Here is a 115,434-nt window from a genome sequence, read left to right as displayed (position 1 = left end):
TGGTTCAAGCTAAGGAGGCCTGCAGGCCTAGACAGGCTTGTAGGCATGAGTAACAGACTAAGAAATGGATTGAATTAGATATGCATCCAACTGCACATTCCTTCTCCTACCTAGTTGCTTAAAATGGGATGCGTGTTCCAATGTGCACTCAACATTCTTGCCGGACTGATCACACACTAATATCTTGCTTATGCGCCAATAAACCTGGATCGTGGTTGTACAGGAAATGAACCAATAAAGCTGTGTGATACTGCCATGAAGATGAAGATGAACCAAATACAGAGAGGCAAAATGAAGTCATGGCAATTATTCCTTGGCATTTACTGTGTTACGTGGCTCTGTAGCTGGTTCTATCAATTACAGAAAATCAGATGAGAAGCTTTGGAGTTACTCATTAACTATCAGTCGGTTCCCAAAATGAGATGGGTTCCCAAGATGAGATCAACCTGGAATCTTGTTACCTTAGAATCTGATGCAGCTTCTCCATCAGTGGTTTCAAATACAGTTTTAACTCAGGATTAAGCAGGTATAGGAAAGGTCAGTGTTGTCTCCAAATATTTATTCGTTTAGTGTATGGCATACAAGGCCAGGAAGGCTACAATGTTATGCATGCAGTAGAAGTCCTTGCAGCCAACTGTCTCTAGTCCATCACCACAAGAGAGTGAACTAGCTTCACACCAGCTGGCTTCCAGTGTTCTCAGAGGAAATCAAGCTCATCCAGGACTTTCCTGCACCATTCCTCCGCCAATCACTTCTGGGCATATCCAGTTCCAGCTCACAGTGCAGAACGCAGCCAGCAGTTTCCCATCACTGAAATGGCGGGACTTATCTACTTGCAAATAATGCTTTTGAACTGCTTGGTGGGCAGGAGCTAAGAACAAAAGACAGGAACTCACCCAGAGGTGGGATTCTACAGGTTCACACCTATTTGCTAGAACCAGTTGTTAACATTCTAAGCAGTTCGGAGAACCGGTTGTTAGAAGAAATTACTGGCCTAATCCTGTAAGGAAGGCAGGAAGGAAACATTCTGGTGTTGCTTACAGAAACTGCCTCTCCGTTAACCCTTATTACATTCTTGGCAGAACTAGAGTTCCTGTCTGGAGGTTTTTTTTCCTCCTTTGCTGGTACTTTGTTTGTGTTGAATGACCATTCAAAGTTACAATGGCACTGAAAAAAGTGACTTATGACCATTTTTCACGCTTACGACTTTTGCAGCATCTCCCACAGTCATGAGGCCAGGCAAGGAGATGTGTGCCTCGATTTGAGTGATGTTGAGCTGGCCACACCCAGCCAGTCACATGTCCACCAAGCCATACCCACCAACTAAACCACGCCCACAGAACCGGTTGTTAAAAAAATTGAATTCCACCTCTGAACTCACCCCATCCTGCAGAGCCGGACTCTAACCCCCAGAGTCCTGGCAATTGCTCAGCACATCCAGTGTCATTAAGCTTCTGCGCCTCCCTGTCCCATTTCCAAATACAAAGTGTTTAATGTACAAACAGTATCAACAAAATTGAATGGTTCCATTGTGTTTAAATGCATAAGTCTTTCCATGAAATGATGACTTAGATATTGTGAAATGATGAGATAGTCCCTCGGTTCAGTACAAATAAATTCAGCTGTTCATTTGCAATTCATGTAATTCACCAAAAATGAAGGGTATAGGCACCCATTAAAGTCAAGCATGCTGTGTAAACTAGATTTAAAAGTCTTGCATTTAATTGAGACATTACAAAGATTAGCATTTATTAAAGTAAAAATTGCTTCAAAACCAGCACAATTCCTTTCCATATCGTTTCCTTGTCAACAATACAGAAGTTTGGGGGTGGGGGATCAGACCTCCTTCCATTCACCTGCAAAGATGGGCAAAGTAATTGCCATCTCAATGTATTGCAATCCTTTTTTTTTCCTCCTACATTGCTCTATAGTTAAGTTCATTTCTCATACCCAAAATGCAGTTGCCACACAAATGTTGCTGAAAAATTAATATTCTATGCCGGCCAACTGCATTTGACCCCCACAGGAGCCTTTTCCCATTATTTTAACACCTTCTATCCATATAGTTTCTTAACTATTCTTCAAGTGACCTACACAGACTTCTTATGCTATTCTGCCCTCCTGTGGCTATTCATAATAATTGCAATTTGAACTTCATAAAATAGAATAGCTGGCCAGGAGCTGGTTTAGGCTCATCTTAATCCAGTGTTTCTCACAATGACCAGGTACGTGCCACTGTGGTGCTCGCAAGTAGAAAATGGATATTCAGCCCTCTCTTGTTCCACAACTACTTTTGGGAGGCCCAATATCCTCAGTGAATGAATCCAGTCTATTTTAAAGTCATCCAAATTAGCAGCCCTCTCCATATCATGTGATGATGGATATTGCTGATTTAATTATAAACAAGCTAATTATGAAGGTTGTTTTTTTTTCATCTGCTCTAATTTTTCTTCCTATCAGCTTCACTGGATGATCACTTGGGAGTATCTTGATGTTGCTAGTATGGGATGATCAAGAAAATAATCCTTTGATTTATTAAATAAATAAAACAGAATTAAGAGAGTGAAAAGAGGGGAGAAGCTATATAGAAAATGTAGAATGGTAAATAAGGTGTGAAATGGTATATAAAAATGAGCATGAATTCAAATTTATGTCTGTACAAAAAGATGTAACCCAGGATTAAGCCGCTTTCCAAAAAGAAGTTTTATGTTTTTATGTTTTGTGTTTTGTTTGTGTGTGTTTGTTTATTGAAAATTAATAAAAAAATTATATATATAAAAAAAGAAAATAATCCTTTGAGAATCTACCAGAATAGAATTTACTAAGACTTTTCATGCATTAATTTCCCATTTCTGGGGAAATGCGCTTGGAAGGTTGATTTAGCTTGTGAATGCTTGTATATTTAAAGGAACATTTGATGATCCAACAGATTATATAGATCTTAACTGCCAAGTTATTTAGAGTTGCCAGCTGTTAAACCTGGTAACAAAATGTAAAACATCTGAATTCTAGTTTTAAGTCAAAGAATATATCAGACGCATTTGAAAGCATAGAAGAAAAACATTTTGAATAAGAAATGTGATACTATTTTCTAGATTATCTATGCTATCCAGATGGTTTTAACCTGAACCCTCATCAGTGGCCATTCAGACTATGATGATGGAAGTTATAACACATTTGAATCACATTTGATTCTTTATTCCTAGTTGTAAAGATTTAAACAGTGGGTAAATTAAGTCATGTCTCTATTTTGCAGTGGTATAGGCTCAAATAACAATTGTTCTGGCTGAAATAATTCACAGTAAAAGGGCAAGTAATGCTCAAGGCTGTCAGCATACAATATTAACATCACCATATTTGCTTTTCAGCTGTAAATAATATATAATGACAACCGTAGCCACTATTTAGAATAGTTTTTTTTACTACAGTATATTTTGAGGGTAACATCTTTCTATGAGGTTCTTAAAAAGAAAACATTCCAGAGAAAGCTGATGATCAGATTGATTGACAGATACAGTTAACTATCTCAGACATTACTGGTCCATCATTGCCACAAGTGGTTTGATGGGTTCCCCACCCCCCCCAAAAAAAATACACTATTTCACACTCTATTCCAGGGGTGTCAAACTCAAGGCCGCAGTCTGGATCCAGCCCACAGGGTGCTTAAATCTGGCCTGCAGGACCAGCCTGTTAATAACAAAGGACCAGCCTATGGTGCCTCTGCTGGCCAAAATGAGCCATGGGAGGGGGGCATTTTTGGCCCGTTTTGGGCCCCCATGACTTCCTACAGCAGTCTGGTGGTCAAAAATGGACTGCGAGGGGAAGGCACGTTTTATATGTTTGTTTTTCAACCCCATGCACTCTATCTACCTTCCGGATGGTTGCTTTCCCCATGATTCCTAGTTTCATCCAGTTTAAAAATATGGAACAGGCCTAATCCAAAGAGTTTGCTCCCTTATCTGTGGCTGTAATGTAATTTGCTTGGTTTTGATTTACAACAAAATCTCCCCCGTATGTTATCTCCCCCATAATGGTTTCTAAACAATACAGTGAGCCTAAAAACTTGAAATACAGAACATGATTGGATGTAGGATATGCACAAGCTATAAGATTTTTTTTTAATGCAGTATGTCATCTGAAAACATCCAGTGGTTATTTCTAAATTGTGATTTATTGTGTAAAGCATAAATGGCTGAATTTACAGAACACACAGAGTCAAAATCAAATCATATTATGACTGGATAGTGTGCAAAACTGGCAGATAGGCGGCAGGTATTGATAGGGATACATAAAACTCAGTGAAGTCAGTGAGATTTAATTGTGTCTCCAGTTGTAGTCCAAATGGACCTGGAAATGTTTCTACACAGCATGTATATTTTCTTAATCTTTCTAGAATCTAGACATTTAGCAATATATTGTGATGATTTTGTTGTGTTGTACAGTGTTCCTCTTTACAATGGATATCTGGAATAAAATTTTAATGTTTTCAAATAAATTCTATTAAAAATGAAAGATAGGAGGCTCAGCTAAAGTATTCTGCATAGAGTTAGTTAATATTTCAAAGGACAGATTCAACGGGGAAACCTGAGTTAATATTGCCCAAGCAATAACAAAGAGGGTACAATTTTATTATTTGGGGATGGAGAAATGCCATAAATAAGTCAGACTGATTAATACATGAAGAAGACAAAAAAATGGAGATATGGATGAATTAAAGAGAAATGAGAAATTGTTTTGTTTAAAAGTATTTTAAGGTTCTAAATGTTAATTTATCGTTCAACACAGTAAGTGTAAATATAATACCTTGGATGTTGTTTAGATTGTCTTAACTCCCATTAGACTTTTGAACGTCTCTGTTCTGGCAATATTATGCACATATTCAGATCTGCTCCTATACAAAAGAGTCAAACCCCATAGCCGCTGTGGACTCTATATGTCTTTAGTATCTACATTATGGAATTGAGACTATTTGTGCCAGAAAGTAAATCCACCTTGGTCTGGAATAGCTGTTTTTGAATGCATCTTGAGCTTGTGTCAAACGCCCACCATGGCCACACCCACCCCAGCCCTCCAAGGTTAAACACAACCCTGATGTAGACCTCAATGAAATCAAGTTTGACACCCCTACTCTATTTCATAACTCTCTGTTGGGAACCAGCCAACTAAGTAAATCAGGAGTTGTTTTCAATCTAAGCAAGATTGACTGAGGTGCCTTTTTCATTTCTTAGTGAACAATAATTCTCTTTCTGAACATTACTTAGAATTCTTGTTGGACCAAAGTGTTTCAGGACCTTTGCCATCAATACAGCTGGTCTAACTCAATAATTGTCCTGAATCAGCAATTGCCAGGTAAATGATGGACCTGCCTGAATAGAAAACACAAAGTGACAGCTATGCTTATCAGTTAAGAAAGCAAAGACAAACTTGGGAGGAAAATCCAAGAATAAAGGAAAACCCTAAACATCTTTCCTTCATATATTTCTTTTTTTAAAAATAGAAAAAATAAGAAAATCTACTCCTCCTTGTGTACATGTGCTTCTCCTTCTAGGGGGCCACCCAACTGCCAGACTGATTGATACATCTTGACAAATTGTATTTACTTTATCCCAATACAGGGTAACATCTGTGTATCTTATTTATCATTCAGCAATTTCACTTGAACTAGTTATAAGAATATAAGGTTGATTTAACTGCTCATATCCCAATCAGGAGTATCTGCAATGGGAATTTTAAAGGTTATAATGAAGGCCATGACCTCAAGACTGAAGAGCTTTTCTATTGTTCTGTATACTTTGTATGTGACAATTGTAAAGAGAGAGGGTGGGGAGGGAGGGAGGGAGGGAGGAAGAGGGAGAGGGAGGGAGAGAGAGAGAGAGAGAGAGAGACTTTTGATTATGTGGTCACTGCCACTATGTTAATTTTTTTTCAACCCCCTCAGGTATTCCCAATTCCAACATTATGAGTGAATGATGTATCATGGTACTCTAATTTTGTAATGCAACATGTATGTGTTTTCCATATAATTTCTGGTTGCAGGACATCAAATTAGTTTGATTGTACTTTGTGCAAATGATATGCTCTCTCTTTGTGGCAGAAAAACCTGTTTGGACAGTATCAACCTCCATAGTGTAAATACAAGTATAGTTTTTTGAAAACCATCAAAGACAACATGATCTCCCAAAGATTTGCAACGGAACAATGTAAACAAATTAATTCTTGAGTGCAGGCTTTCGTGAGACAATATCTTGATGAATTCACCCAGATTATGATTAAGTACCATCCTTATTTCAGTTATAATATAAACACCTGGGGATTCCATCGCTAATATGTTTATTCATGTGGTTCCTTCCTCATTAAACTGAAGCATTTGTTATCCACATTCCAGAAAACCTTTGAAAACAGTTTGCAATGAAATTTAAAAACAATAATAAAACAACTTATCCCTTTACATCCTATTCCAAAGTGTTATGTTCGTGACCTCTGCCTTCTCATGTAATAACTGAAATGAATGGACTGGAGCCTGAATATTCCAAAGGAAAGTGGCCTGCCACAGAAGCAATCTTATCTGTCTGAATCCAAATCAACTGGAAATGGGTTTCAATACATAGAAATATCCATAACGAACATCCTTCAAGATTTCTTCATCGCCATATGCTGACTACTAGGTAATCATATGCAAAGAACATGAAATGTTCTGTCTTCTGTTCTGCACATCTGAAACTATTCAGCCCCATTCAGATAAAACAAAGCAGAGGCCCTCATTTTGGCTTCCTGTGTGCAGAGAGGCAGGGGTTCTTTAGAAGAGTGTAAAGCAGCAGCCATCTTGTCCTGGCCTTCTTGGACACCCTAAAATCTAAATGAGAAAGGATGAGTGTTTAATTTCCAGTATTCTAGGGATTCTTTAGCAATGCCCAAAGGCACACTGGAGTCTGACTTCACCCACCTAACTAGGAAAACTTATCAGCACTCTCCAGATATTTCTAGCCTGGCCCTTATCAGATGCACAAGGGCCTCAAACCTCAGAGAATGGAAACTGATGTCCAACAGCTCTGGAGATCACCAGTCAGAAAATGCCACTCTGTTGTCCCAAGCCCTCTATCTTCTTGGCTCAGGTCACAGAGGGAGCATACAGTAATTTAAGGGACCCTTCTGCTAGTTTCAGGTGTGAAATGAGACAAGCATTGCCAGCCCTATCATTCCCCCTTCCCCTCTACTATGTTGTTTGAATGCAGCATGGATTTCCTAATCTTTGGGATATATAATAAATGAAACGCTTTCTGTCATTGTCTATAATCTTATTTGTTAATTTTCAGAACCCAATATTCTCCTATCTCCTTCCTCTACTGCAACATAAACAAAACATGGATCAAACCACAGCAGGGTTTACCTGTTGATTGATCAATGTGACAGGAATATGAGTTTCTTTGCTGCTGGTTCTCTATACATTTGGCTGCAAGGTGGTGGCCAAAGCAAAGTAGAATAGGATTGGTGTGATAATGGTCCATAAAAAGCATCCCAATCCATGTCTTGTATCCTGCAAGGAAATAGCAACCCCTTTACTTGGGAGGAAAATTCAGCTACAAATGGGATCTGATGGCGCTTCTAGAAGATTGCAATTAGCTATAGACAATCTGATACACTCTTTAGTGAAGATGTAAATTCCAGGCAATGAGGTTGGGTAACTTATGTGCTTTCCATGAGATTCACCCATCTCCCTCAAGAGCTACTCAATTGTTTTCCCAGTGAAAGGCTATAGCTGTTAGTATAGTTTTCCTGATGCTTCACTCAATCTCTACCCTCCTCCCAAAAGGGAACATCAGACTGGGTGAATGTAAGTCTCGTAGAGTCAGGACTTGAAGGGATACCCAATAAGGAAGAGTTTCAAGTGACAGCAGTAACTAACTACAAGAAAGAATGTTGGAAGAATTCCTTGCAAGCCAGGGGTCTTAGCAAATTTAAGACTTGTGGGCTTCAATTCCCAGAATTTTGGGATTGAAGTCCACAAGTCTTAAAGTTGCTAAGGCTGGATACCCCTGCTGTAAGCTCTTCACAGGAGCCAATCATATCTGTGGGAACAACTGTGGATGATTGATTAAGGGATTACGATACCATGGAAGATTCTGCAAAGAAACCTTGCCTTTGGATCAGATTATGTTCTCCAAGTTTGGTTTAGAGATCTGATTTGGATAAGGAGATATGCGTTCAACTATACTTATATGGCTGGGCTAGCCTGCAGTGTAATCTGCCATTGGCCCCAAAGTGTGGGAGACCCTTTCATCTGTGAACCCTCGGAATAACACCTCCTGGTCTATTCAAGTTTTAGTAGCTTTATCAAATGGCTTTATGCAGTGGTCATCCCTTCATACATAGATTTGCGGTAAGAAAAAAAAATGGCAGGGAAATATGGAGGCCCAAAATATGGCCTAGTCTCAAAACACCTTCCTAATTAACAATAACTTACTTGGGAGCCGAAATTTACAGACTATTCTTAGCTTTCACCCCAACAGGTAATCCTCACCTTTCAACCACAATTGGAACCAGAATTTCCAACAAAATGGTTGTTAAGTGAGCCATGCACAATTTTATGACTTTTTTTTGCCATGGTTGTTAAACAAATCACTACCGTTTTTAAGGAGGTCATTGAGCCGTTAAAGGAATCCGGCTTCCCCCATTGATTTTGCTTGTCAGAAACCAGCTGGGAAGATCTTTATGGGTGGTTCACATAACTGTTAATCATGAATATATGCTGGTTGCTAAGCCTCCAAATTTTGATCATGCGACGATGAGGATTCTGCGAGGGTCATTAAGTGTGAGGCCTGGTTGTAAGTAACTTCTTTCAGCTCCATTGCAACTTTGAATGATCACAAAATGAATGATTATACATTCAGGACTATCTGTAGTTAAATTAACCATACCTCATTAATTGAATAATATTTTATTCAGGGAAGATATGTGTTAAACTGAGGAAAGGACACAACCTAAACCAATTTCCTGGTTTGCTTGCTTTTCCCTTCAGGGATATTCAAAGGAATTCTCAGTTTCTCCCTGAGAAACTCCGGCCCTTACCCAGGGGTAGGATTCTACTGGTTCGGCCCGGTTCAGGTGAATTGGTAGTGCTGAGGATCAGCTGGGAGAGAACTGGTTCACTCCAACGATCAGCTGTTGAGCCCACCCTGCTGCCCCAGCTGTAGTCTGTGCTTTATATCCTGGTTTTCAAATTCAGCTGATTCACGCGGCACAGCGGATTACTGCACATCAGCTGTTTATTAACACACAGGGATTGCAGGAGCAGGCCATTAGCAAATGTTCTGCACACAAAGTGCACATTCATTAAACCGGTTGTTACACCAGTTGAATCGCACTCCTGCCCTTACCCATGTCAGCCGCTTCATAGCCTTTAGGCATGATGGTCCTATCAATCCGAGCAATCAGCCAGGCTCCCAAAACAACGCTGCACATCAGTCGGAAGAGACAGGCGCTCAGGCCCAGCATCACGTTAGAGAAGAACAGGAAGTAATTGAAATTATGGAACACTTTTCTGAAATTACAAATAAATGACCATTGGAGAGATTCATGTTGATTCATGATTGAGGACCTGGCTGTGGAAATCTGTCAAGCGGTCGCTGCCTCTTCTGATGATTATTTTTTTAATTATATGCTAATTGTTAATTTAATTAGAAAGCGTTTCAGAGGATTGCTCTTATTAGACGTGCAAAAGATATTCTCTAGAATGTGCTGCTATATAATTTGGGGTAGCTCCAAATAAAATGTGAATGTAATTTATACCTAAAATATTTAGTTTTAAATGATCGCTTGGTGCAACAACATACTCAATTTACCTCATGAAGTTTCCTTCAGTTTTAGAAATGAAGTAAGTATCATTCATAAAAATAAAGAACTGAGGCCTAGTTAAGGAGAACTTGCCTGTTATCAAGAGCCAAAGGCTTTTCCTTGTCATCTTGCAAAATCTTAGGCTGGAGAAAAAATCGTCCGGCAGTCGTAATCTGAAACACGATGAACCCTATGACAATGGCAATGGTCAAGCTGAAGGGGAGAAGGCACAAATAAGCTGTAGCTGTGGAAATCTACACCCGAGATGAAACAAGGTATGTTTTATGTACCTATAGCTATTTTATATATTTTACCTGAAAGAGGGAGATGGCCAAAGCAGAGATGACCAAAGTAAAGACTGAATAAAATCTAATAAATATGCACACAAACACACACACATTTTTTCTTTTTTAAATTCCAATTGCTCAGATCAAAGGTACATCTACAGCTAAGTCTAGGCCTCCTTCCAGATAAATATCTTAAAACAGTGAAAAGTTGAGGACCTCACAGGTAAGTCATAAACAAGGGTGCAGCCGGGTGGAGTTGTCCTCTAATATTAATTTCATGAATACAGGTAGTCCTCAAATTACGATCATAATTGAGCCCAGAATTTATATTGCTAAGTAAGAAATCGGTTGAGCTTTGCCCCATTTTATGATTTTTCTTGCCACAGTGATTAAGTAAATCACTGAGGTCGTTAAGTTTGTCACATGGTTGTTAAGTGAATCTGGCTTCCCCACTGATTTTGCTTGTCAGAAGGGTGCAAAAGGGGATCAGGTGACTCTGGGACACTGCAACTGTCAAAAATACGAGTCAGTTGTTAAGCTTCTGAATGTTGATCACGTGACTAAGGGGATGCTGATACACTCATGTGAAAAACAGTCATAAGTCACTTTTTTCAGTGCTGTTGTAACTTTGATCTGTTGTAAGTCAAGGAGTACCTGTATATTTTAAAAATTGGCACTAGATTTGAGCTAACTGATAAAAATATTCATATGTAAACTGGGAAGTCCAAGTTTTGAACCTGTGTATTCGATCCCCAGAATTAGAATATCTACATACCCCAAGGGCCCCATATTTATGCCCCAGAGACCCCTTACCACAGAACTAGCCTCTCCATGTGCTCCACCAGACAATAAGGGACATGTTTTCTGGCCACCCTAGCAAAATCAAAGGCACTTACATGCCCGTTCCTAAACTTTTAGCCATTTCTATCCCTTGACCGTGCTTTACGGGCAACACCAAACCATAAATGAGCATCACTCCGAAGAGGCACTGCATGATGTGGATGACCAGATAACCTAGAAAAGAAAGCATAAGCCACCAATTGAAAAGGCCATGTAAGGGCACTCTATGCTGCTAGGGAAAACGATGTAGCATACATACCCCAAACTAGATAGGCGATTTGCCAACCAGAATATCTTGCAATTGCTCCCTGTTAATGTGAAAACAAAAAGGACAGATATTTATATAGGCAACTAATTAATTAATTAATCAACCAGTTGAAATTGCATTGATTTTAACTGAAATAAAAATGCATGGTTCTTATTCAAAGGACCATAGTGTTCCTTTTAAGTACCAAATATGATGTAAAAACAAAAACAAAGCTATCAGAACTTGCAGAACTTATCTGTTTCTCCTTTCCTATCATAGAAGTGCACAAACACAAAGAACAAGCCTCAACATATGATCAGGTATGTCTCTCATGCAGAGCCTTATTGACAAAAAAATAATTACCAGTTAAAACTGATACATAAATTCTGATTACTTCCAACCTTGGAATTCCATGTGCTTATTGAGAATGGATAAGGATTAAAAAGAAACATCCCAGAGTAACAAATAAATAGAATTAGTTCAGGAAGGAGTTTGTGTAGGGCTGCAAAATTCAAACCACTACTAACTGTCAGCAGAGATACAGAAAAAGTGTTTGCTTCCATTTAAAGCTTGTTCAGATTTCTACAGATCTGGGTAGCTCTAGTGTAAATCTCACTGTGCCATTACCTTTAAGAATAGCAATATAGAGTAGTTTAAGCTACAGTAGTAAACATTTAGCAACAGGAAGACTTTCAATACACGGAAGGCTGAAGTCCCTCAGCTGTATCTTCTGGAAATGTATATGGATGGATTACAAAGCTGTTGAATCTTTGAATCTCTGTCTACACAATTACCTATAGTAGGAAAAATCAGGAGGAAGCTTGTCTGGCGCATGCACAATATGCATAATTTTTTAGGCAGATTTCCATTAAGTGATTGGAGAAGGTTGTTATCAAGAGATGGGATTCCTACCCAGTCCAAATCTTAACCAACACACCAACGCAACCTGTGGATGCCAATGACCGTACTTTTAAATATATGATGGTAAGTAAAACTCAGCAAATTCTTTAGACTTTATGACGGGTGGATATTAAACCTTTATTTCCAATCTCTTTGTTCTTTGAAGGTCAACAGTGGAATAGATTTTACTCTCACCTTAAAATGCAGGCTATTCTTGAAATCTGAATATGAGCCTGATAATTAGAAGAATGCTGCCATTGTCCTCCAACACAAAGTGAAACTAGCAAGACCAAATACAAAAACTGCAGGGGAAATAGTGTATTACGTGTGGGTAGAAGAGCGTTCGAAAGAATTCTGATTGAAAGGCTACAAAAAAAGATTTTGCTTAAAAATCAGTTGGATATGAAGAAGTTAACCAGGATTAGAGAAAACTAAGAACTCACCACGCTTTGTGAAGATGAAACTTTACTAAATAACTTGGGCAGAAATTCCTTCTGTCCTGCTCGTAGCCTCTTGATATGTTTTCTTTAAAAAAAAAAAAGGCATTAATGCACATTTTTGAGGTAGAATTTCAGAACTCCTTTAAACCATATGTTTTAAAAGAAGAACCCTGGTCTGTGAACAGCAGAGGATCACAAACTTAGGAAGAAAATCAAGGCATACCTATAGCAGGCGAGGATATGGAACACGTAGCTGACACTGGTGAGAGAAGCAGAGCCAACAGTGAAGATCCACACACCTAGAGAGAAGCAGTTTTAGTGATTTATTTTGTTCACAATCCCCATAACCAAGTGCCAGTTATGTTTCCATACTCAGCCAAGCACAAGCCTGGGGGGGAACTTTGGAGTAATTTCTTTTATCCTTGTCCGGTTACATCTCAGTTGTTTTTCCAACTCAGAAGTTAGACTGATGTACAAATGAAAAGGCAACCGTTATGGACAATACCTATGTTTCCTTGAACAGTAGTATGTCTTCTTAGCATAAGGAATGGGAAATAATTTTCTAATCATTTTTTTACTAAAGACTTCACAGTTAACATTTTGATTAAAAATCACATTTAAAAACGTAACCATTGCATTTTTTTTTCAAATTTGGATGCAAAATCCATAAAACAAGGTTCAAAAAGCAATCACCAATATTAATTCTGTGGCCAGTATTTGCATATGTAATCAACCCAGGATTAATTTAAAAGTCTGATACTCTAGTGACTATACCTTCCATGACTTCAATGAATTCTTTTAAAGGTTGGATATCTGATACATTGCTGGAAACTACAAGCATCTCATAATTTGATATCAGAATCACCAGTGTACATGAAACAAGCTTGTAAACATAATACTCAATCACAGCAAACTGGAAGAGAAAGAGAGAAGCAGTTATTTAGTGACTGTAAAGGTGTGTAAGAAAGAAATGGGCAAAAAAAAATGCTGCCTAAACAAAGGAAAAAGTTCAGAAAGGATCCACTCCCCAAAACTTCTCAGGATGTAAATGAAATGGTGGGAGATTTGTACTTTCAGATTTGCAAGATTCTGTTAATGCAGCCTTATAGTAAAGTAAAATGATCTCATATGGCTATGTTTCCTGTCTAATCTGTCACAGAAGGTCTTGTAAGTCTCAAAAATGCATATCTTCTGTTGTCTTCCTCTTAAACCTGAGAAATGAGGGAGGATTCCTTCTGATACTCTTTCTCTGCCCATTATGCTGATGAGAGTTATGCAGCATCTCTTCACCCTGTTTCTCAAAGCTTTTCTCACATACTCTTTATACTGATTTAGAGATATTGTTGGCAGGTCTACAAGCAGACATGCAACTTAAACCATAACTCCAAGGTGTATATTTTATATAGAAAAACATGAATCAAACGGCTAATATCTCTGAATATAACAAAAATAAAGATTTTATAGAGCTCTTTCTTACAGTATGAGAATAATATTAAGACCAGTGCTATAGAGCAGGACTCTTGAGAATTTAACCTTCTCTCTTTTCATAAACAGATATAACAAAACATAATTCACGTGCCCTCAGCAGTTTCATTAAATTGGGCTGCTCCTGCAAACCAAATAATTTCTTCACAATTTGGGTAGGAAGATGTTACACAGAATGTTGGAGAATAGCACTTTACATGAACATTTCTATACTTGTGTTTGTGAGGCACGAGAAGAAGGATGACTGCAACAACGCTATTTCAATATGTCTTGAGTAATTTGGAATAAAGCATTTTTTGTTCCCAGCATACAGAAGACAGACAGGGCTCTACACCTAAGATTCTATAATCCAATGTCTATTCTTTGGATTGCAAACAGCAGTTGATACACAGAATGCCTTGAGTTTAGTGAAATAAAATTGGAAACACCCACGGTTTCCTGGTTCAGCATGTTATATATGACCCACGACTCTTTGTCTTACCATGTAAAGGCAAATGATGGCAAGCACCGTTGTACAGATCATTCGGCTGGGAAACTGAAAGTAGGGATCCCATTCATAGATGTGCTGCTGGATCCAAGATTTCTGGGGCTTCCTGTTTTTAAGGAAGACAATATGGACAGCTTGGAGGAGATGGGTAACAAGAAAAAGAGGACAAGTCTTCCTTGCCATCATGCACTTTTTTGTCTTCTTTCACCCTTAACCAAAAAGCAGCCTTCTTCAATACCACCTGCCTTTATCCACTCATACTACATTAGATTGACTGTCAGTCAGTTCAAGCTATTTTCTCTTTCTAGGGCAAGGTTTCCCAACTTTTAAGACATGTGGACTTCAACTCCCATGGCTGGGGAATTCTGGGAGTTGAAGTCCATGTGTGTCTTAAAGTTGCCATGGTTAGGAAGCCCTGTTCTAAGAAATGGTAGCTAGGATGCCACCATTCAGGGGACCACAATAAAGGCAAAGGGACTTCATTGGCACGAATCAAGATACCCCAATGGATTACCAATTCCCAGGTGTGGATTAACCCTTGAACAAGAGAAACACGTGCTTAGGACACTGAGGGAATAGGCACCCCCAAGTTCCCCTCCCTTACCATCATCCCTTAACTCTTTCACTGCCACATATGATTTGACTCATACTTTTCATCTTCTCCTTAACTGCCCTATTCAACTTTACTCAAGATAGTTTTTAAAAAAACTATCTTTGACATGGTGAGTAACTAAGGTTTAAATTTTGAGTCTTCATAATTGGTTGGTTCAGCAATGAAAAGTCCAAAGGGCAGCATTATTGAACTAAGACTAGGGCATCACCTGACTTAATCTCATCCTGCCAATTCCTTCCAGAACTAGATATTAAGAGCACCATTGAGCTAGTTATTTGTGACTAACATCGTCATAGGACTATGTTACTATGTCCCAAATGAAAACAATGCCAATTATGTCTAAGAGTCTATCCCCTCATCAATGGCTAGGTCATTGCTTGAGATTATTTACTGTCAGTTATTTACTGTCAAAGTAGACCAAAACCAAAAACACGCAGGGCAGTATTATTTTACTATAAAGCTATCATACGGGTAGTCCTCAACTTGTTACAACTATTCATTTAATGACTGTTCAAAATTACATCAGTTCTGGAAAAAAAATTACTTATAACCAGTCCTCGCCCTTGGGATCAGCCCAGCATCCCCACAGTTATGTGATCAAAATGTGGGTGCTGGTGTGTATTTACAATGGTTGTAGTGACCGCCCATTTGCAGCTGTTCCCAGCCAGCTTCCAACAAACCAAGCCAAGGGAGGAAACCAGTGGTGGGATTCAAAGAGTTTAACAACCAGTTCTCTGCCCTAATGATGTCTTCCAACAACCAGTTCACCAAACTGCTCAGAAAATTAATAACCGTTTCTCCCAAACTGGTGTGAACTGGCTGAATCCCACCACTAGAGGAAACTGGATTTGCTGAACAATCACATGATTCACATAACTGTAGTGATTCACGAAATAACCATGGGAGGAATGGTCATAAAATTAGGTGCAACTCACACTTAAAACCACTTTGCTTGGCCATGGAAATTCTGGTCCAAATTGTGGTCATGAGTCAAGGACTATCTCTGTAACATAATCGTGCAACACTGAATGCTCTTCCTCCCTCCCTCCCTCCCTTTATCTTCATGTAAGCTAGGAAGGGGTTCCCCAGAAAACAAAATGTAGATTATTGAGGGAACTGTCCATAAAAATAAAGAATATATGGTATATATATGGTATCCTAAGAAACATTCCTCAAACAAAATGAGTGTCCTCACTGCAGTGGAGGTTTCCTCAACAATTGTTGGACATATTGAGCATGATGGGTTTCCAATAAAGTAATGTTGTCCTGCAGGGAAGGAAAAATAAAATTATTTATTGTTTTAGGACTTTACACCTTTCAAAGGTCAGAAATGGTTAGAAATAAGGAACAGGGAAGTGTCATGCTAAAAGTGGCTGAGGGACCAGGAGAAAAATTCCTTCTCCCCATGCATCATGCATCCTACTCCATCCCTCCTCATCTTTAATTATAATCTGTGTTTTTATTATTATTGTTATTGTTGTTACTGTTATTAGAATTATCTGTTTCATCGTCTTTATTGTTGTAAATAGTCCAGAGCCTCCTGTGGTGAGATGGATGACAAATAAATTTAATAAAGACATGAATAAATAAACAGACAAACAAATATGATCTCTGAGTAACTTTGGAGGGAACACAAGTTAGAATCAGGAATATTTTGCGGAGTCTGGGTCAGGGAGATAAGTGAGTGAATGTCCATGTGTGTGTGTGTCCAACCATTCTATAAAATTGTGCATCAGAAAATGAGATAACCATAAAGGAAAATTAAGAGAAGTAAAGGGAGAAATAGTGAGAAGTTGGAAAAAGAGTAATAAGATATGAAGTTGAATACATAAGATGAATATGCATATGAAATTGTGTCTATATGGAAATGTGATAACCCGGAACGATGCTATACTTAAATAAGATGTTTTATTTGTTTTGTTAAAACACAATAAAACTTTATTAAAAAAAAAAAAGAATACTCCTGCAAAGGTACCCATGGAGTTCAAAGGGGAAGAAATACTCCAGGAATACTTACTGTTGGAAGGCCTGTCTGGAACTGGGCCCATGACGCTTTTATCAACATATGGGTGAATTTCCCTAGCAGGAAAAGCTGGCAGACCAAGGAAGGCCAGTAGAAAATGATCTTCTCATAATACCCCAGGATCTGTACAGAGGAAAGTAAAACTGTTATCTGCTGGTGTTACAATGAATCATTTCTATGCCAGGTAGACTCCTAATGATTAGCCCTTCCTATGTTGCCATTCAACAAAAGCTGCCCACATCTCTCTTTCTCCTGAGCCCTCAGCATTAACACTTTGAATGTTCAGTTGGCCTGCGGGCTCTGAATCAATCTGGAGTTCAGCTGAATGGCTGCCCTTCTGCCCTCACTTTGACTGCCAGCAAAGTAGCTTTGCAGCTGCCAACCTGAAACATGCTTAAACCATGTTGGCTTGACAAAAAAAGGGGGCTTTCCCTGTTGTTGGTGTTATCTGGAAATGCTACAAACTAGTATCCCTGAGATTTTTTTTACATCTTTGTCCTGGCCTCAACTGGAGCTGCACAGCGGCATCTTAAAAAGTGACATGACAGTACTTGCTCGCATCTCCCTTTTTTTCCCGCATAAAAGAAGGAAGGACCCAGCATGATGGTGTACGTGAGAAACAAGTGAAGAAGAGCAAGTGGGCAGGAGCCATTACATTACCAGAAGTATAAAAAAAAAAAACCCAGGAAGCAGCCATTTCTAAGTATTCTCCAGGGTCCTCAAAAAGAAAAGAAAAAGAAAACTCTGAATATGGAAGTTAAAAGTGTTTGCTTTAACGGGACATAAAATATTTTATGAGAGCTTTGCTCTCTTTGCAGTTGAGAAGCAAGAAAAATAGCTGGTTAAAAGGAAAAAAACTGGTTTAAAGGAAAAAAATAACTGGTTTAAAGGGGAAAAAAATAACTGGTTTAAAGGAAAAGCTTAACAACTACTGTAGCAACATTTATAGCTGCTATATTATTTATCAGCAGCATGGTGTCTCAGCAGTTAAGACAAGCTGGGCTTGTCGGCTGGAAAGTGGTCAGCCCAGGTTCGAGACCCGAGACCCATGCAACAGAGTGAGTTTCTGTCCTCACCCCAGCTCCTGCCAACCTAGCAATTCGAAAGCCTGCAAATGCAAGTAGATAAATAGGTACCATTCTGTTGGGAAGATTAATGACATCATGCTAGCCACATGAGGGTGGAAATGTATTCGACATTTAAAGCTCAGTGGTCTTCAAACAGATGATCGCTTTTAGTTGGCAATGACTAGTGAAATAAAATCTGCAGGGACTCCTTTACTTTTTTATATATACACTATATGCTAGCTCACATATGTATCCATATTGTAAACTGATTCTGTACAAACAGTGCCAAATTTTACACTCTCTTCTTGGATGTCAACCAGCGTAAAGCTAGCTGTTGTAGCAACTAGCTATTGTAGCAACAATGACTTAAGATTTTGGCCCCCAATACCATAGGGATGATCCTATTAGGGATGAATAGGAATTGATGACCAGTAAGCTTTGTTTCACCTTCTGGGTCATATTTAAACCCCAGTGGCATTCTTAGACACGACAATGATAGAAATGACCTTGTTTGCCTACTGATACATGGGTGTTTTATGATTGTTACAGATGCCATGGTCATCATCTTATAAGCTTGCTCTTCAAATTATACCCATTGTCCCAGAAAGGTTAGAGGCCTTTCAATTAATACAAAGAATCATACAATAAGAAATCCCAAATATGAATCCCATTTTGCTTACAAACTCATCATGGCACATCTGAGCATTGAACTTTCTCTTGCTTCAAGCCATCTTTGTTTCCTATTTATTTCATGTGCCACCTTTGCTCCTGAATCTCAAAATGGCATAAAGAATGCTTCTATTTCCAAACATATAAATCATATTTGAATTGAATTGAATTGAATTGAGGAAAATTCATCTTAGGTTTTCCAAAGAATACAGTAATGGAAGTAGATATTTTGTTTCCTAATCCTCTTTAATCTTTCATCTTGGGTTGGTCATCTTCCTTTTTCAACTGGATGCTCTCAGCAAAAGTTCAGTTAGGGTTCCCATTGAAGGAAAGGAAGACAATATCACCATTGCCAATGTCAATGTTGTGGCTGATAGGAATTGTAAACTAGTGTACATGAAAGATGGAGGTAGCAGACTTGTAAGATGTCCAGGATGAATATTTATAGGTGTTTCACAATTATGACAGATGAGAGAGAAAGGGGGAGGGAGGGAGAGAGAGAGAGAGAGAAAGAGAGATCCACATTTTGCACTGTTATTAAATAGGTACATACTAACTTCTCCATGTGGGCACTGTCCAATGTGCACAGCCGTAATTACAAACCTGCCAAAACAAACAAACAAACAAATAAATAAAAGGAAGAACTTCAGTTACAAAGCATTGCTTAGGAATTCGAAGTCCTGAAATTAGATCTAATTACGTTTCTTCAGAATTTTGTTTCTATAGCCACAAAAACTGACCAGCACCAACCATGTGATAAGGTTAAGAATTAATCAGCTTCTCAGAATAGAACATTCAAACTTTTTCTTGACTTTCTTTTCAACTCATTCATTCTTTTTCTGTACATCTATGTGACCAAACCATCTCCATGCATTTGTTGCATGGATCATTCACTTTTGTATTCACTCCAGCATTCTTCATTCATGATTCTATCTTTCCTTTAATCACACCCTGCTTGAGTATGTATTTCCACTGTATCCAATTTTAGGTTTTTCTTAATATATCCAACTCTCAATTCTACATGATAAAATTAGCAGAAGCATGTCCTTAAACATGGTCATTGTCTGGCTGAGTCTTGTGAGAGTTTGTAAAAAAAAAATGCTGTGAAAACAAATAAAACGTTTCATATCTTTCACACAAACAACACACCATAAATTGTGCACTACTTTTCTACTCTTGTTTGCACGTCTTACATTTTTTTCTGTTTCCCCATTTTGATAAACAGATTATTAAAATACACAGAGTAAAATCTTTTTTTTAATTCACATATAACACTATTCTGTATTTTGCCTGTCAGATGCGATCAGTGGGAAAAATGTTAGAACCACATTTCTTGTTTCATTTTACAATGTGTCTAACATTTACTGCAAATCATCTGGGTTCTGAGTCATCAATGTGACATTGTTCAAATACAAAAATGCATGCACAGTCACATCCATAATCAACATGTATTTAACTTCCCCAGAGAGGTTTTCTGCTCAGTGTTAAACTATTCATTAAGTATCCCATTCGTTCTCATACATGATTTACTTCCATTGTATCCATTTTTTCACAAAATGTTTCATGATTCAAGCCTATTTGTTTTATCACATGGCTTCTTTGTATCAACTAATATGCCATAATTTTTCTTATTTAATCTCAAGGACACGTTGAACATCAAATCCTGAACTGTGCAGCCTTGACCAACTTAAAGCAATTCTATGGCTCCCAAACGTTGCTTAGTTTGATCTTTTGTATCTTTTCTATCAGAATTTGGCCCAAACTTAAATTAATTCCTCTGTAATTGTTTTCCAGCATTCTCTTTTTAGAAGGAATTAATGGCAGGATTTTTCCAATTGTCAGAAATGGATTCACAGTCACCAAAAATAGCCTTTGTGTTAAAGTGAGAGTAAAGTCTATTCCAGTTCTGGCCTGTTCTTCAAAAGACAAAGAGCTAAATGTTTAATATCCATGGATCATAAAGTGTAAAGAATTTGCTGAGCTTCATTTGCTATTACATGTTAAGAAGTTACAGTAATTTGCATCCACCATTAGCACTAATCTGTCAGATGAAATCTGAGGAGGGTGGAGAATTATCCAAGCAGACAATCCGCAATCACTTGATACCAATCTCCCTTCATCACTTAATAGAGATGCCATTCCTCAAAAATTATCTCTAATGCATCCTGCACAAGACATAAGGCTTCCAGAGATTTTATTCACTGAAGTAATTGTGCAGGCGGAAATTCAATAGTCCCATAATCCATCCATGGTCACCTGCAACAAATAATTGAGGGATCTCCACCTTCTATATTTTGATGTAATTCCCATCATTTTTATCATTTTCCTGTAATTCTGCCTTAAATTATACACATTATGCCACACCTGCTTTGCTTAAGCCATACTGTGGCATGGTGAAATTAGTAAACTAGTAGATCTGGACTGCAAAAATCTAAACTGGCATTAGATGGAAGTAAAGTATTAAGAATTTACTCCATCTCTGCTGCCTTCTAACATCCAAATTTCTGTGCTGATAACCCTTTTTTTTATAAAAGTCACAGTATTTTGAACATATTTATAATCCAAACATGTTTGGTTGGTTTGATTTTTCCCCCTATTATTATTTTGATGCCATATCAAGGGTCTATGTAGCAATAATCAACCAAATGGTGGTATAACAATTTCCCTGCTCCAAAACTCATTTCCCCTTATTTCTACTTGTAGTTTCATTGCAAAGAGATGCGCCTTCTAGTCTATTATATTATTAAAGTGAACAATGTCTAATTACCTGTTTCTGCTACATCTGAATCAATTAAAAACTATTTTTACTTTCTCCTAATTTGTTGCTCCATGCTTTTTAACAGGAAAAGAAATAAATCCCTTTGTTTCTGCCTTCCAAGGAGAAAATATTCATGGAGGAATGTCTTGTAAGATACCTCATGGTTCTCTTACTAAAAAGAAATTTCATTTCTCTGAATCTGAGAACACCTTATACTGAAGGTCTAAAGCAGGGGTCCCCAACCACCGGGCCCTGGACCGGTACCGGTCCGTGGAACATTTTCTACCGGGCCAGTTTGCTGGGCGCCGCCATCTTGTTTTGATGAGAAAGTGCTTCCGGTGAGCTTTTCCAGTTGGAAAGCGGTGTTTGGGTCCTGAAGGAATCCTCGTGCCTTAGTTTCATTGAAGTGGAGGCAGCTTCGAACGAAACTAAGGCGCGAGGATTCTTTCAGCACCCAAGGCAAGGCGAGCCAAGCGACCGTCCCAAAGCTGTCCCAAAGCCCATCGACAAAGGTACAAAGGAGGAGTTGAAGGTGGCGGGGAGAAGTGGGGGACGGCTGGCTGGCCAGTTGCTCGGCTCACCTTGCCATGCGTGCTGATGCCGGTACCGGGCCGTGGATCATTTTGTGATGCCGGTACCAGGCCGTGGCACAAAAAAGGTTTGGGGCCACTGGTCTAAAGCTACAGACTCATTGCTGGGGTGATTTAGGAATGTATTTATTTGAACTACTCAGAAATTAGACTCAGCCTCCAAATTCCTCTAGCATAGGATAATTGGGGGAGGGGAGGAGATTTCTTAAGAGTTATCCTCATACCAGTCTATTCTTAGGCAATGCAAAGTATGAGAATTCTTAATACTAATACAACTTAATATCTGTTTTAAATATTTTTTTAAAAAAACCAAATCCAAAAGGCCAAAACATCTCCTCACCAGCAATCAACACCCAAATGAGCAGAGATTAACATCAAGATTAACATTAGACCAGGGCTGTCAAACTCACGGCCCATGAGCCGGATGCGTCACAGGCTGGCCACGCCCATGTCCGGTTTAGCAAAGGGGGGGAATGTCCCATTACGTCACATGGCATGCCACCGTGACAACGCGAGTTTGACACCCCTGCATTAGATCAACAATCAAGAAGCAAACAATACTCCAGTCAAGGAACTGCTGAAGAAGCTAATAGTAAACAACAGGCCAATCAAGGAACCATCAACCCTGACAGGGCACACCACTAGAATGTAAAATGATGGCAAACCTCATTCCCTACTAGCACTGATGGCGTTATCTAGTTTGGTAATGAAACATCTGCAAGAAAACAACCAACCTCAGAGTGCCCCAAGGACTCACAGTTCAACACTGAGCTACAAATATTCTCTCCTAAAAAGCAGTTCGTCCCAGCATTAAGAATGTACTCTGTGATCTATTTATCATTATGAAATTTATTTTTGTTTTCAATGCACATAAAAAGTACATCAAAGCTCTTTTGGTGTGAGTTTGACTCCTAGTGCTTTCTCCTGTTTTCTATTTCTGAGGGTGGGGGGACTTTCACTCCCTACCCCATCTCCTCTACAGCTGTGGTGTTTCCTGTCAGTCTCCTATCTGGTACTTTAAAAAAAAAATTGTATTAAAGCTTGGAATTGCAATAGTAAAAATTAATACAAACTAAGAAAAAGGATAAAAAATAGAAAGAAAGAGTAAACAGTGCAAAGCAAAAGACAAAACTGCAGAGACGGGCTACGAGAATGACGTGGGAAAAGAGGTCTCACTGGACATACAAAAGAAAAGCGATGCTATAGAAACTCTCTACTCCTCAGAGCATCTCTCAGAGAATGTTGCTCAGCAACTAGTTACAACTGCATCTCCCAATGAAAGGGAAATAAAGCATTATGTTACTCACATGCTGCAATGCAAAAGAGTTGGGTATTTCCCTTCAAGGAAGGAAGCCCGCAGGGTAAAGAATCAGGGGGCTGGGTCTATGGAAGCCCAAAGAACTGGTGCAATGCAGATAAGCAAGTCCCGCTACTAAAACACAATCAGAGGGAAAATTCCTACAAATATGTCCAGCCAACATCTTTTGTTGTTGTTGTTCTTGTGTTCTCACGACGCTTCCTTGCCTTCATCTCATGGCTCATGAATAAGGTTAAGGTATTCTGAGGTAATTCTCCTTATTTCATCACCGCTCATGGCAGACTCAAGGGATGGGAAAACGTCTTATTCTTCGCCATCCAGCATAAACAGACAGCTATACCTTGGTTGTTTCAGGCTGGTGCGGTCTTCTGTACTCACCAGTTAGTTACCTGTTTCTTTCTACATAGCTTGCCCCAACAAGGTGTGTAACAGTACCTGTTCAATGAATGCTGTTGGATTCATGGCACACACACAGACACACACAAACACACCCCTGTTTCAGTGGTTCTCACAAGATCGGTAGAGGGGACTTTAATTAGAAGCAATTCAAATCTATATGCTGTGTGATAAACAGGCATAAGGTTCATATGACTGAAATGAGTATAAAAAGTACAAGTGGATTGATTTTATTTTTATTTATTTTATTTATTTGCATCCACCTATTTTTTTTACAAATAACTCAAAACAGCAAACATATCCAGCCCATGTTCCTCCTCCTACTTTCCCCACAACAACAACCCTGTGAAATGAGTTGGCTGAGAGAGAATGACTGGCTCAAGGTCACCCAGCTGGCTTTCATGCCTAAGGTGAGATTACAGCTCCCAGTATCCCATTACCTATTTGATAACCAAGATAATACTTCGGCTTTCAGTATGTCACCAACTTTTGCTATAATGGGTATGCAAACTCACAATACAGTAAGTGTGTGGCCATTAGTTATAACTGCTCATTGTTATGCAGCATTTTGTGGTGATCTTTTTCTATCTTCCTGTCTGTCTAACTGTCCATCTATTCATCCATCTATCCCCTTCCCTACCCTGCCCCCCTAAACTCCTCCCACTCCATAGCCAGGATACACCATCATCCTGCTTTCAAACAGACTGACATCTGTCCATCAAGTTGTCATTTCTCCTGGGTTTTTTTTTCTAGGCTTTTCTTTTCCAGTTGGCCTCAGTCTCGAAGCATTCTGGAATTTTTGGTGTAGATTTCAATTTTCTGGAATAAAACTGATTTTTAAACTGTTTCCTCTGTGAGCTGAGTGTAAGGCAAGGCATGATGTATCGTAAAAGCATAGGACCAAACTAGAGAATCTGGCAAATGAGTGACAAAACATCTAGTGTGACACTCATTGTTTGCTAGGTGTTTGTTTGTTCATGACAGAGGTCTTCAAACTTGGCAACTTTAAGACTTGTGGACTTCAACTCCCAGAATTCTCCAGCCAGCAGAGCTTAGTTGAAGTCCACAAGTCTTAAAGTTGCCAAGTTTGGGGACCCCTGGTTTATGAGAAAATCTGAGATTGCTGCTAGATCTAAAGTTCTTCTCAGAGATAACAAGAGAACACAACAGGTCTTTTCTGCCTTGACTTGTGGACAAGAAAAAGAGAGAAGGAGCTTTTAGTTGCTTGAAAATGGCAGGAAAATGTTTAAAGCTAAGGCTATGTACAGAGCTGCCTGGCAGCCTCGGTAATGAGCAGTCACACTCCCACACATACTTAACATATCTGTGATCCTCTGTTTTTACTCAATTTTCTGCAGTCACATTATAAACAAACCATATGGGCTTGCCTTGTAAAAACACGGAAGCACAAGCTTCCCAGCTGTATTTCAGCCTAGTTTATTATATGGTCTGTGCCACAGAGACTTCCTCATACCTCTGTCTTATTTATTCAGGGATTTTTCACCTAGGTTCTCAGAGGGCTCTGCAGTGGTGGGATTCAAAAAATTTTTAGTACCGGTTCTGTGGACATGGCTTGGCTTAATAGGTGTAACAAGGGAAGGGTACCACAAAATCTCCATTCCCTCCCCACCCCACTAACCTGCTTTCCAGCTCTGTTCTCCTGTGCAGGGCAACAAAAGAAGACCCAGCCAATCAGCTGGGACTCGGGAGGAAGAGAATAGATGGGGGTGGGGCCAGTCAGAGGTGGTATTTGCCGGTTCTCCAAACTACTCAAAATTTCTGCTACCGGTTCTCCAAAACTGGTCAGAACCTGCTGAATACCACCTCTGGGGCTCAGGCAATCCATTTCTCTAAACATTCTTTCATTCAGAATTCGTTTCCATATTTCTCAGGTGTTTACACTGCCTCATTCTCAGTGCTCAGCCTTCCTCTTGTTCCCTTGTCAGGTCATGTCTTCTACTATCCATAAAGCATTTAAAACAATTTATTTTTTTAACTGCAATGTTCAGCATATGGATATCTGCCTGGTGTGACAATACAGGAACTGAGCAAACTATGGCCTTCCCATGTTAGCTGTGGTGTGCTTTCAAAAGCAATCTAACCATTTTAGGAAGAAAGGGTGGGAACTGACTGGCAGTGTTTATGGTTAACAACTGAATTTGAAAAGAAACTGGGATAGCCTTCTATGATAAAGCTGGGCTAGTAGATCTGAACAGTAATGAAAACTCTTTTAACTATTTGAACATATTCCCTTCCTGGAAATACTGTATATGTGAGCGGTGGGCAGACATTTTATCCTGTTCTCCCACAACCCCACTTCTGGTGTTCATCATTTTTTGCACTAATCAAGCCAATTTCTCAGGATGCTCACCAAGCTGCTGTGTAAAGGAATCCAAGGGTGGCCCCCATGATCTGCATAGGTGTTGAAAGACAAGCAAAGAACGGATAGGAGGAAAGGCCCACCTCTGTGGCACCAATCAGAATAGCAATGGCTGTAAAAAGATAGAAAACAGATAATGAAATCCCTGTAATGGGAAGATAATGGACAGGCGTAAATGCATTAAGGTCCAGTCTTAAGGAAGAGCCAATAGCTCAATAATAAAATGTGGGCTTTTGCTATAAAAGATAGGAAACTCATTTCCTGGTGCTGGCACTGATGGTTGTCACAGCTAAACTGGATGGCAAATTCATAGTGAAAATGGCTGCATTCTCAACAAATCTGCAGGGACCAGGTTGGTTTAACCTAACTCTAGACCAGCGGTCGCCAACCGGTGGGCCACGGCCCACTGTTGGGCCGTGAGAAAATTTTGGTGGGCCACAGAGAAATCTCACCCCCAGAGTACCTCTCCAAAGCAGTTTATCCAGGCTGCGCAGCCCACATGGCCCACAGGAACCCTCCCCACCCACTTACTCCTTACCTGGTAAACTTGCCTGCTAAATTGCTATTTTATCTTTTTCCAACCATCATCTGTTCTGCTGTGCCAGGAGATTTAGATTAGCTAGGAAGCAGGAAATGGTTGGATTTCTTGCTTTCTAGCTAATCTTTAGATCTTCGGCTCAGCACAGCCTCCCTTAGGACTGAAGGTTGGCTTGCAAGCAAATTCAATACAGACTCACGGCAAGCAAATTTGAGAGACTGAGCTAGCCGATGGCAGATAGATAGATCACTGAATGATTCTGTGAGCAACTCAATCTGTCTGCTTTGCCTGATTTTGGGTAAAAGTTGTCCCTTTTTTATAAAAAAGATCAATATTTATATAAATATTTATAATATTTACATACAAGCCATGCCCAGCCAGTCACATGACCACCAAGCCACACCCACAAATTAGGCCATGCCCACAGAACTGGTTAGTGGTCTCTGGGATCTAAAATTATGCATTTGGTGGTCCCTGAGGTCCAAAAGGTTGGCGACCCTTGTTCTAGATCCAATTTAGAAGCACCCATCTAAGCATTACGGATAGTCCTTGATTACAGTTGAGCCCAACATTTCTGTTGCTAAACAAGACAGTTGGTAAATGAATTATGTCCCATTTATGACCTTTTTTCCCCACAGTTGTTAAACAAATTATTGCAGTTGTTAAGTTGCAGACTGCTAGGTATTTAGCTTGAAACCCAGAGTCTGAAGTATCTGTTTTTCTTCATTATTAAGGACATTTCTAGTACCAGAATTAAAAATACACTGGCACAAGAGAGTGCTTAAATTGGGTGTAAATTTTCTAGTTCTAGCTAGAATTTTCACTTTTCAGAGTGAGATGCATAATATCTAAATGTAATAATAGTTCAAGAATATTGATCTGGGAGAAGTTTGCCAGCTGTCCTCTTATTGAATTGCAAATATTCAGAAACTGCATTTAAATGAAAATATTGCTTAAATAGATCTCCAAAGGTAATGCAGAATAAATTGATGATGAATCAGGAGTAAAGATGAATGTGACAGAGAAAAGTTGTAGGTTAACTGTGCCTTATGAGACATTTAAATGTAGCCCCAGATTAACCTAGCCACCATGCTGTATCTTTTATGTTGGAGAGAGAATTTCCACATTTTGGCTGTTTCCTTACCTTATTCCCAACACCTGTTTGTAAATTATATCACAGAGATGAGGATGGATCAGAATCTGAAGGGGAAGTACCAGTAATTTAGGTTTTAGGCTAAAATGTTCTAATAGGATTTTTCACCTTTAATCCATTGTGGCAGAACTCGCAGAGGGAAATAACCATCTGCAAATAGTATCATGACTTTGTTAGCTGTAGCTCCAAAGGCAAAACCCATTGCCCAACGACTGCTGCATACTCCCATTAAATCTAATGGTCTGTGGGGAGAAAAAGATATTAAAACTGCATGTTTAAATTTTCATTTAGGCACAGGAAGAATGTCTACATGGGATGAAGCATTTGACAGTAGAACAAGATGCAGTATTAGGCAAGGGGACTTTCTCCAGATGGCCACCAATTTTAGATATTTGCAGCATCTACTTGACTAGACTGGTTGATCTCAGTAGGGATTGATTGATTAATTGATTAACTGATTGATTGACCAAGATCTATATACAGTATTTTATATTCCTTGAGATTCTAGGTAGCTTTATGTTCCATTCCAGCAAAGCAATTCCTCTTATATTCTTCTAACTCAGAATTAGTAATTGTCTATAGTCTAAAGGCTGCCTGAGCTTCTACTCTCTAGCCCAAAGTATGCTATAATTATGCAGGTACTGAAGCAAATGACAAATGAGACCATAAGAGAAAGAAATGGCATAGAACCAATCTTAAACTGCATTCAAAAACAGCAAATAAAGAAGTTTGCTCACCTGGAAAGGATGTTGTGGGATTCTATATCGTACAACAAAGCATACATAAAAAGAAGATAAGGTCAAAGAACACGAGGCAGACCCAGAAGAAGATGGAGAGACACAGTATCAAAGACACACTACAACAACATAAATTAACAATGGTTGAGGCCACCAAAAGAACAAGAGCCAGATTTTTGTATCTCCCTCAGCAACTGAAGCAGTAAAGGAGGAAGTAAAGAAGAAGACTGAAGCAAAATAATTTTGCAGACTTACACAACAACCCCACACCTCCTGTTGAGGAGATGGCATTTTTCATCAATTACATTTCTCCTGGATCTCTTTTCAAAACAAGACAGCACCACAATTATGGCAATCTACAAAAGAAGGAAAGAAAACCCATGGGTTGCAAGAAGTCAAGGAATGTGGCTCACAATTATGGTAAGTTATTTATAGTTTTACTTACTGACGGAAGAAGTGAATAATGTAAAACAAGCTCCAGGTCTGTTAGACTTGTACAGGTCTCATTATAGGTTTCATTTGGGAACTGACTGCATAGAATACACAAATGCAAACAACATATTTAATTGAAAGTTACATACTGTAGATTAAATAATACTGTAGTTTCCAATGGAAAAAAATGGGGAATGCCTTTGTGGGACAAATAAAGAAATGCAATTCTAAGTATGTGTGCAGTCTATGTTTTCTTGATTCAACTTCTGTATCAAGTTAGGGGAAACTGCCAAAGCACAATAATACAGTGGGTAACTTATAAGCAAAAGAGCTCAGCTTTTATATCTGGTATCACCTGGTAGGGCTAGAAAACCCCTCATTGCAAAACTCTATACTTGTAGATTATAGTGGGATTGCAGTCTACACAAATACACCATCTAGAGTTAGTCCTCAGCTTTCAACCATTCATTTAGTGACAGTTCAAAATTATAATGGCATCGAAAAAAGTGACATATGCCTGTTTTTCACATCTTTATGGTCACATGATCAAAATTCAACCACTTGGCAACTGGCATGTATGTATGATGACTGCACGGTCCGGGGGGGCGGGGTGTTCATGTGATTTTCTTTTGCAACCTTCTGACAAGCAAAGTTAATGGGGAAATCAGATTCACTTAACACCCATGTTACTAACTTGACTGCCTTGATTCACTTAACAACTGTGGCAAGGTAGGTGGTAAAATGGTAAAATGGTAAAACTCACTTAACGATTTTCTTGCTTAACAGTGGAAATTTTGGGCTTAACTGTGAATGTCAGGACTATCTGAATCCTAATCTATGCAGTATTCCAAGTTTCTGAACATGAAAACAAGATTGGATAATAGTTCTGTGTATCTACCTACCTACCTACCTATCTACCTACCTACTTTTTCTTTCCTCTTTCCAGGGGAGTCAGAGTATCATGAGGAAGTCATTCTCTTCTGCACTAGAAGAACTACCCTGCAAATGGATTAGCCTGAAACTCAAGAGGTTCACCCAGGACATCTTCTCAGCTGAGCAGCAGGTTGAACGCAGACTGGGTCCAACGTTCTCTCATCAGCCACCAGTGCTTCCATGAACTATGTCCATGAAATAATCTTATTAACCATATTCAGAGGAAATGGCCATGCCCTTTTCATTCAGTCTGAAGCCACAAGCAAGAGGATGTGTCCCTCCCATTTCCCATAAGGAAGTCAACTATATCTATAACTAAACCTTCCTTTAGCCTTAATGATAAGATATCATCCACTGTTACATTTAAGGACAATACACAACTTAGTAGGTAGAATTTAGGCCCTGCCCTCCAAGAGAATAAAGAAACCCCAAGATGGTCTCTAGAGAGGTATCCACCACTATCTCTCATGTCCGCATCCCATGTTTTGCCCTGAGGCAGCCATCTCTTTCTGAGCAGAATTGACCTGGATGCTCACACTGGTTCCTCCTCCCATTCATTACTGAAGCTCCTAACATCATATCTTCAATAACAAAGCACAGCAGATGGGACAGGAGGGGAACAACTTTCTTCAGTAGGATGACTCTTGCACTCTACTTAGGGTATTGTGTCAAAATTGAACAAGAGAGATAAATTGCAATCAAACATGAGCAAAAGTATGTTTAGTGGAGAAGGGATCAAGCAGGGATAGAGTGCAGGGCAAAGATGGATGGAATTTGCAGTAGTCATAAATTACAGAAGAGGATTAGGAAGGTCTTTTCAATTACTGTATTGTTCAAATATGCTAAACTTTTTGAAATGGAGAATGAATGTGCTTTTTATTGAAAATGAAGTATTATTATGGGAATATTGTGCAAAAGCTACAATACCCTTCAAATAATATGTCAAGCAATTTAAAATATAGACAGTCCCTTACATCTCTGGCAAGCACCCTACACTAGATGCTACCAGCAAACTAGTGCCTTCTAAGTCATGGAAGTGATGGAGAAAGATTTCTATAGAAGAAGCAGTGGAGAGCAATCGGTGCTTAAAACTACCCTTAGTTATCAGGTCTGCTTCAAGCCTGGGATTCAAGTCAAATAGTTCCTCTGCAATTGGCCAGATGCATCTGTCCTGGGTTCATTTCAAGGGGAGGAAAGCCACAAAAGAAAATAAGGGGTTAAGAATTAAGCATCCCCTTTAATTTTCTCATACGATATTCCCTGAAAAAATGCCCTCCTCTCCACCACCACCCTGCCACATAGCATTGTGTGTTCAGCAGATCTCATGATTGTATCTCTCGCATTCAAAACTTACCATGTTTCCAGAGAAGGTATAATGGCCATGCTGAGAAGTGTTAAAATGTATTCAATTCTATAGGCAACCCCAGGAAACAATATGGTGTCTGTCTCCTTTGTGTCATGTTCTTTTCTTAATCTTTCGGTTGAACTGAGATTGCAGAGGTAATTCCAGGGCTGTTTCTAATTCCAGCAGAACTAGCAACTCATAAAGCAAACATTTGGTTAAACATTTGCCTGTCATAACAGCACAATGAGGAACTTGTGTAGAAGCTAACCAGCTGGAAGAGTCTCCCATTATCTGCAGACACCACATTTAACAACTATAAGGCTTTTTTTTTTTTAAAAAAAAAGGCTTTACACAGAAAAATACAAGGAAGTACAAGGTTCAGAAGAACAGTTCAAGAGAACATGCCAAATGCAAAACAGTAAGACTTTGAAAAGCACAAGGTGAATTGATAAGAACAATTTTCCAGCACAACACTTAGGGCAATCGGGGGTTTGTATATAATTTTTATTAAAGACATTTTCAAGAGAATAAAAACAATATCATTTGGGTTTACTTTTCATTTCTCTTACAACTCTTTGTCTCATTCTATGAGTTGGGTATTTGAACCCAACGTTTTTTAGATTTTTTTTTTTTTTGCAAGTCCACCAGACATGATAAAAACATCTTTCATGTTTTCCACATTTCTAATATAAAATTCAGGTCCTTTGCATCATGGGCAAGAAATACCCCGAGTGATATGTAATTCCCAACTCTGCTTTTTTCCACTCTCAGAAACTTCAGATTGAACCATAGACATTTAGAAGCAAACCATCTAATGTAGAAAAAAATTCCCATCCCTTTTTGAAGGGAAAAGACAATGATGCGTTAGCTTTCTAAAAGGCTTCACACACTTTAGATGGTTTTCAAACACAATATCCATCCTCCGAAAACATAAATATTGCCGTGATGCCACACAGCACTCAATGACAGCTGACTCCTGCAAGAATATATAGATATATCAGTGTCTCTTAGATGTAGGCCATTAGCATGTACAGCTGCAGTGGTGGGATTAAAAAAAAATGACTACCGGTTCTGTGGGTGTGGATTGGTGGGTGTGGTGTGGCTTGGTGGCATACCAGGGGAAGGATACTGTAAAATCCCCATTCCCTCCCCATTCTTGGGGGAAGGTTACTGCAAAATCTCATTCCTTCCTCACCCCACTAACCTGCTTTCCAGCTCTGTTCTCCTGTGCAGGACAACAAAAGAAGAACCAGCCGATCAGCTGGGACTCGGGACGTAGAGAATAGATGGTGGCGGGGCCAGGCAGAGGTGGTATTTGCTGGTTCTCCGAACTACTCAAAATTTCCACTACTGGTTCTCCAGAACTGGACAGAACCTGCTAAATACCACCTCTGCACAGCTGGTACCGTATAGGCGGGAAGAGATTACACCAATTGTTCCATATTTAGGGGAAGCAAAGTTGGAGGACTGCTTAAATGCAAGCCTTCAAAAAAAAAAAAAAAGAAACAAAGCTTGGCTTTTTAAATAATTTTTATTGAATAACAATATAATATGAATACAAAATAACTGCACAATATTAGGTTTGGAATACAGAATTGGATGCCCCCCTGCTCTTCATCACACCCCTCTCAAGAACACTATCTTTTAAATTTGCAAAATCAATCCAGAATGTCCATTTACCTATTGTAAACACATGGTCAACAGAAATACAGGAAGTCCTCGAGTTATGACCACAATTGAGCCCAAAATTTATGTCGTTAAGTGAAACAGGTGTTGAGTGAGTTTGCCCCATTTTATTACTTTTCTTGCCACATTTGCTAAGTGAATCCCTGCAGCTGGTAAACAAGGTTGTTAAGGGAATCTGGATTTCCCATTAACTTTGTCACAAAAACTGATCACATGACCCTGGGAGACTGCAACCATCATTAATATGAACCAGTCACCAAGCATCTGAATTTTGATCATGTGACAATGGGGATGCTGCAGCAGTCGTAAGTGTGAAAAGTGGTCATAAGTCACTTTTTTCAGTGCCGTTGTAACTTTGCTCATTAAATGAACTGCTGTAAGTTGAGGACTATCTGTACAATTTTCATGCTTCTTAGGTACTGTTTGGTGGAAAGTTTCCCCATATAGAACAGATTTTAGAACATGCTTTACTATAAATAAACCTCTTAACATTTTTTTTTCTAGTTATGACAAGCAAAGATTACAGAGGACAAGATGTCAACAGAACTCTTTAAAAGGTTTTCTTCATTTGCATCTAACTTTGGCACATATATGTCTTTCTTATTTTTTTCTTTCTCTATCTTTTCTTTCTTTCCTGTATCTTTATTTTATTTTTATTTCATCCCCTGCACATGAATGAGACAGGAATAAGTCATTTTTTTTTCGTATATTGGTATTAAACAGCATTTTCTCTCTTATTCTTATACCATCCAAAGATAACATTAACACGAATACAGTAAGTTGGGTTTTGTCATCCATGACCTTTAGCAATAGCATTAGCACTTAGACTTATATACTGCTTTACAGTGCTTTACAGACCTCTCTAAGTGGTTTACAGAGTCAGCATATTGCCCCCAACAATCCGGGCCTTCATTTTACCGACTTTGGAAGCATGGAAGGCTGAGTCAATCTTAAGCTGGTGAAAATCGAACTGCAGGCATCCGGCAGTCAGTAGAAGTGGCCTGTGGTACTGCATTCTAACCACTGTGCCACCATGGCAAATAAAAGTTTCTGCATTCTACAGAAGTTCCTAAAGAACATCTTCCATTATCCATGACTACTAGACATGTCTATGGAGAGGATTGGGGTTGATATTCAACAGCATCTGAATGGCACATTGAATTTCCCTCATCCTGCTGTAGGGCAAAAGAGTTACTGTATATAAGAATCATATTATGGCATACACACATATACCTTCAAAAGTTCAAATCTTTAATACAGTCATAGACCTTATAGATCTTATACTGAAGGAAGATGGGATACACAAAACTAAAAAGTACAAAGGATACAACAAAATATAATTGTAAAGAAAAAACAATGCTAAAATATATAAAAATAAGATTTAAAAAAATCTAAAGGGAGAAGTAGAAATATTAGATCAATATGAGGGAGCATACAATTTAGTATATAGCAAACTGAATCTATCACGGTACAAAGCACTTTTGAATAACTAAATGCTCATTAAGACTAATGTATGGCGTAGGTCATCTGACAGATTTTAAGCACTGCTGGGCAAAGCCAGGCAACATTTTATTGTTAGCAGGGTTAATGTCTGAAAGTAGCAGGGAGATATAATTTGGGTATTTATGCAATAATGGCAAGATGAGCCTAGTATGAATGCCTCTGTAGTACTGGCAATTGGAGGTGTTCTCTTGCTTCTACAGGGTCAGAATCACAGGGGCATGTTCTCTCCAGGTAGGGGACCTTCCTGTGTTGGCCTTCAAGGACACCTGAGGGGAAGGTATGCCATTGTGCCAGAATAAAGGCCCTTTGGTGTTTAGATACTTTGTGGTTAGTTAAGTGTGCCATGAGGGAGGCAGACGCATTGGCGCTCTGTGCCTGCTACATATTATTAATGAGTGCTTTGGCTTGGTCATCTCCCATGCAGAGCAAAAGACCTGGGGAGAAGAGCAAAGCTGAGATTTTAGTTGCCACAGCCTTTTCCCATGTGGACTGAAAATCATTCCTCTTAATTAACGGAAAAGGGCCAAGGAGAAAAGGGTATAATCTGAATCAATTGTTGAGTACGGTCATCCATATTGCACTTTCATGAGGCCTGTCTCCAGTTTCACACTGGTATTAGAAACATAATTGAGGACTTGAACAGTTGATCTTGGAAATTTGGATTTAATGGTGCAAAATTGGAGAAGGGACCCAGATGGAGACACACATTTGGTTTCCTGTCACCCCAAAACATTCTGTCAACTGATGTTCAAAATGTTTATTCTACACCCAAACAGAAAGCACTCTCCAGTGACATTCATTAAAAGCAGATTTGGAGAACCAGAATTCCTACTGCTATTCTCTGGAAAGTCTGCTAAACAAAATCCCATCCTGATTTCCAACTTGGGGATACATACAAGCTATTAAAGCAAATAATTTATATTAGATATTTTAAGACAAAAATAAAAAATTAACAAGAATTAATATAAATTATAAAAGAGAGCGGGGTGAAGGAAGGAAGGAGGGAAGGAAGGAAGGAAGGAAGGAAGGAGGGAAGGGAGGAGGGTAGGAAGGAAGGAAGGGAGCCAAAGATGCAACAATAAAAAATGAAAAGAAACAGAGTGACTTCCCATTTTCTTTACAGTTATAACAAGCACCAATACAAAATTATTGCTTAGTCTATGGTTACAAGGAGAAAAATTTCTCTTTTTACCATTGTCTATTTTTTTAATCATCAAAACCATAAATTACACTTTCTTTTCCTCTGCTTCAAGCAACAACAACAAAAAAACTCTAAGGATTTTCCAGTCAATAATAAGTGTTGATATTGTCTTTTGTCTAATTAAGGAAGTTAATTTCAACATCATTGCAAATTCTGTCATCTTCGCCAACCATTCTCCATTGTGGGTTGTGCTAAATCTTTTCATTTTTGCACATATAACAATCACACTGCAGTTATCATATAGCAGTACTGGGATTGAATATGGTATATTAACATAATAAATACACTAGTATAGCCATGCTGCAAGTGTTCATTTAGGAAACAAATGAATATGTCAGCAAGCCCCTCCTGATCACAACTTGGATCAAATACTAAATTGTTGCGAACCACAGAAGAACCACAAAATATGCTGTTAACAACAACAACAAAAGATTTGATCAGTCCACTGAATAAGAGAGAGGTTTTAGCTTCCGGATTTTTTGGACGCTGGGGTTATTCAGAAGTGTATAGAGCAGGAACCATCTTGTCCTGGCTTTCCTAGACACTCTGGGAACTAAAATAAGAAACCAGTATTAATTTTTGCCATGTTTAGCAGGCCAGTCATTCTCTCTCAGCCCAACCCACAGGGTTGTTGTTGTGAGGAAAATCGGAGGAGGAATGTGGATTGGATGTGTTCGCTACGTTGAGCTATTTGTAAGACTAAAAGGGTGGGATATCAATAAATAAAATAAATATTCCCCAGATCATTCAAGTGAGTACTGTATCATGTGCATTGTATTTCAGTTCACCCCTTGCTGTCAAATAATTGATCTTAATGCATTTGGAATTTCTTTTGGGTGGGTAGGTGGATTGCAGGTTAAGTTTTTTTTAATAAGCTTGGGGGAGAAAGGAGGTAGATCAATACAACATCTCTATAACCATGCACAACTGTTATAATTCACTATTTAAACAATTCCATCCTGCAAAGAAATGCTATACCCTCAGATAAACAATATTTGGGGATGATGTTGTTCCAAATGTCTGAACAGATAACCTTCAGAAAGCTATTCCCGAAATCCAGTGTGCATGATAGCATAGTTACCTGAAATGGAAACTTCTAACAAAGTATATGGACAAAGTTTTATCTTCATAATAGAAGCCTGGGCAAAAGGTCAAACCGGTGATGAAATGGAAATGTTTAGTTATGGGACCCACCTAAATGAAAACAATCTGCAATGTTCAGGGCTTCTTCCCCAGAAGTGAAGATTCTATTTTAACCTGCCCCGTTGCTTAACATCCCAACAGACCCTGTGGCTTGTGATTCAAGCTTACCTATTACCAATGGCTTACACACAGATGAGTATGAATCGCCAGACAGTTTTTTTTGTTTGACTTTGTCACAAAGGATTTGGCAGAAGCACACAAGGATGGGATTTGTGTGATAGTGGTCCAGAAAAAGCATTCCAATCCAAACTGTGTATCCTGCATAAAAATCATGAGTATTTCTTTTTTGCATGTTAAATGCATCTTCTTGTTCTCCCATCCCACCCACTTTATCCAAGGCTTGAAACAAAGATGCTAATGAGTGGGAAAATCCAGTTCGTTATGTAAAAGTAGATGAGGTTTCCTCTGTAAGGCCATTCAAATGCTTACCTGCATCACATTGTTCATAACCTTTTGGCATTACTGGCCTATCTATCCGTCCAACCAGCCAGACCCCAATAATGATGCTACGGAAGAGTCTCATCAGACAGGAAGTTAAGCCCACGACCACCGAATGGAAGAATAAAAAATAACTGAAGTTTACGAAGACTCTCCTGGAAAACAAGAGGCTATCAGTGAGAAATCTCATGCTTACTCTCCAACTATGGAGGCAGAAACAAATAGTTTTGCTTTTGAATTCAGTTATGAGCTGTGTTAGAATTTGGAGGCAGATACATCCCCAATGGGCTTTTATCAAAGAAGAAAATTTAGTAGTTCTACCTCTCTACATTTGAGGAAGTATAATAAGTTGTACTTGTAGAAAGTTATAATACTTTACTGAGCCCATGAGAAGATGAATAAGGTTTATTTACAAGTCCCACCAATCGTAGTTGATGAAATACAGACTGTTGTACCAAGATGTAATGCAAATATATAAACAAATTTCACTTAATTGAAATTAGCCTACAAATTGCAACATTGGTACAACATTAAAAGATTTATCAGTAAAATAAGATAAACCAGATAAAGACTAGGATTTAAAAAAAGGAGGTAAGAATTATATTGTTAAATCTTCTCTAGTTTTCTTCATGCAGTATTCAACATGAAGAACCTGTTTTCTCTAAAGCGTGAAACAGCATAATACAAATGCTACTCAGTTCTTCTGAAACTGTACTTTTGTACTTAATTTTTCCCCATTGATCTTTTAACTTTTTCCTGCCAAGATTAATGACTAACAAATGGCCGAATTAGAGGCTGAATTAGATTAGCTTCCCTGAGTTATTATTTCCAAATAATGTTTTTATTTGTGTAAATATGAATCCTGTCTCACATTTTCACATCACTTCTTTTTTTCCACATCTTTTTCTGGTCAGTGATTTTAGTCAGGACAGTCAGGAAATAACACCTGCAACACTTTATCTTCCAACAGACACTGCTAAAATATGTTTATCTGGAAGCATCATTGGCTATCAAACCCAGGTGCCGTGCAATGGAAAAAATTATATTCACAGAATAGCAGAAGACATATCATGCCCTAGCACTGACCTGTTATCAAGAGCCAAAGGCTTTTGACTGTCACTCGGTGACATTTTTGGCTGGAGGAAAAACTTGCCACCTACAAACACCTGTATCTTCTTGATCACTATGACAATGATAAACGTCAGGCTGAGAGACAGAAAACAACATTGCATTATATAACCAAACTAAACCATCCTCAGTCTGGGATCCAAAATTTTTATGTTCATCATTATGAATTCTTTGATAATCAGTTATGTACAATATTCAAATTCAAAAGTATTTTTAAAAAGATAAAAGGTGGAATCCTATGAATATAGCACGGATATGAAGGCACAGATTTTGGGGTCGTTTGTACTATGCATTTCTTCCTATCAAACTGACAAATGGTACTTGAAATGATACATCTCATTTCTGACTATGAATATTTCTGCAACTGGAGCAGCAGAAGAAGGAAAATCACCTGCTCTGTACATGTTTTTTTGAGGATGTACAAATCCCTTCTTTATTATCCAGCCAATGAGGTGGATGATGGAGCAAGCGCTCAAAAGTTCCCCAATCCCACCCAGCCAGATTATCTTCTAAGCTTTGATACTGATCAACATGGGCTGATTTAAGATTTAAGATAAATTTATTGTCATTGTACTCAGAAACCTGAGAACAACGAAATTAGGTGCTCTTTCACAACATACAACTGAACAACATCAAAAGACATATACAAATAACAATATAAAACAAATTAAAACAAATAACAATTAAAAACTGTACAACCAGGATATATATATGTTAAGACCACCAGATTCATAACTCTGCATTTAACCTGATCACAGCACTTGGGTAAAAGCTGTTTAAATCTACTTGTCCTGGCTTTCAGCACTCTGTATCGTCTTCCTGATGGTAGGATCTCAAACAACAAGTGGCCTGGATGCGAAGAGTCTCTCAAGATCTTTTGTATCTTCCTTCTACATCCCATGTTGTACAAATCCTCCAATGAGGGAAGAGGACATCCGCTAATCTTTTGTGCCCTTTTTATCACTCTTTGGAGTGCCCTTTTCTCTGCCTCTGTACAACTCCTAAACCACACACAGAGGCAATAAGATAAAATGCTCTCTTTAGAGCTTCAATAAAAGGCAACCAACAGACTCTCTGGCAGTTGTTGTGATCTTAAAAGTCTTTAAAAATACAGTCGTTGATGAGCCTTTTTTTCTAGGGCTAAAGTATTTGCCCCCCATGTTAGATCTTGTTTCAGGGTGATACCTAAAAACTTACATTCTGCCACCTGTTCTACCAAAACACCATCGATGTACAACGGCTGGATATCCGAACTGCTCTTCCTGTAATCCACTATGAATTCCTTCATCTTATTTATATTAAAAATAAGATTGTTTACTTTGCACCAGAGGGACAGCTGATGAACTTCATCCCTGTACGCAGACTCGTCATTATCAGAAATGAGCCCCACCAACGTTGTATCATCTGCAAACTTAATGATCTTATTACTCAGATGAATAGAGGTGCAATCAGACCTATAAATAGTGAATAAAAGTGGACTCAATACACAGCCTTGAGGAGTGCCAGTATTGAGGATCTTCACAGAAGAGATATGTTCATTCATCCTAACCCTTTGTGAACGATGTGATAAAAAATTCAGAATCCACCAACATATGGAGTCCGGTAGCTTCAGATCTTTAAGCTTAGACATCAATCTGTGGGGTAATACTGTGTTGAAAGCAGAACTAAAATCAACAAATAATGTTCTGACATACGTTCCTGATGATGTGAATAATGCTCACATTTGCAGCTTGGTAAATTTTGAAAGGCAGGGAGACCAAACTGTTATTGTCACTGCAGGCACTTACATAACAGTTCCCCATTTGTTTAAAAGCTCCATCCATTTGCCATGTACCATGGGTAAAATCAGAACATACATAAATATCATTCCAAATAACCACTGCACCAAATGCATGATTAGGTATCCTAGAAAAGAAAATTTACAACTGGTTAACGAATGGGGAGAATTAGAAGCTCCCAATAACTTATTCCAATCCCTTTAAGACAAGTGTTCACATACCCCACATTATGTATGCAATTTGAAAAGAGATGAACTTTGATAGTGCTACCTGTTAAAGAATAGGAGAGCTCAGTTAGAAATTTGCAAACATATAAACAAAACATACAATATTTCCAGGAAATCTAAGTGATATATTTGTGTAACTACTTCTGTATAACTACACAAACCAATTCTGTCAGCATCATTTCAGACTAGAAAGAAAATAGGATGCAAAACCCTGAGATGCAACTTCTTTCTACCCATTTATTTTTACCTAAATAAAATTCCAAAAATAAAAGAAATCCCCAAAGGAGAAAAATAACCAAAGAAATATGGATAAATTATGCAGGAAAGCTAGTTTTCTGTTCTTCTATCTATAGCTCTGTCTTGTATTTGTAATTGACATTATCCTGACAGCTTGGCTCAAGAGTGTACTTTGTTTTGAAAACTAGTTAAAGGCAAAGCAGCTGCAGGCTATTTGCATCAATGCTTGTTTTGAATATGTTTTATAAATTCAACCAATGCATGGCACAAATGGGCGGGGACAAAATGGCAGCCACATGACAACTTTTCCTATGCAAAAGTTCTATTTTATATTCTATATTATTTAACATCTGTTAAAAAGATTCATAAAAAGGTCATATATGGATTTAGCATTAGTTATAATAATATGCTGATGATATGTGACTGTACTTTTGCTTCTGTCAGACTTCAAGACTAGGTATCTTGACATATTATTAAGCAGCAATTTTACTATGGGTGAAGGAGTGGATAAAGTTAAAAAATAAAAGAATTTTGGTGATAGAAGGTCATGACCTCCAAATTGGGTGGCATGCCTTTCTATGGGATAAAAAGAATAAGATCCACTCCTATTTTCATAGACATTTGATAAGGGACTCACTTTTACAAAAATGGGAGAAAATTTTAAAAAAGCATTATTTGAAAAGACCAAACTGGATCTCACCTATGGAAGCTATATTATATCCAAATACAAGGGACATTAAAAAAAAAGATTAGATATAAAGAATTGGTAGATGAACAGGGGGAATTAAAAACACTGGATAAACTGAAAGAACAAGCGATAATATTAGACTGGTGGGTATATTTGCAAATTCAAACTAAATTTAAGAAAGATGTAAAGGAGCTAGGGATAGATAAAGATTTACAAAAATGGACCAAATCTTGTCAGGCAAGGATATAAAATTTATATAACACAAACATAAAATTATTTACTGGAGGTAGATAAATTTATTGTCACACCAGAGGAGGAACAACGAAATAAGGTGCTCTCTTTGTCACCAACATTGAAAACATGTGGGTCATATACAAATAACAATATAAAACAAATTAAAACAAATAACAATATAATACAAAAGACTTGGACCAGATTCATAAGCTCTGCATTTAACCTGATCACAGCACTTGGGTAAAAGCTGTTTAAATCTACTTGTCCTGGCTTTCAGCACTCTATATCGTCTTCCTGATGGTAGGATCTCAAACAACAAGTGGCCTGGATGCGAAGAGTCTCTCAAGATCTTTTGTATCTTCCTTCTACATCCCATGTTGTACAAATCCTCCAATGAGGGAAGAGGACATCCGCTAATCTTTTGTGCCCTTTTATCACTCTTTGAGTGCCTTTTCTCTGCCTCTGTACAACTCCTAAACCACACACAGAGGCAATAAGATAAAATGCTCTCTTTAGAGCTTCAATAAAAGGCAACCAACAGACTCTCTGGCAGTTGTTGTGATCTTAAAAGTCTTTAAAAATACAGTCGTTGATGAGCCTTTTTTTCTAGGGCTAAAGTATTTGCCCCCCATGTTAGATCTTGTTTCAGGGTGATACCTAAAAACTTACATTCTGCCACCTGTTCTACCAAAACACCATCGATGTACAACGGCTGGATATCCGAACTGCTCTTCCTGTAATCCACTATGAATTCCTTCATCTTATTTATATTAAAAATAAGATTGTTTACTTTGCACCAGAGGGACAGCTGATGAACTTCATCCCTGTACGCAGACTCGTCATTATCAGAAATGAGCCCCACCAACGTTGTATCATCTGCAAACTTAATGATCTTATTACTCAGATGAATAGAGGTGCAATCAGACCTATAAATAGTGAATAAAAGTGGACTCAATACACAGCCTTGAGGAGTGCCAGTATTGAGGATCTTCACAGAAGAGATATGTTCATTCATCCTAACCCTTTGTGAACGATGTGATAAAAATTCAGAATCCACCAACATATGGAGTCCGGTAGCTTCAGATCTTTAAGCTTAGACATCAATCTGTGGGGTAATACTGTGTTGAAAGCAGAACTAAAATCAACAAATAATGTTCTGACATACGTTCCTGATGATGTGAATAATGCTCACATTTGCAGCTTGGTAAATTTTGAAAGGCAGGAGACCAAACTGTTATTGTCACTGCAGGCACTTACATAACAGTTCCCCATTTGTTTAAAAGCTCCATCCATTTGCCATGTACCATGGGTAAAATCAGAACATACATAAATATCATTCCAAATAACCACTGCACCAAATGCATGATTAGGTATCCTAGAAAAGAAAATTTACAACTGGTTAACGAATGGGGAGAATTAGAAGCTCCCAATAACTTATTCCAATCCCTTTAAGACAAGTGTTCACATACCCCACATTATGTATGCAATTTGAAAAGAGATGAACTTTGATAGTGCTACCTGTTAAAGAATAGGAGAGCTCAGTTAGAAATTTGCAAACATATAAACAAAACATACAATATTTCCAGGAAATCTAAGTGATATATTTGTGTAACTACTTCTGTATAACTACACAAACCAATTCTGTCAGCATCATTTCAGACTAGAAAGAAAATAGGATGCAAAACCCTGAGATGCAACTTCTTTCTACCCATTTATTTTTACCTAAATAAAATTCCAAAAATAAAAGAAATCCCCAAAGGAGAAAAATAACCAAAGAAATATGGATAAATTATACAGGAAAGCTAGTTTTCTGTTCTTCTATCTATAGCTCTGTCTTGTATTTGTAATTGACATTATCCTGACAGCTTGGCTCAAGAGTGTACTTTGTTTTGAAAACTAGTTAAAGGCAAAGCAGCTGCAGGCTATTTGCATCAATGCTTGTTTTGAATATGTTTTATAAATTCAACCAATGCATGGCACAAATGGGCGGGGACAAAATGGCAGCCACATGACAACTTTTCCTATGCAAAAGTTCTATTTTATATTCTATATTATTTAACATCTGTTAAAAAGATTCATAAAAAGGTCATATATGGATTTAGCATTAGTTATAATAATATGCTGATGATATGTGACTGTACTTTTGCTTCTGTCAGACTTCAAGACTAGGTATCTTGACAGCTCCTAATTTCAGAGGGATGAAAAGGAATGCAGATGAGAAAACAAACTGAAATTGGATAAGAAATTATTTCAGGAATTAGATAGGACGGTAGTGAAATTTATATGGATGGGGAAAAAAAACACGAATAAAATTGAAAACATTACAAGATAGTAGAACCAGAGGCGGCCTTGGACTCCCAAAATGGGAAACATATTATTAAGCAGCAATTTTACTATGGGTGAAGGAGTGGATAAAGTTAAAAAATAAAAGAATTTTGGTGATAGAAGGTCATGACCTCCAAATTGGGTGGCATGCCTTTCTATGGGATAAAAAGAATAAGATCCACTCCTATTTTCATAGACATTTGATAAGGGACTCACTTTTACAAACATGGGAGAAAATTTTTAAAAAGCATTATTTGAAAAGACCAAACTGGATCTCACCTATGGAAGCTATATTATATCCAAATACAAGGGACATTAAAAAAAAAGATTAGATATAAAGAATTGGTAGATGAACAGGGGGAATTAAAAACACTGGATAAACTGAAAGAACAAGCGATAATATTAGACTGGTGGGTATATTTGCAAATTCAAACTAAATTTAAGAAAGATGTAAAGGAGCTAGGGATAGATAAAGATTTACAAAAAATGGACCAAATCTTGTCAGGCAAGGATATAAAATTTATAACACAAACATAAAATTATTTACTGGAGGTAGAACCAGAGGAGGAAATTGTTAAGGGACCAATGATTGCCTGGGCAAAAAATGTGGGTCATAATATAAATTTGGATAAGTGGGAAAAGACTTGGACCGAGAACTGGAAGCTGACTTTGTCAACGGTATTCAAAGAAAATCAATATAAAATGTTTTGTAGATGGCACTTAGCTCCAGCACGACTGGTGAAAATGTATCCAACCTTGAAACCAAAATGCTGGCAGTGCAAACAAAAGAAAGGAACGTTTTTTCACATGTGGTGGCAATGTATAGAGGTCAAAAAATACTGGAAGAAAATACAGAGATGGCTTTTTGAGATTACAAAATATAAATGGAATTTGGAACCCCAAACGTTTTTATTAGGTATGATCAAAGGGAATTTGAGTAAAGATAAAAGATACCTTATTGTACACATCTTAACTGCAGCAAGAATCACGTTAACACAAAATTGAAAGAGTGATAAAATACCACCAGATGAAGTTCTGATTCAAAAAATAATGGACTGTGCTGAACTAGATAAATTCACTATGGAACTGAAAGGCAAAGAGGATCTGTCAGCCTTCAAGATTTTCTCCCTTTGCTTTGCATCTTTCAGCTGTCAATAACTAATGAGGGGAGGAGGGGGGAATGGTTATGGGAAGTGAGCTGGAGGTGTTACAAACCAGAACTGTATAAGCTGGGGGGGAGGTTGGTACATTCTTGCTTAGGTTTCTATCCTATGCTATGCGCAGCTGCAACCCTTTATCAAACTATGTCAAGGTCAACGGAGAGGAAGCCTCATCACTACCTGGAGATGTCCACATAATGATATACACAACTTTTAATTGGATGAGCCAATTGAACTATTGGGGGTGGGAACGTTGCCATTACTTTGTAGATGTGATTCATAATTCTTTTGTTGCTACCACTTGATTTCCAGTAAAAGATATCTTTTCTTTGATTACAGGAATCTAAGTATTTCCTTCTTGGATTTTGAATGGAGCACCAGCTGACATTATTCTGAATCTCCACATTACCAGCCCACCCGGAGAATTAATAAATAAATTAATAAATTAATTTTCTTGCGAGGGGGTCTGAACACAATGTCAAATCCAGCCAGCGACCAAGAAGACCTGGGAGCAACTGGAGGACAAGATTCTCTGCTGCTAGAGGAAGCAGGGGAAGCCAACTTGTTAGCAGATCTAAATCTTGGGGAAAAACCAGCTGTAAAACCCAAATGGTCCCTGGGAGTTGGTTGGAAGGATCCTGAGGAAAAGCCTCCTCCAGGAGTGACCACTACCCATCGGCGTGGAAGAGAGGAGCCATGGCAGGAGAAGGAAAGAAAGAATGTTTTACTAACTCATGCCATGAATCTTCTAGATGAAGCTATCGGAGAACCTCAAACTGATCAAAGGTATGAGGGAAAGAGAATACTATGCGACATGGGAAAGGTGGTACGAATGGATGAAGGATAAGGATAAAACTAATGTATAGTCACAAAATAAGAAACATGCATATACAATGACACAATAACTGGTAATGGAAATGAGATTTTTGTATTTTTTGTTTTTAAGGAATTAAAAAAAAATTAAAAAGAGAAAACAAACTGAAGCGGAATTTGGACAAGGTGGAGTTGTTGTGGTTCTGGGGACTAGACTTCAGGATTTCAGAAATATGCCAGAAAATTACAAAGTCATGTTTCCCCTTAAAGATTAAATTCACAGCTTAAAGATCATCCCATAACTGGAACTGAGCCTGGACAATCATGCAGTACTGATATCTGAAGAAAAATCAAAGTCATGCTTGATCTGCCCCCTTTTGGTTAAAAACTATCTGGCATGAGTTGATTGATAGACTGGTAACTTCAACGATATATCACATTGCCTCTATGTCAAAATGGTTGCACTGGCTAGGAGCTACTCTTTTGAATTCAGTGCACCCTGCTCATTATATGTATGAAGACTAACATGCTTTGGGCACGTCGTATTTTGCGGTCCTACCACATTTTTGGCTAACATTTAAGAACTATTTTTGCTTTCTTCCATGCATATTTTCCATAGCTAAATAAAAGGGCATTATAATTATTTATGCTTTATTTTGCCTTGTAGCCCACAACCCCAAGCAGTAGTACTTTTTTGAATGCTGATAACTCACCACGCTTTGAGAAGATGACACTTTCATAGATTCTGACACAAGTAGGTACCTTTTGCCTGCTCTCAACAGTTTAATTTGTTTTCTAGGAGCAAAAAAATATAAATATAAATGTATGTATGTATGTGTGTATATATATATATATATATTTGTTTTCTGAGGTTCTCGCGGGTATTTGTATGTGGATCTTTGGTTGTTCGGGTTTTCTCCCGCGTAAGATTCGAAGTATCTAGGCAACGTTTCGATGAAGTCTCATTCATCATCTTCAGGCTTCTGTCTTCGGCTCTTGCTTCTCGGAGTGAGAAAACCCGAACAACCAAAGATCCATATATATATATATATATATATATATATATATATATATATATATATATATATATATATACATACATACATACATACATACATACACAAAGGCACACATGTATATACACACTTATATACAATACAAACTCTTCCATATTGGTATCTATGAAGAGGAATGAATCAAAAATGTGAATGATTTATATTGAAAGATTGGAGACTTAACGAAGTCTATTAAGGATAATTAGAAGTCCTGAATGTAAAATAGACCATCATTTGGTAGTACTGGCAGAATTCTAACCAAAAAAGGGAACAATGAGCAACATTTGGGAACCATATGTGAATTTTGTACCAAGCAGAAAATGCATGTTTCTTCAGCTGATCATTGAGAAATGTATTAATATGAGAAATAAATTGTATTATACATTTCTTGATTAAGATAAACTATATAATTGAAAATAGGCTTGAATAGGCTTAAATGATGAAACACTTTGCACAGAATATGCAGATGAAGGTTGGTTGTGGAAAGAATGTAGAACAATCTTCCCATTTTCATAATACTCTTTCCCACACCCATTACTATCCACTATTACCCATGCTGATATATTAGCTTCTTGTAAATAGTGGAAAACACAGTGTGAAAATGCTACTATTCATAACTTTTTACAAAACTGGGCAACAGTGTCATAGATATTTTCAATCATCTAATCACAGCATCAATGTTACATCTACACAAGAGTTACGCAATCTATATCTGTACCTGTAGCAGGCTAAGATGTTAAATGCATATCCGATGCATGTGGCAGAAGCAATAACAGTAGTAACAATCCAAATGCCTATAAAACAAACAACATAATCTTAATTCAGAGATGATGCCCTCAAAATACTCCTCATCACGGTCTAGTCAGATAGTCATGGTAAAATACAAAATTTCCAAAATAGTCTATAAACATTCTTCAGACTCTTTTTAATTTACTTTTCCTGTTTTCAAATAACATTTGGACATAGTTAAACTGATTAATTTCTTAACTGCCTTTGTCTTTTTATAATTTTGAAATGTTGTAATATTTTGTTTTTTGTTATTCAGTTATAGATATAGGCTTTATTCACCAATGTTAATGTTTAGGGTAGATGTAAATATTTCACATTCTAGCTGGACAGATGTAGTTTGCTAGTTATTGGGGTAGATCTGGACACATTCAAATCCAAATCCACAGTCGGCTGTGGAAACTCATTGGTGTCTGTGGACCAGCTGTCATCTCTCAGTCCAATGTATCTCATCTGATTGCAGGATGGGTAATAAGACAAATGCAGAGAACACTAACTACTCCTTAAAGAATGACAGGAAATTAATTTAACAAATATAAATAATGTAAATGCTGTTTTAAATGTTTGTATATGTCTTTTCATTTGTCTAGATCAGGAGTCTCCAAACTTGGCAAATTTATCATCAAGGGTGGCTGTGGAATTCTGGGAGTTGAAGTCCCCAAGTCTTAAAAGTTGCTAGGTTTAGAGAGCCCTGGTCTACACCATAACATAAATGTGACTTTCTAAACCTGAAACCTCCTAATGAATCTCTAGAATAAAGAAAGGTCTAAATGATCAGAATAAAAGAAGTCCTGGGTCAGTTCCATGGCTATCAGTTCACATTCTGGATCCCAGAGAGGTCAATCAACATGGCACAAGGGGTTCTTCAACCACTCTTATTCCCTAGGGGTTGATACAAAAGTTGGCCAAAAAAATGGTCTCAAATCACAATCCCATGACCACAGGATTTTGCACCCAGTCATAAAAGTGAGCCAGGTGCCAATCACCCAATAATGGTAACACAAGTACAGGGGTGATGTGACAGTTGTAAGCGTGAGTACAGTTGCAAGTAACTTTTTCCAAGGCCATTGTAACTATGAATGAAAAATGGTCAAAGACTACTTGTAATCAAATCCATCCAAAATCATGACTTCCCTTACCTGTTTTCACACAAAGATAAAAACAGGGAACTATTCTAACTCCCCTATCATTTCTATTGCCTTATATTTGCTCTTCTGCTGCTGCTATAATCATTTCTAAACACTTACTCATGCTAGAAAGGCCAAACAAACACCTGAGTCTTTTAGGGAATGAAACCTAAGGGAAAAAAGATTTCTGGTCAGCTAAAAACTCCTTACAACTCATTTTCAGGTCAATGCTACAGCCATAGGTTTTGAAAGACAATTATATTTTGCTATCAGAACTGTAGCCACATAGAGCTATCTAACAGAGAAAAGTATAAACGGATTTATTACCAGGGGTGGGATTCTATGTAGTTGGACTGGTTCTATAGAAATTCTATAGAACCGGTTGTTACAATTCTGCACAGTTTGGAGAACCTGCCAATTGTGCCACTGGCTGCCCCTCCCCTCCCCTCCTGACCCACTCACTCCTTAGCTGGCATGCATGCCATCCAACTTGTCTGCTCCTAATTTTTGGCAACTTGCGATTTTTCCTTCCCCCTGACCATCAGCTGTTCTGACTATCAGCTGTGCCGGGAGATTTAGATTAGCTAGAAAACAGAAAATCGTTGGAGCTGAACCTTCCTTAGGCCTGAAGCTTTTATTTTTCAGTGCAGACTCAGGTAGCAGATTGCAGAATGGTAGGTGTCTGAGTGAATCTGTGATTCTGGGAGCAACTCAATCTGCCTGCCTGCTTTGCCTGATTTTGGGTAAAAGTTGCTCTTTTTTATTAAAAAAAATCAGTATTTACAGAAATACTTACATACAAGCTATGCCCAGCCAGTCACATGACCACCAAGCCACACCCAGAAATTAGGCCACGCCAAAAGAACTGGTTATTAAGAAATTTGAATCCCACCCGTTTATTACCTTAAAGACCAAGGAAATCTGACAAAAAAAGTTCTGTTGAACATTTGCCAATCATTGTTTAAAGACAAAAATAAACCAGCCTAATGATTGCAACTAAATAGCAGAAATTTCCAGTGCAAGTAAGTAATTACCTTATACTACTCTATATCTTCTTGCTTTCATCCTACACTCTTTAATATAATTGCCATCTACCTTAAAATATATACATTTTAATTATTCCCTGCCAGCATGGATATTGAAAAAAGAATACATTCTCTTCCTTCCAGCTGGAAAATGCTAATACAGTAGGAAATGCGGATGGGAAAACTTTAGGAAAGAAATTTAGCTTATATTTGAGGGTTTGTCAATCTCTGACCAGAGCACGGGATTATGAACATATTTATTTTATTTGTATGAAATTCATATTTTTGTATTCAAAAGAGTCCTTACAGCAGTGGATATAGAGGGCCAATGGAGAATAGAACACCTTCTCCTGAGAAGCCATTTTTCTACTCTACTGAAGAAATGGTGGCCTTCTCCTTTTGGCTTAGCAAACCATGCTGGGTTCCAAAAAGGAAGGTGGTTTTGCACAAAGGAGAAGCTTCTTTTCTTCAAGGTCAATTTTAGAGACTTGAAGTTACAAGCCCTCCATAAAGGGCATTTTCCAACCTAGCTGCTCTTCTTCCCATTGTGAAAAGAAAGAATGGACGTACAAGAGCTAGGTGCTCTTTTTTTCCCCCTTCAAGCACTATCAGGTTTTTGTTTAGGCACAACATTATTAGAAGTTTGTCGTTCTCTTTTTCAGTGCAACTGGTACATTATACCACCCATGGAAAAGTAATGGTATAGTCACAAAATATTATGCCTTTACCTTCTAAGACACGAATAAACTCTGCAAAGTCTTGAAGCCATGATGCATCTCCCGAAACTGAAAAACCTTCTTCGAAGAACTTATGCAGTTTTTTGAGTATTGTGATAAGTGATTTGATCAAAAAAAATTCAAACCCAATAAACTGGAAGAGAAATGAAAGATAATGATGCAGAAAAATGTCTGAAGTGAAAATTATAAGAAAACAATACATACCTTTAGGGACTCCCATTAGTTCAGAATGCGTTCACAATTGACCTGTAGACCTTCACACCTACAGCAATTTAAGTTGGGGGAGATCTGTTAGCTAAATCCCTCAACAGGAATAGATCCCATCTGTTAAGAGGTGTGTGGGTGTGAGTGTGGGTGTATGAATTCCTCCCTTGTTATTTAACCTTAAGAGACAGGAGATCTCTCTCTCTCTCTCTCTCTCTCTCTCTCTCTCTCTTTTACAGGAAGGGATGCAACCCATGCAGACTTCTAAAGTAGTGAGTAACTTGATTGATTGTCATCACTCTTGATTTTACTTTGTTTGTGCTCAGGACAAACCATGCAAAGCTAGCTTCTTCTCTGGATTCACCATCTTAATCATCATCTTAGATGAAATTTCCTTTGCTGATTAAGAGAAAATGTTCCTTTGTTCATACTTCTCTTCCTGGAGCCTAATCCTTTCTTCAACTGTAATGTTTATTTTTATTTACTGTTAACATACTCTAAAGACTAGTTTACAAAGATAGTTTTGGTGCCAATTTTTGTTGTACGTGTCATGAGACCCATATCTCTCCAAGGGCTCATTCTGCCCTGTGATCCATTGCTGGCAGAAAGGGGAAGGCATTTTTCCCTTTGCCTTGTTTCTATAACCTGACCAACAACAGGAAAGGATGTGGCAACACAAGCTAATTGAAGGTCATAATTCCTGCATCTCCCCAGACTATCCTGGTTGGTGGGCAGGCAAAATCTTTATACAGGAATCTGTGCTACTTCAAGTACAGTAAATAACTTGGCTTTGTTGTGTTCACATAGCTTATATTAATACAATATTAATATAATATTATATAATATAATATATAATATTATATTATATTAATATAATATTAAGATACAATATAGTTTGTGTCTTAATTGTTACATAAAGCCAAGTAATTGTGATTGTCAAATACAAGAAGTATGGTTATTCACCAAAGCATGTTTAAAACAAATGTTGCTTGGCTTGATGGATGAACTTAATCTGCAACAAATAGCATTGCACATGACTACTAAAATTCTCAATTAAAGCTGTATGAGAATATATCTAGAAATTAATTTCTAATTGATCTTTGCTTTAACAAATAAGATTCTACTTCTAGGAGTTTATCCTCTTATTCATCATTTCCCCCAAAATAAGACCTATCCCAAAAATAATTTTGCTCAACATGCAAAATATAGCATGCACTACAGCTTAGCTTCAATGATCAACGCCTGTCCCTTTGGACTACAGATAACAGCTGATCCCTAGAATGCTTTCAGTGCAAGATGATTTGATTGGACCAAAAGCAGCAGTGATTTCCTTGCTGAAAGCATCATGCATTGCCTTGCCTTACCATGTAAAGACATAGGAACATAACGACAATTGTGCTGATTAATCTGCTGGGGAATTTAAAGTAGGGGTCCCATTGATACAACTTTCTCTGAAACCAGTTTTTCTGGGGATTCCTGTTGGTAGATAAAAATATAGGGGTGTTAAGTAACAACAACAACACAATAAAAAACCAGATCATTCTCCAAAGCTGCTTTGCGTATGATAGAAGAAAGTCCATTTCCTTTATTTCTCTGAATTTGAAATTACCATTGCTATTTGGCCTAGTTCTATCAACAGAACCCTTATTGCGAGGGTCTTTATCCCTCAGTGTGGCTGGATTGTAGATGATAGGAATGAATGAGAAAAACAAAAAACAATGAACAGGATATGGGTGACCAACACGCTCTATTTTTTCCCAAACTAGTCTTGCCCAGTATCTCCATTTGTGAATTCCCCTCCCAGCTTCCAGCAAGCAAAGTCAATGGAGAAGATGGCAGGGGAGGTTGCAAGTTGCTCTGTTAAGTCACTCTCATCCTCTCCTTCCAAGGGACACTCATACATATTCACCCACACAGCAAAAGCCACCCCAGCCTCACTGCACTTGCGCCATATCTTGCTTTCTTTCTAGCCTGATTTGGTCCATTTGGGACTCACCCAACAACCTCGTTTAATGATGGCAATGGGGAGTGCTGGATTGTTATTGCTAAGGGGTGTAATCACATGATATCATGCTTTACAACCACCATGACTTAGTGATGTAAACTCCAATCCCAATTACTCTCATTAGTTGAGGATTACCTATAAGCAGCATTTTCAAAACATTTCTTTCTCCATCAGAATGTCATGAGAATCAAAGCTTAAAGACAACACATCACTTTGCCAGCAAGATATTGTGGGTTTTGCTGAGGATCCCAAGGTTAGCATGTTTATTCTAGGGTAAGCTTTTCAGCAGTACAGTCCATATGCTCACAGGCATACCTGCACCTGATGTCTGTATTGAATTCAATTCAAACCTTAAGCCAGAATACACTGACTAACCATTAGGGATCCATGAAATTCCAGATGCTTTTCAGCTAATGTTATCATTTTATCGAATGTGAGCCTAACTATTGCTCTGTTGACAGAAAGATTTTGCTCATATTGGTATTAGCCAATTATCTGACACTGAAAAAAAGAAAAAAGAATTATCAGAATACGTCAAAGCAAAAACGTCTCCAACGACAAAATGATCCTCACCCAAGCACAGGCTTTCTCAGCAACCGCTGGACATACTGCAACTGGTATTGTTCCATAAGAGAATCTTTGTCCTGTATAGTAAATAAAACAGCTTTACACAGAATTACAAACCGTGTGTGTGTGTGTGTGTGTGTAAGAGAGGGGGGGAGGGAGGGAGGGAGTGGGAAGGGGAGAGAGAGAAATGAGAGAGAGAATGAACTTTTAGGGATTAAAAAACTCAAAATGGATACATAATATTAACCCAGGTTTATTTCTGCTAGTGCATATAACTGACAAAGAGCATGATTAGACCAGAGGTGGTATTCAACAGGTTCTGAACAGTTCTGGAGAATCAGTAGCAGAAATTTTGAGTAGTTCGGACTGGCAAATACCACCTCTGACTGGCCCCGCCTCCATCTATTCTCTGCCTCCCAAGTCCCAGCTGATTGGCTGGGTCTTCTTTTGTTGCCCTGCACAGGAGAACAGAGCTGGAAAGCAGGTTAGTGGGGTGGGAAGAGTGGGAATGGGGATTTTGCAATAACCTTTCCCCAGGAGTAAGGAGGGAATTGGGATTTTACAGTATCCTTCCCTTGCCACGCCCACCAAGCCACGCCCACAGAACTGGTAGTAAAAAAAAATTGAATCCCACCACTGGGTTAGACCCACTGCAGATAATGCAATGTGCCTAGCTGAATTGTTTATTCAGAGCATACCAAGTGACTTAACATACTTCTTATGCTTTTAACTGATACCTCAGGAAGCTGTCATGGAAGTACAGTAGACCTTAAAGCCAAAAATGCCAATATGGCACCAATGGAAACAATGAGCAGAGCTCATTTTAAGAACCCACAGGCTTCTGAGTGTGATTATAACATCTTATAAAAACATTAGAATGGATGTTTAGGCTGGATTATAACCATGGGAGGCCTTGCGATAATTGGTCTCTCATCTTTTCTGCTGCTACCATCTGTGTTAGGGAAGGTTTAACATCAAAAAAGAATAAAGCCATATAAAAGTTGCCTGTCCATTCAGGGCATGGTTGAAATAATGCTGAAGGTGAACATTTTGGATATCCCTGAAAATATTAGAGTGTTGGCCTTACTTCAATGTCCTACAATTGCACAAGAAAAGATACATTTTTCCAGGGGAGTCTTAAGAGTATCTTCTTTGTAATAATGCCAAAAGTGATTATACATACTGTAGTCTGGATGAAAGTTTTCCTTAGTTTGGGAAATGTCATGAGGTAATTGGTCATTCCCCAGAAACCCTTTTCCCTATTTCCCTAAACTATTTATCTTGATCTGAATTTTGATATAATTTGCAAGTAGTCCTTGCTTACAAACTCCTCATTTAGCTACTGTTCAGAATTATGATAGCACCGAACAAATGAGATGATTGGTCCTCATAGTTGTGGCTATCACAGCATCCTCACAGTCATGTGGTTGTGATTCCAGTGCTATGCAACTGGCTCTTAACATGCACTGCAGCATTCTGTGGTCGCGCGATTGCCATTTGTGACCTTAACTGTTGGCTTTCAAAAGCAAAGCCCATGAAGATGCTGGCAGGAGGTCACAAATGGCAAATTTTCAGTCCAAATTACTGTCATTAAGTGAGGACTACTTGTAGTTTCTATAGGAGTGTATGTTCGGCATGTTCTTATCTCAACAATCTAACCCTAGTGTTGGAACTTCCGGTTTGCAGGGCTTCGGTGGCGGCAGGAATCTGCGATCGTACGCGGTTTCTGCCTGCGCTCGCCGCTGGAGTGCCCCGAGCCAGCCAGCTTTGGGGCTAAGCCACCCCGTAGAGGTGGTGAAGACAGAGGAGACTCAGCAGGGTTCGAGGGGAGCAGCACCTCCCCTCCTCAGCTGGCTTAACTCCTTTTTCCGAACGCGGTAAAGAGCGGCGGTCAGAAATGGCCGCTTCAAAGCACTCATCCGGAAAAGAAAGTGCAGGAGGAAGTTAAGAAGTGAAAGTTCTGGCTGACCGGGATAGGAAGCAACATTCAAGGTATCCTGGAATTTAAATTTTAAAAAAAGATACATCGCTCCCAAAGAAGATCCAGAACCAGCGAATGAAAGTAAAAAGGGAAAGTTTGCTTTTTCTTACTCTCCTTCCTTACGGTGACAGCAGATGAATGAGAAATCGGAAAAACCCACTTTGGCATCAGCAGGTAATTAAACTGGAAAATCAAAGCCAAGGGGACAATAAAGATTTCTGAACACTGAAAAAACTTTTTTTTGCTGTAAGTGGGAAGGGAGAGGAAAAGAAATATGAGTAAGATTTGGCTGGAGAAGGCTGCTTGGAATTTAAAAGAATTTAAAGTTAAATTGTAACAAGACTTCTAAAAGATATATTTTAATTGGAACTTTGTAACTGAATTGTAACCCCAAGAAGAGAAAGTGAAAAAAGAAGAAAGTGTTAAATGAAACAGCTTGTGTGTATTTGGACTGCTTGGTGACTTTGGGACTTTTGGAAATTATATTTGAATGATTAAAAACACCTGGGTGGTTGTTTAAAAATTTTTTTACAATGGCATCACTTGTGGATGAACTGAAAATGGAATTTAAAAAATATAAAGAAGAGGAACAAGAAGGGAAGGGCTCTTTTGGCTCTGTTTTTCATTTCTTAGAAATGGCAGTCTCTACCTATGAGAAACTACAAGAAACTGCGCAACAAGAAGATTGGGACAAAGAAGAAGCCATCTTTAATGAACAAGTAATTTTATCTGGGGAAGAAAGGGGAAAGGGGGGAAAGAGAATGGAGAACTTAAGACCTAAAAAAACAACCAAAAAAGGGAAAAATAAGGTGAAAAGTGGATATAATGTCAGAAAGCAACAGAAAGGAGGAATACAGAAGAGGGAAATGGAGATGGAGAGACAAGGGGGTAAAAAGGGCAGAGTGAAGAAGCAAGGGAGGAAGGGAAGAGAAGCTACAAAGGTTTGAAACAAGATGTAAAGAAACAGGATTTATTTAGAGATAATGGTTAAAAATATAACTGAAAAAGAGATTCTGCAAAGGTACATAAGACTGTATTGTTGTATTTGTATTAGAAATAATGTTAGAAAATTGGAACAACATATTATAAAATGGGATAAAATATCCAATGTAATTCAGTGAAACTTTTTTTTTGAATAAAATAAATGAAATGAAATATGAGAGAATTGAATTAAGAAGGAATGGGAACATTTTAATTACATAATATTTTAAAATATAAGTGAAATGAGGGGGAAGTAACTACGCAAAATTTATAAGTGTTCCCATAGAAGCATGATACCTATTTGAAAAGGAATATGTAAAATGTTTAAGATTTAAATGAATATTAATTTTAATGATAGAGTTCAATTGGTATGGATTATTGTTTTAATTATATTATACATTTATAGTTTTTTCTCTTCTTAAAATATAGTGCGTAGCTTTAGAACGTACTAAGCAGAATCCGAATGAAAGTTATGTATTATATTAAGTGTTAAATTTAGGGGAAAGATATAAAGGTGTCATACTCCAATCTGTGATTACAAGAGAAATTTTGTGTTAATGAGAAAAGATAAGCTGAAACAGGACAGACAAAGGATATAAGTATAATGATTTAAATTGAGAATAAATAAATAAAATAGAATTAAGAGAGTGAAAAGAAGGGAGAAGCTATATAGAAAATGTAGAATGGTAATAAGATATGGAATGGTATATAAAAGTGAGCATGAACTTGAATTTATGTCTGTACGAAGAGATGTAACCCGGGATCAAGCTGCTTTCAAAAAAGATGTTTTATGTTTTTGTGTTTTGTGTTTTGTTTGTATATGTTTTTTAAAAATTAATAAAATTTTTGGGGAAAAAAACAATCTAACCCTAGTGTTTATTTGATGAGATTGTTCCAGCTTAGGTGGCAGTCATCAGCTATTATTAATGAGACTAAGCCCAAGGAGAAGAAGTGGAGTTTTAACTAGTAATTTAACATTAACCTAACTTCACTTTTTGGCATCCCAGGTTCTAACCTAAGAAGAGCATTGGAAACAGCAAGTAGAATCCTCAAAAATTTAGTCTGATCTGCCTCAGGATAATTTCTCTCAGCATTGAGCTCCAACATTCAGACAAGTATATAACGTGGAACAATTTCAAAGTAGCTGAAATTAATTAATCTCTGCTGTCTGAGGAATTAGATGAAAGGTGTCCAAAAAGAGAGGGAATAGTTTCACAAGAAGAAATTATTACAATTAGCTGATCAAGCAACACTCTTGAGTGCAAAATGTGGACAGATGGTAGGAGATAGTCAGGCTGAGCCCAAGGAGAAGCGGGTCAAATGCATCATCAGCCTCGAGTCCCTTTGTGCCCATAAGAGATCTAAGTCCAGCCTATCTTGAATTCCATTGACTCTTATCTACCATCAATTTGCTTTGATTGTTAGTAGTTCAGATTCTTATAGAGAAATTAAGTTTGCAATAGACCTATATATTCACTGAACTGCCTGGACTCCTGATTTCCCACACTTGACATGGATCCAGTTAACCACAAGGCTATTATAGAATTTCCTGGCACATGCTCGTTATAAAATATATCTATATAAATATATAACTATAAAATATAGGCTAACACAAGCATTATTCCCTTATTAGTATTATTCTAGATATTTCCTTATCCCTACAATTTGCATATCTACAATGAAGTTTGCGATATAAGCATGAGATAGAAAAGCATAGAACTATTATTGTTTAGAGATAATTAATGTATAATTAATTATAAGATTGAGATTGTTTTATATTTCAGCAGCACAATGGCAAACTTTGCACCTGCTTTGAAACTTAATCACATAAATGTTTTCTTCAAAACTATTTCACTTTTGCGCTCATGTGAGAAGCACCAAGGTACGTCTGGTGAAAAGAATCAGATACTGACATCACCATTGCCCTGGGGACACCCAGTTGGGGGCTCTTTCCACGTCCCGGGCAGGAGGTGGAGTGAAGCACAAGAGCTCAACCCCACCCACAGCAGCACTCGCATCTCCAACGTGGGCTTGCTAACCTCCTGCCCAGCACCCCAACCATTCCAGATACCATGTTCCAACACTGAGATTAATATTGATCCCTACCTGCTACATACATGATTACTTATTAATGGCTTATAATATGAAATGTATACTATTAAAATATTTATTTTTATTTATTTACATCCTGCCTTTATTATTTTTATAACAATTCAAGGCAGTGAACATGCCTAATCATCTTTCTTCCTCCTATTTTCCCTTCAACAACACTGTGTGGGGGTTGGGCTGAGAGAAAGTGATGGGCTCAGAGACACCCAGCCAGCTTTCATGCCTAAAGCAGATCAAGAACTCAGTCTTTAGGTATGAAAGCTGGCTGGGTGTCTTGGTTTCTAACCTGGTGCTTTAACCACTAGACGAAATCAGCTGTTTGATACATAAAAGAGCTTATTAATTTCATGGAAAAGTAAGTTAAGTTAAGTTAAGTTAAGTTAAGTTAAGTTAAGTTAAGGTAAGGTAAGGTAAGGTAAGGTAAGGTAAGGTAAGGTATGGTATGGTATGGTATGGTATGGTATGGTATGGTATGGTATGGTATGAGATGGTAGAGGAGAGGAGAGGAGAGGAGAGGAGAGAATTGGCCGTGTATGATCGGACACACAATTTTCAAAAATGGTGACCCTTACTTGGTTGAAAGCTACAGACCAATCTCATTGTTGTGTTGTGTTACGTGCAAAGTTATGGAATCAATTATTAATCAGTGCATTATCTTCCACCTAGAGTCTAACAACTTACTCTCCAATAAACAATCTCCAGAATTTCCCAGCCCGCATGAAAAACACTGATCTATAAGGCTTGGAAAACTATCAAGAATTGGGGAGTGTGGTTAAATCTTAGAAGACATGAGAATATCTGGCTATGGAAATCAATTATTAAGTCTTCCAAAAATGTGGAAATTTTTGACCAAATTTGAAATGTTACCATTTTATGCTTACAATACTGATTATAGGCAGGGGGGTTAGTAATTTTAATTTTATTTTACTGTGATTGTAGACCATCACAACTGTACTTCTGTATTTCTCTAGGCAGTTAATAAAGCTAAATAAATCCAGAAAACCATAATAACATTCATTAAAAACAGTGAAACTAGCAGATAGCAGGTGACGCATAATCTCTATTTCCAAACTCTTGTAGAAGTAACCATTTTTTACCTACTTTAAATGGCCAAAATAGTAAGAAAGGGATAAGATCGCCAGATATGTTCTCATTTCTTAAATCAGTGAGTCTGATTTAATAATTAGCTTATTTCACAATTCTTTTTCTAGGTTTGTCTTTGGTATTCAATTACATTTAAAGAACTTTCCTTTCATTGGAGTACAATCAAATAATCCAAATGAAGTAATTAAAAGAGAGGACTTCAATGCTGCTATAAATACTCACATTTTGGTTCCATACAGATGAAAATCTCACTGCTTTCACAAATTTAAAAAGGAAATGTCCTAGCAGAAGGAACAGGAACAGCAAGGATGGCCACTTCAGAATTACGTCCGTGTACTTTCCAAAAAGCTAGGCACGGAAAGCAGAATTACCAACAAAGTTGATCCACTCTTCTTCCTTCCCTGTGTAAATTCAGCTTAAATTATGCAGTAAATTAATTGTAGTGAACACTGAAGCTTGACTTGAGGTTCATACCAGAAATCTTGGCTCTTCAGGGGAAGGACCAGAGGTGGTATGCTATCGGTTCAGCTGAACCAGTAGTAAAAAAAAAAAGGGCTCCAATGATCAGCTGAGAGGATAAAGAAAAGCGCAGGATCGGCCCCACCTCTGCGCTTTTCTCTTCTTTATTCTCTCAGCTGATTGGTGCTGAGGGCCTCAGTTGGTGTCTGGAAAGCTGCATGCATATGTTAAGTGCGCACGCGCAATCACCAAACTAGTAGTGGAACAGGTAGGATCCCACTGCTGGGAAGGACTTTATTCAGTCACAAAGGCCAAGTTTGTTTTAATCTTGTGATCTAATGGGAAAGATATGCATAGAAAGCATAATAGATTTTCTATAGACCTAACTAACCTTAGCTTACACCATATTGTTTTTGTGCATCGTGCTCAGGGGATTTTCTTCCAGCAGCAAGCCAGCTAAATTTTCATTAGATTGATGCACTGAATGCCTTTAAGTCAGGGATGTCAAAAGCCCGTGCTCCAGATATGGCCAATGGGATGCTTAGATTTCGCCCGTGGGCCTGCCCTGGAAACAGTGAAGGACCAGCCCATGGTGCCTCTACCAGTGAAAACAGAGCTCGGGAGGACCACGTGCAGCCTGCCCAGGGTCCATTTTCAACTGCAACAGCCTCCTGGAGCCCTCTGCCAGTGAAAATGAAGCCCAGGAGGATGTTGCGGTTGAAAACGAAGCCTTGATGAATGACCTTGAGTTGGCCACGCCCCCTCCCCCAGCCCTCCAGGGTCAAACACTACTCTGATGTGCCCCTCAATGAAATTGAGTTTGACACCCCTGCCTTAAGTGAACCTCCAATTACCATAGTAAAATAGTAATAATTGTCAAAAATAAATACGTACATTGTCATTAGGAGAGCAGTCTAAAATGTCAAAGATCGTGGCAACTGCCCTGTAAAATACATGGAGTTATTATTTTCATAACTTAGCAGTAGAAATGATAGAATACATACATATGGTTACATATTTGTACTACTTGTTAAGCCAAACCTCTGATGCCCCATATTCAAATCAGATCCAACATCAACATCACTCATCACTTTCATACTGTTTCTTTGATTTCTGTATTATTGGTGAAATCTGACTAGAAAATTTCAGGAATTAACAGCTAATATAACTGGAAAGTTCTGTTTAGAAAAAGACATTTTTGCATGAAAACAGATCTTCACTGGCAATGGTAAAGTTCTAACATTAAAGGAAATCCATACCCCTTCCTTAACAGGCGTGGGGGCTCAGCAGCTTAAAAGACACCAGAGAAGATCTATACTCTGAAGGTTCAAACCCTAGCACCATGTGACAGAATGAGTTCCCATCACTTGCCTCAGCTTCTGCCAACCTAGCAGTTCAAACACATGTAAATGCAAGTAGATTAATAGGTACCACTTTTATGGGAAGGTTTCAGCACTCCATGTTTCCCTGGATGCTCTGCACTGTGGCATGATGTCATGCTGACCATATGACCATGATAATCTTCTTCAGACAGTGCTGGCTCAATAGCCTAGAAACGGAGATGAATGCTGTCCCCTAAAAATTGGCTAATGACTAGCAGAGTAAAATCCTCAGGGACTCCTTTGCCTTTTTTTACCTTCACTAATGGACGGTTCCAATGCAACTTTCATCTCTTAATCCCCACTGTCATTAGATCTCTCTACCTTTCAGCAATATAGAAAACAGGAAGATGCTGAAAGAGCAACAGTGGTTTATTGCTTTGATTTTTCCCATGTTCTTAGAAATCTTTTTCTTAATATATTCCATTCAATATGCTAAATTATTTATTAATATCTGGATATTTGTGTTATAATTAATATGCTTTGCATATGGATCACTGAAACTATCTTGATTTTCTTATTGGCAGTATATGTTTGCTATGGACTTATTTTCCCTTTGACTTCTGTGCTTCTGTATTTTCACTATTCATCCCAACTGTTTCCATCCTTTGACACCAGGGATTCTATGAGCCAACAGCTTGAGCAGGGTCCACAGTATTGTCTGGTATGCTACCCATTCTCTTCATGATCTATTTTCCTTGTTCTGGGAGGAGGCTTTATGGTATCCAAAGCTGAACATCTAGATTCAGTCACAGCTTTGTTCCATATAGTATCAAACTTGTGAACTCTCGTTTCCTCTTTCCGCTATGAATAGATAGACAGTAGTATATAAATATGTATATGAATGTGTATGTGAATATGTATGTATGCATGCATGCATGCGTCTAAATATCTACATGTATATAGCCTGACTGTATGTGTGTTATGTATATGTATGGGTAGATATATATTTTCTTTTGAGAGCAGGCAACAGAATTTCATTTTTTATGTATGCCAGTGTGCTCATAGTAAAAAATGACAACAAAGGTTATCTTATCTTACCTTACTTTACCTTACCTTACGTTACCTAAACTGGTACTCTCTCCAGCTAAATAACATGGGAGTCCAAATCAGGAGTGTTTGACTCCTTGCCTTAACAATTCTTGGCAGTATGAAAAGAATCTCTCTCTCTCTCTCTCTCTCTCTCTCTCTCTCTCTCACGCACACACACACACACACACACACACACACACAGAGAACTATTTGCTACACACACTTTGACCATTTTGCAAAACAAACAAATTAGCTACAAGAACAATTGCCTTGATTACCAAGATGTCATTCTTCCTGCATATAAGTTCATACTTTTTTTAACAGTTTATTATACTATATATTTTTATATTACATACATAAATGCTTAGTGAACAGTATATTGTCTGGATCAATACAATATACAATAATACTCTTCCCACTCTTAATTTCTACCTCTACTGTCCAATCATTTATAAAACAAGTCCCATGTTTGAAAATATTCTGTATCTTCTTTTACTATTACTTTTAATGTCAATCTAACCATTTCTGCACAATCTAAAAAAAATTTAATTACATCATCCTCTGTGAATGTTTCCTCATTTTCCCAGTATTGTGCATATACAATTCTTGCTGCTGTCAAGACATGTAATATTAAATATAGATTCCCTTTATCTTACTTTTCAAGTATTATACCTAGCAAGAATATTTCTGGCTTTTAATAAGTTCATACTTGAATGTTGTGATAGTGATATGACAGCATAATTTTACAGCCAGGTCTTCTAACAGCTGCAATCAGGGTCATAGGTGTAGAAAGTACACTGCTCAAAAAAATAAAGGGAACACAAAAATAAGGCATCCTAGATCTGAATGAATGAAATATTCTTATTAAATACTTTTTTCACTACATTATTGAATATGCTGACAACAAAATCACATAAAAATTATCAATAGAAATCAAATTTAGCAACCCATGGAGGTCTGGATTTGGAGTTACACTCAAGATTAAAGTGGAAAAAAACATGTGTGGCCTCCACATGCCTGTATGATCTCCCTACATGCCTGGGCATGCTCCTGATGAGGTAGCGAATGATCTCCTGAGGGATCTCCTCCCACACCTGGACTAAAGCATCCCCCAACTCCTGGACAGTCTGTGGTGCAACATGGCATTGGTGGATGGAGAGAGACATGATGTCCCAGATGTGCTCAATTAGATTCAGGTCTGGGGAATGGGCACGTCTTGCCTTCGTCTTGCAGGAACTGCTGACACACTCCAGCCACATGAGGTCTAGCATTGTCTTGCATTAGGAGGAGCCCAGGGCCAACTCTACCAGCATATGGTCTCACAAGGGGTCTGAGGATCTCATCTTGGTACCTAATGGCAGTCAGGCTACCTCTGGCGAGCACATGGAGGGCTGTGCGGCCCCCTAAAGAAATGCCACCCCACACCATTACTGACCCACTGCCAAAACGGTCATGCTGGAGGATGTTGCAGGCAGCAGAACATTCTCCATGGCATCTCCAGACCCTGTCATGTCTGTCATGTGCTCAGTGTGAACCTGCTTTCATCTGTGAAGAGCACAGGGAGCCAGTGGCAAATTTGCCAATCTTGGTGTTCTCTGGCAAACGCCAAACGTCCTGCATGGTGTTGGGCTGTAAGCACAACCCCCACCTTTGGATGTTGGGCCCTCATGCCACCCTCATGGAGTCTGTTTCTGATCATTTGAGCAGCCATATGCACGTTTGTGGCCTGCTGGGGGTCATTTTGCAGGGCTCTGACAGTGCTCCTCCTATCCCTCCTTGCAAAAAGGCAGAGGTAGCGGTCCTGATGCTAGGTTGTTGCCCTCCTATGGCCTCCTCCACGTCTCCTGATGTACTGGCCTGTCTCCTGGTAGCATCTCCATGCTCTGGACACTACGCTGACAGACACAGCAAACCTTCTTGCCACAGCTCGCATTGATGTGCCATCCTGGATGAGCTGTACTACCTGAGCCACTTGTGTGGGTTGTAGACTCCGTCTCATGCTACCACTAGAGCACTGCCAGCATTCAAAAGTGACTAAACCATCAGCCAGAAAGCATAGGAACTGAGAAGTGGTCTGTGGTCACCACCTGCAGAACCACTCCTTTATTGGGGATGTCTTGCTAAGTGCCTATGCTTTCTATCAGTTGTCTATTCCATTTGCACAACAGCATGTGAAATTGATTGTCAATCAGTGTTGCTACCTAAGTGGACAGTTTGATTTCACAGAAGTGTGATTGACTTGGAGTTACATTGTGTTGTTTAAGTGTTCCCTTTATTTTTTTGAGCAGCGTATAACTATATGCTTATGTATCAAAAGCAGAGTAAAAATAAAGACTTGCTTGAATGCAGAGATTGGAAAGTGCTTACAATATAATGCAAGAAAACTCAAATGAAAGACTCAAAGATTGAGAAATTGACTACAGAGTTCTAAATTCAGGCTGCAGGCAATGGGGTAAGATAAAGAGTTCAACAAATAGGAAAAAAGCTCACACCAATTTTGCTATTTGATCTACACCACAGCCAAGTCAGAAGAAAATTAATTTGACTACCTAAGGAAGCCCTAACCATATAGGACTAGCCCCACATATTTCATGCATTAAAGGTATTTAAGATCAGGGGTGGGATTCAAATTTTTAACAACCGGTTCTGTTGGTGTGGCTAGGTGGGCGTGGCTCACCGGGTGTGCCATATGACTGGATGGGCGTGGCTTCTTCCTTTTCTTTTCTTTTTTTTGCAGCATTCCCCCCGCCTTTCTGGGCCTCAGGGAAGCCTCCTGGGCGAAGCAGTAAGACACTGAGGGGGATCCCGGCACAACTGATCATCAGAGCAATCATCAAAAAATGCAGTCAGCGATGTCGGGCATGCGCACGATGTTGCACATGGTGATGAGGATTAACTGAAAGGGGCAGAGAGGGGTGGGGCCAGACAGGGACACAATTTGCCAGTTCTCCGAACTGTGAAGAATCATAACAACCAGTTTTATAGAACTGGTAGAATCCTACCCCTGTTTAAGATGTTACTCAACTGGTTTTGCCACCCACAATGCTCCACACCCCATACATTCTGTTTAACAGTAGGACTTCTAAGTAGCAGTAAGTTGCTCATTTGACCACATCTATAGGATCTATTCCTTCCTTCCTTCCTTCTTTACATACATACATACATACATACATACATACATACATTCCTCTATCACCCTCCCTCTTCCTGCAAACTATGTGGACAATTCCATGCAATTTTCTTGGCAATATTTTTGGAAGTGGTTTACTATATTCCTGTACCATTGAACTAGAGTCAATTTCCCAATATCACCCTACTGGCTTCATGCCTAAAGAAGACTAAAACTTACAAGTTCCTTTTTTCTAGCCCAATACTTTTATTCACCACACCGGCTCTCCTTTTCATGCCTTATTGTTAAGTACACATAGTCACTATTGTAATAAATTAAGTGCTGATGGTTTTGCCCCTCAAATTTAAGGATGATTTAATATGTGGTGATTCCTTATCTTCAAGAGCAAAGATGGGGGGGAATGGTAGGTTGGACTACCGGAAACTTAGCACCACTAATGGGTTATCTTTTATCATTCCCCACTACGAATATTTAGTTCATAACCTGAAAGCCTTTTGCCCTGTCCTGATTCTCTAGAAAAGGGCAGTCTGATTCTCAAGTTTCAGATCAGGAAAAGTAAAATGTAGATATGGATGTACTGATAGTACCTAAAATAAATTATTAAGGATTTTAGTTTTATAGCAAAGAAGAAATCAGAATAGTTGTTCCATCTATTCCAATTATTTTGCTGAGATCAAAAAAAACCTTATGCATATTTAGGTATGTAACGATTATAAACTCAAAACAACTCTGAAACTCACATCAAATTCTGAGATTCAGAATTGTTTATTTCAAGGTTTACTTCCTCTTCTAATGTGTAAATTTTAGAAATTTAGTTATTGTATTTTTTTACAAAACTAACCTATGGTTTAGTATCTCTGCTTCACAATTTATTGTGATTATTTCTGGCAGTTAAGATCTAGAAAAATATCCACAGTTCTACTTGCTTAAAAAGTCATTTGTAGACAATATTTTTAGTATGAAATCACTTTATTGTAATTTCCCCTGTTATATCAAGAATTGGTTCCCACATCTTCTCTGAGACTCACTCTCATTCATGACTCTGTTAAAATTCTGCTTACCAAGCTGCTGTGTAAAGAAATCCCAGAACCGCTCCTACAACTTCATATTTTGTTAAAAGACATACAAAGAAAGGGTATGAGGAGATGCCCACTTCAAAAGCCGTGAGGAGGATCCAAAATACTGCAGAAGAAAGGACATAAATATATCTTTATTCAATTGTTCAGCAGTGAATGATTGAGAAAATTGTTATGACAGCCATTGACCAACCAATATGGAGCTGACAACAGTAATAAGACAACATGTACTGTTATTAGCTCTTTAAACTTTGCTGAATTTTATAGACTACAAAACCATTTTTGCATCATTTAGAGAAACTGATATATTTTTGTCAAAATAAATATTTCAAATTAAAGAAATCTCAGTGCAATTTGACAATTTTATTAATGGGATTATGAGGTAAAAGTTGTTATTTTTGTAACACTTATGACACAATGAGAACTCTAAATTGACCAGGCTCAAATTATCCTACTTCAGACACATTATGCAAAGACCTAGCTCCATAGAGAAGGCCCTAATGCTGGGAAAGGTAGAAGGAAACAGAATAAGAGGACAATCACTAGCGAAGATTACTTGAGACCTTCAAAAAGAGATTGGACTGCCATTTGTCAGAAATGGTGTAGGGTCTCCCGCTTGGGTGGAGGGGTTTGGACTAGATGACCTATAAGGACCCTTCCAACTCTGATTATCTGTTATCTGAAGAGGATGGACTCATCCGGCATAATGGTGATGAGTGCACCAGGTTAGAGACAGATTGTCTTAGAGAAGATCTATCTATCTTGGAGTAAAAAATGACTTGAAGGGACATAATCAACCTATGTACATAACCATATAGCCACCATGAAACACATTTAATTGACAAGAGTCTTTTTCTATTTTTACTATCATTACCACCTATTAGGCTTTAAAACTGAAAGTCAGCAGAGAGGAAACATTGTGTTAGAAGGAGGAATTTGAAGAAGGAAAGTTAAGAAGAGGTTATAGCACTTTTCTCACTAATTGTTATTTCCCTATCAAGAAACCTCTAACCCACAAGTTATTTGCTTATACCTATGGTTTGACATGTTGCAGAGGTTAGAGCCTTATCTTCAGTCCCAAATAAGCATGCATGCTCCTAGAAACAGATATTTAATGTTATGGTGTTACAAGGAGGAAGGCTTTAAATGGCTATGTATTTATCCTGGGGAGGCTTTGCCTACTCTTACCATCTCTAACGCTGATGCCACTTGCCACTGCCTTTATAACTTGTCCTATTTGCTCTAAAATCTAGCCCTCACTGCGCTCCTGAGTAAACTAATTTTCTGGAATCCAGATAACCTTAAGATTAAAAAATAGCTAAACAGAAAAATTGGACAATACAAAGATACAGGGTTCCTCTACTGCTCTTATCACTTGTTAATCATGAGTTTCACCTTTAGCCCATTCAGGAAGTCCCACTGGAAAGAACTCTTTCTCAAATAGAAACATGATTTTATCAGTAGTAGCACCAAATGCAAATCCCAATGACCATCGGTTGTTGATTGAGTTGTAAAAGTCCAGTGGGCTGTAAAATAATGAAAAGAAATCTTAAGACATTGAGACCCTTTCCAAAAAATGTTGAAACACTAGAAAAAGTGCAGAGAAGAGGATTAGGGGACTGGAGGCTGAAACATATGAAGAACGGTTACAGGAACTGGGCATGGCTCGTCTAGTGAAGGACCAGGGGAGACATGATAGCGGTCTTCCAATATTTGAGGGGCTGCCACAGAGAGGAAGGGGTCAAGCTATTTTCCAAAGCACCTGAAGGCCAGACAAGGAATAATGGATGGAAACTGAACAAGGAGAGGTTCACCCTGAAAACAAGGAGACATTTTCTGACAGTGAGAATACTCAACCAATGGAACAGCTTGCCCTCAGAAGTTATGCAAGCTTCATCACTGGAAGCTTTCAAGAACAGGCTGGACTGCAATCTGTCAGAAACAGTGTGGGGTCTCCTGCTTGGGCAGGGGGTTGGACTAGATGACCTACAAGGTCCCTTCCAACTCTGTTAATCTGTTAAATCATAGTTATAATGGTTTCCAGTCAATCTTGAACTAGTGGAGAATTACACTGGCATTAAATTACTAATCCCAATAAAGGAGAATATTTGTAGTTCAGAGTTGAAATGAGGAGTTCTTGGTTCTCTCTGATTATAGCGGTACTGATGATGTTACCTTGGGTGGGTAATGAAATATCTGCAAGAAAATAACCGAGCACCAATGACACAGAATTACTAATTCTTTATCTTAGCTCCATTGTTTCTGTCCCAGTTATTGCCTTCCATCCAAGTTAAAGGAAGTCAAAGCTTAACAGTTTCTAGGCAGCTTGAAGCTCTCCTTGAACGGTACCGGTTTAAGGAAGAAAAAGAGTTCTTAAACATTTGTACAGCAACAAAAAAAGTGGAGTTCATCTTACATCAGATGAATTGGTAATAAGTAAAGGCAATATCACAGGGACACTGCAGGAAAAAAATGTCCCTGTCACATGTTTGTGCTGTATTTGGATGCAAGCAAAGTGTACTATGTCCCTTCAGATGTGCTAGATTACAGTTCCAGTGATGGCTTCCCATCTGACTAGGGTTGATGTGAGTCAGACCAAAACTAGAAGCCACAATTGCCTTAGAAAGTGTTTTTCCTATACCTGCTTTGGATGCCATATGCTAAAGAAATGAATTGTCTGCTTTGGAATAATTGAAAGTGGTTTTCATCACAAAATATAAATATGCAAGAGATATTTGACTGAATCGCTTTATGTTTTATGTCTAGGACCTGAAGTTGCTTTAGGCGACTGCAGTTTCTTGAAGTTTGGGTCTATGAGTCCCCAAACTTGTATGTCACAGACTGCTACTCAGAAATGGCCAGCAAGTATTGTCCAACTCACAGCAGTAACGCACAACGTCTTGGACATTTGGGATATCTGTCATCAAACCAGAATCTTTTTGCTCTCTTTTCAAGACAGGCCAGAATCAAAATGATGACAACCTGCAGGAACAGGAAAAAAAACATGATTGATATTATGAAGAACTATGATGAACCATAATGAAGTCATCAATAAATCTTGAGTATAGAAGTTATTATGGTACCCAACAATTCAGAGCTGGATACATGTTTTACCAGCCAATGCAAGTCAAAACTAGTTTAGAATCCTGAGCAAGCCTTCATCCTTCAAACCTCCTCCCAGATCCACCCAGCAGAGTACCTTGCCTAGTGCCTTGGATAGATTAAATTAAGGAATTTGATAGGTCAATTATAATTTCTCTCCTACTATAGGGTAGGAGAGCTCTGCTTTTCACATCTGTAAACACAAGCACCCATGTACTCCTTTGTAAGTTTGTTCTTGGGGCAGTGAAGCATGTACAGTAGATAAATGCAAACTTTGCCTTGTCCTAAAGGCAGCCATCTTCAACCCAATACTTAGATATGTGAGACCCAGTTTGGTCTAATGCTTAAGGTACCAGAATAGGAAGCAGAAGACCAGAGTTCCTGACTTAGCCATGAAAGCTAGCTGGTTGATGCTGGGCCAGTGCCAGCCCCTTTCTCTTAGCCCAATCCACCTCACAGAGTTATTGTTGTTGTGGGAAAAATTGGAGGAAGGGGTGGATACGTTCACCATCTAAGCGCAGTGGTTAGAATGCAGTACTGCAGGCTACTTCTGCTGACTGCCAGCTGCCTGCAATTTGGCAGTTTGAATCTCACCAGGCTCAAGGTTGACTCAGCCTTCCATTCTTCTGAGGCCAGTAAAATGAGGACCCAGATTGTTGGGGGCCATATGCTGACTCTGCAAACCACTTAGAGAGGGCTGTAAAGCACTGTGAAGTAGTGTATAAGTCTAGGTGCTATTAGTATTCCTATCTTCAGTGTTTGTCAAAATCATAACACTGGGATATAAATAAATACATAGGCATAGGCATACATTAAATAATTGCTCCCCTCATTTGCAGCTAGAACTTTTTTGCTGAGAATAATAGCAGTTGCATCTGGATTATACATCCAGAATCTGCCAGCTTTGGAAATGCTTCTAAATGGGCTTTCTTCAACGAATCTAAGGGCGCATTCATCAATCAAGACAGTCCAAGCTGTCAATGGTTGTCGGATTATTGGTCTACTTACTGATGGAATTAGCGAAAAATGTAGAAAAGTAGACGTTTCAACTGATTTTGTACAAGTATAATTTCCTTCAAAAAAGTTCCTGTTAAAGAAACATGAAAAATACAAGATTTGAATCTGTACATTTTATTTTTAAAACTACAAACGGCCATTCATACCCAAGAGATTCCAGCTTTTAATTTACATTTATTTTAATTTAATTTCCACTTTATTTACATGAAGCAGATCTATAGTAAGAGTAACATTACAGGTCAAAGGCATTAGAACTATTCAACCAGTGAACAAAAGGGCATGCAACTTTCATTAATTCAAGCATTGAAACACATTTCATGTCAAGGGCCAAATTCTGCCAAAGAGGATCTGAAAGGATAAACATATCCAAATAGATTAAAAGTACCAATTTAGTTCCTAACCTTCCCAAGCAAAATGAAAAAAAAAGTGGGGGGGAATAGGGGTCCACTATAATTTTCACATGATTTTTTTCTTCAAATTACGGGAAACCAAAATATAACAATGCCATTGGAAAGAAAAGAAAAATAGTTGATTTCTCGTATTGTGCCAAGTCTTGGATTTATTTTTACTGTCATTTATTGAAAAGTCACATGCAACACCCAGCCATAAACCATGATTTCCAAACACTATGACTGGGATCATATTTTATCATCATATTTCATAGCTAAGCTATTTATAAACCCATGACCAAATTAATGAAGCAAATACCAATTTTTCTGTTCTACATATTTTTGATATATTTCTTTATTATCAGGCTTAGATACTGTCAGATTTTTTTAAAAATGCTGTGATGAGCACACGGACAAAATACCAAACTACAGAAAATGCAGAATAAAATAATAAACAAAATAAATTGTGAAGGAAGTAACACATGGCCTGAATGACTAACAGAATAACAGAGTTGGAAGGGTCCAACCTTCTGCTCAGACAGGAGTAAATTAAGAGGAGCCAAGAACCCTCGCTAAAGGCAACCAATCGAGGGAATCTCTTGAAAAACCACAAAGGTGAAGGCTGAATATAAAAAAGAAACAACTGAAAACTTATTTGTTAATTGGAAGAACAAGGAAGGTCAATACTTAAAGGATATAGAAGGAAAACTTTGCTTTTTTAGAAAAACCAAATAGAATTGATTAAGATCAGAAGTGCTAAAGAAAGAAACTGAAGGCTTTATTTTAGTGGCTCAAGAAAAAGCTTTACATGAAGGCGAAAATTCAAATAAGAGGAAAGATTGCCTTTGTAGTAAAAGAAAAAAAAGATGAAGCATTTGACTATTTGATCAGTGGCAACAGCAAAATTTCACATGTTGACCACAAGCAGTGTCATGACCTAATTGCCAGAATTATTTATTAGAAACTTTGCCAGACATTTGAATTTAAATGTAGTAAAATCTATTATTAACATCAAGTTGAGAAGGTTTTGGAAAACTGGTGCAACCACAAATCAGACTAAGTAAGTGAATGAAATGCAGAAGCTAAAGTGCTCTAGGAACGAGAGGACCAGGTACTCAACATGGATGCAAACACCGGAAACCAGAAGATCTTTTTTCCCCGGCATATGCCAGGCAGCTGCTCTTCTGGTTTCCGGCATGCACACACGCACGCACGCGGTGGCAAAAGGGTTCACCAACACTGACCTAATCTCTACTTGTACCTTTGTTTTTTTCTGCTCATGTGTACATTAAATTTTATTTTGTTGGATAGGGCCCATTGTTCAAGTCTGTTAATATCTTTTGGGGTCCTGAGCTTATCTTTTGGGCTGTTGGCTGTTCCTGCCAGTTTAGTGTCATCTGCAAATTTGATGAGTTCTCCTCCTATTCCCTCATCTAAGTCATTTATGAAGATATTGAAGAGTACTGGGCCTAAGACAGGACCTTGTGGTACTCCACTGCTTACTTCCCTCCATGTGGATGTGTTACCATTAAGGAACACTCATTGATAGATAGATAGAATAGATAGAATACTTTATTGGCCAAGTGTGATTGGACACACAAGGAATTTGTCTTGTTGTAAATACTTTCAGTATACATAAAATAAAAGATACATTCATCAAGAGTCGAGAATCATAAGGTATGACACTTAATGATAGTCATAGGGTACAATAAGCAATCAAATCATACTAGGAAACAATCAATATAGATCGTAAGGATACAAGCGACAAAGTTACAGTCATACAGTCACAAGTGGGAGGGGATGGGTGATAAGGAGTGATGACAAGATTAACAGTAATAGTAGTGCAGACTTTGTAATAGTTGAACAGTGTTGAGGGAATTATTTGTTTAGCAGAGTGGTGGCTTTCGGGAAAAAACTTCTTGTGTCTAGTTGTTCTGGTGTGCAGTGTTCTATAGCGTTGTTTTGAGGGAAGGAGTTGAAACAGTTTATGTCTGGGATGTGAGGGGTCTGTAAATATTTTCACAGCCCTCTTTTTGACTCGTGCAGTATACAGGTCCTTGATTGAAGGCAGGTGGGTAGTAATTATCCTCTGAAGTCTGTGTCTGTCCTGCTGGGTTGCAGAACCAAACCAGACAGTTATAGAGGTGCAGATGACAGACTCAATAATTCCTCTGTAGAACTGTATCAGCAGCTTCTTGGGCAGTTTGAGCTTTCTGAGTTGGCGCAGACAAAACATTCTTTGTTGTGCTTTTTTGATGACATTTTTAATGTTAGGTGTCCATTTTAGGTCATGTGATATAGTAGAACCTAGAAATTTGAAGGTCTCTACTGTTGATACTGTGTTGTCTAGTATTGTAAGAGGTGGTAGCATGGGAGGGTTTCTTCTAAAGTCTACCACCATTTCTATGGTTTTGAGTGTGTTCAGTTCCAGATTGTTCCAGTTACACCACGAGGCAAGTTGTATAACCTCCTGTCTGTATGCAGATTTGTTGTTGTCTCAAATGAGACCAATCGCTGTTCTGTCATTAGCAAACTTCAGTATTTTAACAGATGGATCATTTGAGATGCAGTCATTGATATATAGGGAGAAGTGGAGATAGCACACAGCCTTGGGAGGCCCCTGTGTTGATTGTACAGGTATCGGATATGATTCTGCCTAGCTTCACCTGCTGCTTCCTGTCTGTTAGGAAGCTTATGATCCACTTATAAGCATGTTCAGGTACTGCTAGTTGGTTTAATATACTTAGAAGAGTGTCTGGAATGATGGTATTGAATTCTGAACTGAAGTCTACAAAGATGACCCTTGCATAGGTATTTGGAGATTCAAGGAGTTGTAGGATGTAATGCAGAGCCATGTTAACAGCATCATCTGTCGATCTATTTGCTCAGTATGTAAACTGCATGGGATCTAACAGCGGATCCGTGATGGTTTTCAGGTGGGACAGCACAAGCCTTTCAAAGATTTTCATAACTACAGATGTTAGAGCAACTGGTCTGTACTCATTCAGTTCCTTGATGGAGGGTTTCTTTGGCACTGGGATGATAGTAGAGCGTTTGAAGCAGGAAGGAACACAGCACTTCTCTAGTGATCTATTGAAGATTTGGGTGAAGATGGGGGCCAATTGGTCAGCACAGACTTTTAAGCAAGAAGGAGTTATCTTTTCTGGCACTGGTGCTTTTCCTGGCTTTTGTCTGTGTAATAGATCTTGCACTTCTTTTTCTGTGAAAAGGTTGTGAACACAATGGATTGGGGCCAGTTGTAGGAAGCTTGGCTGTTGTTGGTGTGTTTGTTGTTGGTATGACTTGTCAGCCAGCTACAAATCCATCTGGTGGTGATGTTTTTCTAGCTTACCAAGAAGTAGGTTGTGGTCTACTTTGTCAAATGCCATGCTGAAGTCTAAATATACTATGTCCACAGCATTTCACTGGCCTACTAATTTAGTCACTTTATCAAAGAATGAAATAAGATTGGTTTGGCATGATCTATTTTTAACAAATCTGTGCTGGCTACCAGTTATAACTTTAGTTGTTTCTAGATATTCACTTATTATTATTATTATTATTATTATTATTATTATTATTATTATATCTTTTGTGAGATTCACAGCCTTTGGGACTGGTTGGTAGCTCATCAGCTCGAGTCCTAACCAAGGACCTAGGAACTGTTCAGGTAGCGTCGAAGGATATAAGCTGTTTCAAGTAGGGTGGTTTTTTGTAAAATCAGGGTATTTAAGTCTGGTATGTTCAGGATTTCCAAATAGCGAGGCAGCCCTTTAGGTATTGCTCCAAGGGCTCCAATTACAATTGGGATAACACATGATTTCTTTTTCCAAGGTCACTCAACTTCAATTTGTAAGTCCCGATACATTGTGATTTTTTCTTGCTGCATGTCTACAATTAGTGCATCACCAGGTACTGCAATGTCAATGAACCAAATCCTTTTCTTCTCAACTATTGTTATGTCAGGCGTGTTGTGCACCAAATGCCTCTCCGTCTGAATTCTGAAGTCCCACAAGATCTTGACTTTTTCATTCTCCAGAACTTTCTCAACCTGATGTTCCCAGTAGTTGTTACTATACTCAAATCCAAATGTTTGCCATAGTTTCCAGTGAATGATTTTAGCAACTCGGTTGTGGCATTCTAAGTAGTCAGTTTGTGAAATTTTGCTACATCCACTGATTAAATGGTCAACTGTTTCATCTTTCTCATTACAGAGGCGGCATTTGCTGTTGGTGGTGACATACTGAATCTTTGCCTTCATGCAATTTGTGCCTAAGGCTTGTTCTTGAGCAGCCAAAATAAAGCCTTCAATTTATTGTTTCAGTATTCCTGATCTTAGCCAATTCCAAGTAAGCTTTTGGTCAGCTGCTTTATCATCATTATCATCATCATCATCATCATCATCATTTCCAGTAAATTCCTAAGGACTGATTGGTCTGTAGTTTCCTGGGACTGTTTTTTTCTTTTTGAAGATAGGAACCACATCAGTTCTTTTCCAATTCTCTCGTAGTTCCCCAGTGCTCCAAGCTTTTTAAAGATATGGTTCAATGGTTCTGAGATAACATCTGCCAGCTCTTTCAGAACTCTGGAATGCAATCCATCAGGTCCTGGTGATTTATATTCATCAAGATCAGACAGGTGTTATTATTCTTATCATTTTCTTAGTTATTTTAATTTTTATTTCTAGTCTGTCTTTTACAGTTATGTTTTTGGTAGGTTGGGCAATAGTTTGTGTGAAGACTGATGCAAAGAATAAGTTAAGCAGCTCTGCTTTCTCTCCACTGCCTGTTACTTCCTTGATATCTTCACTCTTTAGTGGACCAACTGTTTCCTTGATTTTTTTTCTTGTTATTTATATGTTGAAAGAAACTTCTTTTTATTGTCTTTGACTTTTGTTGCAAGTCTTTGTTCATTCTAAGCCTTTGCTTTCCCGACTTCATCTTTGCAGATTCGGGCTATCTGCTGATATTCTGCCTTAGTTATGTGTCCCTCTTTCCATTTTTTGTACTTATCCTTTTTGTCTTTCAGTTTATCAGCAAGATCTTTATGCAACCATGCTGGTTTCTTCTTGGATTTTTTTTTTAGTGGTGTTATGTTGGGCTGGGCTTTTATGGTCATATTTTTCAGTGTTTCCCATGTTTCTTATTTTCTCCTTTAGGATTTTTATCCATGAAATTTTGCTTAGAGTCTCCCTGAGTTTGTTAAAATCAGCTCTTTTATAGTTTAAGGCACTAGTTGGATTATATTTTATTGCTTGTATTTGTATTATATTGAATTCCAATATGACATGGTCACTCTTACCCAAGGTTCCAGCAACTTCAATTCCATCTATCACTTCTTCTCTATTAATAAGAATTACTTCCAGTATAGTTTTTCCTTTAGTTCCCTCCGCTACCTTTTGGATTACGAAGATGTCAGCTAAATTGGTTAGGAATGTGTTCAATCTCCAACTTGCTGCAGAGTTTGTTTCCCAGTTGATATCAGGGTAGTTAAAGTCTCCCATTACTATTGTGGTATGTTTTCTACATACATTTGTTAATTGGTTAGCAAAGAGTTCATCTATTTCTTCTGCTTGGTTGGGTAGCCTTAGTATACTCCTATAACAATGTCATTTTTCTTTTCTTCTATATTGACCCATATAGTTTCTAGGAGGTTTCTATCCTTGGTTTTGTGTACTTCTGTATAATGCAACTCTACCTTCTCTTTTGTTAGCTCTGTTTCTTTTGAATAGTTTGCATCCTTCTATCAGTACATTCCAGTCATGATACTTGCACTACAATGCAATCTATTCTAACAAAATATTTTCATCTTTAATTATGTTACTAATCAAGTTGATTAGAAAGAGTCTAAGCTGCCTTGACTGTAAAGTTAATCCCAACGCTTTAAGCTCAGCCACTTTAAGATGTATGGACTTCAACTTCCAACATTCCACAGACACCATGCGTCTCGAGTATTTTTTTTTTTAAGTTTGGTTCTCCAGATTGATTCAATCTGGATTTCTATTTCCTATTATAAATTATTTCAAAGTAACTTTTGTTGCCACTTAAAAGCAGGATGAAGTCTGTTTTGCAAAGACAGAATTTTGGAAAGAGGCCAATATTGTTTTACTGCCATGGGGAACGGCAGGACTTAAAAATTGCACCTTAAACACCTTAAATTTGCCAAGGTTGAGCTACAGTGTGCCTTCAACTGTAAAATGTCGAGAAAATCTGTGATTTACTGCTGAGAAATGCCTGGAGAACCTAGAACAACTTAACCATAAATAGAAAATGTAGATGTGTTTCTAGACATACAAATGAGAAATCAAAACAAATATATCCCTTTTGTGGAAAGATGAAAATAATTGTGTGAGCTTTTATTTAAAGTAGTAATGTCTGTCCCTAAATAACTGAAGGTTCTTCCCTTGCAGCTTCCACGCACGTGAAATGAATATGATGGGTAGGGCATACAAGGGCCAAATAGGAATTCCTACTTTTTCCTTTTCAGTTCTGGAAAGAAATTATTTTGCATGCAGACATAGGAAAATGGGCAGCCTAAATAAATGGGTCACTTAATGACAGTTCTAAGTTATGATGAGCTTCAAAAAAGTGACTTGTGACTTGTCCTCCAAGTTATGACTGTCTCACACACACACGTCCACGGTTATATGATTGCATTTTGGGTGCTTGGCAACTGGCCTGCATTTAAACCATTTGCAGTGCCTCATTGTCATGTAATCACAATTTTCAGTGTTTGGGATTTGCAACAGTCATTGGATATACTGGTTCACTTAAGGATCATATGGTTTGCTTAATGACTATACGATTTGCTTAATGACCATAGTGACTTGCTTGATGACCATTGTAACCCGCTTAACAACTGCAACAACTTACAACCAAAATTCTGGGCTCAATTGTGGTTGTTAAGCGAGGACTAACTGCAGGCAGTAGAAATTGCCATTCTGCAGGCAGGTTATGATGGGAATAACGATTCCATCAAGTTCAATCCTGCAACACTGCCTTTTATGGATATTAAGCTTGATTGAGGCTCAATTCTTAATCAACTTTTTGATTTCCTTTTTTTTATTATTGTTGGAGAGTTTAGGACTCTTCAGATAAACAAGGTTTTCCTGTTTTCATCAGGTTAGTCTCTTCCCCCTTAGCTGAAGACAGTGCAAGTTAGATTTTTAAACACCTTTGAAATATATGAAGTATTGAATTACACAGCAAAAGGGTACTCAGAATATGGATTTCAAAAGTTATAGTGGATTAAGGGTCCAGACTGATTTGGAAGTACAGGTAGTCCTTGACATATTACCACAAATTTCTGTTGATAAATGAAACAGTTAAGTGAATTTTGCCTCATTTTATGACCTTTCTTGCCACAGTTGTTAAGTGAATCACTGCATTTGTTAAGTTAGTAACATAGTTCTTAAATGAATCTGGCTTCCTCATTGACTTTGCTTATCAGAAGGTCGCAAAAGGTCGCAAAATGATCCCGGGACACTGCAAACGTAAATATGAGACAGTTGCCAAGAGTCTGAATTTTGATCTCGTGGCCATAGAAATGTTGCAAGTTATGGTCATAACTTTGAAACATGGTCATAAGTCACTTTTTTCAGTGCCATTGTAGCTTTGAATGGTCATTAAATGAATTGTTGTAAGTCGAGGGCTTCCTTTGCAGCTTTGATTTAATTAGAAATAATTTTCTCACAAATGGGAAAATGTCTGTTTTGGGAATTTTATGATAAGAGGATCTTGAAGGCTGTACACTAGAGGATGCCACAGGATAAAGAATGGAGTAGATTTCAATAAATTATTGTATATTTTGGCCAATCTGTTGTTTAAAAAAAAAATCCCAATAAAATGGACTGAGTATGTTGTAATGAAGTTACAGATCAAAAAGAAGCTGCAATTGATAATTTTGAAGTTATTTTGAATTTACCTGTGGATTTGTGGATTTAACTGTGATATATGGAGAAAAATACAGATATACAAATGGAACTGATTTATTCCCTAAACGTGGTGCACAACTCTCAGGAAATGGATGAAGAGCTATACAAAAGATTTTTGCTGAGGTACTGATTTTATAGAAAGGATAAACAAAAGGACAAAAGTTATTTATTGGATATACTAAATATGTTGTTTTGAAAGACCTATGGCTACAAAAATGAACAAAAAAACTAACTTGGGGCTCAGATACAGATACAGACAATCAGAGTTAGAAGGGACCTTGTAGGTCATCTAGTCCAACCCCCACCCCACCCCCAAGCGGGAGACCCTACACCATTTCTGACAAATGGCAGTCCAATCTCTACTTGAAAGTCTGAAGTGTTGGCACTCTCACAACTTCTGAGGGTAAGATGTTCCATTGGTTGATTGTTCTCACTGTCAGAAAGTTTTTCCTTATTTCCGGGTTAAATCTCTCCTTGTTCAGTTTCCATCCATTGTTCCTTGTCTGGCCTACAGGCGCTTTAGAAAATAGCTTGACCCCTTCCTCCCTGTGGCAGCCCCTCAAATATTGGAAGACGGCTATCATGTCTCCCCTGGTCCTTCTCTTTACTAGACTAGCCAAGCCCAAGCTCTTTCTGAAAGGATTAAAAAGTGACACTCTTAAGCATTCAGGAAAGATTTATTAAGTTGGTTTCTTTGATCAATTTCAGGGTTAAAAGAGGAAAAAGTTATATCTGGATTCTCTTATATTTAGAGATGATGAGAAGCTACAGGTAGTCCTTGACTTATTACCATAATTGGGAATTTCTGTTGCTAACTAAGGTGGCTGTTGTGAGTTGCACCAGAGTTTATGACCCTTGCCATGGTTATTGAACAAATTACTGCAGTTAAGTGTACCACATGGTTATTAAACGAATGCAGCTTTCCCCATTGACTTAGCTTGTCAGAAGCCAGCGGGAAAAGTCACAAATGGTGATCACAGGACCATGGGATTTTCTTAATAGAAACCTTAGCAAATTGTGATATTATTTATAAACTAAAGAACAATATATTGTTACATCATATACCTATAGACACTGTAAAAATATGTATAGTTTAAAAAAGAAACCTAACCCATTATAGAAAAACAAACTATATGGTAAAGAGGTGGGGGAAACTATTTAATAGGTAGAAAACAACATGAAAAAGAAAAAAGAGGGGAGGAAACAGGGTATGGGGAGAGGAAGGCAAAGAAAAAACTCTATAAAGTAAAAATAAAGCAAAATACCTAAATATTATCTGTCTGTCTATCCATCTGATTAAATTTTATGTTTTATTTCCAAGATCCTAAGAAGTAATTATTTGGCAAAATGCCACTGTATTTCAAAGCAATTTGGCCAAATGCATTAGATTCAACATTAGATATTACTATAAAATTGTTGCTGCTGATCCAGTTCTACAGAGGAATTATTGAGCCTGTCATCTGCACCTCTATAACTGTTTGGTTTGGTTCTGCAACCCAACAGGACAGACAAAGACTTCAGAGAGTAATTAGGACTGCAGAGAAAACAATTACTGACAACCTGCCTTCAATTGAAGACCTGTATACTGCACGAGTCAAAAAGACGGCTGTGAAAATACATTTACAGACCCCTCACATCCCGGACATAAACTGTTTCAACTCCTATCCTCAAAAGAATGCTATAGAGCACTGCACACCAGAACAACTAGACATAAGGACAGTTTTTCCCCGAATGCCATCACTCTGCTAAACAAATATTTCCCTCAACACTGTCAAACTGGCTAAGTCTGCATTACTATTACTATTAATCCTTGCATCCTTCCTTTCACCCATCTCCTCCCACTTATGATTGTATGACTGTAACTTTTGTTGCTTGTATCCTAACAATTTTTATTGACTGTTTCCTAGTATGATTTGATTGCTTATTGTACCCTATGATTATTATTAAAGTGTTGTACTGTTGGAAGAAATATCCTTCTGGGTTCAGTTCCAAGGAGGGGAAAAGACACTGGAAACATCGGGGCTGTTTGGAAGGTTTAATGGTAGATAGGAGGACCACATGGCCTGGAGCTCTAGAGTGAAAAGGAAGGATGATCACGTGCTTCAAGGTGAAGGGAGAGATCAAGAAAAAATGCTGATATGCTGAGAGTGCCTGGGTTTTATAACCTTTGTTGGGATTTGAATTGAAGCTCGTTTCTAATTGGTTGTCAGACTCTCATGGGACCATGCAGGGGCAAATCTGTAGGTTGTCCTGAGTTCCAGGCTTGGTTGAGCCTTGCTGGATGATGATGCACTGAAAGGGCTCTAGGGCAATTGCTATAGCTTTACCTGGAGATCTTTCTTATATAAAGTATTCTGGCCCAGGCCTTAATGGCCCACCCATTAACAAAGGTGGGGGTGAATTTCTGCTTCTGACTTTCTACTCTTTTTAGGGGAAATATTCTGCCTTTTTAATATTTCCTAGGATATTTCAATTTTCTAGGAGAGGTGTGGGTGCTAACTTCCTACAGTACCTATGAATCTTGACGAATGTATCTTATCTTTTTATGTACACAAGCACCAAGACAAATTCCTTGTGTGTCCAATCACACTTGGCCAATAAAGAATTCTATTCTATTCTATTCTATTCTATTCTATTCTATTCTATTCTAATCTAATCTAATCTACTCTATAAAATTGTTTCTTCTCATCTCATCAGATGAACTCATGTGGAATCATGATTTCCTGTAGCACAGCCTGCCCTGTGGAATAACATCCCTCTGGAAATCTGGGAATCAGCACACTTCCTGTTAGCCTTTGGTTAAGGCCCTTAAGATCAGGCTGTTCCCCCAGGCACTTGGGCCAGAAACTGATATGAGCTCTGCTGCTTAATGCTAGTTTTTATAAACTGGGATTACTGTTCTGACCTTGACTGTTGTGGATTGGATTGTTAAAGTGTTGTTTTAACAATGAAAACCACCCAGAGTCACTCTTGTCAGATGTATCGTTAGATCAATGATTGGTTGGTTAGTTGACGGATTGATCTAACTAACCAACTTTATGGCTCTAGTATATTGTTTGGAGTATTCATATACTTATTTCAAGATGCAGAGATGGCATTTATTATGTAAGTGACACAATGAAGCTTTCAGCAAAGTACAGTGGCAGAGCAATCAAAAGGAAATAATTTGCATTGGAGGGGATCTATGAGTAATAGTGGCACAGAATTACTCTCAGTCCAAAACAAACAGGGCTTGGTTCACGCATTAAACTCAAACTCATACTTTAGAATTTGGCAATACAGCTGAACAGCTCATGACTTGTTTCTCAAACTTCCTCAGTCCTACCTGAACATGACCTAAACAAATTCATTTCTCTTCAACGTAAGTTTTCACTTTCACTGGCAATGCTAATAAAACCAGAAGGCTTTTTAATCTGATCCTCAGGTAGAAAAGAGGATTTTGGTAGTTACCCATTTCTTCCATCTAATATGTTTTTTCTATATATTCAGTTATATGTGTGAGAGGTTGTCCATGTATGTGTGTACAGCTGTGTGTGGGAGAAATATGTGTATTTAATTTTATTAAGAAAATCTACATAGCACCCAACTCTCCTCCTAGAAAGCTTACATTTTTTTTAAAAAAATCTACTACATAATAAAATCCATAATAAAACTCTTACCCCACTGCCCATGATAGCAACAGCACAATCAACAATCAGATGAACCACTCCATTTCCATTCCAGCTTGAACTAGCCAGTCCTTAACAATTTGAGGCATCATTTTAGAATAGGAATTGACTTTTCCCAAGCTGGAATTTCAGATCATGCCGTTTGTTTGATTTTGGTTTAAATGAGATAGGCACCAGCGACATGGCAGTGGGAGCAGTGATACTCCTAAAAAATAGCCAAGGAAAATTACAGCCCTGCACCTACACCTCCCGCAAACTCACAGACACAGAGAGGAAATGGGTCACATGGGAAAAAGAGGCTTTGGGGCATTGCTAACCTGGCGCCACCTACTGGAAGAGGGGAGAAACCATTTGAAATCTGGACAGACCACAAAAATCTATTTTAAAAAGCTATATGGTTTGATGTGATGTGTGAATCCAGCTGGTCTACACTTATTTATTTTGACTTTTGGCAACAGGGCTTATATAGTAACAGCAGATTTGGTCATTTTTCTATGATTCTCTGGCACAAGGTTTTCAATGGCTTTTTTCTGTCCGAAACTTTTTATAAATATTGGCCATTTTGTGTATCCATTAAACAACTTTGTATTCAGTCCCTAGATATTGCAACCTGTTAATAAATTCAATTTCACTCTCAAAGATGCACAACCTGCTTTTTGATCCATTCTTCAGGACACTAGGATTTAGTCAACAAAGGGTGGTTAAAAGAATAACTAGCTTAACTTAGCTAGTATAAATCTGGGCAATATGCTGACAAAAAGATATCAAGCTATAGAGCTTGATATCTTTTTGTTCACTGTGTAGCAATCATATTTTAAATAGATAATTTGGGGGTGTCTTATTATATTATCATACAGGTAGCCCTCAACTTACAGCAGTTCATTGAGCGAGCATTCAAAGTTACATGTCACTGAAAAAAAGTGGCTTATGACCATTTTTCACACTTCGGATTGCAGCATCCCCATGGCCATGTGATCAAAATTCAGATGGTTGGCAATTGGTTCATATTTATGATAGTTACAGTGTCCCGAGATCATGTGATCTGCTTTTGCAACCTTCTGACAAGCAAAGTCAATGGGGAAGCCAGATTCACTTTAAAAACTATGTAACCAACTGCAATGATTCACTTAACATCTGTTGAAAGAAAGGTTGTAAAACTCACTTAACAAATGTTTCATTTACGAACATAAATGTTGGTCGCAGCTCAACTGTGGTCCTAGCTCAAGAACTACCTGTACCTTTACAGATAATCAGAGTTGGAAGGGACCTTGTAGGTCATCTAGTCCAATCCCCCGCCCAAGCTTTCTTTCACAGCATAATTTTTTTTTTCCGTAATTTATGCTGGTTTTACTATTTGGGTAACTTGTTTTTCACTTTTTCTTCTAAAAATTAGTCTTTTGCAAATCTTGTGTTTTAAACTTTTAAACAGCTTGAAGATCTCTTGGATTGTATCTAGAGCCGGATTAAAGGGGGTGGGTGGGGGGGAGACACTGTTTTAACACTGGTACAGCTAAATTTAAGCCTGCCTCATCATGGGCTAAGAATGGAATTAAGGCAGTCAAGAGGCCCAGCAGAAAAAGAGAGGGGAAGAAACAGGTGTGCCAGAGCTTATTCTTACTGGGCTGCTGCAAATGGGGCAAGGAACAGCCCTAGGGTTTTCCTGGAAGATAGTCAAAAAACTTGGCCTGACTTCAAATAGAGATAGGAACAGCGCATCGAAATTCACACTCGAAAGTGCTGGATTTAGATAAGGGGTGGCGGTGGGGAGGGGAGTCTCTTTCTGACAGGCCACCGGCCAGGAGGAGGGAGGGCCCTTCTCCAGCTTTCCTAAAACAAAAAAATGTTCCCTTCATTAGGGAGAAACCTCGGAAAGAGTTAAAAGCCTCTCCCCTCCCCTCAATTGTTTCAATTGCACGCAAGGCGTGAAGAGGAGACAGTCAGACAGGCAGAGAGATAAACACAGAGAGAGAGGGAGGGAGACAGACCGACAGACAGAGTGAAGCAACAGGAGTGAATGTCCTCCCGTCCGTTTTTATTTCGTAATAGGGCGCTGAGGCAGATCTCAACTCCACATCCTTTGGAGATTTGGGAGGCGGCTTTTTTTTTTTTCCCTCGCTTTTCTCTCTTAACTCCCCCTTCCCCAACTTCGTTCTTTAACCGGGAGGGGAGGCCGTGGGATGAGGCGTTTCTGGTTTCGGCTGCACGAGCGCCGTCCCCCTCCCTCAGCCCCGAACCCAAAAGCACCCCCACCCAGCCTTCAATCTCCCGGCCGCGCTAACTCAATCCAAGAGATACAAAGCAGCTGATCGGAAAGGGCCGGTGGCAACTCGCGGCGCTGTCTTCCGTCCCAGCTTTTTCCCACTAACGGAAATCCGATCCAACTTTCTGGATTTAGCCTCCACCACCACCCACCACCCCCGCTCCCCTTTCTAGATCTGCCTCGATCGCAATGTCGACTTACTCGAATTCCTCGTCGTCGGCCATGGCTGGACCGGACGGGGAGATGCAAGGTTTGCAAACGGTGACGCGGGTCGCTTTTCTAGATGAAGCGGGCCGATGCTTCAAGTCCGAAGTTGGTGCGCTCTCCGCCTTAGCAACTTTAAGCTCCCGCTGCGTTTCTGACGTGCAAATGGTCGCTTCGGGCGGGGTGCCAGTCAGTTGAAAGAAGGTAGCGGGGCGTAGTCAGGCATCTTCGATGAAAACGATTTCCTCTTCCCTCCACCCTCTGGGATTTCAAGGCGAGTTGATGGCGGGAGGGGGGGAATCGGGGGAAGAGTCTGGTTGCTTCTCCACGGCCCAGAGATCTTTCGGGACGAGATGCCTCCTGCAGATAAGCCTTCCCCAACAGGGCCCCTGCAGATGCGTCCGGTTGTAACACCCATCATCCCCAGCCATGTACATATCGTGGACGGTCACGGCAGGACGGACATGTGTTTTTATTAAACTAACTACAAATCAAAACATATTCACACCCGAGAGCGCTAAAATGACGATTGCAGAACGATAACAACAAAATCATTTTTAATGTGTTTCTGCTGGAAGGAAGAGGGATGGGCTCTAAGCAGGAATTTCAAACATCTCTTTAGAATTGCTTTTAAAAATAACAGAAAAATATAACAATTTTAAAAAACTTAAAAAATAGAAAAATGCAAAGTATATCAGAGTTATAATTCTGTATAATATCTACATATTATTAAAGTACATATATATTTCTAACACATTTGTATATCTTATCACTCATCTTCAACCTACAGTATAAATGAGTTCCATGTTTCATATTTGTCCATATGTAGGAAGTTAGCACCCACCCCTCTCCTAGAAGAACGAAATATTCTGGGAAATATTAAAAAGGCAGAATATTATATTTCCCTTGATGAGAAATGGAGAAACATGTTTTTAGGCAGGAAGCAAACTAACTCTTAATAGCCCCCACCCTCCTCAATAGCCCACAGCAGATGTCAGTACTTAAGAAATAAAGAGATGGCTAGGTCTGTCTATTCATAAGCAAATATCCTCACTTAAGATCCTTCCCGGCAAAGCCATTAAGCCATAATAGGAATTGCCCAAAGGCCCTTCATTACACCACCCAGCAAGATTCAACCAAGCTTGGGACTCAAAAGACAACCTACAAAGTTACCCCTGTTTGACAACCAGTCAGGATACATTTCTTGCCACAGAAACAGGATGCAAATTCAAAGTTATAAATCTCTCTCCCTCTCTCACCCATGTGCTCTTTTTGCTCAGGACCTCAAATCATGTGGTCCTGCTGTCTACCATTAAACTGTTGGAAGTTAAAACCCACCCCTATCCTAGAAAAATGAAATGTTTTAGGATATATTAAGAAGGGACGCGGTGTCTCAGTGGCTAAGACACTGAGTTTGTCGATCAGAACGGCTGACAGTTCGGCGGTTCGAATCCCTAGCACTGCGTAACAGAGTGAGCTCCCGTTACTTGTCCCAGCTTCTGCCAACAAAAGCATGTTAAAATGCAAGTAGAAAAATAGGGACCACTTTGGTGGGAAGGTAACAGCGTTCCATGCACCTTCGGCGTTTAGTCATGCTGGCCACGTGACCATGGAGACGTCTTTGGACAGTGCTGGCTCTTCAACTTTGTAACGGAAATGAGCACCACCCCCGGAAACAACTAGCACGTATGCGTGAGGGGAACCTTTACCTTACCTTGAAAAGGCAGAATATAAGAGAAATAGAAACTCAGAGAGGCAGAAACACCCCCCCACACACACACCTTTTTATGGACCATTAAGGCTTGAGCCATTCTATTCTACATAACAAAGTTCTACCTTTATCAAGCAAAGCCATTCATTGTACCACCCACCAAGACGCAACCAAACTTTCACCCAACTAAGCCAAAGTGAACCCTACAGAAAAAGGGAACATGGGGAGCTATAGCTTGAGGGCCATGGCAAGAACCTTCCCTAGAAGACTTGCTCGAAGCTTGGGATGAATGGCAGGTGCCGGTCCTGGCCGGTATGAACAAAAGGAGAGCGAAAGAGATGTGCAGGAAATGGGCTTCGCTGAGGGATGACACAGGAAGTCAAATTTGGCTAAATAAGGATACTTAAAAGAAAAGGGAAATATACAAACAGGGTCACATGGAGTTTTTTGTTCATTTGTTTGTCTCTTTCTCTGTCTTCTAAGCCACCATGTGCTACATTTGTTAAGATCTGTGCCTTCCCTAATTGAACTGAGATTTATGGTGGGAATGACCAGTGTGTGTGTAAACCTGAGAGTTCTGTTTTCCTTTTCTGTTTTGTTTTCTTGTCTTTGCCTGTATATGTACCGTGTTTCTCATAAAATAAGGCCGGGCCTTATTTTTTTTTTGACCCCTGAAAAAACGGCTAGGCCGTCTTTTCGGGGGTGACTTAATTTCCTCCTCCACCTAGAGCGGCCCATACGCACGTACCTCTCCACAAGACCATTTCTATCGGCTGACAAAAGCTTCCTTGAAGGCAGAGTTCCCAGCCGCTTCAGGGCGAGGCATGGCTGCCCATGTCCCCTCGCCTTTCGGGCAGTCTCTTTCGGGTGATGGAAGCTCCCCAAATGCAGTCACAGCCACTTCGATCGGCCGGTAGAAGCGGCCTTGTGATGAGTGCACACACACACTTCCCTCGCCGCGAGGCCGCTTCTATCGGCAGATGAAATCTCCCTTGAAGACAGAGTCCCCAGCCGCTTCGGGGCGAGGCATGCCTATGCATCAGGTTACCAACTGCAAACTCAATGCAACTGCAAACTCAATGCAATGTACATATGCTGTTGTCAGAATAAATATCAGACGACCCCAAGATTCCCGCTTCATTTATGCTTCCTGAACCAGCCGCTCTTCTTCGTCCACTCAGATAGCCCATTCCCCGCCCCCCGCCTCAATTTCCCACTGCAACCATTTGGATCTCAGGAGGGTAGCTAAAGAAGCTTTTGTCTTCTCCTGTCCCACTCTTTTAAACTTCTCTCTGCAGCCTTGGAAATCCTCTCCTGGCGACTCCATCCCAGCTCCAATCCTGTTTAGTTTCCATCCTAGACAAGCCCCCTCCCAGGTGCACTCTGGGAATCCAAGGCTTGTTTCCTTCCCCCCCCCCATCTCTGACTTGAGCAGAGCAGGCACTGGGGTGGGCAGGGAGGGGGTGGAGTGGAGGGGCTCCTGGGTTTTTTGCCTGAGTTGGGTGAAGATCATCCTGGTGGCCCCAAAAGGTGGTCTTTCAGATTGCTTTAATGATTAGCAGGACACTTCCCTGAACCCCCAACTCCCTCCAGTGGGGAGCACGGCGTCTTGCTGGGCCCGGGAGAGATGATGGCTGCATTCCAGGGGAGAAACACTCCCCCGCCCCCCAAAAAGCCCCTTGGGGAAACATAAATGAATGAATAAACTCAAAGTGTCTTGGGACAACCCCCCTCCCCAGGTAAATTGCACCAACAAAAGAGAGGTGGCAGAAGAGCAGGGACCTTCAGGTTCAGAAACTCCGGTTAAGCACAAGCTGCTACTTCTTTCCTTCCTGCTCTCATTTCACGTTGCCTTTGATCACAAAGCAGATCTTAATGATAAACAACCCTTTTGTAACTTACCAACTGCATCCCAAATCCCAGCCGCCACCCCCAGGGGAACCACAAAGCAACACCCCAATTTATTAAAAATCCACCATTTTAATAAAAATAAATAAACCAAGCCATTTATTTAAATACAGGAACAATTTATTCAAACACAGGAACAATTTATTCAAACACAGGAACAATTTATGCAAACATACATAGGAACAATTTATTCAAAAACAATTATGTCATCTTCTTCTGGAACATGGTCATAACCCTCCAAAGCCCCCATCTCTTGTGATTCCATTGCCTGTAAAGGAATTCGTCCCAATCGCTGATGTGTAGCAATAGAGGTCTCCTTAAAGGAGTATCTCTTGTCCATGTATCCTGCTCGTAGTGCATTGGCAACACAGGTGTCAGTGATGGTATCCCATGCCTTCTTCACCCAACTCACAACCTCTGCCAGGCTAGGCTTCACAAAGTTTCCTCGTTGGTTTCTCTCCATGCGATTCTCAATATAGTCATTGATTTGTACCTGCAGATTGTCCTTGAATGGTTTGTTTACTGCAATGTCCAGGGTTTGGAGATGTGCTGTCATTTCTGCTGGGATCATTATTTGATCCACTCTTCTTTGTGCAAGGAAACGCTTCATGTCTTTGGCACGGTGAGTGCTGGCTGCATCCCATGTCAACATGACTCTTTGGCCACCTCGCACAACAAGTGGCAGTATTAACTCAATCCACTTCCTTATAACACCCTGTGTGCACCAAGCTTTTTCAGTTTCAAGCACATAAGTCCCTGAAACACATTCAATTTTTTCTTGTTTGCCCTTGGCAATGACAAGTGGTGCTACTTTTATCCCATCCAGGCGAATGGCCAAGATGCACGTAATACGTGCACTTTCATATCCAGGTGATGAAATGTAAATTGACGAGGCACCCCTCTTATCAATTGTTGTTTGAGCCTCTTGGCCCCCCAAAACTGCAGTCTCATCCATCGCAATCATGTGAGAGACATAATATTTGGAGAAATCAATGGCATCAACAAATGATTTAAAAGCAAGTGCCCGTTTGACAATTTCAGCATCTTCTAGCTTGAAGAGCGAGGAGGATCTCCTCAGAGACAATTCATATCACTGAAGGAAGCCATCCAGCCAGCAATGAGAGGCTTTGAATTCTCCTTGTGTAATTTCAAACTGTGGTGCCATTGCAAGAGCAAATGCTTGAATATCAGCCCTGCGTACAACCAAAGTCTTTGCTCTCCTGTCAGCAATCCATTGAGAGAAGGTGTCTTCAAGTTCAGGATATAATGGATGCCGACCTGATCCACACCTGCGCTTCTTGGCATTTCCCTTCTGCACCTGTTGACTGAAGTTATCATACTCAGCTCTCCATTTTCGGACGATACGGAGATGCAACATATTCTCTTTGCAAAAAGCGGTCAGATTCTTACCACGAGAATCCTCCACGATTGCTTTCTTGGATTCCACAGAGTAGCTCTTTCTTTTTAAACTCATCTTCTCTCTAGACCAAAATAAAAATCACTTTAGATCATTAACTCAATTAATCAATTAACCCAAACACATTAAGCCACTTGGGGGGGGGGGTGGCTGGGGCATGCAGTTGGTAAGTTACAAAAGGGTTGTTTATCATTAAGATCTGCTTTGTGATCAAAGGCAACGTGAAATGAGAGCAGGAAGGAAAGAAGTAGCAGCTTGTGCTTAACCGGAGTTTCTGAACCTGAAGGTCCCTGCTCTTCAGCCACCTCTCTTTTGTTGGTGCAATTTACCTGGGGAGGGGTGTTGTCCCAAGACCCTTTGAGTTTATTCATTCATTTACATTTCCCCAAGGGGCTTTTTTGGGGGGCGGGGGAGTGTTTCTCCCCTGCAATGCAGCCATCATCTCTCCCGGGCCCAGCAAGACGCCGTGCTCCCCACTGGAGGGGGTTGGGGGTTCAGGGAAGTGTCCTGTTAATCATTAAAGCAATCAGAAAGCCCACCCTTTGGGGCCACCAGGATGATCTTCTTCCAGCTCAGGCAAAAAACCCAGGAGCCCCTCCATTCCACCCCCTCCCTGCCCACCCCAGTGCCTGCTCTGCTCAAGTCAGAGATGGGGGGGAGGAAACAAGCCTTGGATTCCCAGAGTGCACCTGGGAGGGGGTGTGTCTAGGATGAAAACTAAACAGGGTTGGAGCTGGGATGGAGTCACCAGGAGAGGATTTCCAAGGCTGCAGAGAGAAGTTTAAAAGAGTGGGACAGGAGAAGACAAAAGCTTCTTTAGTTACCCTCCTGAGATCCAAATGGTTGCAGTGGGAAATCGAGGTGGGTGGGAAATAGGGCTATCTGAGTGGACGAAGAAGAGCGGCTGGTTCAGGAAGCATAAATGAAGCGGGAATCTTGGGGTCGTCTGATATTTATTCTGACAACAGCATATGTACATTGCATTGAGCTTGCAGTTGCATTGAGTTTCCAGTTGCATTGAGTTTGCAGTTGGGAACCTGATGCATAGGCACGCCTCACCCCGAAGCAGCTGGGGACTCTGTCTTCAAGGGAGCTTTCGTCTGCTGATAGAAGCAGCCTCGCGGTGAGGGGAGTGTGTGTGTGCGTGCGCGCTCGCCCCGAGGCCACTTCTACTGGCCGATCGAATCGCCCGAAAGAGACTGCCTAAAGGCGAGGGGACACGGGCAGCCCTGCCACGCCCTGAAGCGGCTGGGGACTCTGCCATCAAGGGAGCTTCTATTGGCTATCAGGGTATTCTAGCCTAGGCTACCTGCAGGTCACTCCTAAAGGCAAGTTTTCTCCCCATCCCCCCCTTCCCCCCCATTTCTCTTCACCTCGTGTAGTTCTAATGAACGATGTGAGAAATGGCGAGGAAATGCATGGTTTAAATAGGCCTAAATTTTTGGGGTGGGGCTTAATTTCACCTCATGCCTAGAAATCATGATGGGACTTCCTATTGGTGGAGGCCATATTGTTGGAGAAACACGGGTATATGTTTAAGTCTTTGTGCACCCTCGAAGTAATTGTAACTGTAAAATGCCTCCAATCCCCCCCCCCCCAACAAAGACAAGAATTTAAAATTGTTCACAGAAAGAAAAGAGTAAACTGGCAGAATTTGCCTTCCCTCCGTTTTGCTGGGCCCACCAAACTGAGTGAAGAGGGCGGGGAAAGAGAGAGAAGGAAAAACCCTCTGTTAAAATTCTTCCTTCCCTCTATACCTTAAAGTAACAACCCAAGCTTGTGGGAGAATGTTTTAAGTTCATTTACAGAAAAAATTCAGTCTTGCACTTACTATATGTGTTTAAATGGTTTTACATGTTCATCTCTTTCCTGAAGCATGTGAATCCAGCTCCTTTTGTTCCATCTGTGATATCCCCATATTACCACCAGTTTATCCTTCTGGTAACTGCAATATTGATATGTTGTTTTCTCAAACCCTGACTGCAAGCTATCTACCCCTCCTACTCCACCACCACCACCACCCCATCTCTTATTCTCCTACAATGCCCTGCCTAACCCACAAAAGCAGGGAGGGGACCTTGTTCTTATGTCTTTCAGCCTTGCAACATGCGGAAACCTTCCATCCATTTGAGCAGGGGTCACCAACCACCGGTCCCCAGACCGGTACCGGTCCGTGGATCATTTTTTCCCAGGCCGCAAAGCTTGGGCACTACCCTCTTGTTTCAACGGCACTTCCAGGTTTTCGGTTGCTTCTAGGTTTTCGGTTGGAAAGTGCTTCCGGGTTCAGTTGGAAAGCGGCGTTTGAGTGCTTGCGCCTTAGTTTCATCGAAGTGGGCGGCAGCTTTGAACAAAGAGCCGTCCCAATGGCGGTGGAGTCTTGCGTTATTCAGGTACCGGTCTGTGGAAGAATAAATAATCGTGAAACCGGTCCCTGGTTCAAAAAAGGTTGGGGGCCACTGTATTTGAGCCAGGAATTGGCTTTGGAATTGGATCCAGTCCTCCACTGAAAGTCATCACAGCAACCAGAGTGGAGCAGACCTTCCCAAGTCTGACTGACCACCCTTACCACCAAGCCAAATCTAATGCCACCCAGAGACATGAAGGAGAGGATACTGAGATGGATCAGTGAAGACTAAAGACTCTTTTTCAATCCCCCAGAAGACAGCTGGAAAGATTATGTGGGGAGGGTGGAAATTCATTGTAAATGTTTCTTCCTTGTCTCCTTTCTATTGTAATCAGTTTAATGTACACATGTAAGGATTGTATTTGAGAGTGGCTGGCAAAGCAAGTTCTGAACACCTTGGACTTCTGTTTTCTGGGAGGGAAATTTGTCCAGCATGTTTGTATTGTCTGTATTGTAAAAATAGCTGCATACACAGGCACACACACAGAGATACCATTCAGAATCAGATTGAATCTATCCCCTTCACTTACCTCCACACAAAGCTTCTCCTAGATTTGGTGGTTTTTGTTTTGCTCTGTGGTACTAAAGCCCAAGCAGTCATATCTCCTTGCTAATCCCCTCAGACAATTGACTCACTTGAAGAGATAGCAGAAAAGAGACCTGCAAACCCCAAGCCCTGACTGTGACTCACAAATGATGCTGCCGACTTAAGCAGGTTATGTTGCACTGGTGGCCTCATGAGTAGGTGTCCCAGGGCTCATGGTGTGTAATTTTTAAAAATACTAAAATCTGGATTGTGCAATGGCTAACCTCAATTTGGCCTCACAAAACTAAGAGCTAGGACAGGTGGAAATGAGCAGCCTGTGATTTAAAGAAAAACCATGGCTATGAAGAATTTTGTGCTTGCTTGCTTGCTCGAAACACGACTGTAAGCTCACAGAAAGTGCATCAAACATCTGTAAATAATTGGCATAGAAAATGGGATACTGTAAATTTCTTTCCAGAAATTTCCCCCTGGCTGCTAGACTTTCATGGTTGAAAGCTTTTGGGAGCCAAAACAGGAACCCTTTTCTGTTGTCTCTATCAATGCTTTCCCCTTTGCATCAGAAAAATTAAAAGCACCCATCAACTCTCCCTGATCAGATCAATTTTTAATTTTTTGCCAGAATGTTTCCATCAGTGTCTTTCTCCCCACTTAGAACTGAACCCAGAAGGATATTTCTTCCAACAAAACCATCTTTCCAAGCAATCTCTATGTTTCCAGTGTCTTTCTTCCCACTTGGAACTGAACCCAGATGGACATTTCTTCCAAAGTCTACATCTATAGGCATACAAAGTCTACATCTATAAGCAATCTGTTGATAGGTGGCAAGTGTAATCAGGTCTTCATTCAGTGAATGGACCATATATTTAACTTTCCAATGCTACAGTATCAATCTCTTGGCCATAGCAAGAACAAGGAGTATCCATTTACATTATTAGGTTGTCAAATTCCATGTAATAGGTAATGTAATTCAAGAGAATACTATCTTCTGAAATTTTAACATTTGTTTCACGCTCACATTTTTTATATTCTGCTGTTTTCCAAAAATGGAGCATTGTAAAAACATGTGCTTTAAAAAAAGCATCATCCTTATTACATCTCCAATAAAATGCTTTCTTAGACGGACCTTTTCCTATAAGTTCAAAATATTTTTTGTTATATAAGTTGTAGCTTACGGTTCATTGACACTCTTGATATAAAACTTAAAACATTTCCCCATTTTGTCCATCTTGACAGCAAAATACATTTTCCACATTATTGGGAGAGGTTGGATAAATTTCTGATTTAGCTGCAGTACATGAAATTGGACATGATATGAAAGTACCACAATTGTTTTTGTTATTCCTTCTCAGTGAATAGCATACTCTCTAGATTAGAACAATATAGCCAAATAAGTTTTGAGCTCCCTTTTCTCAAGAGAGCATCATTATGATCCCAATATTCCCTACAGCTAATCTGTACAGATGATATAGTCTACATAGAATAGACTCATTTTTAACCACAAGTACACCACCAGTGTATCTAGGGAATCTTGATTGGGCTGGATTTCCTAAACAAACATAAAACCAAAACTAATACTGAAAGATGTGTATGCATCCACAGTTGTTCTTATTAACCCTGTGTTGTTGAAACGTACACGTACTGCATTTTTTACAACTATTTATTAACATATCTTTTTATTTAATAGGATTATTAAACTTATATACCATTCCAATGAGCAAACAATTATGAGCAGTTCATACGTCTCTTTTTTAATAGTCAAGCCAAAATGACACAAACTAAAAATAACAACTGCAATAATATTCAACTAAAAGAAAGAAAAGCTAGGATTGGAAAAGTAGGAAGCTTTCTACCCAAAGCCACAGGCTAATTGCTGTATCTTAATGGAGGGGTCTTCAAACTTGACAACTTTTAAGACTTGTGGACTTCAACTCCCATAATTCCTACTCCAGTCATGTTAGCTCAGGCATTCTGGGAGTTGAAGTCCACAAGTCTTAAACTTGCCAAGTTTGAAGGCCCTTGTCTTAATGGCTTTACAGAACAATAGAAATGCAGGGCACTGATCTCTGTGGAATATTATTTCAGAGAAAGGGGGCAGCATTCTAGAAGGCATGCCATGAGGTCCCTATGGATGATATTCCATAATTCCATAATGTTTTTTTATCTGCTGTGCTTTTACCTTGTATGTTTTAGTGTTTTTTCAGTATTTCTATCTTGTAAGCAGCCCAGAATCATTGGATAGAAGATGGAGATCAAATGAATTTTATGAATGAATGAATGAATGAAATCTAAAATCACCCAGCTTCTTTGATGGGGCACTGAAGATATTAAGATCCTGAGCCACAAAGGGCTTTAAAGGTTATAATCATCACCTTGAATTGCCCTAGGAACAACAGGTAACCAGTGCAGTTTTCAAAATAGTCGTATTATATGAGTAAATGAAGTATTGCCCATAACTACTCAAATCACTGCATTTTGGATCAATTGTAGCCTCTCAAAGGCAGCTCCATATAGAACGTGCTGCAATAATCAAAACAGGTCTTGGTCAAGGGAAAAGTGATTATAAGCAGGGCACTTCAAGCCAAGTAAAACCATAACTAGTGCACAAGATACAACAGTATAAATGCTTCTAACTATAGTTAGTAAAGGTGCAATAGATATTTTGGACATAGGAAGGAAAGAAGCAAAGAAGAAATGTTTGAAATCTACTTCATTGAATCAGGTTTATGTTACCATCAATGTTAACCTAATAACTATGGGCAGTTTGATGTTGTTTTCATGTACAAAAACGAAGTTCCCTGACCTTTTTCTTACTGTTTGTCCATTAATCCCATGAGAAAAACTTCTAGGACACCATAAATTCCAGTTCCACTTCAGGCATAAAGTCAGCTGGATGACCTTGGACCAGTCCTTCTCCCTCTGCCTTAGAAAGCAAGTCATGGCAAATCACTACTGGGGGAGGGGGACTTGCCAGGAAAACTGCAGCAACTAGTCCCAGCAGTTGCCAGGAGTCGACACTGATGCACAATAACAACCTAATAGCAAGGGGGCATTCATAGGGCACACTTCTTCGCAAAATATTCAATATTTTTATTGTTTTCCTAAATACCTTATTTCTGTACACCCACAGCAGAAAGAGTTGAGAAAAGCAATGTTAAGGCTGGAAAGGTTATGAATTCTGGCAAATGCCATAATGGATTAAACTCTACTCAAATCTTGTTACTGTGTAGTCTGGGAGCAGCAGAATAGATCCCTTGGCAACCCCCCACCCCAAAACAGAAAGAGGATGGGCAGAAAAAATGCACCCAAGAACATTCCTTAGGTGTGGAACTGAATTAACTGAGGTTATTTGTTCAAAGGGTTGGAGAGTAAGAACTGAACTGTCAGCACAAGCTTTTTTCAAATGTGCTTAGTCAATATTGTATTTTCAGCTCTAAGTTCCTTTTATTTCAAACAAAAAGACAATGTAGATACCAAATACCTCTGCTTGGAACAGGGCAGTGAAGAATCTCATTAGAGTTTACTTATTTATTTATCCAATTTATATAGGACAAATTATATAGGATTTATATCCATCTCATATAAGTGACATTGGGCAACTCAAAAATTAAAAACCACCATTATAAGAAACAAAATACGGTGGTGAGATCTGCTTCTGTTAGTGGTGCTGCTGTATACTGTCCAACTGCCAGGGTGGTACTGACCAGGGGTGGGATATGACAGGGTTAACTACCAGTTCGGGATTTACGACCTTCCCTGCACCCTGTGAGCCACGTGCCTGTAAATCGTCATCAGCATGCTGTGTGCAGAGAAGCAGCCTTTGAAACAGCCCTCTTTTCCTGCTTTTTAAACTGCAGCTGTGCCTTGTGTGGCAGGTGAAGTTGAAAAATCAGGAAATAAAGATCAGGTAAGAGCCCGGGTGGGTGGGTAGGCAAAAACATCAGCAGACATAGAACTGGTTCTATGTCTGCTGTTCTTCAGAGCTACCGGTTCTACAGAGGTGGACAGAACTGGTAGAAACCCACCCCTGGTACTGACCAAACCAACATCAGGTGACCAGGTGATAAGCTGGTCAGTCAAGTTTTTTTGCCACAACCTATGAAACTAAAGCCGTCTCCGTCAAAATGCAAACATGATCCAGATGCTATGTTTGATTGTGCAAGATGATGTTAGTTGATCTAAAAAGTGGGAGAAGAAGGAGAAGGGGGAAGAGGAAGAAGAAATAAATAAACCATAAGCCCAGATTAAAAGTCATAATCAGTAGCATTTGCAAGGCATACATACATCATGAGTAATACAACTACCACTGGAGACTCCACACTGCAACTAAGTCCCCAAGTATAGTGATACTGAAGATATGAACTAGTAATGCAAAAATGTGTTCCCTGTTCTGATGGGGTATTCCTAAATGGCTGAAAAATCACAGAGTGTTCTGCCTAGATCAGACACATACAATTCCCAATCCGTATTCAGCATCTGGCAATCCTAGCCCACCCACAATATGTGCTGCAGTATCATCATATCATTCTTTTAGTTCAGAGAGAAACTGGGGAGGAATATTATTTGGAATCACAAGAAAGAGGGGTTCTTTCCCAGAGAGCCAAGTGGAGCTTAGAATCTCTGGTATGCAGGAAAAGGGCAAAGGTGGAGCCCTCCTAGCACTTCGCAGAGTGTATCCCATACTTTTGCAGGAAGTTGCTTCAGTTGGGCAAATTTCTGTCTAAAGGGAAACAACAGTTTAAAAAAAAACTACTCAGCAGTAAGTCCACGTGTCATTCTTGGTTCTTTGAGCCTGACAGAAAGAGCAAAATGATGGAGATACGATCATAGAGAAGTTTTCCTATCTACACTGAAATGAAATGCATAAACCTGTCTGTTTCCCGTCTGTATTTCGGATTTTAGAGACCTTCCAAACGCAGCCTGCCCCATCTTGTTTGGGGTTTCTTTTTCTTTTGCTATGTAGGTGTACAATTGCCAGATTTCCTATTAAAAACATAGTTTATTGTCATAGTGGCTTAATACAACTGAAAAGCAAAAGAGAGTGAAACTTATCGTAAGTCCTAAAACAATCTTAAAACAAGCAGACATTACTCATTAGAACCCACACAACTAAATAACAGATAACAGATATTCAGAGTTGGAAGGGACCTTGTAGGTCATCTAGTCCAACCCCCGCCCAAGCGGGAGACCCTACACCATTTCTGACAAATGGCAGTCCAGCCTCTTCTTGAAAGTCTCAACTGATGGCATTCCCACAACTTCCGAGGGCAAACTGTTCCATTGGTTGATTGTTCTCACTGTCAGAAAGTTTCTCCTCATTTCCAGGTTAAATCTATCCTTATTCAGTTTCCATCCATTATTCCTTGTCTGGCCTACAGGCGCTTTAGAGAATAGCTTGACCCATTCCTCTCTGTAGCAGCCCCTCAAATACTGGAAATGCTGGGTTAAGATGAGCAATACCTGGGGTGGGACGCTGTTGCAATTTGAGTGTAATATACTGTACCATTCTCATGTGTTTCTGTACAGATGGAATAAAAAGCTATGGGAATGTTTTTATTTTCATCTGTTCAATGTGTTCATGTTTTTTTTTAAAAAAAGGAAAATAAGACATCGATAACCATTCTAAGATCTAAGGAGAGAATATAATGGAACACAGATAAAAGGCATATGTGTTAATTAGCGAAATCACAAAACTATCAAAAATTCCTGCCCTTAACCTCATTGTTACAGCTGCTAAATCTATTTCAGGTAGTCCTTCACTTATGACCACAATCGAGCCCAAAATTTCTGTTGTTGTGAAGAGTTTGTTAAGTGAGTTTTGCCCCATTTTATGAGTTTTCTTGCCAAAGTTGTCAAGTGAATCACTAACATTGTTAAAAGTTAAAAGTTGTTTAGTGAATCTGGCTTGACTTTGTTTGCCAAGAGGTCACAGAAGGTGATCACGTGACCTCAGGACACTGCAACCATATAAATATGAGTCATTTGTCAAGTATCTGAATGTAAATGATGTGAGCAAGGGGATGCTGCAACAGTCATAAGTGTGAAAAACAGTCAAAAGCCACTTTTCTCAAACCCATTGTAACTTTGAATGGTCACTAAATGAACAGTTGTAAGTTGAGGACAACCTGTACTCTCCAGAGAATGGCTTCTGTTAGAGGTCAAGAAAAACAACAAAAATAATATGTTACTATTGCTGTTTATATAGCTGGATATTAATTCTCATTCTGCTAAAATAAAGAGGAATCCTCTAGAAAAGGAAAATATAAAAATTACCTCAGAGTTATCACTGACTTCTACTTCATAATCACTGACTTCTACTTCACTGACTTCTACTTCATAAACCCACTATAATTGGAGAAAAAGACAACATAGATGCCTTCAGATGTTGTGGGTGCACCATCTCTGGAGAATTTTTAGAAAAGATTCGATAATCATTTGTCCAGAATAGTATTGGATCTCTGCTTGAGCAGCAGGTTGAATTACTAGATCTCCAAGCAAAATGTATGGTCATAAGTGCAAATCAATTTTATCCAAAGGGAGTTTTGCTGGAAAATGGCAAAATGTGCTACTGGCAAAAAGTGTTGTAAAATGTGATGACATGACCATGGGCCATTGCAATCAGTCATAAATGCAAGTTGGCTGCCAAGCACCCAAAATGCAATCACCTGACCATGAAGTAGTGCGGCAGTTGGAACTTTGAGGATGGGTCCTAAATAACTTTGAGTACATTATAACTTTGAATGGCTATCAAACAACTGGTTGTAAAACAAACACTACCAATATCAGCAAAAGAGCTTGAGCAATGTGAATAATTTTTCAGAAGAGTGAATGACTGAATTAATTGCAGCAGAACAGGAAATAATGGGTGGAAGCTTGTTAGATCTGAGATCCAATCTAGAAGAAAGGAATTCAGAAATGTCAACTTTTTTCCCTATCAGAAATGCTGAAGTGGCAAATGTACAACTTACAGACAAGCTTCCCCTGTTGAATGCTCATTGTTCAAGAAGAAAGGAAGGAAAAGAAAAATCTGTGATAATTAAACCTATCATTAGCAAAATGTTTTTGTTTTGTTTTTGCTCAGAAGCCTCATTAAAGAATTAGCTAAAAGCAAGCTTCACCCATCCTCTTGCTAAGTCAATTAGCCACTTCAAGCAACCCATTTGTCACACCACGTTTTTCAATAATGGATTAGACCAGAGATCCCCAAACTTGGCAACTTTAAGACTTGTGGACAGCATAGCTGACTGGAGAATTCTGGTAGTTGAAGTCCACAAGTCTTAAAGTTGCCGAGTTGGGGACCCCTGGGTTAGATTTTTAGGCTCTACACCTAAACAATTCATAGCACTGCAGGACAACACACTGCAAAATATGTTACTATACTACTACGCATTGAACTGCAGAAGAGAATGTCCTTATATGAACTTTCTCTCTGTTGCTTGCCAGTTTCTTTCACTAGAAGCTCCCACCGGTCTGTGAACTATTTTATTGTGCAAAAGCAACTCCGCTGAATTACAACTGGAGAGCTGCCTATAAATCAGGAAATCAATCCCATGGCTTCTTGTGAAAAGTGCATATACGTTCACCGTTACACACAATATGTACTTTGCACAGATGGTAAATGGTTCCAGATTTGTTTCAAGAGAGGTGATAGGAAAAGGGTAAATAATAGGAAGAGTAAATAGGAAAAGAGTAAAAAAAAGAAAATTACTAGCTTTTCTACTTTCCATACAGTAATCTTATTTTCTTGGGAAAAATAAAGGTAAGCCTCAAAAGGGGCAAATCTGAAAGAGGTTCATAAGGATACAAACATTTCATTGTTTATAACTTTGCACTACAAAGAAAAATTAAGAGAGCAACATACACAAATTGATCACATTTAAAAAATCTGAAGGACAGGGTTAAAAAATAAGATTGCCCTTTCCAATAAAGGAAGTATGATCACTGTAAATCTAGCTACCTTTTCTAACATCGGGTCGTCTTGATGTTTTGCATTCTAGTTAACATAATTCTTAGTCAACTGATTGTGGGTTGTTAAAGGAATACAGTATAGGATTGCAGCCATTGTCTTTCCTAATGCAATTACCCTATTATCTCGCATTCAGCAGTGGAAGAAGCTTTTGATTGCTTTTCGGAACTGTCTGTCAATGATAGCCCGCCTATGCCTTTTCATGTTTTATGGTATATAAGACCACTGAGGCCGGAAGTGGCTTTATCGTTGGCTTTGCCTTTGAGGTATGTATGATTGCAAAATTGACTAACCTGAGTTGTTCCCCCCCCCTCGAAATGGGGTTTAAAGTTGGTCTTTCTGCTTTCTTTTTAAATAAATTTAACTTTTTTTTTTTTTGCAAAGCGTTGGGCTTCCAGGCTTGATAGTTGAATGGAAATTCCTCATTCAGAGGTGGTCATTTGCTCTGGGTGATTTTGAATACGAAATACTGGACATTGGCGGAAGAGATTAATTGTTCTTATAACTTGGTTTTAGGTTTTGCTAAAATACTTTACTTTTGTCAGATATAGAGTCTTGGCCTTGCACTACAATGCAACAAAAAATGCTCCTGAACCAACATACTTTTGCTATACTTCGACAAGAGCTATTTCCCATATTTGGTTGTGGTTTTTTTTCCCTTTGGGTTGTTCTGCAGAAATATTTGGTTTCTCCTTAAAATACTGTGTCTGAAATACTGTTGCTAAATTGCTTTTGTTCTAAGAAATTAGCAGAGCCACACCCAGTTTCCCTGGTCTACTCTGATTAAGTTATTGAGGAAGGAGGGGTTGCAAGACCACAAACCCCAAGGATTCCCAGCATGAGAAATTCCTTAGCATAGAAAGGCTTCAATTTCCATCTATGAAAGGAACCATCGGTCCACAAAACTGAAAGAGTGGAGCTGTTGAGCATTCCTGGTCACCTGATCAACCTGTATGGAGAAAATACCCCTAATGGAAAGCAGAAATACCAGTTTAAATCAAATCTGTTATCACCCTAGAGTTCTCTGTAACTCTTGGCTGAGATTGCAGTGGCAAGGGGAGGGCCTTGCTAGAGAGAAACTCCACCAGGACCAGAATTAACTGACCTCCATAAAGGTCTTTCCAATTTGAATTTAAAACTGCAGTGAAATGCACATGTTTGTGAATACAGCTAGTCTCTGACTTACAACAGATCATTTAGTGACCATTCAAAGTTACAACAGTATTTTAAACAGTGACTGTTTTTCACACTTATGACCATTGCAGCATCCCCATGGTCATGTGATTTACATTTGGATGTGGAACAGCTGGCTCACATTTATGACGGTGAAGTGTCCCAGAGCCCTGTGATCTGCTTTTGCAACCTTCTGATAAGCAAAGTCCACGGGGAAACTAGATTCACTTAACAACCATGTTACTAATTTAAGAATGGCAGTGATTCATTTAACAAATGTGGCGAGAAAAGTCATAAAATGGGGCAAAACTCCCTGAACAAATGTCTCACTTAGCAATATAAATTTTGGGCTCAATTGTGTCATATGTTGAAGACTACTTGTAATCAGAAATGCAAACTATTTTTATTACTGTGCAGAAAGGAGTTGTGCTATATTAAGCTGATAACTATATAATTGGGGCTGAAATATTTGTTTTGTTGAGGGGGGGCAATCTTGGAAATGTTTTTTTCCAAAAAGTATCACTTTTTCTTTTTTGATAGGTCAGAGGTTTCCAAACCTGGCGACCTTAAGACTTATGGACTTCAATTCCCAGAATCCCCCAATCAGCATGGCTGGCTGAGGAATTCTTGTCCACAAGTCTTAAAGTTGCCAAGGTTGGAAACCCCTACCATAGATGATAAAGAGCTTTTGTCAAAACACCTGAACTGTTAACTTGTAAATCATAAATTAAGAATTAAAACCTGAATAATTTATACAAACCATAGTTAGTAAATTGCCAAAAAGTGCAAGAATAAAAATCAGCCCAAAACAGACAAATCACATTACAATACAGCTAAATGTATGAAATCAGATATTTTCTATAAGAGAAGGAATTTTTTTGACCTCATCACTAAAGCCTGATCTGAAATCTCTAGATGTCCTTGTGGTGTAAATAAAACAAGCTTGGAATAAAACTGCTTAAGTGCAGGTATAGAGTAGGGTTTGTTTATTTAGCTGGCTTACTGCTTCTGCAAAAGAATAAAATTGTGCGTAATGTAATTAGATGTATTAGTGTGATGACTGAATCAGATATTTTGTCTCTAGTGCTGGCCACTCATTCTCAATATTGTCATCATGCATTCTCCTGGAGCCCAGTTAATGCCTGTAAGGATTGTAGATGATAAACAGGTAAGTGGACAATACTGGAAGAAGCAAGGATATTATTTAAGGTCAAACTGTATGTGACAGGCATAGAACCCAGCATGGGTTTTCTAATCTATTTCATAGATATATTTTCAAAGGCTCCTATTTTAGTCACAATAAAACTATCAAAGAACTGAAGAAAATGCTGAGGAAAGCTTTTGTACTTCTTAGACATTCTTGAATTGTGCTGTTTTAACCTCACAATAATGTGCTGAGAAAGAAACAGTAGCAAACTAGAGTTCAGCAGTATCAGTTTACTATTTATTCAGTTTTACACACCAGTATGAATCATAGCTTCATTGACAAGTGTGCCTTTCACAAATATGTGATCTAACTGCAATTCTGCAATCAAGATCCCAGTTCTTCTGGGATCCAGCAAAAAAGTGATTGTATGCTATGGTATCTTATTTCTTAGTGTGCCATCCAAAAGTTTGCTGCTGTGCCATTAATCGGTTCTACTTATGAGTGGGTTTCGTCTACCTATAATTTTGCCAAGCAATCTCACCCAGCTATCCAAGCGGTCTTTGAAATTGCAGAGACAGGTGTGAAGAATATTGCAAGAAGCACAGAGCCTCTTCTCGACATATTTGAACCTCAACGTAAGTAATTGGTCATAGGCCCACTACAAATTAGAACACTATTCTGTGAGTGGAACCAGCTACTGACCTGCTCCTCCATATTTTCTTCCAAGAATCTTCCCACTTCAACAAATGCCTGAACTCTTAATGCAGTTTAGTGGTCAATAAGCTATAAACACAAAGCTGCTTTTAAAATACACTGCTCAAAAAAATAAAGGGAACACTTAAACAACACAATGTAACTCCAAGTCAATCATACTTCTGTGAAATCAAACTGTCCACTTAGGTAGTAACACTGATTGACAATCCATTTCACATGCTGTTGGGCAAATGGAATAGACAACAGGTGGAAAGCATAGGCAGTTAGCAAGACATCCCCAATAAAGGAGTGGTTCTGCAGGTGGTGACCACAGACCACTTCTCAGTTCCTATGCTTTCTGACTGATGGTTTGGTCACTTTTGAATGGTGGTGGTGCTTTCACTCTAGTGGTAGCATGAGACGGAGTCTACAACCCACACAAGTGGCTCAAGTAGTGCAGCTCATCCAGGATGGCACATCAGTGCGAGCTGTGGCAAGAAAGTTTGCTGTGTCTATCAGCGTAGTGTCCAGAGCATGGAGGCGCTACCAGGAGACAGGCCAGCACATCAGGAGACGTGGAGGAGGCCGTAGGAGGGCAACAACCCAGCACCAGGACCTCTATCTCTGCCTTTGTGCAAGGAGGGATAGGAGGAGCACTGCCAGAGCCCTGCAAAATGACCCCCAGCAGGCCACAAATGTGCATGTGGCTGCTCAAACGGTCAGAAACAGACTCCATGAGGGTGATATGAGGGCCCAATGTCCACAGGTGGTGGTTGTGCTTACAGCCCAACACTGTGCAGGACATTTGGCATTTGCCAAAGAACACCAAGATTGGCAAATTTGCCACTGGCATCCTGTGCTCTTCACAGATGAAAGCAGGTTCACACTGAGCACATGTGACAGACGTGACAGGGTCTGGAGATGCTATGAAGAACGTTCTGCTGCCTGCAACATCCTCCAGCATGACCGGTTTGGCAGTGGGTCACTAATGGTATGGGGTGGCATTTCTTTAGGGGAACACACAGCCCTCCATGTGCTCGCCAGAGGTAGCTTGACTGCCATTAGGTACTGAGATGAGATCCTCAGACCCTTGTGAGACCATATGCTGGTGCGGTTGGCCCTGGGTTCCTCCTAATGCAAGACAATGCTAGACCTCATGTGGCTGGAGTGCGTCAGCAGTTCCTGCAAGATGAAGGCATTGATGCTATGGACTGCCCTGCCCGTTCCCCAGACCTGAATCCAACTGAGCACATCTGGGACATCATGTCTCGCTCCATTCACCAACCTCACGTTGTACCACAGACTGTCCAGGAGTTGGGAGATGCTTTAGTCCAGGTGTGGGAGGAGATCCCTCAGGAGACCATCCGCCACCTCATCAGGAGCATGCCCAGGCGTTGTAGGGAGGTCACACAGGCACGTGGAGGCCACACATACTACTGAGCCTCATTTTGACTTGTTTTAAGGACATTACATCAAAGTTGGATCAGCCTGTAGTGTTTTTTTCCACTTTAATTTTGAGTGTAACTCCAAATCCAGACCTCCATGGGTTGCTAAATTTGATTTCCATTGATAATTTTTGTGTGATTTTGTTGTCAGCACATTCAACTATGTAATGAACCAAGTATTTCATAAGAATATTTCATTCATTCAGATCTAGGATGTCTTATTTTTTAGTGTTTCTTTATTTTCTTGAGCAGTGTATAAAAGATCATTGGTTTCAAAGTAAGCGCACTCAGATGGTATGCATAGAGCACATAGCCCTTATCTTTTGATGTGCTGTTTATGTCTATTCATATGACCTTGAATTTCCAACCATCTAAATAAATGCATAGCATTGTAATCCCACCTCCATGTGACCACTTTTCTTTGTATCATTACAATGCGGCATAAAATAATATAGGCTTTTCGTATTGCTAAGTAGCAATAAAACCCAAATACAAGTAACATGTAGTTGTTGAACATAACCGGAATATTTTAAATAATCAAACCTTTCTTTCATCTTTACTATTTACAGTTTCTTTTGCAAATATGTTTGCCTGTAGAAATCTTGGCAGGCTACAACACAAATTTCCTATTATGCAGCAGACAGTGGACCAGGTAATCACTTGACCTTCCATAATATCATTTAATCAATCTGTGTAGATCCACGTAAGCAACATGTGACATTTTAGATTTCACTGAATTACAACTTCGAACATCTATAGCAGAGGTGGGCAACTTTGGCCCCTTTATGACTTGTGGACTTCAATTCCCAAAATTCCTGAGCTGGCATGGCTTGCTCAGGAATTCTGGGAGTTGAAGTCCATAATTCATAAAAGGGCCATAGTTGCCCACCCCTGATCTATAGGATGGGTACTGTGAAGGATGCAGGGCATTGTAATTCAGTAAGACTCGGAAGATCACAAATTTTCTCTCTATACTGTAGTCAGTACAAGAGGTAGGTGATCAGCTTCATAAGCATAGATTTTAGACCCATCTATGATCAGCAGGTGCTGTACCAGCCAGGTCATGCTGAAATGCCAACCAACCTTTTTTTCCTGTGGGAGAAAAAAAAGAAAGATTTTTTCCTTTAAAGCCTTCCAAGTTTTTGGACTAGTAGGACTCCTCCAGCAAGTATTTGATATGCTCTTGGTGCTTTTTAAAAATGCAAAACATCCCCTTAAGTTTAGTAGGGTCCATTGTAGTATTAGTCTAGTGATGGTGAAACTTTTGGGTTCGGCATGTCAAAATTTTGGAAAATGATTAACTTTTTTATTTTATTTATTCACATTTCTGAATTGCCTATCTCCCTCAGAGATAGTGTGTCTCTCTCACACTCACACAAGAAACAACTTTTTACACATTAATTTTGAAAAAAATACAGTCCAATCATGTGTGATTCCTCAGAATATGCCATATGCCATTTACCTTCAGGCGGTGTTTTTCTGTTGACAGGCCTCTATGGCCTATCTGAGGCAGCTCTGGATCACACCAGGCCTTTATTCTTTTTTTTTTCTTTTTAGGTTTTGTAAAATGCTCTTTTGTGGCTTCTGAAAACTGTCTGATTCTTGCATGATATTTAGAGCCTCCAGAAGCTGTGTAAGAGCATGGCTCTCTCACACAACTCCAGAGGTTGCAAGACAACAAACCTCACCCCACCCCATTCTCATGCAGCTTCCAAGGCCTCAGAAAATTGCATGAGAACAACATGTGCATTTAAGAATAGTTGTTGGGTGTTGGTAAACACTGGTGTGTTACCCAAAACGTGTCCTCTTTGACATGCATGTCATAGGTTCAGCATCACCATACTAGTAGGGTAATTGAGTTCCAGATTTATAAACCATTTGACAGGATTTGGGGGGGTATTTGCATATGTAAAAGTCTTTTTCTTTGTTTCATTTCTTACCCTGACGCATTTCTCAGTATTCTTAGAACACAGTAATCAATTTCGTATTGTGTTCAGGTAGTCCTCAACTTAACAAGCATTCATTTAATGCCCATTCAAAGTTACAACAGCACCAAAAAAGTAGCTTAAGTGTTTTTCACACTTAATGACCATTGCACTATCTCCATGCTTGCATGATCAAAATTTGGGTGCTTGGCAACTGGCATGTATACATGACAGTTGCACTGTCTGTGTGTCTGTCTGTCTTGTGACCACCATTTGTAATCTTCCCAGCTGACCTCTGACAATGTCATTGTCAATGGGGGAACCAGATTCATTTAACAACTTCATGATTCGCTTACCAATTGTAAAATGAGGCAAAAGTCACTTAGCTGCCTTTGCTTAGCTAATGAAAATTTGGACTCAGTTGTGGTTGTAGGTTGAGGACTACCTGTATATTTGTTCTTGTTGTTTTTTAAATGTAATTGCATTAAAAACAAACATACAAATCAAATCCAAATTGGATGCAAGAACGACATAGAATCCAAATTTAGAGAGGAGAGTATATGTGCTAGTGCTTAATTCTGTCGATTTTCGTCATTCTTCACTGTGATACTTTCTGTTTTGGATTTTCGCCCCAAGATCATGACAAATGCCATTGAATCTATTTATACCAAATTAACTGAAGCAAAGGATATTATGGATACTGTGCTAGATATAGGCATTGAAGCTGCTGCGGAGAGCATGGAAGTGACATTGTGTTCAGTGAGGAATGCTGTGAACACTTTAATGGAAATCAATGTGGCACAGATGATGTCCAGTAGTGTTGACAAGATGATCTTCAAATCAGACGACTTACTAGAGCACTTTCTGCCAATCACGGATGAAGAATTTCGTAAGATTATGCGGTTCCCTCTCTTGGTTATCCACGATCTAATAAGTTTGACCTCTAAATTTATTTACTTATTTCTATTTTTTTTTATTTGAACTAAATTTTTATCAAAAGGTGACATTCTCCATTATACAAAGGCTTCACTTTTTCCCCCTATATTTTTATTTAAGGTTTTTCGAACCTCAATATTCCAACACAATCCAGTCTCCAATTTGTAAACGTTGTTATTATTATTCTTTGACAATCTTAAGTCTAGCTTTAATTTTATACTTGTTTATTCCCAAATTATTTTAGTCCAATTTCATTAAATCTTTAATTCCAGCTTCTTCCTTTCCCGGTTCGAAGCCCCATTTAGCTGTCAAAAATATTTTTCTTTTTTTCTCTGTCCCTTTGTAATTTCGCTGCTCACTTTTCTTTTCTTAAAAATTCTATGTTACCTTAATCCCGAGGTACTTTTATTTGGTTATATTGCCCAGTTGTCCCGGTTCAGATGTTATCCACCTCTTTCTTCCCTCCTGCACAAATCTTAGTCGAGCTGAGTCATCCTCTTCGGGATGGCCATTTTAGACCATCGCTGCAGTCATCTTTGGGAGGAAAAAAAGCCAAGCCCGGGGAGGGGAGATGCGGCTCCCCACAATCAGGCTTGCTGCTTCCTCTTACTCCGCTGCCCCTCCACGGCAGTTTCAGCTCCTAATCAAGATGATTGGGGCTCTCCGACGAAAGAGCACGAACGATAGCCTCAGAGGGTTGCGATCTACCGTCCGTCGGCGAGGAGGCTCTGCCTTCTTCCTCTAAATTTATTTACTTATTTCTATAGTCATTTATCTCTGCCAATGACTCTGGATGGCATATAATTCTAAAACTATAAGTTAATTTTTTTTCAAAATCCATAAATAAATGTATATAATAGCTGAGATAGTTAACCAACTAACAGTATTTATTCATTCACTTTTAATACTTCCTTTGAATAAAGTTTAAAACATCTGAAAGGCATTGGCTAGGAAATGTAGACTAAGAATACACTATACTGGCCTGATAAATGTATAAAATATTGAAAATATGTCAGAAGTAAAGTAAGCATTGGGAGGTATGCTAAACAGATTAGTTGTTTTTTTTAAAAATAGAATCTAATATTTTCTAGCTCTTTTTTTTTAATTGAGAGCTCTTAATTTTGATAGGGAAAATCTCTTGCCTAGAGAGTTCCTGCTGGTCAGTGAGTATGCTAAATCAGGAGGAGATTTGCTTGCTTTTGACCCAGCTGATGTGAAAAACCAGCAATTGTGGCTTATTCAACAAACCATAATTGATCATCCATGACTTAACCCAAGACCATGCTGTGTGAATTTATCTAGCCAATATAGAGGAACTGAATGATCTTATCTAGGATATAAAGTTGCTTATACAGATAGTCCTCGACTTACGAACCACAATTGAGCCCAAACTTTCTGTTGCTAAGTGAGAAAGATGTTAAGTGAGTTTTGCAAATGTGAATTTTGATCACATGACCATGGGGATGCTACAGTGGTCATAAATGTAAAAATGGTCATAAGTTCCTTTTTTCAGTGCCATTGTAACTTTGAACTGTCACTAAATGAACTGTTGTAAGTCGAGGACTACCTGTACTGCATCTCCAACAAAAGAAAGATCTTTGTGCCAAAGGATATGCAGTCTACAGCATTGATAGAAAATAGAATAGACAGAAGACCAAATTTGTAAGGGAAGCCAGGTGCTCTCAGTCAGTTGTATAAAAATGAACTAAGAAAGCTAGAGGCATGGATAAATGTACCTTTGTGCAGAATAAAGTATTCTAAGAATCAAATCCAGGTATCCAATCCATATGCTCCTGAATAGAACCAGTTTTACTTTTAAAAAAAATCAGGTCACGTTTTAGCAAACTTTTAAAAGTACAAGCTTATCAGTCTTATAAATTTTCTTCCAAATCCCTCTATCCTTCGATCACTCCTCTTCCCAATTAACCCTCCTTGCTACAGCTAATTTTAAGACATAGGCGAAGTTTAGGTTGAAGGTTAAGTGAAAAGGGTATTTGTTATTTCTACTCTGCTGTGGAGACTGTTGAAGACTTATTTTCCTAACCTAAATGAAAGGCATGGACCTTTCTGTCCCTTTAAGCAATGAATAAAAACTAATGATTAGGGAAGGAGAGTGAGGGTAAAGGGAGAGAAAGAAATAAAATAAAATCCTAGTCTCCATGTAGATCAGGCCCAGCATATTTCCTTCTGCTGGTATTCTTGTGCAGGAGAAATTGGTGGCCTATTGGGAGTTGCAGATTCAACCAATCTAAAAAGTTTATGGCCATAACAGGCTGTTGTAAGGTCACCAAAAATGAAATGCTTTTCTCTACTCTGACTTTAGGAAGACCATTCTAAAGCAGTGTTTCTTAACCTCAGGAGCTTTTACGATTGTGGAGTCCAATTCCCTAGCCAGCATCCCACAGAATTCTGGGAGTTAAGAGACCACACATCTTAAAAGTTGCTGAGGTTGAGAAACGCTGCCCTAAAATGTGGCAGATCAATTTATTTATTGATCAAATGTATGTGTACCTACCCATATCCACCAAAGGGGTTGTATTTTAACGTATTTCACTCTTTCACAAAATTTAACTGAAGAGTTTCACACAACCTATAAGCCATGGATCTTGTTTTACATGCCACGAAGGTTGGGTTCACATAACATGCTACACTAAAAATCTAATATAGCTTAGTGCTGGGCAGGGGCAGTGAAAAGGAGTCTTCTGGGTCTAAGCTGATTTCTCACTAAATTGTAGTACATATGCTAAAATATGTACCCCTCACTTCCCTAATTAAATATTTTTAACAATGAGGGAGATGGTTTGAGGTCTTCTTTTTTTTTTTTTAGTTATATATAAGCGTAGCCCAGATTTCCGCAAAGCTTAATCAAGGGGGATTTATTTGAGGAATAAAGTGGCTAAATTTCTCAGAAACATAATTGTGAGGAATTTTATTTGTGAAACAAAGTGACTACTGATCTTATTAGCTCAGGTGTTGTGAATGGGGATCCCTTTTGATCTAGTTGTTGTTGTTTAGTTGCCATTGCATTTTCGGACCACCCTGGAGGCTCTGGAGCAGCTTCTCTTGAAAAACAGAAAGAAGAGCCAAGTTACTACAGGCGCCTGGGTTCCTTGTCAATCAAGCTCTGTAGTCGAGCCTACCATCATTCTCTGATAAAGCTCAAACTGCGTGCACAGCAGACATTGTTCCAGCTTGAACAGCTCTTTTACTTGGTAAGAAACTGAGTCATTCTATGTTATGCTTGGGAAATAAAAGAAAGGGTGAATAGTCGGACCTTGGGTGAGAGACAGCATCCTTGTTGGAACATGTACAGTAAGATGCTGAATGATCTCCTTAGCAAATACCATTTTTGGAGGGGGGTGATTTATGGGGCTTGAGGAGTGAAATGAACATCCAAAACTGGAAGAGAGTTAAGTATTTTCTCTCACTGGAAGGATTTTATGAATCCTTTTATAAACATCTGCAAGGCTTGAAGTTCCAATCTGTTCCTTTAATCCTGCCCAATTGGAAACACACACACCCAAAAAATATTCACTATATCTACTTTGTTTTGTTAGAAAACCACTAGCAATGCCCTCTGAGGTTCCCAGGCCAAAATGAGCCTTGTCTATTAATGCTAATGTCAAAGGCTACAGCATTTCTATAATGAAAAAAAAAATGCCCAGCTGATTGTGCACTTTGGTTCCTTTTATTTTTTTCTCTTGGGGAAAATATTTTCTTTAAAAAAAAGATTAAGTTTCAACAAGAATAAAATGTAAAAAAACAAAGGGAATTAGAGAATCATAGAATCATGGGGAAAGAATGGTTCAGAAAAAAAGCCAAAATTACGAATGTGGAAAAACAAGAAAAAAAAATCCGACTTTCAGATATAGGTACAAAATACATTAGCCTCTTACTCTTTTACTTACTCAATTAATATACAGAATATGTCACTGTAGCCTCTTACTCCATGATTAGAAATACACAGAATTGCTATCATTATAAACAGTTCTAAATAGTATAAACAATCATCAAATCCCAAAGTTAAAGTTTCATGTCTTTCCATTTCAAGCAAAAAGTCCAATGTGGTTTCCAAGTAGAAACAAAGCTGGACAAAGTCTTTTCTTTGGTTAAAGTAATTATCCACTCTTCTACTGAGTCAACCTTGAGCGGGTGAAATTTGAACTGGCAAATTGCAAGTAGCCAGCAGTTAGCAGAAATAGCCTGCAGTACTACATTCTAACCACTGCACCACCATGGCTCTTTAGGGAATGAATAGCTCTGGCCTTTGAGCCAAAGCTTGTAGTTATGGTGTCAAACACAACACTGGGCTTGCAGTGCATGACTTTTTTTTTTTTTTGCTTCATTATAGCTAAAATATACCAAGGAGGAATTGGACTACAAAGTTCACAGAGGTCAAGAAAAAGTGTACCAAATGTGGAAGGAATGGTGCAAAGGTCAACCTAAGCAGAGTCAGAGCAGCGAAGCAAATCAGGCAGAGGTAGGTATCTCAGCAGGAGAATGCTTCATCTTTTGAAGATACAAGAAAATATGGAATGGTTGTTGCTCACTGAAGATTATGACTTGACAATGGTTTGTGGCTAGACATACTAGGTAAACCTAGCCAATTATGATTTATTCAGTAAACCATTATTAAACAGACTAAACCTCTACTCCCAGTGACTGACCCAGATTGGATCCTTGTTAAGCAAACTATATATTTATATGCAAAATTTATATCTAGCACCAGAAGAAAAGATTTGGTGTGTTTCTCAGGATATTTATTTTTTTAATTTTTTTTATTTGGTTTGTCAATTGCTTACAAGATAATAGGTATAAGTAAAAACATAGTTATGAATACATGGATACATATAAGAAAAATAAAAGAAACAGTAGGACAGGGACGGTAGGCACGTTGGTGCGCTTATGCACGCCCCCTGCATATCTCTTAGGAAAGGCATGAGGTCAATAGTAGACAGTCTAAGGTTAAATAAAGGATATATGAAAAAGGTCAGATGAAGAGCTGGTTCAAAGACCCTTTACAGAACATACACACCTACACAAAATTGTGTGAGGAAGAAAAGACTTGCAGCCACACCAAAAAAAGCATGCAGCAGCTGCAGGCATCTCACAACAAGCGGGGAGAGGACCCCCAGAATATCCACTCGCCCACCTGCTGGCTGGGCCGGGCTGAAAGAGGCACGTCTGCCGGGAGAAGGAAGAAAATGTGCTCCAGGAGGGCAGGCAGGTGGGTGGATGTCCCGGGGCTGCTGCACATGCGCACTGCATGTGTAGTGGTTGCACACGCAGTGCGCATGTGTAGCAGCCCTGGGACATCCACCCGAGCTGTGCCATGGCCACCATGCAGTAGGGAAAGCTAGGAGAGCAACCGGGGCAAGTGAGCAACCGGGCAACCTGGTCGGGGATGTGGCCAGCCAGGGGTCGCTACCAGGGGTCGGCAACCCACACCAAATAACCGCTACCAATTCACCCGAAAAGGTGCGAACTGGTTGAATACCACCTCTGGCTGATATCGGGAACAACAATAAACAATGATTACTCCATGCATAAGCCAGAATATTCAATGCCCATGTCTCTCCCTCCCCTCCCTCCCCTCCCTCTCTACCCCACTTTAGATGAACATCTATGATGTTCAATTAACAGGTCTTTTGTGTGTGTGTTTCATAACAGATGGAATCCCGTGCTCTTGTCACATCCTACAGTGTTGCACAGAAGATGCAGGAAGTCTGCCAGAAAGTCTTAACTAACATGCAGGAGAGCCTTCCTGAACATCTTCAACAAAAAATCCAACAGGCTCAGTATGATTTAAAAGAGTTAAAAGATGTCCTCTCTACTGCCACATCTTTCCAGGATCTTCCCAGTGGCTTCCTGAAGGAGATCCCAAAGAAGATTAACAAGGCTAGGAAGGCTGTGTACGAAGTCATGGAATATATAGCTAAATACACTCGTCTGTCATGGGTAGATGGACCTTATTATCCTGCTGAATATTCAGCAGAGGAATCCATGAAACAATAATGTATATTCTTGACTATTAATAATATGGAGAACCGTTGTCTTCAACAGAGGTATTCCTTGGACAAGACTTAGGTGGCAGGGCCCCTAGAGAAGGAGAGAAATTAATAGATTGACCTGTTTAATTAATCACTTCCATAATATGCATGATCTTTTTAATATTATATAGTTGTAAGTGTACTTTATGTTGACTACTAGTCAAATACTCAACTGTATAACTTAATAATTTTAATTGCGATAGAAATCTAAGGTTTTAATAGGTGAGAGGCATTTGTACATTTTGTTTATCCAAATAAAATTGCAATTAAATAGCTGAGATGTGGTATAGCATGTCATAAGTGGCAGCTTGAACTAAAGGGTTCTTGTAGTTGATCTGGTCCCAAATCATCTGAGCCATTGTTATACGTCAGGAATTGATAACTTCTCAGATCATGCCAAGCCTTAATATGGCTTAACTAAAGTATATGGGTTAATATGTTGTATGAATCCAACTGGTCTACATTTCACGTTCATTTTGATTTTTGGCAGTTGGCCTTAGTAATAACAGATTAGTTATTTTCTTACAATTCCCTGCAGCAAGATTTTTGGATGGTTTTTGTAAAAGAGGTGGATGAGGAGGATTTAGAGGTGGTTTTCAGGGACAAGGAGGAAATGTAGGTCTGAGAGGTCAAAAAGAGAAATTAAGAGAAAATCAGGGAGTGGCACTACAACAGAATCAATGTGGTTCCTGCAT

General features: G+C 39.1%; 3 protein-coding genes across 4 annotated transcripts; 1 reads left to right on the top strand and 2 right to left on the bottom strand.

Moving 5' to 3' along the window:
- Nucleotides 1-5,494: 5,494 nt before the first annotated feature.
- LOC113444092 (stimulated by retinoic acid gene 6 protein-like) lies at nucleotides 5,495-31,659 on the bottom strand. The gene is made up of 18 exons (XM_026712660.2): nucleotides 31,479-31,659; nucleotides 29,205-29,289; nucleotides 29,015-29,115; nucleotides 28,131-28,264; nucleotides 26,323-26,443; nucleotides 19,447-19,492; nucleotides 17,148-17,276; nucleotides 16,326-16,396; nucleotides 14,512-14,623; nucleotides 13,320-13,458; nucleotides 12,769-12,844; nucleotides 12,549-12,630; nucleotides 11,218-11,266; nucleotides 11,015-11,132; nucleotides 9,925-10,044; nucleotides 9,375-9,538; nucleotides 7,388-7,534; nucleotides 5,495-6,853 (listed from the first exon to the last, which is right to left on the bottom strand). The coding sequence occupies exons 1-18, from the start codon at nucleotides 31,505-31,507 to the stop codon at nucleotides 6,759-6,761; spliced, it is 1,818 nt and encodes a 605-aa protein (XP_026568445.2). The 5' UTR covers nucleotides 31,508-31,659; the 3' UTR covers nucleotides 5,495-6,758.
- A 4,505-nt stretch (nucleotides 31,660-36,164) lies between these two features.
- On the bottom strand, nucleotides 36,165-85,676 carry LOC113444091 (stimulated by retinoic acid gene 6 protein-like). The gene is made up of 18 exons (XM_087926333.1): nucleotides 85,418-85,676; nucleotides 70,958-71,036; nucleotides 69,729-69,829; nucleotides 68,243-68,373; nucleotides 66,833-66,953; nucleotides 61,125-61,173; nucleotides 59,994-60,119; nucleotides 53,603-53,673; nucleotides 52,389-52,500; nucleotides 50,812-50,953; nucleotides 47,864-47,939; nucleotides 46,804-46,885; nucleotides 43,262-43,310; nucleotides 43,050-43,167; nucleotides 38,587-38,706; nucleotides 37,492-37,655; nucleotides 37,171-37,320; nucleotides 36,165-36,412 (listed from the first exon to the last, which is right to left on the bottom strand). Exons 1-18 carry the CDS (start codon nucleotides 85,438-85,440, stop codon nucleotides 36,297-36,299), a joined length of 1,830 nt encoding a protein of 609 aa, XP_087782459.1. The 5' UTR covers nucleotides 85,441-85,676; the 3' UTR covers nucleotides 36,165-36,296.
- A 10,020-nt stretch (nucleotides 85,677-95,696) lies between these two features.
- On the top strand, nucleotides 95,697-115,014 carry LOC113444090 (perilipin-3-like). 2 transcript variants are annotated; one of them, XM_026712658.2, is made up of 8 exons: nucleotides 95,697-95,800; nucleotides 103,628-103,711; nucleotides 104,142-104,325; nucleotides 106,398-106,480; nucleotides 108,390-108,642; nucleotides 111,705-111,901; nucleotides 113,041-113,169; nucleotides 114,360-115,014. In XM_026712658.2, exons 2-8 carry the CDS (start codon nucleotides 103,658-103,660, stop codon nucleotides 114,702-114,704), a joined length of 1,245 nt encoding a protein of 414 aa, XP_026568443.1. In that variant the 5' UTR covers nucleotides 95,697-95,800; nucleotides 103,628-103,657; the 3' UTR covers nucleotides 114,705-115,014. The 2 variants fall into 2 exon arrangements, with proteins under 2 accessions (XP_026568443.1, XP_087782458.1); XM_087926332.1 differs by lacking the exon at nucleotides 95,697-95,800 and adding an exon at nucleotides 101,543-101,636.
- The last annotated feature ends 420 nt before the right edge of the window (nucleotides 115,015-115,434 follow it).

The sequence above is a fragment of the Pseudonaja textilis genome, chromosome 2 (genome assembly GCF_049901715.1).
Source record: "Pseudonaja textilis isolate UNSWEBS1 chromosome 2, rPseTex1.2, whole genome shotgun sequence".
In the NCBI taxonomy this organism is placed as follows: Eukaryota; Metazoa; Chordata; class Lepidosauria; order Squamata; family Elapidae; genus Pseudonaja; species Pseudonaja textilis.
Note: the sequence above shows the minus strand (reverse complement) of the source record. Positions and strands in the feature narration are given on the sequence as shown.

Excerpts from the sequence above, each read along its gene's own strand:
- LOC113444092 (XM_026712660.2), bottom strand. The coding sequence starts at position 31,507 with ATGGCCATTATACCTTCTCTGGAAACATG. Across the intron at positions 14,624-16,325 it reads TTGAGGAAACCTCCACTGCA|GAAGCCCCAGAAATCTTGGA; the intron begins GTGAGGACACTC and ends CCTTAAAAACAG. Across the intron at positions 11,267-12,548 it reads TTTCATCTTCACAAAGCGTG|GGAGCAATTGCAAGATATTC; the intron begins GTGAGTTCTTAG and ends TCACATTAACAG.
- LOC113444090 (XM_087926332.1), top strand. The coding sequence starts at position 101,580 with ATGGTATATAAGACCACTGAGGCCGGAAGTGGCTTTATCGTTGGCTTT. Across the intron at positions 101,637-103,627 it reads TCGTTGGCTTTGCCTTTGAG|TGCTGGCCACTCATTCTCAA; the intron begins GTATGTATGATT and ends TTTTGTCTCTAG. Across the intron at positions 103,712-104,141 it reads GGATTGTAGATGATAAACAG|TGTGCCATCCAAAAGTTTGC; the intron begins GTAAGTGGACAA and ends CTTATTTCTTAG.
- LOC113444091 (XM_087926333.1), bottom strand. The coding sequence starts at position 85,440 with ATGGCCGACGACGAGGAATTCGA. Across the intron at positions 38,707-43,049 it reads AACAAATGGGGAACTGTTAT|CCTGACGTTTATCATTGTCA; the intron begins GTAAGTGCCTGC and ends TCTGTCTCTCAG. Across the intron at positions 36,413-37,170 it reads GTGTAAGCCATTGGTAATAG|TTCCCAGAGTGTCTAGGAAA; the intron begins GTAAGCTTGAAT and ends TTCTTATTTTAG.